A 117,335-nucleotide genomic window follows, 5' to 3' on the forward strand; every position below is an offset into this window, starting at 1 on the left:
CCCACTCCTCCAGGAGCTGAGCCGACGCCTGCTAAGGACAGTTTAAATGGGGCATAAGTCACTGGTTCCCTGCCCAGTCCCTAGTGGCCTCCTGTATCACCTCCGAGCCAGCAGCCCAAGCAGCCAAGCCTCCTCCCACGCAGTTCTGTGCCACGGAGGCAGCTGAACACGGGGCTGTCCCAGTGAATGTATGCAGAACCTGCACTTGGAATCTGGAGGGGGGCTGGGGGCTGCGGTTTAGCTGATCCAAGGCCCAGCCGCACCTGGAAGGGGAGGACTTCTCCAGGAGCCACATTCACTCTTAGCAACAGCTGTGTGCAGGGCTCCCGGTGAAGGTAGCCAGTGCTTTCCCCCCTTCCTAGGCTCCAGGGGTGCTGGCACATGGGTCCCAGCTGGCAGAAATGGGACTAGAAGCAGCGTCTGCACATCCATGCCTGTGCCCCACACATCCTTGTGCTCCAGTACAAAGGGCCAGAGGGAGGGGTGCACCCACCACCACAAGTCAGTTCCTTCCCACCTGTCTGCGGCTCGAGGTGGAGCGTTAGGGCGCTGCTGGTTCGCCGCACAACTCACTTTTATTCTTTTATTTCTGGACGTGTTTCTCCTTTTGTTTGTTGTTTAGCACAGACTTGGGTGTTTGGGGGCTCCCCGCCCCTTTCTTTGTAATCAGGGCCTGCTTTGACCTCAGCCCGTTTCTTGGTGGCCTTCCCCAGGTGGGTTAGGCCAAAACCCCTGGGTTCAAACCCTGCCAGACCTGTCACAGACCATTCCGGCTGCCTCCGCTACCTCGGAGAGCCCCACATCCCCTCTAAGTATAGGGGCTGCTCCAGCTTTGAGAGCAGATCCAGGGAGCTGAGGGAAGACTTATGGAGCGTTCCCTGAGAGCTGTGGGGTCTGATTTCCTCTCCCCCCCCACCCCTGTACATCGGTGTAGCTGCTCGAGGGGCACGCCGGTGGCTGAAGAGCTTAGGTGCAGCTTAGGATACTTTGAAGCTTCAGAGGAGGAAAAGGCCCATTCATCAGAGAGAGACTCAAAGGAGGGAAAAGTCTCCTCTAAGGCCAAGGAGCACGGAAACCTCACGTCCTGCTGTCGAGACTGCTGAGGCTTCTCCCTGCCCTAGGACCAACAGGAGTCCTCTGGCCAGAGCCCTCCAAACAGAGGGTCAGCTTAAAGAAATCCTCTTAGACACGTGCTCCGGTATCATCTTCCCCGGGTCACAGCCACAGAGAGCGCATGAAGCGTTCATCTGTGCCATCCCCAGCACTGCTCAGCGGGCCTCACCCTCAGGAACAGGGTCACCATTACCAACCAGGTGGCTCTCCTGTGAGGGTCTCTGAGTCATGGAAGACCCCGAATCCCCTCTGCTGAGAGGTATCGACCATGCTTGCTGATGTCATAGGAAGAGGGCCTGAAGCAAGCCCATGTATCAGAGGCCTGGTCTGAGGCCTGAGGCCTGGGCTAAAGTAGTCAAAACTTTGCTGCTATAAAGCAAAGTTAAGTTGTGAGCAAGAGGCAGGCCCTGCTCCCAGAATCTGGCAAGAACAGGGCTGATATTGCAGAAACACACATTCCTAAGTGCTGCTAGGCATAAGAATATAAACACAAGCACATTCCAGGTAGGTGGTACCAGAACACCTCGATGCCAAACACATTCCCCAAAGAGAACAGGAACACACTGACCCATCCTACAGATAAGGTCAGGATAACAGTGTGATGGATAGAGACATACAAGGTGATGGGAGGTAACTGGCTATGTCAGAGGGTGTCAACTAACTACAGCAGAGGGGCAGTGTGTAACTCGTTTGTACTGATGTATTAAAAGATATCTCAGAGGGAGTGTCCTTGGCTGCCTGGGGATAATGGAAAGTCCCACTATTAACTGAGCTAGTCCATTGCAATGGTCATCCATGTGTTAGTGTGCCTGTAACCATTGAGCCAAGCCATTAGAAGTGCTTCGTTGACAATAAACCTGACCAAGTTCCCTATGAACCAAGTCTGTGGATTTATTGGGCCGTTTGATCACAGCCTGCTGTACGGGCTTTCTGGCTGGAGTCAGTACAGCACGCAGAAAGAACACACATGCAGCCAAACATCTGATGACAGCTGGTACCAACACACCCCCTCAAACCAGAGTCCCTGGTGATGCTACAAAGACTCAACCACCAATACCAACACCAGTAGCTCCCCTCTGGATATGGGAGATGACACCTCTTGGACTTGGATATTTCTGTCCCGGAATCCACCACTTTCCCATTCCAACCTCCCTCCCTAGAAGTCTACTCCTAGGAGGAGACCTCAGGAACCAGCCAATGTCTTACCCATCAACCTTGGTAGGAACACCCTTGGGGTACCACTCCTTTCCTCTGTGCTCCACCACAGGGTTTTTGGAACCCTTGGGCCCCTTATGGTGACCAATTTTATAGGTGCCCTCACACATGAGGACCCACCTGGATCAGCAGCTACTGGTACCTCAGGACCCTCCTCCCCAGGAGGACACCCCCAAGAGGAGCAGGAGGTAAGAGATGAGACCCCACCCTATGCAGAGGATTTCAAGGCCTTTCAAGAGCTGATAAAAGAATATCAGAAGCCTGGCCAAGCCCTTTGGAGGAAATACAAGAAATACAATGCTCCCTGGTTGAGTATTTTACATGCCTCCTCCCAAGGCAAGATTGCCTTGCTCGTTTATGACGCGTTACTCTCACCAGCCCATTTGGTATAGGATACACCAGCTACCATACCACCCACATGCAACAAGGCAGACAAAAAGTACTATGTACCCATCCAACCCCAAAGTCAACGCTCTCAATGAAACAAATGGACAGTGTCAATCCAGATCGACTCCCTCCAATAAAGAATTCAAGCGTCTGGGGCTTCTTGGCTGCAACAGCCATTCCTCAGCTGCTCTCCAGTTCAGAGCTGCCAACTATCCTGCCTTGATGGGAAAATGGGACTTTCCAAATGACAGCGAGTTTTCACTTTGGATTGCTCATTTGCCTCAGGCCCAAAGGGATCCGTTTCAGGCTGTGGTCACAGAAGGCCCGATAATCACTAAAGCTTCCTTACAGGCTTCTCTCCATGTGACAGGCACAGCCTCACACCTTGGTCACGCCTCAAGCCTTCTGGCTGCAGGCTCCAGGCCTTTCCAGCGAGATGCAAAATACCACGGAGGAACCTTCCTTTTGAAGGGCCCAAGCTCTTCAGTGATGACCCCAATGAATCCTGCCACTCACTTGGGGGCTCTAGAGTGACTCTGCGAGCCCTCCGTGCATACACCCCTGCAAAAAAAAAAGAAAAGAAAAGAAAAGAAAACACAGCAAGTTGCAGATGGCACAACAATCTCACCCAGATCAGTACCAAGCCTCCCCGAGACCACCAGAACCACCTAAAAAGAGGTCCACATTTCACACTGTCCTCCCCACCGGCGACCTTCTCCAAGTGGCCATTTTGACCCACGGGTAGGGGGTCATGAATCACCCCCTACTTTGGATCTTATGGTGCTCCAAGCTACCCACCATCCACCCTATGGAAACCATCTCTCCCATTTCCTACCTTCTTGGGATCTCATCATTTCAGACAGATGGATCCAAGAAATGGTTTCAACAGGATAATCCATCCAATTCAGCTCCACCCACCTGTCCAATCCTCATCCCTGTCCCTCTTCAGGGACCCTTTGGGACCAACTGGGAATTTCCTGTAATATTTTTATGACTCCCACATGTGCCTCAGTTTCCCCCATATGCTATGTTGTTACCCATTGGGTGGCAATGGACTGTTTGCTCCCAGGGCAGGCTCAGAGACAATGGTATGAATGTCATCTGGCTGTCTGAGCTGGGATGAGTCACTGAAAAGGACTAGCTGAGGCCAGCCCCATATCAGTGCAGAATCTGAAAAGACAAAGGCAAATCCAGTCACCAGGACATCAACACCTAGCAACTAAGGCCCCAAAGGATGATGGATTTCCCCACCTCTCAGCTGGGAAGCTGAGCAGTGCCCCAGCTCGAGAACAAAGGACTGGGGAGATGTGAGGTGGGGGATAAGAGTAGGCTGCTGGAAGGAGTCTCTCTCACCTGGGAACTGACCAAGGAAGTTGGATGGAGACAGACAGAGCTTGACCAATAGGGTTCACTACAGCTTGGCTGGGCTCTGGGCTGACCAGAATGGTCTGTGCTTTAACCTTCAGTTCTCTCTGCCAAACTAAGAACTTCCCATGCTGTGTTCCAGCTGACTAATACAAACCCGACTGTTTTGACAGTGCTGTTTGGGTATCATTGCAAATGCTTGCTGAGGTGCATTAGTCCCCGCAGAGTGGACAAGTCTCTACCAGGAATCTATTTCAGTTGAACTCGCTGAACAGAGCTCATAGTATGAAGCAGGGGAGCTGACAGCCCAGAGGTCCATTCTAAGAAGGTGGTCAGGCCATGCGGCCTACCCTGGAGGAAGTATGAGACCTCCTGGGAGTCTGGCACACTGAAGGGGTATCTCCTAGAGACTGTCCCAATGCTGGCGGTGTAGCACTGATGCTGTGGATCTGCGACAGTTGGTGGTAGCAGTGGGATGCTGACTGCACCAGTAGTATTTTCCAATAAGTGACTTGCAACAGTAAAACAAGGTAAGTCAAAGGAAACAGCAAGAAAATGTCTTATGACCACCTCCATAAGAAGGACATCGCAAACCTGTGCAGGGAGAGAGGGTTAAGTGTTGGGAAATGCAACAAGACACAGCTGACGGCATGTCTGGAGAAAGGTGATCAGTCCAGGAAACAGGCTCCAGACAGGGTTTCAAGAGGTCCGAGAATGACAGAGGGAGAAGCAGGGCATCCTCAAGACTCAGTTCCCTGTCCAGCAGGACATTGCACGATCTGGTTCCCCAGCAATAGCTTTGAGGTGGTGGGAGTTGGAGCTGAGAACAAAGAACTGTGAGAAGCAGAGGAAGCATGAACTGGAGATGGAGATGCGGGGGAAGGGGAAAGAGGACCACAGGGGGGAAATGGGGAAAGACCTTGGGATGCCATTTCTGCAGGGAGTCTAGATACCAAATTGTTGCCAAGTTTAAGGAGGGGGAGATATAATGCTGACCTCGCTGACTTTGAAGAGGCTTGCGGATTGAACCTGGCTGACCCTGTGAACCGGCTTCACTGGCTTACCCCCTTGCTCGGTCCCAAAGCCCTAGAGGCGTATAGCCAGTTGGAGAGAGTTGATACTGGGGACTTTGAACAGTTCAAAAAGATTCTACTGCTTAAGTTTGAATTGACCCCTGAGGCTTATAGGAAAAGGTTTTGGGGTGTGAAAAAACCCCAGGGTGTGACTTGCATGGAAGCCACCCCCCGAGGGGAGACTATCTCCACAAATGGGCTAAGGGTGCAGCTGTCACTACATTGGAAGATTTGTATAACCTGGTTGGGGTTGAACAACTCTATGAGATCTACAAATTTATTTGAGCATAAGCTTTCGTGGGCTAAAACCCACTTCACTGGATGCATGCAGTGGAAAATACAGTAGGAAGATTATACACACACACACACACAGAGAGAGAGAGAGAGAGAGAGAACATGAAAAATGGTGTGACGGAGCAGGGAGCAGGGCAGATTTGACCTGGGAATGTTGCAGGGGGGTTGCAGTGGGGATGTGGGACTTCCCTTGAAGGAAGCTACCTGAGCTGTAACCTGAGCCAGGAACGGGGGTGGGGAGAATTAACACCTTCTGCCCGGGAGACTGAACAAAGGAGAGGAGCAGCAGGAGGAGTGGGGAGTTTAGTTTCGGTTGGGGCTGGGTGGTGCAACGCAGGGAACCCCAAGCTGGGGTCTAAGCTCCCTGAACCTCCCAGAGGGACCTAATTGAGGGGGTCTGGTCGTACCTACACGCTCTGCTTGAGACGGTGTTCCTGTCCTTAAATAAACCTTCTGCTTTACTGGCTGGTTGAGAGTCGCAGTGAATCTCGGGAAGAGGGGTGCAGGGCCCTAACTCCCCCACAATCCGCAACAACTGGTGGCAGCGGCGGGATCTACTGCACCCCGTGGACGGCGCTTCCTGCAGTAAGTGATTGGGGAGCAGTAAAATGAAGGGGGATTGACGGGGACCAGGCGTGCTGGAGAGTGAGAGAGAGACGGTTATTACCCCTGGGAGTGTGTGACCAGCGAGAAGGACTTTTGCAGTAACAGGGTCCCCCGGGGGGATCGCAGCGAGTGGTCCCAGGGGCGGAGGAGTCTGCAGCTCGACCCTGGCAGAGAGGTGGTGACCTCGAGAAGGGCTGGCACACTAGGGGGCCCCCTGGGAACTGTGGGGAGCTGTGAGCACACAGGCCGGTGAGTGGCCAGCAGGAAGATGTATGCCAAGCGGCTTAAGAGCGACCTGGTGGAGCTGTGCAAGCAGAGGCGGCTGCGCATTGGGAGGCTCACCAAAGAACAGCTCATTGCCCAGCTAGAGGCGGAAGATCGCGCGAATGAACTGATCCCTGTGTCTCAGGGAAGCAGCCTGGCAAATGCAGCGCAGGCACCAGTGTCTGTCCCAGCTGGGAGTGGTCAGCCGGCTGCTGAGGGCTTCCCGAGACCCCTCCTTCCTATGCCTAGGGGAAGGGTGGGGAGGAGCCCAGCAAATACCGAAGGCGCCGTGACCCCCCCGGCCAGCAGGGGATCCCCCCGGCGAAGCTCGCCGGCCAGCAGAGGATCCTCCCGGCGACGTTCGGCATCCGTGGAGCGGAATTGGCTGGAATGGGAGAAAGAGCTAAAACTGAGAGAGCTGGAGGATCATGAACAACAGAGACAGCATGAACGGGAGGAGAAAGAGAGACAGAGACAGGAGAATGAGAGACAGCGTCAGCATGAAGAGAGACAGAGACAGGAGAATGAGAGACAGCGTCAGCATGAAGAGAGACAGCGTCAGCATGACCTGGAACTGGCAAGATTGAAGGGCAGCGAACCCCCGGCTGCGGTGAGTGAGGGGGGACCCAGGACTGCACGGAGCTTTGATAAGTGCATCATGGCCCCATACAAGGAGGGGGAGGACATGGATGACTTCCTGGAGGCCTTTGAGACGGCCTGCGAGCTGCACCGGGTTGATCCCGCGGACAGACTCCGGGTCCTTACCCCCTTACTGGACCCCAAAGCCGTGGCATTGTACCGCCAACTGGGAGAGGCAGAGAAAGGGGACTACGAACTATTCAAAAAGGCCCTGCTACGTGAGTTTGGGCTGACTCCTGAGATGTTCCGGGAAAGGTTCCGGAGTCAAGATAAAACCCCTGAGATCTCATATCTGCAACTAGCCGTCCGCATGGAAAGATACGCCAGCAAGTGGGCTGATGGGGCCCAGACGAAGGAGGACCTGGTCAAACTGCTGGTACTGGAGCAACTGTATGAGCGGTGCCCATCCGACCTGAGGCTGTGGTTGGTGGACAGAAAGCCAGAGAACCCGCGACACGCCGGGCAGCTGGCTGATGAGTTTGTAAAGAGCCGGTCAGGGGGTGGCAGGGAGGAGCCCCAAAGGAACAGGCCCGCCGCGATGCAGAGAGAGAGTCACCCTGGGACCTCCCAAAGGGGGAATATGGGGAATCCCCTCCCACGGGGAATGCCCAGCATCAGGGACAACCGACCGGCTCGAGGGGACCCACGGGACATGAGCTGCTATTACTGCGGCCGAAGAGGCCACGTTCGGGCCCAGTGCCCCAAGCTCAAAGACAGACTGAGCAGACCGAACCCGCACCGGGTTAACTTGGTAGAGGCCCAGACGGACGAGGGGCAGGCTTCCCACGCAAGAGGGGCTGGCAGCTTATCAACTGGGGGGGCGACGGACCTGTCTGGTTTTAAGATTAAGTTAGATAAATTTATGGAGGGAATGGTTTAATGGTAAAACATAGTAGTCAAGGAAAACCAAACAATGGTAGGTAAATCGTATAATGGCTGACAGGGGTCAGGCTGGTGACTCTTGCCTATATGCTCGGGGTCTGACTGATCGCCATTTTTGGGGTCGGGAAGGAATTTTCCTCCAGGGCAGATTGGCCGAGCCTCTGGAGGTTTTTCGCCTTCCTCCGCAGCATGGGGCAGGGATCTCTAGCAGGAGGGTCTCTGCCGATTGAAGTCACCTAAAACAGGATTGGGGACTTCAACAGCAGAGTCCAGGGAAGGGGTAGGGACGGTTTTATGGCCTGCAGCATGCAGGGGGTCAGACTAGATGATCATAATGGTCCCTTCTGACCTTAAAGTCTATGAGTCTATGAGAACTGCTCAAGAGAGAGAAGGGCCCCCGGCCAGCTTCTCTGGGGGGCCAGATGCTCCGGATTCAAAGTTCTCCGTTTACAGGGTTGGCGCGGGGCTGTCCCTGCGGAGCGAGTGCCTTGTTCCCCTGGAGGTGGATGGGAAGAAAGTTTATGGATACTGGGACACGGGCGCAGAGGTGACACTGGCCCGGCCCGAGGTGGTGGCCCCAGATCGGGTGGTGCCCAACACCTTCCTGACCCTGACCGGGGTGGGCGGGACCCCATTCAAGGTTCCCGTAGCGAGGGTACACCTGAAATGGGGGGCCAAGGGGGGCCCCAAGGACGTGGGAGTGCACCACCATTTGCCCACTGAGGTGTTGATGGGGGGGGACCTAGAGGACTGGCCAAGCAGCCCCCAGACCGCCTTAGTCGTGACCCGTAGCCAGAGCCGGCGAGGGGCACTACGCCCTGACCTTGGGAAGGATGTCCCACCGGAGGCACCGAACCCTTCCCGGGTGGGGAGGGAACACCCAAGGACAGGCCGCGGGGTGGCTGGGGCTTCCGACCCAGCCGACAAGAGGGAGCAGGTCCCCATCCCTTCCCCAGCCGCCGAGTTCCAGGCCGAGTTGCAGAAGGACCCCTCCCTGCGGAAGCTAAGGGGCCTGGCTGACCTCAGTGTGGTACAGACCATGAGGAGAGGATGCAAGGAGAGGTTCCTGTGGGAGAAGGGGTTCCTGTACCGAGAGTGGGCTCCCCCGGGGGAAGTGGAGTCGTGGGGGATCAGGAGGCAGCTGGTGGTTCCCCAGAAGTTTCGCCACAAGCTACTGTACCTGGCCCATGACATCCCTCTCGCAGGGCACCAGGGGATCCGGCGCACCAGGCAGAGGCTGCTACAGAACTTCTACTGGCCCGGGGTCTTCACCAACGTCCGGCAGTACTGCCGATCCTGTGACCCCTGCCAGAGGGTGGGGAAGGCCCGGGACAAGGGGAAGGCAGCATTGAGACCTTTGCCCATCATAGAGGAGCCTTTCCAGAAGGTGGCCATGGACATAGTGGGACCTCTCAGCAAGACGACCCGGTCTGGGAAGAAATACATCCTGGTGGTGGTAGATTTCGCCACCCGCTACCCTGAGGCAGTGCCCTTATCGTCCATTGAAGCAGACACTGTGGCGGATGCGCTGCTGACCATTTTCAGCCGAGTGGGGTTCCCCAAGGAAGTCTTGACGGACCAAGGGTCCAACTTCATGTCGGCCCTACTCCGGTGCTTGTGGGAGAGATGTGGGGTCCGGCACAACTGGGCCTCAGCATATCACCCCCAATCCAACGGGCTGGTGGAGAGGTTCAATGGGACGCTAAAAATGATGCTGAAAACATTTATGAATCAGCACCCGCAGGACTGGGACAAGTACTTACCTCACCTGCTGTTTGCGTACAGGGAGGTACCCCAGGAGTCTACCGGGTTTTCGCCTTTCGAACTGCTATATGGAAGGCGGGTAAGGGGGCCCCTGGACCTGATGAGAGACGAATGGGAGGGGAAGGCCACTCCCGAGGGAGAGTCGGTGGTGGAGTATGTCCTGACCTTCCGGGAACGACTTGCCGAGCTCATGGGCCTGGCCAGGGAGAATCTGGCCAGAGCCCAGAGGAAGCAGAAGGTCTGGTATGACCGCACAGCACGGGCCCGCGCCTTCGCCACTGGGGATCAGGTGATGGTCCTCATCCCCGTGAGGAAAAACAAACTCCAGGCCGCCTGGGAAGGGCCCTTCAAGGTTGTCAAGCAACTAAACGAGGTAAACTATGTGGTGGAGCTGTCGAACCGGGCACACCACCACCGGGTGTACCATGTGAATATGATGAAGCCATATTATGACAGGAGGAATATGGTGTTGGCCGTGTGTGGACAGTGGGAGGGGCAGGGAGATGACCCTTTAGTAGATCTATTCCCTGGGACAAGAGTTGGCTTCCCCCTGGAAGCAATTCCCCTCTCTGATCGGCTAACCCCTGCCCAGTGAGCTGAGATCGGAGGGGTGCTGCATCTGTACCAACAGCTGTTTTCCAACCAGCCTGGACGCACTAATCTGACTGTCCACCGGGTGCAGACAGGATCGCACCCGCCTATAAAATGCTCCCCCTTCCGAGCCACAGGGAAAACTGCTCAGGACCTGGAAAGAGAGGTCAATGACATGCTGGCTTTGGGGGTGATCCAGCCGTCTTCCAGCCCTTGGGCCTCGCCGGTGGTGCTGGTCCCCAAAAAGGATGGGTCGATCCGGTTCTGTGTGGACTATCTGAAGCTCAATGCCATCACTGTAGTCGATGCCTACCCCATGCCCAGGCCGGACGAGCTCCTAGACAAGCTGGGAGGTGCTCGGTACCTTACCACCATGGATCTTACAAAGGGCTATTGGCAAGTGCCGCTGGATGCAGATGCCAGGCTGAAATCGGCCTTTGTCACCGCTCTGGGGCTCTATGAGTTCCTGACCCTGCCCTTCGGCCTCAAGGGAGCGCCGGCCACCTTCCAGCGCCTGGTGGATCAGCTACTGAGGGGGATGGAGAGTTTTGCCGTGGCGTATATCGATGACATCTGTGTCTTTAGCCAGACCTGGGAGGACCACATATCCCAGGTTAGACAAGTGCTGGACCGACTCCAGAAGGCTGGGCTGACCGTAAAACCGGAGAAGTGCAAGGTGGGGATGGCTGAGGTATCCTACCTAGGCCACCGGGTGGGAAGCGGCTGCCTAAAGCCGGAACCAGCCAAAGTGGAGGTGATCAGAGACTGGCCCGCTCCTCAAACCAAAAAGCAGGTCCAAGCCTTTATTGGGATGGCAGGGTACTATCGGAGGTTCGTGCCCCACTTTAGCGCCATAGCCGCCCCCATCACTGAGCTGTGCAAGAAGGGGAAGCCAGACAAAGTGGTCTGGACCGAGGAGTGCCAGGAGGCTCTCCGGGCGCTGAAGGAGGCTCTGGTCAGTGGCCCAGTTCTGGCAAACCCAGACTTTGACAAGCCCTTTATGGTGTTCACCGACGCCTCAGACACAGGACTGGGGGCGGTGTTAATGCAGGAGGACGAAAAGGGGGAGACACACCCCATCGTGTACCTGAGCAAGAAGTTGCTACCCCGGGAGCAGAACTACGCGGCCATCGAGAAGGAATGCCTGGCCATGGTGTGGGCCCTCAAGAAACTAGAGCCATATCTCTTTGGGCGTCACTTCACTGTGCACACCGACCACTCTCCCCTGACCTGGCTGCACCAGATGAAAGGAGCCAACGCCAAGCTCCTGAGATGGAGCCTGCTCCTGCAGGATTATGACATGGACGTGGTCCATGTGAAGGGACGTGACAACCTGATAGCGGACGCATTGTCCCGGAGAGGGAGCCCTGAACTTCCCCAGGTCACTGGTCAGAGTGACCCCGCTCAGTTCAGTCTCGAAGGGGGGAGAGATGTGACGGAGCAGGGAGCAGGGCAGATTTGACCTGGGAATGTTGCAGGGGGGTTGCAGTGGGGATGTGGGACTTCCCTTGAAGGAAGCTACCTGAGCTGTAACCTGAGCCAGGAACGGGGGTGGGGAGAATTAACACCTTCTGCCCGGGAGACTGAACAAAGGAGAGGAGCAGCAGGAGGAGTGGGGAGTTTAGTTTCGGTTGGGGCTGGGTGGTGCAACGCAGGGAACCCCAAGCTGGGGTCTAAGCTCCCTGAACCTCCCAGAGGGACCTAATTGAGGGGGTCTGGTCGTACCTACACGCTCTGCTTGAGACGGTGTTCCTGTCCTTAAATAAACCTTCTGCTTTACTGGCTGGTTGAGAGTCGCAGTGAATCTCGGGAAGAGGGGTGCAGGGCCCTAACTCCCCCACAATCCGCAACAACTGGGTATTGTCATACTAGGTATAACAAGAGTGATCAGTTAAGGTGAGCTATTATCAGCAGGAGGAAAAAAACCCTTTTGTAGTAATAATCAGGATGGCCCATTTCCAACAATTGACAAGAAGGTGTGAGTAACAGTAGGGGGAAAATAAGCATGGGGAAATAGTTTTACTTTGTGTAATGACCCATCCACTCCCAGTCTTTATTCAAGCCTAATTTAATGGTGTCCAGTTTGCAAATTAATTCCAATTCAGCAGTCTCTCGTTGGAGTCTGTTTTTTAATTTTTTTTTGTTCTAATATTGTAAGTCTTTAAGATGCCACCGGACTCGTTGTTTTTGTGGATACAGTCTAACACGGCTACCTCCGATACAGGACAAAAAGGGAGTTAGTGGGTTACAGATTGTTGTTATAATCCATAAATGCAGGGTCTCTGTTCAGTCAGGATTTTTAGTGTTAACAACACTTTCAAAAGATGAGTCTGGGAGCTTAAATTCATAACTTTGCTAGAAGCCAGTCTTCATCCTCTGCATGTGTAGAGCTCTTGCCTTCTCCCTCAGTAGGACTCTTCAGAGTTTCTCCCACACTCGCTCTTTCACAGAAAAAATGAAGGGAGAACTGAATTCCACTCGAAGACAGAATGGGTTTTGGGGTGCGTTTTGGCAGGTTACAAAGCTTCTGGAGCACATCTCCCCCATGGCAGCAGTTCTCAAACTGTGGGTCAGGACCCCATTGTAATGGGGTCATCAGGGTTGATGTTAGACTTGATGGGACTCAGGGCCGAAGCCCAAGCCACACCGCCCAGGGCCGGAGCCAAAGCCCGAGGGCTTCAGCCCTGGGTGGCAAGGCTTGGGCTTTGGCTTTGCCCCCCCATCTGGGCAGTGGGCTTGGGTTTTGGCTTCCCTGCCCGGGGCGTCAGGGCTCGGCCAAGCTCAGGCTTTGTCCCCCCCTCCTGGGGTCATGTAGTAATTTTTGTTGTCAGATGGGGGTCGCAGTGCAATGACGTTTGAGAACCCCTGCCCTAGGGTGACTGTGTATTCCACTAGGGCGCAATCCACCTCCATAGTCCTACTTGAGAACATACCCATCACAGACATTTGCAGGACCGTCACCTGGTCGTCCGCACACACATTTTCCAAGCACTATGGAGTCTTGACTGCTTTCAGGGCGGCTTGCGGCCTTTGGCGATGCTGATCTCCAATCTCTACCGAAACCACCTCCTCAGCATCCTCCTCCATATTGAGGCACTGCTAGGGAATCTCCTGATGTGGAACACCAATAGGGACTCGAAGAAGAAGGAGAGGGTACTTAGCTTAGCTGAAGTTCTTCAACATGTTTTGTCCCTATGGGAGCTCCACTACCCATCCTCCTCCCTCTCTGCTTCTGAGTTCTGCCTCTGGGTTTTGTGGTTGAGGAGGAGCAGAAGCGGTGGTAGGTTCACCCCTCTCTCTATACTCTTGTGCTGGAGCACGAGGATGTGTAGGTAGGACACAGGCATGGACCCACAAGCACTGCTGACAACAGTTCAAGAGGGCACGGGTGCACACACATCTTGTCATGGAGCGCCCAGTGAGGCAAAATATCTCGAAGAACTCCAGTCGCTGTACAGGTAAGTAATCTCTCCTTCTCGGATCCAAACAGCACCAATTACCATCAGTAACTAGAGGCTGCATTAGCAGAGGGCTGGAGAAGCAGGGGCCAGTGTTAGTGGGGAGGGGGTTACCAAGCATCCTGCAAGGTGGGTGCTGGCTTTCTCTGGCTGTGTGTGGCTGTGGCCGCTTTGCCATTGCCCCTCTGCCCCCCGTTGCCTGGGTCCATGTGTCTCCGGTGCCCGTGCCCTTTCCCCTCCCGCCTGGCTCTCTGAAATTCTTAGTCACCCTGTAAACAGTAATTAATACCTGGATGTGAGTCAGACCCCAGGCTGGGAGCCTGATGAGCCCTGGGCCGGCCTCTCTGCTGCCCTGGGCCAGGGTGTGCATGTTCTCAGGCAGGAAGGGGAAGTGAGTGAACATGTCATCCCCGTGTGAGCTCCCACCCCGGATCAGCAGGGCCTTCCGTGGCCAGAGGGGCAGCAGATACACGGGATAGTTACCTCTCCAAGTCTCAGAGTAACAGCCGTGTTAGTCTGTATCCGCAAAAAGAAAAACAGGAGTACTTGTGGCACCTTAGAGACTAACAAATTTATTAGAGCATAAGCTTTCGTGGACTACAGCCCACTATGCATCCGAAGAAGTGGGCTGTAGTCCACGAAAGCTTATGCTCTAATAAATTTGTTAGTCTCTAAGGTGCCACAAGTACTCCTGTTCTTCTTTCTCCAAGTCTGCATCAGTCTGTACTTGTACTGCTTTGTTTAGAGCAGGGGTTCTCAAACTTCATTTCACCGCGACCCCCTTCTGACAATAAAAATTACTACATGACCCCAGGAGGCAGGACCGAAGTCTGAGCCCACTCGAACCCCACTGCCCCAGGCCGGGGAGCCAAAGCCCAAGCTCCACTGCCCAGGTGGGGGGCAAAGCCAAAGCCTGAGCCTCGCCACCCAGGGCTGAAGCCCTCGGGCTTTGGCTTCAGCCCTAGGTGGTGGGGCTTGGGCTTTGGCCCCAGGCGATGGGGCTCAGGCTTTGGCTTTGGGTCCCATCAAGTCTAACACCAGCCCCACAATTTGAGAACCGCTGGTTTAGAGGTAGCGCCTGGAGGAAATGAGGTGTTGGTTAGGTCTCTTCCCCACCCCTTCAGTTAGCCAGTGGAAGTGGAGTGCTGAAAAGGGCTGGCTTGACGGGGTGACCTGGGCTGAAGAGGGGAGCCAGCCACTCAGGCCTTGGTGTGTCTGTTGTTGGCAGAGGGGTGATTGCAGTGACTGCTCTGTCTCATGGACACCTGGCCCCTTGCTCTGGTGTAATTGTTATCACTGTCCCCACGGCCCTGGCTGTGCTGGGTGGAGACTGGGCCGGGCTGTGAGCTCTCAGAGCGTTCATGGTGCCAGCACGGGTGTCCCATGCCAGGGGGCACCCAGAGCGCAGCCTGGCAGAGCTTGTCAGCCCAAGCAGCGAACTCTCTCGTGACTGAGGAGAGCTCACCCTGCTCCAGCGAGAGGGCAAAGACGGTGCCTTTGGACCAGCAGCCTCCTGAGGTGCTGGGGCAGAGCAGGGCGAGGTGGCCTGAGGCCTGGCACCCAGGGGAGAGGGGAAGGGAAGGGGGCAGGTCAAAGCCAGACCTAGTTCCGTGGACGATGTGGAAGGGGAGGCAGGGGCAGGCTGGCGAGGGGGCAGCCCAGCAGGGGCTGTCAGATCAGCCAGGACAGACACAAACCCAGAGGCTGGAGCCGTGGGCGGGTGGGAAGTCCCAGTCCCCCCGGGCAAGGGCAGGTGGCCCCGGGTCTGCTCCGGGGAGAGGGCTGGAGAGCAGCGGGCTGCAGGGCGAGCGGGTGGCCCCTGGGTCCCACGCGGGGCTGGGGCTGGCCGGGAAGGGCCGCGGGAGCAAAGCGGAGCAGAGGCGTGGCCCCTGGAGCCGCCAAACCAGCCGGGCGGCGAGGCTGGCGCCGGGCCAGGACGGGGGCGGGGCGGCGGCTCCCGGGTCGGGCTGCCCTTCCCGGCGCGTGACCGGCAGGGCGCGTGGGACGGGCCGGTCCCGGGCAGCGAGCGGCCACAGCTGCATCGGCACCGGGATGACAGCCGCTGTCCTGCGGGCAGAGCCGCCCCTCGGCCCGGCGCCCCTCGGCGGGCCCGGCCCCGCGCCCGGGGAGCGGGGCGAGCTGCCGCCTCCGGGGAGCCTGTCTGCGGCCGCCGCGCACCGGGAGCCGGCCCGGCAGGAGGGCGATGCGGAGAGCCCCGGGGAGAGCGAGCCGGAGGCCTGGGGAGGCGAAGCGGGGCCCGCGCCCTGGCCCTCGGGACAGGTGCCCAGCGGGGCCCCGGCTCTGGAGGGCGAGGAGGGAGCGTGGGAGCCGCTCCTGGACCAGCGCGAAGCGCCAGCCGCCTGCGGCCCCCCCGGGGCGCCTCTGGTCGGGGGGCACCTCTGCCCGGCTTCAGCCCCGCTCAGCCTGGTGCCAGCGGCTGGCAGCAGCCCAGGAGCTCCCCAGGGGCCGCCCAGTCTCGAAAGGACCCCCAGCCAGACCTCCAGCCGGAGCCTGAGCCCCTCCAGCGGGGGGGCAGCGGAGCAGGCCCCGGGCAGCGCGTCCGAGCCCTGCTGCGCCCCGGGGGAAGCTGGCAGCGCCGAGGAGGAGTGCCCCATCTGCACGGAGCCCTACGACAGCGGGCGGCACACGCAGGCCCTGCTCAACTGCGGCCACGTGCTGTGCAGCGACTGCCTGCACGCCATCATGGACCGGGCCGGCGCCGCCGAGATCGGCCGCGTGCGCTGCCCCATCTGCCGCCAGAAGACGCCCATGCTGGAGTGGGAGATCTGCAAGCTCCAGGAGGAGCTGCTGCTACTGCACGCCCAGCCCGCCCCGGCCTCCCCGCTGGCACTGCCCATGCCGCCCCCCCTGCCCCCCCGGAGGCCAGGGCTCTGCGGGGCACTGGAGCACCACTTCCAGGTGCGCTTCCACACCAGCCGCATGTTCGGCTGCCTGCCCTGCGTGCGCTACCCCCTGTGCCTGGTCAGCGGCCTGGGCAGCCTGCAACGCCGCTGCCGCTGCTGCTACCTGCTTTCGCTGGCCGCGCTGCTGGCGGCAGAGACGCTCAGCCTGCTGCTCATCTTCCTGCCCATCGTGCTGCTCGTGCTGCTCTTCCTCATCCTGGACAAATAGGCCCGGAGGCCTCTACAGCCAGGCCAGAGTGCGGGCAGTGATCAAAGCAGGGGAGGGGATTGGAGGGGGGGGCCCTGGGGAAGGCCAGGCTGGGTGTTCCTACCCCCCTCAGGACGGCTAAGCCGCAGGTGTTGGGCTGCGGTGTTCAGCCCGGGGAGAACCTGGCCAGCATCCCCACTCTCAGTGAGGCCGGCTCTGCAGGCCAGGAGAGAGACAGCTGGGCCGCAGTGAAGCCCTTTCCAACTGGGTTGGGCTTCTGTCACAGCAGCTGGTGAGAACATAAGAACGGCCCTACTGGGTCAAACCAAGGGTCCATCTAGCCCAGGATCCTGTCTTCTGACAGTGACCAGTGCAAGGTGCCCCAGAGGGAATGAACAGAACAGGGAATCATCAAGTGATCCATCCCCTGTTGCTCATTCCCAGCTTCTGGCAATCCGAGGCTAGGGACACCATCCCTGCCCTTCCTGGCTAATAGCCATTGATGGACCTATCTTCCATGAATCTATCTAGTTCTTTTTTGAACCCTGTTATGGTCTTGGCCTTCACAACATCCTGTGGCAAGGAGTTCCACAGGTTGACTGTGTGTTGTGTGAAGAAATACTTCCTTTTGTTTGTTTTAAATAAAAGGAAGTATTAAATAAAAGGAAGTAGAGCACCAGCAGGGCCCCCCTGGGCACTCCATGCCAGTGCCTATGCACAGGGAGAGGGGCAGGGGTTCTCTGGCCCAGACATGAGCTAAAGGCAGGAGGTGCCGAGCTCTGACAAATCTAGAGCAGAAATGGAGGCCACGGGGCCAGCCAGTCCCAAAGCAGAGTTTAAACAGTACCACACTCCTGCAGCCTGCCCACATCAGTCAGTGTCACTGGAGCAGAGGTGGGGCAGAAGCCCTGAGCACAAGACAAGGCAGGGCTGGGCTGGCCAGGGGTGGTTCGTGTCTGGTTCCCTCTCTTGTTCAGTCGAAAGATTCTGTTTCCTTCAGCTCAGACTGTGAAAATACAAACGATTGACTTGAGAAGCGTCTGTCTGAATGCAGAGCCCATGGGTGCGACAGGGGTGGGTGCTCTGCAAACTTTCCCGGCACTCCTCATCCGCAGCCCAGTTTGGGTCCCCCCCACCCTGCACCTGCTCTGCCCCTCCCCCCAACCCTACAGCCCCCTCTGTCCTTGCTCTGGTCTGCCCAGTACCAGCTCCTGCTCCCCAGTCATAGCCCTTCACTGAACAGCCACTGCCCGTCATACCGAATTCTGTGGGGATCTGGGCAAAGGGAAACTGAGATCCACCAAACTCCTTGCCCGTGTGACCAGGAAGGATTTAAGCCAAGCCTGGAAGGCCAGTGCGCTAGCCGTGAGCCGTGCCAACGTGCAGGGGGCTGAGTTGCCAGCTGGGAGGCAACTGACTTCACAGGGCCAGGGGCTCTGGCGTGTTCAGTGCAGCCTGGGGCACTGCCAGCCACAGACCCCGTCCCAGCAAACCCAGGCTGTTTGATGCAACCAGGCTACAAAGCAGAGCGGCTCTTGGCTCCGTGTCCACGGTCTTGCTCCCAGCCCGTTGGCTCCTGCTACACAGGACCGGCTGGTTATTCTGCCTGCCTGTACAGCTGGGCACTCCCCGTCCCCCCCCCCCACCATGCAGCAGGCAGAGAGGCTTGGTCCAGTTGCCCCACGGCAGGGACGGCAGCACTGGGAGACCTTGGGGCTGCCCAGGTGATGCTCTCTGGGAATGACACAATTCTCAGGCTGAATCGGGCTTCAGCTCCCTCCCCTAGTGCCAGCTCTGTGCCCCCCAGTGCTGACCCGCAGATCACGTGCGGGGGAGGGAAGCTCAGAGCCCGATCCACCTGGGGAAGGGAAGCTCTGCTGAGCCGGGGCCCTTTTACAGGCCCTTTCCGGGCGAGCTGCCGCTGGCACTCGACTGTGTGCACAGGAAGATCCTGGCTTCTGATGGGCTGCTGTTGATTTCCTTGGTTTAAACATTTGCAGCCAATGGATCACATCAGGCCCCCCACCCCCAGCCCTCTGCAGCGCTGGGGAGGGGGGCGGGTGTCACTCCAGGTGGCACTGCTGGCTCTTAGCAACAGAAAGGCCCGTTAGTGCAGAGCCAACACCTGGGGCAGCCCTGCCTGGCCCCCAGCAACTGCCAGCTCCATGCTGGCCTCAGGCTCTGCCTCCGCAGGCACCGGTCCCTGCCTGTGTCCTTCAGGCTCCTGCTTGCCCTTCCCTGCACAGAGATAAGGGAGCCGGCGCTGCCCGGCTCTCCCGCAAGGGCACAGTAATGTCAGAGCAGAGAGCTTGGTGCCCCTGCACCACTGCTAGCACCTCTGTGCAACCAGGGCTTTGTGAGGGTTCAGTCCTGTGCCCCTAGCCCAGGAACCTCCACCAGGGCCCCACCTGCCCAGAACCACCGTGCCTTGCTCCGGCCTGCCTAACCCCCAGCCTAGGGCGGCTCTCCCACTGGACCCAGGCTACACAGCACAAAGAGCTCCCACTGCCCACCACCAGAGAGCAGCCCCCAGGCAAGGCTGGCCTCACCGAGAGTGGCCTCCTGTCCGCCTGTTCACAGGCATCCCCTCTGCCTGAGCGCTGGCTCCCACCTACAGCTGGGCTCTCCCTGTAGCTGCACAGGATTCCTGCCCAGGGAGCCAGCTGGGCAGCGATGGGAGGCCAGCGCTGCTCAAGGTACCGGCCTGGAACCGGCCAGCTAGTGCAGCAAACAGACGCTCGGGTGCGGGGGGTGTCAGTCTGCGGGAGGTGAGTTCCTGGGAACTCACAGGTAGAGGACAGAGGGGACCTTTGGGCCCATCCCGTGTCGCATGCTAGCCATCCAGGACTGGCCATGGGGCAGTTAGATCAGTGCAGTCTCAGGGTTGGAAGGGACCTCAGGAGGTATCTAGTCCAACCCCCTGCTCAAAGCAGGGCCAATCCCCAACTAAATCATCCCAGCCATGGCTTTGTCAAGCCGGACCTTAAAAACCTCTAAGGAAGGAGATTGCACCACCTCCCTAGGTAACCCATTCCAGTGCTTCACCACCCGCCTAGTGAAATTTTTTTTCCTAACATCCAACCTAGACCTCCTCCACTGCAACTTGAGACCATTGCTCCTTGTTCTGTCCCCACCAGTGGACACAGCCTGGGACAAAGGTGCCTTGGTGCAGCGTGGTTTGTGTTAAGTGCCTTCGTCCCAGCCAAACCAGCTGCCTCACTCCAGGGGCTGCACTCACACCCAGGCCTCGGTCGAAGCCGGGCTGGTTCGAGCTCTCTCAATGCTGTGTCCAGCCCAGGTGCAGGGGAGGCTCCCAGTACATCCCAGCCTCTCAGCCAGTCCTTCCAGGGGTTAATCCTGTGACAAATAGAGCTGCCTTTCTGCTAAGGAAGAGCTTTTCCCACCTCCTCAGGGGCCCTGTTTGTGCCACCCCTCCCCGCCAGCGTGCCTGCTCCCCTAGAGCTGTAGTGGGCGCCTGGAGGAGCAAGGCGGTGCCAGCACCAGCAAGGTGGGGTCTGAGCCTTAGCAAGTCCCCAGAGCTCAGCCCCTGCAGCGTCTGCATGCTCCCACCCACTCAGCCCCACCCTGTGCTGCAGAGACCCTGCCTCCTGTCCCTGCTCCCCAGAGGACCACAGGCGCTGGCGGACTCCTGCCTGTCTCCGTGGCATCAAGTCTCCTGGCTGCCCTGCAATGTGCTGGCTCCCTGCGGGGCAGCTCCTCGCTGTTCTGGACCAGCTGGGAGCACTGTTAACATGCTGTTCCTGCCTGCAGAGGATTCACACAGAGAAGAAATAGACGTTCCTTCCAGCCAAGACCCGGGCTCTGGTCAGACGTTCCTTCCAGCCAAGACCCGGGCTCTGGTCAGACGTTCCTTCCAGCCCGAGACCCGGGCTCGGCCAGACGTTCCTTCCAGCCGAGACCCGGGCTCGGCCAGACGTTCCTTCCAGCCGAGACCCGGGCTCGGCCAGACGTTCCTTCCAGCCGAGACCCGGGCTCTGGCCAGACGTTCCTTCCAGCCGAGACCCGGGCTCTGGCCAGACGTTCCTTCCAGCCGAGACCCGGGCTCTGGCCAGGCAGGCTGGGAAGCCCAGGAACTTGTCTTTCGGAGGAAGAGCCCATCCAGTGCATGTCCTGCCTGAGGGTGCGGAGAGCCAGGGCTCTGGTCCCTCTCCTCCCCAGCAGTCTTGTGACTGCAAAGCACAAGAGGGAGCAGTGTTCTCATGGCTGAGCAGACGCTTCTCAGAGACGGGCTCATTTGGGTCCCTGTCCTGGAGGATCTGCCCCCTGGGTCAGGTTTATAAACACAGGGGCCCAGGTCCAGCCAGCCCAGCAGAGACACGTAGCTGGGGGTTCGTGACTGCTGCTGTCCACACATCCATGCACAGCTCATGCTCAGGAGAGAGAAGCCAGTTCCTGAATCCCCAGGGAAGAGCCACCCCCTGGGGAGAGGGGAAAGAAAAACTCTGAGCAAAGCCCCCAAGCACCCCAGCTCTGAGAAGTCCATTCTCTGTAGCCTCTCTGAGAGTTAGTCCAGTATGTCCCAGCGAGAGCTGGCCGCAATCCAAGCCCCTTTAATCCCTCAGTTCCTCTGGGGATGTGGTTCCGTGAGGTCAGATGCAGGCAAGCGGCGAGTGGATTTGGGAAGCGAGCCAAGCCAGCAGCGCCATTCAGGAGTGACGTGTGCCCCAGCTCCCAGCCGGCGTGGCTAGGTGGGCACAACCCACAGATCTGCAGAACAAGCCACGTCTGGGCGCACCGCCAGCGCGGGATTAAAGTTCCCAGTGCTTCCATCAGGAAGTTCCACATCCCCTGGGAGAACTGGCAGCTCCCTCCGTCCAGATGGGCAGTGCTGAGCTCCTGCTGAACTCTGCCAGCTGAAGGGATGGGCAGGCCAGGAGGGGGCAAGGAAGGGGTACTGAGCCCAGGGGGAGGTTACAGGGTTACAGTGACTGGTTTGTCGTGCAGCACGAGCTGGTACCAAACAGCTGCTTGTGCCCATCCCCTTGGCATCTCGGGGCCCCATAATCTGCCCACACCAGGTGAGCCGTCTCCCTTATGTAACGGAGAGTGCCTACCCGACACACCTACAATCCTGCCCAGCAACCTCTGCCCCCGAGGGCTTCTGGAGTGACCGCCAACTCCTCCCCACTTGGCCAGCGCCGAAGGGGACGTAGAGGGTGAGGCTGCCACATAGATATCATAGAATATCAGGATTGGAAGGGACCTCAGGAGATCATCTAGTCCAACCCCCTGCTCAAAGCAGGACCAATCCCCAGACAGATTTTTTACCCCAGTTCCCTAAATGGCCCCCTGCAGGATTGAAGTCACACCCTGGGTTTAGCAGGCCAATGCTCAAACCACTGAGCTCTCCCTCCCTGGTTCCCCGAAGCTCAGAGCGTCTGTGTCCGCGTCAGTGGGAAGCAGCCAAAGGCTCTGGCAGTCACTGCGTTCCCTGCAGAGGGGGACAGCAATCTGCATGGGTAGTGCAGGGCCAGTCGTCCTCTGGGCGTACCGTAGGGAAAGGCATCGGGGCAGCTCCACTGCTCAGTCCGATCAGCCCCTTCCCCCCACACCATCAGGGTCCAGCGCCCAGCTCCTCATCCACGTTCCCACCTGAGTGACCCAGAACAGATCCAAGGCATCTCCCGCCTCCTATGGGCTCCCTGGGAAACTCCTGGAGAAGCAGCTGCTCCATTAACAGCTCCTGCTGTTCTACTGCCTGGCCAGGGCGTCAGAACCCACCTCCATTGGATTCCTGCCTGGGGAAGAGAAGACCTAAGTGCCATGTCACCCTGGGCACTGGGGCCAGTCCCTGCTCCCCTCCATGCCGGGATCTAGCATGAATCACCTCCGTGGCACTGGCACACGGGAGAGGAAGCTACTCAGTTCTGCTGAGTCCTGTCTTGCTGTATGCACTGCCCGTGGGCACCAGCTTCTCAGGAGGCTCTCTCCACAGCTGCCCCTTGTGCTGGGGAGCCCATGTGCTGCCAGGGGAGTGCCCATCCTGCCCAGGTGCTGCGACCCCAGCCATCTCGCTGGATGAGCAGTTGGCAGGCTGGCGTTATAGGGTATTAACAATGCACGAAGGGGCCGGGTGAGCAGAGAGCACTTTCACTGCATGTGCAGCCTGCTCAGTCCAGAGCCGAGGGGTGGGGAGGGGGGGGGGGGGCATGGCCCAGGCTCCAGGGCTCACTCGTCCCTGCCATATATAGCTGTGTGCACAAAAACATTCCTGCTCCTTGTGACTCTGAGCCAGGCCCCTCCCCACCACACCCAGCCCAGAGCGCCAGGGTCCCCACTCGGGGCTGAGGAGGCCACCTGCACGTTCAGTGGCTCTAGCCCTGCTTCTGTTAGCTGACAGGAGCACCCTGCTCTTATCCTGCAATGGCCCAACCACTACAGGGGCGAGAGCCCCCCCCCCCATGGTATACACCCCTTTACTACCCCTCCCCCACTGTGTGTCCAGCCAAGGATTGGCGCCGTTTACCACTGCGTCTCCCATTCACGGCCCCAGCACCCAGGGAATTCCCCTCACCGGAAGGGCAGCTAGTTCCCAGGCACCAGGCTGCATGCTGGGAGCGCTGGAGCCCTGCACCACGAGCTCCTGACATGCTCTCTCCATGCCCTGGCAGGTCCCGCCACGAAGGTTATCCCTGGGGATGCAGGGCGGAACCGTGTCCCCATGTAGATATGTGCACATGCATACACACGTGCACACCAACATGTGGACATGCACACACACGTGCACGTGTACACACATTCACATGCAGGCCCATACACACGCACACACACAATACCAGCAAAGGCATCCCCACCCAAATTGGACCTCACTCCACACACCTGGAGGCAAGGGCGGGAATACAACCAGCACCGGCCTATCCTAACCCAGGGCCCAAGTGTACCCCACAAGGCTGCAAAAGTCACCCTGCAATCCCCTCATCTTTACTATGCAGGAGCAGCCTGTAGAGACTACTAGTCCCAGCATGCACTGCTGTCAGTGCCCTTTAAATGAAGTATTGCATGCTGGGACATGTAGTCTCCTGAGCCTCCTCCTGGAGGCAGTGCTACTCCAGCACACCAGTGAGACAAGGTGGGGGAGGTGATACCTTTGACTGGGCCAACACCTGTTGGGGAGAGAGAAGCTTTCAAGGCACACAGAGCTCTTCTTCTTCTGCAAAGCAGAAGCAGCTGCCGGGCTCCTGGCCCGCTGCCCAGTGCAGCCCCATCCCTGCTGGGAACATTCATGGGGCTCCCCAAACACCCGGCGCTGCCTGATGGGACGAGGGTTGTCAACTTTCCATTTGTTCAAAATCGATACTACAGGCCCCCATGTCGCTTACACCCCCTTCCCTGGGACTCACCTGCCGAGCCGGGGGGAGGAGCGGATGCGGAGCCTGCCTGCTCACCTGAGCGGGGCACAGTGAAGTCAGGGGGAGGGGGAGTCTGTCCGCGGGACGAGGGGCCAGAGAGACCTGAGGCCCTGGGAGGCTGAGAAGGTGGAATGGGCCATCGCAGGCGGCAAGCTCGGCTGCTGGACATCCTGGGTGCCGACCCCGCTCCTCAAGCGCCGTGCACTGTCAGCATCCCTGCTCTTCCTGCCCCACTGATCGCAGCACCGCTGCCTGGACACTGCACAGGTCCGTTCCAGGAGCGGGGTCCCGAACCACGCAGTGCTTGTGGCCCCGCCATACATACCCACAGGGGCCCCTGCTGCCCCGGCACTCGGGGCGAGCGCGGCTCGCAGTTCTGGGAGAGGGCCTCACAGCGGGTTGAAAGAGCACAAAAGCTGGCAGGCATATCGAGTTCAGCTCTGCCGAGAGACCCTGTCTCCCTGGCGATCCACCCCACCTTCTCTCTAATGTGCCCACTATCTTTGTGTCCGGGCTCCTGGCAGCTGAAGAAATCTTAAACCTCAGCCATTGTTTGCTGTTCCAGTGGCAAAGGCAAGAGGCACCCGGGCTCATGGCCTCCAGCACTGCACAGAACCGCACGCTCCCTGGGTGTGCTGTGCAGCCAGCGACTAGGGTTGCCAACTGTCTAATCGCCCAAGCCCACACCCCCTTGCCCCGCCCCTGCCCCACCCCTTCCCCAAGGCCCCGCCCTGCCCCTTCTCCAAGGCCCCGCCCCTGCTCACTCCAGCCTCCCTCCCTCCCTCCGTTGCTTGCTCTCCCCAATGCTCACTCACTTTCACTGGGCTGGGGCAGGGGGTTAGGGTGCAGGCCAGGGTCCGGGCTCTGGGCTGGGGCCAAGGGGTTCGGAGGGGGGGGGGGGCTCCAGGCTGAGCCTGGGGCAGAGGGTTGGGGGCAGGCTCTAGGAGGGAGTTTGGGTGTGGGAGGGGTCTCAGGGCAGGGGCAGGGAGTGAGGGCTACAGCCGGGCAGTGCTTACCTCGGGTGGCACCTGGAAGCAACGGCATGTCTGGCTCCTAGGCTCAGGGGCGGCCAAGCGGCTCTGCGCACTGCTCTTGCCTGCAGGCACCACCTCTGCAGTTTTCATTGGCCACGGTTCCCCGTTCCCGGCCAATGGGAGTTGCGGAGTCAGCGCTCAGGGAGGGGGCAGCGCGTGGAGACCCCATTGCCACGCCTTTGCCTAGGAGCCCCTGCCAGACATGCCAGGCACTTCCGGGAGCAGCGTGGAGCCAGGGCAGATAGGGACCCTGCCTTAGCCCGGCTGCGCCACCGGACTGTTGGCAGCCTAAAATCTCCCGGATTGGCGTCAGTAGCCTCCAGGAGATCAAGCCCAATTCCAGGAGACTCCCGGCGAAACCAGGAGGGTTGGCAACCCTACCAGGGACACTGGGGCTGGGAGCGAGGCGGCGCGCCATGCCAGGGCACGTGGGGGGAGGGCAGGACTGCTGGGTAGCAGGCCAAGTGGGTGAAGGGCAATGTAGACACCAGGGTGGGAAGTAAGCAAGAAAGCAGCTAGTGCTTGTGGGTGAAGCTGGCTGGGAGAGTGGCACTGGGAGGAAAACCAGTGGCAGGCAGGCACGGTGGCTTGATACCATCCCCTGCTGTCCTTGACCCATCCTGGGACTGAGGCCAGGAAAGAAAGCTCCATCTCTGGCCATCACTCCTATTCAGAGCAGTAGGTGCAGACAGGCAGGAGGGCTGGGTGGGGCCAGACCACCCAGCCAGGAAGCAGCTGTTAGCAGTGCAGCCACACCCTGGGACTCCCTGATCTGCCAGCGTAGACAGATCTCCGAGCAGCTAGTCACCGCCATCTGCGTGCCCGGCTCAGCAGCCGAGCAGGGGCAAGACTGGGCACTAAAAATCAGCCCCCTCAGAAGCAGAGAGCGTTGGCAAGAACCCAGCCCCACAGATCTGGATCCAGGCTTGCTGCACCCAGCTGGCGGGTCACAGGGCAGAGGTGGGAACAAGCAGTGACCCAGAATGCTAGTTCCAGAGGTGCCTGCCTGGCATTCACTGCTCTGGGCGGCAGTCACTCCACCCAGCTGCTCCTAGGGGCAGGCTTGGCTTGTGCCTATATATAGCCAAGGGCAGCTCGTTAGCAGCGCCGCTCTCTTAATTGGATTAGCCAGCTGCGATGGCTGATGTGCTTTCCCTGTGCACAACCTCCAGTTTCTGGAAGCAGCTGCTGCTGCCAGAGGGAGCTGGGCTGGGGAGGCCTCACCAGCGCATGAATATTTCAGCAGGGAGGATGGGTGCAGGATTTCGTCTCTCCGGAGCTGTTCCCTAGCAACGGGTCCGTTGGCCCGCAGGGGGAGCCAAGCAGGGTGGTGTCTGTGTGTGACATGGGCCGGAGGAGCCCGGGGCCTGTGGCAGGCGCAAGGCAGTGCCTAGATGGTGCAGTGAACTGGCCCCCACTCCCCGTTCTGCCCTCCAGCTCCCCCAGCCCACGCTGGGTCCCTGCTTCTAGCACTCAGAGCCAGCACCAGCCTGGGAGCCACTAGGGACAGGCCTTACCCTGGATCTCCCATTTGCACGCACAGCTCAGCTCGGCAGATGGCATTTCGGGCCCTACTCGGAGCAGCAGACGGTTGGCGAACTGGGCATGGCACGCGCCCCACCTGGAATGCCCATGGGGCAGGGCTGGGGAAGGGGCAAGCAGGCTCCTCGGTTGCCTCGTGCAGTTCCTGCCCCATGACCTTTACAACAGGAGCAGCCAGTGGGGTAGCTGACTCTCCGGAAGGGGTCAGGGAGCAGGAGCAGGCAGCCCAGGGGTCCCAGCGGGGCTGCAGTCTTTTCCTGCGCTGTGCAGGCACACCCAGCTGGCCTCTGGGGCGGGAGCCCAGACTGAAAGAAACCCTGGGTGCCTCCATCCTCTCTGAGACACGTGCCCCATGGCCAGCTGAAAGCTCTGGTCTAGATTAGCCCTGCATCACCGGGGCCTGGGCCCAAAACAGGAATCCCTGGGGTAGGCAGCAGGGCGACCTGGCTGATCCCAGTGGCCCTGTCTAGCCTCCCAAAGTGGGTGAGCTTCCATCACGGACAAGGGGGTTTCCCCCAGGGAGCCGCACCAAGGCAACCAGGCTGCTGAGCTCCGAGAGGCCCAGCTCCTGTGTAGCTCTTGTCTGCACTGCCCCTCTGCAGCAGGAAGGGGCGCTGGGCCAGCTGAGCTGCGGCTCCCAGCCTTGTGGAGGGAATCATAGACTCAGAGACTTTCAGGTCAGCAGGGACCATTATGATCATCTAGTCCCACCTCCTGCACAACGCAGGCCACAGAATCTCACCCGCCCACTCCTGTATCAACCCTGGGTCTGAGCCATTGAAGCCCTCAAATCGTGGTTTAAAGACTTCAAGGTGCAGAGAATCTTCCAGCACGTGCCCCACGCTGCGGAGGAAGGCGAAAACCCTGCAGGGCCTCTGCCAATCTGCCCTGGAGGAAAATTCCTTCCCGACCCCAAATATGGCGACCAGCTAAACCCTGAGCATGTGGGCAAGACTCACCAGCCAGACACCCAGGAAAGAATTCTCTGTAGTAACTCAGTTCCCACCCCATCTAACACCCCATCACAGGCCATTGGGCATATTTACCGCTAATAGTCAAAGACGAATTAATTGCCAAAATGAGGCTATCCCATCATACCACCCCCTCCATAAACTTATCAAGCTTAGTCTTGAAGCCAGATATGTCTTTTGCCCCCACTACTCCCCTTGGAAGGCTGTTCCAGAACTTCACTCCTCTGATGGTTAGAAACGTTTGTCTAATTTCAAGTCTAAACTTCCTGATGGCCAGTTCATATCCACTTGTTCTTGTGTCCACATTAGTACTGAGCTTAAATAATTCCTCTCCCTCCCTGGTATTTATTCCTCTGATATATTTACAGAGAGCAATCACATCTCCCCTCAGCCTTCTTTTGGTTAGGCGAAACAAGCCAAGCTCTTTGAGTCTCCTTTCATACGACAGGAAGGTGGCTGGCCCCATAGCTCTTGCCCCCCAGTACACCCTCTGAGCAGCTCACTCGCCCGGTCTCCACCGGGCTCCCAGCACTCCTCAAGGGGGGCAGCTCCCCAGTAGGACAAAGCTCTCTTGATCTAGCTCACCTGCTCCCCAGAGCACACAGCCCCTGGAGCAGGGACGGGCTCTCTGAGCCGGGGGGAAGCTGCCAGCCATTGTCCACTCCCGCTGGCCTTCCCCTGCAGGCTGTGGGGCTCTCTGAGAAAAAGTGGGGTCAGAGAGAAAGGCCCAGCCACAGTGCTCAGAGCTGGCCTTGGCAGGCAGCTCTGTCCGCATCCTGCCCCTCAGCAGGCAGACCCGTCCCCCCCTCTGCCCCTCAGCAGGCAGACCCTGCCCTCCCACCCTGCCCCTCAGCAGGCAGCCCCATTCTCAGAAATCACCTGCCCATGAATCACCCTTGTCTCCCCAGGAGGCTCTGCCCAGGGGCCAGCAGGGCCGGTTGCTCCCCACCCCCGAGGTCACGCTGCTCACACGTGGGTGTCAGCGGCAATTGCAGTGTCCCTCTCGTCCCCACCCGCACTCCGCAGTGGGACTCAGGTGCCCACGGCCCGTGCCCTGGGAGGGCGGGTCCTGCAGTGCCAGCGGGAGAACTCTCCCAGTAGAGTTAGTGACAGACGCAGTCCCATGGCTCGTCCACCCCCTCCCTCGGTGCATGGGCCCCCTCAGCAGTTAGCCCCACTGCTGCACCGTCCAGCTCAGTGTGCCAGAGCGAACAGCCAGTGCACAGGTTGGGCATGGGGCAGCCCAGGGTGCCCCCTGCTCATGCCAACCTGCACCGAGCTCTGCCTCCCGGACCCCACTGCAGAGAGGGAGCAGGGCAGAGCCTCCAGGGCTCCCCGGCCACATGCCTCCCTGGGGCTTTGGCTGCTCGGGCACTGGGGCTTTCACGGGTGGGCTCTGATTTTGGCTGCCCCAATTCATTGCTCCCCAGCGTGCAGTGGAGTCACTGCCAACCGGTGCAGGGTAAATCCCCTCCCATGTGCCACGCGGCCCCCACAATATACATTCCCTCCCTCCACCCCACGCAAACCACACTCCCTTCCCCCCCACCGCTCCTGGATCCCCAGCCCCTATGGCTCAGCCCCCTCCCCCAGGGTTCCCCCAAGTCCCTGCCTCAGTCCCCGCAATCCCCAGCTCTGCCCTCCAATGTACCTTCCACTTCCCTCACCCTGAGGTCTCCCCAATACTGTCCCCACGCTCCCCTCTCCGGGGGCCTCTCCCCCCGTCTCCCTCTGCCCTAAGGTCTCCCTGAGCCGAACCCTGCACCTGAGTTTCCACAGCCCCTTGCCCCCCAGAACTACCCCCCAATAAGGATTCTTCCTCTCCCCACCCAGGTGCAGCACCCAGGGTTCCTGCCCCCCCCCCATACTACCTGAGGAGGGGCAGGTGAGCAGCTGTTGGTACTGGGGGGAAGCTGGTGGTTGTGACCCCTCCCCAGCCCCCCTGCTTTCAAACCTGCTAAGCCAGGAGCCACTCTGTAGCCTCCAGCCTGCCCTGAGACCACCCCTAGGACAGCTGGTTGAGGGCGAAGTATGGCTGGGCCCTCTGCTGGAGACCCTCCTCGGTGGGGTAGGTACAGATCCAGCCGGCCACCACGCACAGAGCACGGGGTGCACAGCTGGATGGGGGAATTATCCTGGAAGCTGAGTTGTGTGGCACTCGCTTGCAATCGGGTCTGCCTGCAGGATCGAGGCCTCTGGTCTTCTGCTCAGTGTCAGAAACCAGTGGTGGGGTGAGATGGGACCTGGGGAAAGTTGGGCTGGGAGATCTCTGGGCCATTTGCAAGCTTCTCGGGGAAAATCTGAGCGTGTTTGTTAAGGACATTTCCAGGCTAAGGCTACAACGAGGGCAGAGTTCAGGCTGTAGATGGTGCTCCGGTGGCGTGAGGGCTCTGAGCGTAGGGTTGCCTCTCTCCAACAGCTGGCCAGGTGCACCTCCCATGAGCAATAGGCGGTACCCAGGCTGGCAAACAGGACAGTGCAGCTCTGCACCAGCACCAGCCCAGGTGTGTATACAGTGGGGGGCAGATTCCAGAGGTTTCCGTGAGGCCGCATTCCCCTGCTACCAACAGCTGTGGGATGAGGCCAGTGTCTGGGTCGGGTCAGGACAGAAGCCCAGCCCCTCCCGCTGGCGCTGATCTCCCCTGGCTCCTCCCACAGCTATCCTTGCCAGCAGCGCCCTCCACGCTTCACAGCAGTTCCCTGCCTCTGCCTGGCTCCAGGGCTTCAGGGATGGAGCGAGCGAGGCCCCCGCCAACCCCGCTGCACTGCCCATAACAGAAGGGGAATGGCGAGCAGCCCAGAGAGTCGTGGCCATGAGAGACGAGCCCCCCCAGGTTCCCCCACAAATGGCAAAGGGTGCTGGGCACGTAGCCAGGTGTCCTGCCCAGGAGCCCCAGGAGGGGTGGGGAGCAGGGAATGACCACAGTGCCGAGGAAGTGGCCTGGGCGCTGTTTCCTTGTGGCCTGGGCTCACACCAGGGCTTCTGCCTCCTTCTAGCTGTTGAGCTTCTGCTCCGGGAGCCGTGCTAGTGACACACCTCCCGCCCGGCTCCCTTGGGCTGATTGCAACCCACACCCTGCTGAGGCAGCCCAGGCATCCCGAGGCCGCTGCCAGCTCCGTCCTGGGCAACTCTCCCTCATTGCAGCTGCGGGGGAACAAACAGGGGAGTGGGGGCGGATACGGCAGATCCCTGCTAGCCTCCCCGGAGGGAGGTGATATCCTCAGTGTCGCTGGTCTTTGGAATCATTCCCAATGCTGGCAGTTCTCTGATCTCCCTGGCCCCGAGCACACGGGCTAGTGCACCCACAATGTCCCCCTCAGGGCACGGGGCCAGGCTAGAGCCCCCCGCAGGGCACGGGGAGGGCAGGCTAGAGCCCCCCGTAGGGCACGGGGCCAGGCTAGAGCCCCCCGCAGGGAATGGGGAGGGCAGGCTAGAGCCCCCCGCAGGGCACGGGGCCAGGCTAGAGCCCCCCGCAGGGCACAGGGAGGGCAGACTAGAGCCCCCCGCAGGGCACGGGGAGGCCAGGCTAGAGCTCCCTGCAGGGCATGGGGAGGGCAGACTAGAGCCCCCCGCAGGGCACGGGGAGGCCAGGCTAGAGCTCCCTGCAGGGCATGGGGAGGGCAGGGTAGAGCCCCCTGCAGGGCATGGGGAGGCCAGGCTAGAGCCCCCCGCAGGGCACAGGGAGGGCAGACTAGAGCCCCCCGCGGGGTACAGGGAGGCCAGGCTAGAGCCCCCCGCAGGGTACAGGGAGGGCAGGCCAGAGCCCCCCTCAGGGCATGGGGAGGCCAGGCTAGAGCCCCCTGCAGGGTGTGGCTGTTTCTGAGTCATGCTGCCCCATTCCCAGACCAGTCCATGCTCTCGCTGTTTAGTGCCCCAGGGCGGCTGCTCACCACTGGCAAAGCAAACCATGAGCGCTGCCCCAGGGGACTGTGACCCAGCGAGTCTCTTCTGGCCTGGCTATGATTGACCCCCATAGAGAGCACACATGGTAAGGCCTGAAGAGAACATTAGATCAGCTAGTGTCTGACAGGCCAGACGGCGCCGCCCATCATCCCTGTGTCTACCTCTTGAGATCTGTCAGTTGGCCTGTCCGTCCCCCGTTAACCTGGGCTTTGCTGACATTGTGCAATGATGCTAATTCTTCATTCCGAATGCCATGGAGTCAGAGGCGCTGGAGCTAGGGGGGCTGGGGGGCTGCCGCACCCCCTGGCTTGAAGTGGTTTCCATCACATACAGGGTTTCCAGTTTGGTTCAATGGCTCTCAGCTCCCCCACTCTACAAAGTGTTCCAGCCCCCCACATGGAGCACCAAGTGCCGTACAAGAGTCCAGGTCTATTGCATCTCTGCAGGACCCTTTAGCAGCCAAAGCTGTAATGGCATCACAAATGCAATCAGGTTTGATTGAGAAGGCCCATTTTCCATAAAACCTCGTTGACTGGTATTAATACTATCCCCAACCTTTACTTCTTTATTGCCTGACTCCCATTGCCGCTTTTCCATTATTTAGCCTGAGATTGATGTCGAACTAACTGGCCATCCCACTTCCCCTTGCCAGCGTGAGATTAGCACTCTGCCCTGGTAGTCTGAGATGTCAGCGGGCCAGAGAGCTCCTCAGACCTCAGCCAGCTCTTTAGGAGAGTGGGGTGCAAATTATCCAGCCCTGCTGATTCAAAACCATTAGCACCCTCCTTAGTTACTGCTGGGCTGGGACATGGTTCATGAGTACATCCCCCTGGCTCTTTCCACTGATGCAGCCACACAAGGGGTTAGGGATCACTGATAAACACAGCCACGGCCTTTGCGTCCCAGGCAGGGATAAATAGGCAGACATGGGCCAAATCTGGACTGCCAGATGCTTTTGAATGGACCCTGAAATCTTTTTATTTACGTGTTCTATAGTTTGTGTTATGATTTTGGTGTTATTGTCTCTGGAGTCTGGACCTTGACTATATCTTGAGCAAGACATTTGGACCTTGACAAAAAATAATTGACTCCCCCTGAGGAGTCCTGAGCCAGAGGAGAGGCCTGGGGTGCTGAGGGGGCAGAGAGTTCCCAAGATCTCCCCACCCATGCAGGAGGACAAGGAAGTCCTGCCCAACTTCTAAGACCTGCAAGAGGAGAGCTGTGGGGCTCGGAGCATGACTCTTCACAGCTTCACAGACTCCAAAGGCAGTGAACGAGGGTCTGTGACCTGCAAGGTGCAGGAGGTCAGACTAGATAATCCCGATAGTCCCTGGCCTCAGTCTATGAGTTCCTGAGCAGGTCTCCCTTGAACTGCATCATCCAAGCTAGCTGGTCACAATCTGGCCTAGACCCAGGCAGTCTAGCTGGGTCCATGGACATGTGGTAGGTCAGTGGAAGACTTGCCGCCAGGTTCACAGAGGTATTCAGGCACCTAAAGATGCAGAGGCATCTAGTGGGATGTACTGTAGCACCTAAGGGAGTTGGGTGCCCAACTTGCTCAGGTGTGTTTGAAATCCCACTAGGCTCCTAGCTGCATCTTTAGGCACCTCAGTACCTTTGGCCTGCGGTGCAGGGATGGATCAGAGACTGTAGGGGTGGGTGACCATGGAGCATGGGAGCGAGTGAGCGTGGCCAGAATGAGTGTGGGTATGCAGGGAATGAACAAGCATGGCCTGGAGCTGTCACCCTTCTGCGCTGCTAACCCCCAGTAGGAGGCATGAATATGTTACAGGGGGTAGTAAAGAAACTCTCTTGCTTTGGCAAGGATCTCCTGCCCCCGGCACTGCCCCAGCCCCTCCTGGGGAGAGGACAGGGCTCCACATTCATCTCTGGTTGCCAGGCAGAGGCTCCGAAGAGCATAACTGATGGTCAGTTCTGCCTCTCCGCCGGCAGGGGTGATCTGAACCACTGAATGGGTGTCCGTCAGAGACCTGCCCCTAAAATGCCAGCCAGGCCCCTTGATACAGGGCAGGGAAAAGAACCAACTCAAAGGATCCAGCACATCAGCTGTCCTGAATGCCACCAAGTGGCCACCCACTGGCTTCAGACACTGCACACCCAGCATGTTTGGGCATGGAACAGCCAGCCCGTGCCACTGAGCCTCTCAAATCAGTGTCCTTCACGGGTGCTACGACGAGCACAGCCTTCCTGAGCCACCTCTGGGTGCAAAACACTGTAGCTATTTAGCAAAGAAACCAGGCAACCCAGTAACACACCTCCAACACCCAGCGTACTCCTTGTGCTCTCAGGATGGCACAAATAGATGGGAGCCGGACAGAGACTTGCACTCAGACTGTTCGTCTCCAGCTACAGCGCTAATGACACAACATCGTACACCCATCTCCAGCTGTGACACCACATCCACACCAGTTCTGGCTGGAAAAATACATGCCAGTTGATGTCAGTAGTTGAAACTGAACTGAGAAGAACAGGAGTACTGGAACCTAAGGACCAATAGTCAGACCTGTCGTCTGTAAATGATAAAGCCCCAGTCGGTCACTGTGTATAACAGAGACATGGGAGTCCGACAGAAGCAGCCTCCTGGACAGACGTACTCTGAAGTGTTCTCAGCCTCCCTGGAAAATCACCACACCATTCTTCTAAGCGCCGTGATCACGAGCAGCATGGCGAGGGGGAGAACATGTGGGTCATCATGCACATTTTTGGGACTGGCTCAGATCCAAAAGTTCTGCTTTCACCTACATAATAGCTTTAAATAGACAGATCCCAATGCAACCAACTATATTCCTGGAAAATACCTCTCTTGCCTCTCAAACCAATGCCAAACGCTGTAGCCAGCTGCACAGCACCTGCTAGGAACTGCACCTCCCTGCTAGAGCGCAGCACAGAGCATCCTGTCTGTGCAGGATGGAGCTTTCTCGGGGGGGCTGGAAGAAACTCCCCCAGGAACTGAGCATCTCAAACCTCCCCCCCCCCCCCATTTTAAGGGACTTGGACCAGCAGCCACCAATGGAGCACACAGAGCAGCCTGGGCATATTTATAAAATCCAGCAACAACAAACCCTACCAGAACACTGCACTGCACGCACTGCCCCGGGAGAGAGGAGGAGGAAGGCACTCAGGCAGTACAATGACGACGATGGGCTAAGAACCTGGATTCCGTAGAATAGAACCGGAGCCCTCTAAATAAGATGTGGCCAGATAGAATACAGCAGACCCGACGCATACACCGGTCTGAGTGGGACGCTCCTAGGAATGCGCAGAGACCTAGTGCTCACAACGTCTCATAAAACGTGAAGCGAAAACCCAGCCACGCAACCTGCACCCAGACCAGATGCTTCTTACGCCAGCACCACACAGCAAGCGCAGCTGTCCAGGGAAATGTGACGTGGCTGCTGCTGCACGAGGAGGCCATGCCCTGTCTGGCGCTAGCCAGGTCCCACCTGCAAACTGATCGATGGCACCAAGAACCGGCTTGACTTCGGCTCCATGCTGGACCCAGGGGCAGCCTTTATCATGGGGCTCTGAAAGCCATGGCCCAAAGCTGTAAACCCAGGGCAGGATGGATGCCAGGCGGGCAAGTCCCATTATTACTTCATGCCGGGGGTGCTGCTGCACCCCTAGATCCACTGTCCCCGCCGGGGTTGTTCCTGGCTGCATGGAAGTCCCTGTTACATGCTCACCTGGAGCTGTGCCGGTATAGTCTGGGTGCCACTCTGCCCAAGTGCTGGCTCAGCTGTGGCCCTTCCTGCCCCTCTTCGTACCAAACGCAAAGATGCTGGAGCTAGAGCGTCACACACTTTGGGGCTTTGGTAGCCAAGCACATAGCGCCCCCAGGGGCTCCTTGCATCCCCCTTACTCCCCCTGCAAACTCCCTGGGTGCCAGCCACCCATCCCCCTCTATTTCAGAGACTCCCTGCAACCCCCTCCTTGCCCCCTCTGCCAGGTCCTTTGGGGGCACCCCCTATTTCCTCCTTCCCCAATGCCAGGGCCTCTGTGTGCCCCCACTCCCCCTTCCCCTGATGCCAGGGCCTCTGTGTGCTCCCACTCCCCCTTCCCCTGATGCCAGGGCCTCTGTGTGCCCCCACTCCCCCTTCCCCTGATGCCAGGGCCTCTGTGTGCCCCCACTCCCCCTTCCCCTGATTCCAGGGCCTCTGTGTGCCCCCACTCCCCCTTCCCCTGATTCCAGGGCCTCTGTGTGCCCCCACTCCCCCTTCCCCTGATTCCAGGGCCACTGTGTGCCCCCACTCCCCCTTCCCCTGATTCCAGGGCCTCTGTGTGCCCCCCATTTCAACTTCCTCTGATGCCAGGGCCTCTGTGTGCTCCCACTCCCCCTTCCCCTGATGCCAGGGCCTCTGTGTGCCCCCACTCCCCCTTCCCCTGATGCCAGGGCCTCTGTGTGCCCCCACTCCCCCTTCCCCTGATTCCAGGGCCACTGTGTGCCCCCCATTTCAACTTCCTCTGATGCCAGGGCCTCGGGTCTCCTTCCTGCTGGAACCTCCCTGTCCTGACGACAGCACCTCGGTAAAACCCGAGCGATGAGCGGATGCTGGCGTGCTCTGTTCTGGCTGTGTGGTGAGCGCAGCCCTCTAGGGCCAGCCAACATGCTCCTCGCTCCTCCATTGCACATTCTCTCCTGGGGCCAGGGGGCTTCACAGGAGGGCAAAGCTGGGGCTTCTCAACCTTCATTTGCCTCATAAGGCCGCCCGAGGCTTGCTAGGCCACCAGGAGCCTACACTGGTCCCCGGCCTGGGAGTCCTGAGACATGCAGCTCCCCGGCGGGAGCCTGGGAAGTGAACCGCTGGGACGTGCAGCTCTGCGTTCAGCGCAGGCGACCAGGGAGAAGGCTGCATGGCTCTCACTGGCTTCATGGCAGTGGCGCTGCCTCAGCCTCATGGCAAAGAGAAGCTGGGTGGGGTGTCTGTGACCCTAAGATAGGGAGACCAGAGTTCAGGTTCCCCCAAAAAGGACACCAGGATGAGGGGGGGGGGTCTGGAGGGGGTGCAGTTGGGGGATGCAGTTGGGGGAGTGGCAGGGATGCTCACTGGAGGTGGGGGTAGTGTCACTCCTTGTCATGGTGGCAGGGAGTGCAGAGACAGCCATGAGTCAGTGCCTCTCTGCAGGACCCCTCGCCAGGGCCTGGGTGGGCAGAATCCAGCAGCTGTGGCGGCAGGGGAGTGGACCAATCAGCTGCCAGTGAGGGGCGGGATCTATTGGGAAGCTGACCAATTGGGGCTCTTTCTGAGTTTCTGGGTCTGCTCTGCAAAATTCCCGGCCATTGCCTGGTATTTGAAAAATCCGCCCGGACAGAGGAGGGAGACTCAGAAAGGAGGCAATGTCCGGGGAAACCGGGACGTATGGTAACGCTACTGGCCGAGCCGCCTGGCAAAGGATTCCCTGGTCTGTAACAGCAACTCCTCTCAGGCCTGACAAAGTCACTACTCCTAACACACTGCTTCCCTAGTATTCTTCCACAAAGGGCCATGTGAGGTGTCTAATAAAAGCATGTATCGTACGGATCCCCCAATGGCTGTAAGACGTATGTGCTGGTGACTGAGTCTGTGTCCCCGGCAGGCTGGACAAACAGGTTTTGCCAGACAAAGGGACGTAGATTCCCTTGTCTACCTAGGTTCATATGTAAATTAAGCAATATAAGCCTACACAATGGCAGCTCATTTTGCATATAGTGTCAACAGGAGTATGTGGAGCCAGGAAAGGAGCCACAGGGCTCCTCCTGACTCTGGGGCCAAAGACAAGGGACAAGGACACCTTTAACCTGCACTTGAGAAAGTAAATGGGCAGTGTGACTGCATTCATAAAACAAAAAGAAGAACAGGAGTACTTGTGGCACCTTAGAGACTAACAAATTTATTAGAGCATAAGCTTTCGTGGACTACAGCCCACTTCTTCGGATGCATGATCCCAGCATGTCCTATGTAAGGACCTGCATAGGGAACAACTAGCAGAGAAATCCAGTCCAGTGGCTGGACGTAGAAGCTAGACAAATTCAGACTGGAAATAAGGCACACTTTTATACTGGTGAAAGTAATTACCCATTGGAACAATTTACCGAGGGTCCTGGTAGATTCTCTGACACTGACAATTTTTCCATCAAGACTGGATGGTTTTCTAAAAGCTCTGCTCTGGGAATTCTTTTGGGGCAGTTTTCTAGCCTGTGTTATACAGGTCAGACTGGGACGCGCTGTACCTCAAAGCAGCACCCCCATATTCCCCACTATGATAAGATTAGGATATGTTTTGTACGAAGGATGCCTTGTGAGGTATCATTGTAAAAGTCTTGATCAGCTGAATATTCGCATCCTGTTGAATTGTGTGTACTGTTATTGTGTGTGAAGTTATGAAGTATTGCTCTGTGTGTCACTGAAATACCAAGGGGCCTCACTGCAGCCCCAGAGCCCAAGCGAGTCCCTGCAGAGCGGTAAGTGTTCCGCGCAGCAAAGCAACAAGGCGCTTGCGTTTAGCATTGACATCATTTCGATGTAAACATGACATGAGTCTAATGCAACAACAGCAACCAAAGCACTTCCCAGCGGGCCAGAGCTCCGCCTTCTAACGGGAAGGAGGGTCCGTGATCTCCACAGCCAGCCGGCACCAGGGCCGGCTCCAGGCACCAGCCTGGCAAGCAGGTGCTTGGGGCGGCCATTCCGGAGAGGGGCGGCACGTCCAGCTATTCGGCGGCAATTCGGTGGACAGTCCCTCACTCTGCCTGGGAGCGAAGGACCTCCCGCCGAATTGCCGCTGCATTGCGATCGCGGCTTTTTTTTTTTTTTTTTTGGCTGCTTGGGGCGGCCAAAACCCTGGAGCCGGCCCTGGCCAGCACCACCTCCATACACAGTGCAATGGCAGGTGTCACCAGAGGGCGCTGTTACACATGCATGTGTCACGTTGGATTTTGTAGTGCATGAGCAAGTTTCTAATCTGGGAAGAAAGGTTTGTTTATCGTTTGGTTAGGCAAGGTGCAGTGTTGCGAGGAGCTGTTGCAAGCAGCAAGGAGGTTTCGTCTCTGCTAGACTCAGTTTTTGGTGCAGAGCAGTTTCTTGGGAACTGGGCAGCAGTGTGTGGGTTGAGATTTCTGGAAGAGAGGATTGCTTGACCAACTCTGCTCCAGACGGATGCCTGTGTGTAAGCAAGTTATACTTGGGCTGTGTCTACACTACCAGCTAGGGGTGTGAGTCCCCTGCTTGTGTTCACATACTCCACTACCAGTACTAATGTAGCTACATGGCTATGTATACGAGGAGAGCTAGCTAGCGCGGGTAAGTGTACACTAGCAGGGAAACCACCCTCTGGCTCGTAGTGTAGACATACCCTCAGGGTATACCCAGACTCCACTTCACTGACTGCTCCTTCACGGGGCAGTCAGCCTGCCAGGGCCCAGAACTCTCCAAATACTCGGCAGAGGGGAAGAAAGGGCAGCACGTACAGTCAAAGCTGTGCAGAAAAGGAGCCGACCTTGGGTTTAAGAGCCGGTACTGGCTCCCCAGAGTTGCTATTTGCTGCCTGTCCCTAACAAAGGAGATCCTGAGGAAACAATAGGCCCCAGAGCAGGGAACTGCCTGTCAACAGAGGTGCTACAGCCTTTGTGGTACAATAACTTCGGAACTGCTGGGGATCTAAACGGGTTCTTGATGCTGTGAAGTAGCTGACCTCAGGCTCAGCCCAGGGACATATGGTTTTTAGGAGGATTAGAGCCATCGCTTTTTTCCTAGCTCTGCACACACACAAAGTTATACAAATCTGAACTCCGTAGCTCATTTTTGGGAATGTGTCTCTCAGCTAGTCCTTGACCAAATGATCCCAAATTTGCATCACAAAGTATTCCCCAGTCCCTGTTGTGGCCAGCTATTTTCCAAGACAACATCCCTATGCATGTGGCTTTAAGAGCACTTTAACATTCAAAACCAAGACATTTGGGAGAGCTGTACCTTATGATGCCGAATTTGAATCATAAAGTCTACCCCGGCTCCCTATGTGAGATATTAATTTTCAAGCCAATCTGACCCTTCATGTAAATGCCAGAACACTCTGCAATTTTGCGTTTACATAAATGTTGATGCAACCTCTCCTCTCCTCTAATGGAGCTCCTGCATGCATGCTCGTGTTTGTTGCTCAGAACAGTATGTGGGCTACTTTCTAGGGCTTAAGTGAAGAGCTAATACTTTGTGCACGATCAGGTACGGAAGCTGCCTCTTGGTGCTGCACGCTGGATGAGCTCAGGGCTGCCTAGTGCCGGGAGTGTTATGTGGATGCTGCCCATCGTTTTTCTCCTAGTTGTATACCAAAAAATGTCATAAGAATCAGCACATTTTAACATGACATCATTTGGGGAGGGTTGTGTCTCAGGAACCCCTTGGCCAAATGACCACATGGAATCCTTGACCAAGTTTGCACCACACCCTCTATGGCATCTCCTCCGGTGGGATACAAATTGCCAAGCCAATCAAAGCAGTTGTGGATTTTCATAGGTTCCAAGGCCAGAAGGGACCATTGTGATCATCTCGTCTGACCTCCTGTATCACACAGGCCAGAGACCTGCCCCACAATCATCCCTAGAACAGATCTGTTAGAAAAGTATCCAATAGTGGTTTAAAAATTCCCAGTGGTGGAGAATCCACCATGACCCTCAGTAAATTGTTCCAATGGTTAATCACTCACACTGTTAAAAAATGTCCACCTTATTCCCAGTGTGAATTGGTCTAGCTTCACCGTCCATCCATTAGCTCGTGTTACACGTTTCTCTGCTAGATCAAAGAGCCCATTATTAAATATTTGTTCCCCAGTTAGGTACTTACAGACTCTACTCAAGTCACCTCAGCCACTTTTTGAAAATTCATTGAACAGAAAGTTCTGTGCACTTTAACTGTGGAAGTCACTACAGCTCCTCCATAACAATTGGGGGATTTTAGTGTTTGTGGTCCCAGATGAAATGATACCGATTGCTAAAGACATAGTAGATTGTTTGATTTGTTTTCTTAGGGTGTCACCTCAGAGTGGACGTAAGGCTCTTCGGATACCTTCATTGTGCACTTCCAAGTGGCTCCCAGTGGAAGTGAATCCAAGCTGCCCTCTGGGACGATGCGGCACCTTCTGCTGACAGGAGGCAGAGGGGAGGACTGTGAGGATCAGGTGATTGGAGGTGATGACCCTCTTTGAAGGACACAGCCTCCTGCCTTCTTGCACCACAGAAACCTGCTCCGATCCCACTGGTCGGGTAGCCACACCGTGTAACAAAGGGTGAATCCCGGCTTCAAGTCCACACACTCTCAGCTATGGAGCCAGGACTGCTGCCTCCATCACAGCTTTGGGGGTGGTGTCCTCATCCCAGTTGGAGACATGAACACATCTCATTTTCCCAACGCTGGCACACCCAGCTCAGGGTAAGACGCTGGAGCCCCCCCAGCTCCAGACAAGGCCCGCACACTCCTGGGAGAGTCACAAAGCTGCACCCCTGAGTTCCTGCTTTGTTCCCAGAAGGTGACGCCAGGTGGGCCCTGCATGAACCCTGCCCAAGCTTGCACCCCAGGGTCAGCTGTCCCAAGCTCCCTTCCGCCAGGCTCTGACTCTTTCAGCTGCCTCAAGTCCCATGACAATCATCGGGCTCTCGCTTGCTGCTCCCCCAGGGTTCTGACCCCTGCTAGCCACATGGGTACAACAGAGCCCTGCCCCTGTTACAGGGAAGGAGGCCCGGGGGCAAGATGCCTTCAGCCCCAAGTCCCATGACGCTACAGTGGCTGGCGGACACACTGCAGAAAAATGCAATTTTCTGCCCTCTCCCAGGCGGGAAAGGAATCCTGCTGAGCTGATCGAAGGCCTTTCCAACAGCCCCCCCAGCCCCTCCTCCCAGAACTGGCCTCCCTCCTGGAAACAGATCAGCCGCTTCACGTGCGCCGTGCAGGTTCTTCGGCCTCCTGTAGCTTCTGTGCTAGCGGAGTCTGCAGCGGAGACCCCTGAGGCCACGACAAGGCAGTTGGATGGGGTCATGCAGTGGGCACTGCCCGTGGTTGCCAGCTTTGCAGCAGGCAATTTCATACAAATGCTCCCTTTCCTAAGAGGCCCTATCTGAAAAATCAGCTTTTCAGGGCAGTTTCCCCAGGAAAAGGTGCTGGGCCAAATCCGCTCCTCGCTCATGCCAGTGGAAACAGAGCTGCACTGGAGTTTCACTGGAGTAGCCGGGCTCAGGCCTGGCCCCCTAGAATGTGCCTAGGGCCATTAATGCAGCTGAGAGACACACAACTGTCCCCATGTGACTTGACCGGCTTGGGGTTGACTGGGCCATTGCTGCCCCAGGGTCATGCAACACTCAGAGCGAAGGGAGAGCACAGCTCCTGGCTACAGCTACAGGAAGTGCCATTCCCCTACAGTGCAACTGCCTCTTGATTGGCACCTCATTTGCATGTGGCCTGGTGCATTGTGGGACTTATCATCTCTTTGTTGGACTCAAAGGGTCTGTTTCTGCAGCTCTGCCCTAGCATTGCTCATGGGATTGCAGACCCTGCCTGTTCCCCGTGGGGGTGGGAAGGGCGGGTTCTGTTTTTTATTGGGAGCTTTTATTTCTCTTGTGGTGAGAGTCCGAGGGCCGAATGCTTCATTGCCCTACAGCTCTCTTGCATCAGCTGCACCAGTGCAGAGCCACTAATGGGCTGGAAGGGCTCCAGGGAATACTCTCCCACCCAGCCAGCTCGCCAGCCCCTACACAGGAGCCATGCCCCCCTCCCCATGCGGGGCCATGACTGGGGCAGATCAGTGGGGCTGGCCAGAGGCAGGAGGATGGGTGGGGTTACTGGGGTATTCTTATGCTGCAACTGCTGCAGTCCCAGGACCGGGCTCTGCTCCCCTTTGGTGCAGAGCCTGGCGCAGGGACGCCAGGAATGTATGCGATGTTAAATACCCTTTGAGGCTTGAGTGGGAATCGCTAAGCAGCATGCAGGTCCCGGTCCCCAGGATCCACCCCGTGTGCTCAGCAAGGCACTGTAAGCCAGGCTACCACCGCACAGCAACGTGCCACCTCCCCAGGGCAGTGAGCCAGCCTGGCTCAGCCTCCGCTCGCACCTCCCTGGGCTGGTTTGTTCTTTGCCTCCCCGCCCCTGCATGGGCAATAGCCGGGCGAAGCTCAAAGCTGCGTCTGTGAGATGGATGCTGGTCCTAGCAGGAGCCCAGCAGGGAGGAGCATTTACTCCTCGGAAGCAGCCCAGAGCTTTCCCGGCTGCCCTCACGGCTGGCTCAGGAACCAGAGTGCCTAGCTCAGTAGCGGAGTGACCCAGCTGAGCTGACCCGTTGGGGGTGGAGCAGGGAATCAGTCTGAGCAACACAACCTCTGGCAGGGCGGCCGGGGGGGGGGAGGGGGGGGAATGCAACCCCCATCTGTTGTGCAGTAGCCCAAGGTCCAGGGCTGAGGCCTGAAGAAGCCAGTGTCCCCTCCCCCACCGGGGAGAGCAGCTCTTTCTGTCCCAGGCTCTGGCCCTGCAATGCCGCCCCAATGGGTTAGTTTCACGGGCGAGAAAAGCCCCAGAAGCATGCGTGTGAGCTGTGCCCTGGCAGGGCTGAGTGGGGGCCAGACACCGAGTGCTCTTGTCCATTGAAGAGATTTGCATGGGGCTGGATCCTCCACCCAGAGGTGGCAGCTCCCTTGTTCAGTCACCAGTTTGGCCACTGGCAGTGCTAACGGGTAAAGTGGAACGGGGTTCGATGGAGCAGAAAAGCCGCTCGCTCGTAGCCAGCTGATAAACACCTGTAATTACTGGGCTGCTCGGGGCCAGCACACACCGAATCAGCCTAATGTGCCAGCCGCAGGCCAGGGGGACCCCAACTCAGAGGCAAGCACGGTAGGTGTTTCAGTGAGGCCTTATGGGTGCTGCCCTGGTGGGTCTCGCCGCAAAGGGGTATCCTGCTAGGGCTGGCAGGGAAAGGGAGGGGTCTTGTTTGGGCGCCCGGGGCAATCTCTTGTGAGTCAGGGCTCCTCAAGCCCAGTGCCTAGGGGTGCCCCCTCCATTTCCAGGCCAGGCTCAGTTCGTGTCTCTCATTGGGACCCCTCTGCACTGGCTCCCTGCTCAGCTGGTGCTGCTGCCCCATGGGTCCCGCACAGACCTGCCCCCAGCTGTAATATCCGGCACTCCCGACCTGTTCCACACACTCCTGCGTAGGGTTCCGGGGGGTTCCTCTCTGCATTCAGCTAGTCTGCAGCTCCTGGCTTCCAAAGGGAGCCCAGCCACTTCCTGCTCAGGGTCCTCCGTCCTGCCTGGCCAAGGGAAGGGGCAGTGCAGTGGGGAGGGGGCTGAGGGGAACTGTCGTTCCCTGCTTAGCAGATCCACACTCCAGTGGGGCAGGGAGGGGTAATTCCGCAGTCACTGTCGGAGAGCTTCTTTGTCATGGGCCAAAGACTCCCAGCCAGGTCCCTCTGGGGTCCCTCGGGTGGGGAGTGCTGCTCGCCAGCGTCTGTGTTTTGGGAGAGTGGGAGTCCAACCACTCATGGCACATGGGCTGAGGGGCTGTCCGCAGGCACCGTCTCCTCCTCAGCAGCGGTGGGAGAGCAAAAACCGTGGATAATGCAGTGTTAATGCTGCCCCGCTGCAATCACAGAACGTCACGGGAACAGAAAGGTTCCAACATCAGTGTTACCTGAGCTGCATTGGACACACCTGGACGCGTTCACACATGTGCACTCTGACACTTGCACACTCAGAGATGTGCACACGTACACAGGCACACACATGGAGGTATATGCACACGCACGTAAATACACACAGAGATACATGCACACACAGAGAGAGAGGTAACGTTGATGCTGGAAGCTTATATGTATATTGGATTCTTGCTTTTCCCGGTAAAACGTGCTGCTTAATGTTATCGTTAATGTAAAAATACACCAGCATCTGGTGAAACGTGCAGGCTGCGCGCCAGGCGCCCCAGGGAGCCTGCACTTCGCTTCGCCACATCCTGCCTTCTTTAATGCAGAGCGGTAACACTGCAGTAGCTTAGATTGTTTTCCCTTATTTATAAAATAATGCAAAGGAAGCAAATGTTCTTCCCTGACCATGACTGCACTTGGCACTAATGGGAGGACATGCTACTACTGGGCGTGGGGCCTAATGGGACTGTCTAGCTCGTCTCCCCATAGCAGTGAAGAACTGGGGCGAACGACTCAGGAGTGGGTCCAAGGGCACCTGGACTGCGCACACATGGCATTTGTCTGGCTGCACATGCTAGCAGGCAGTGTAGGAGCCTAGGGGGCAGGGCCGGCTCCAGCATGTGCTTGGGGTGGCACCTGGAGGGGGGCGGAGCTCACCCGGGGAGAGCGCTCCGGCCGGCCGAGGAGAGCGGGGCCGCGGCCCTCCTCCCGGCGCTCCGGCCGGTCGGGGAGAGCGGGGCCCCGGCTGGGCTCGCCGCCCTCCCCTGCCGCGTTCCCCGCTGGGGGGCCGGGGGCGGCAGGAGGCTTTTTTGCCTGGAGTGGCAAAAAAAGCCAGAGCCGGCCCTGCTAGGGGCTAACCAGAGCCTCTGGGTCGGGTCCAGCCTTTATACAGAACTTTCACCACGTTCTCGGCCGCAGCGCGGTGGCCATGCAGTTCTCAATACTGTCCGATTCTCCGTCTCTCAATGTATTTTTAATGCACCAATTGTCTTGGTATTGATAGTTTATAAAACATCCCTAAGATCTGAACCCTCAGAGCCTTCTGGACAGTCATTTCCTGCCTTAGGGTTCGCAGGCGAGGACTGGAGGGTTGTTAACTCAGCTTCCATCTCCAGTCATCACCCAAGGTCTAGGCACAGCCCTAAAGCTCATACTAGGTGCTCAAATGCTGCTTGGGAAAGTGCCCTGTGCCCTGCTGGGGCTGCCAACCTATCGGGGAGGAACTGCTGCTGCGCTGGAGCAGGCCGTGTGGTCTGTAGGGTCAGGGGCTCTGCAGCGGCTGCCCCATAGGGCCAGCTCCATTCCCGGCCTGCAGCCCTGCCTTACGGCTTCCTGGAGGTTTCATCACATGAAAGGTATCTTTTAATTCCTGGAGACCCCAGGACAATCCTGGAGGGTTGGTAACCGCCCACGCAGGACAGGTGCTGGATGTGCGGGGAAGGAGGGAGTCGGCAGTTGCTGCCTGGAGCCCAGGCCAGAGCGACTCCAGAACAATACCCTGTTCCTGGCATGCAGCTCAGACACCCGCATTAGGCACGGGGGCCCAGTGCTGGGCAGAGAGCTGGGGGCGAGTAGGAGGGGGCTGGCACAGGTCCCTGTCCCTGGAGAAAGCCTTTCCTCACGGGCTCACTGCCATGAGCTGCCAGGTCCCACCTCTGCCAGGCTCGGGGCCTCCCCGGCACCAGCGGTGAGCCAGCCAGGGGCGGGCAGCAGGCTGTTGGCGAGGTTTGTAAATGCCTCCACAGGAATCCCGGCCTTGTCTAGTCCCAGCTAAACGGCCTCCTGCTCCCGCACCCCAGCTCCTTGCCCCATGCAACATACTCTATAGATGCTCGGTGTGGTTCGTTCCAGTATAATCTTTATTTGGGAGATGGAGCAGGGGTTAACAAGGCCAGGTAGAAAACAGGAGCATCATCACAACCAGCGACAGGAGGAATCGGCAGAGCGAAAACAAAACGCTGTCAGGCCCTGTTCTCGGTGCTCTCCCCAGCCCTGTCCTACCACTGCCCAGTGAGCATGGCTTCTCGGGACTCTTCTCCAGCCTCGGCGGGGCTGCTGGGAGTGCTCGTGCTCTGGCTGTGTCCACGGGGCTGGGAGCCAGGGGGTTGTCTGCACTGCAGTGTCTTCCCCAGGGACCCTGCAGGACTACTTCCAGCTCTCACCTTCCCTCTCCCTAACGGCGCCGAGGCCAGCTCTGGGCTCCCTGGAGAGGAGGGTGGGTTTGGCTCTTGGGGCTCTGGCAGTGTAATAAGTAGGTACGAACTCACACCGACATTTGTGAGGTGAGCTGAGCTGGGTGTCTAGAGCTCACCTGGCAGAGCCAGCCATGGCCAGAGGGCCCAGAAGATACGGGATCCAGGTGTGTACAGACAATACTGCCCCGGATGGCTGATCTGGGCCCAAGCCTGGGCAGCGTTCCCCAGGGAGTGTGCGTTCAGCGCCCTCGCACTGCTGTACCTCGCAGCTTATGGCTTGTTTGATTCTTTTTTTATTTCCTTTTTTTGCTTTTTTGCAGCAAGCTCTCCTGAAGAGATAAAGTCTCCAAGCAGGGCAGCTGTTTCCCCCTGTGTGAGAGATAACAGAGGGCCGGGTGCTGTGTAGCCGCTCTCACCACAGCCCCTTCGGGGACAGGGACGCTGTCATAGGCAGATCAGTCACCCCATCCTCTGCAGTTAGTAGGACAAGAGGCTGTGGTGGCCTTGGCTTGCTAGCCAGATACCCTCTGGGGCCCCCGCTCCTGGGCTGCCCTACTGCGGAGCAGAGGGGAGGAACATGGCATGGCACACTTTGACAAAGGCTTCAGCCTCTGCTGCCCGCCTGGCAGCATGGAGCAGAAAGGCTGAGCGAGGAGATCCGCGGGCCCCTCCCCTCCCAGAGGCATACAGAACCCATGGAAGAAGGATCACAACTCAATGCCTTTATTAACACGAACCACCCAAAGGACGGGGTGTCCCCAGACAGGGATGGGCAAACAAAGATCCTCCAAAACGAGGACAAATGGGAGCTTTCCTGGAGGGCCTGTGGAGGAAATGGGCTACGTCTGTTAATAATGGGAGGCCAATGGCAACGGGTTTAATTGGCTGCAGTTACTTGGACGCGTGTCAGCTTGGCCACTGAGATGAAAGCTTTGGCAAATAATGCAGAGAGGATCTGGCTGACGTGTGGCAATCTCCCCATCCCATCCCTGTGGGAGGCAGGTTCAGGTCTCACGTACAGCCCAGCTCCCCACCCGTGTCACCTCTGTAGGTGGAGTGTGCTGTGCCGCATGGGGTCATCGGTGCCACGGGTCAGCCAGGCCAGTGGTGGGGCCGTGCCTGGGCAGAGCTGCTCCCCCCTGACCAGACCACAGAGCCAGGGGAAGGCAACGGGAAGCAAGCTGCCCAGGGAGTGAGCACAGGGGGTTGAGTGGCACCTGTCCAGACACAGGGGGAGCGTGAGTCGCAGGATAGGAATGTCCCTCTGCTCAGCCAGTGGCTTCGTATTACCGAGGGGGCTGTGTTCCCAGTAGCCCCCACCTAAACTTGAGCGCTGAGCAGGTGGGGATGCCCTGTGCTGGCATGGGGAGCTGGGCCAGGGGATGATGTGTATAGCACCTGCAGCACCAGGGGAGCTAGTCAGACCTGCCACCCTCACTCGGTCCTGTCGTCCCCTGGGAGGTCCCTGGTCGTCTCTCACACTGTCCGGCCCCGGGGCAGGGAGGCGGTGCGGGGCTAGGCAGGGCAGGGTGCACAGGTTACATGATGGTGCAGGAAGACAGTGGATTTCGGATGTGGCAGGTGCAGGCTGCGCCACAGTATTGGCGGAAGGTCTGATAGCAGCTGCGGTCGGCGTCGCTGCTCCACTGCACAGGGTTGGCGGCCAGGGCCTCAGCGGGCAGTCTGTTCAGGATACTGGTGTTCACCGCCAGCGCGGCCAGCCCGTAGTCGGTGAAGAGCACGGTTTCCCGCTTGCAGGTGGGGCAGGAGATGAACTTGTATTTGGGGCAGGACTCATAGAGGATCTGCAGGCACTCCTCGCACACCGAGTGCAGGCAGGAGAGGATGCGGGGCCGCTTGTTGGTGAAATTGTACATGTGGCCGCAGGTGGGGCACTCGAGGGGCTCGCACGGCGTGGAGGGGTGCAGTACGTACTGGTTAACGATCACCTCGTCTGAGGGCGGCTGGCGGTGGTAACAGACCTCCGAGCTGCCCTTGCGCTGCGCTTGGTATATTCGCTCTCGCCGCGGCAGGGGCGGAGTCCGGGGCAGCCCCAGAGAGCCAGGGTTACTGTCCAGGGCAGGGATGTCCCCGCACGCCTGATTGACAATGATCTCGGACTCTGATGGCCAGGCGCGCTTGGCCACGAGAGGGGGCTCCCGGCGGGGCGCTGAGGTGTAGCGTGGCTGGGAGGCCTGTAGCTCCGAGAACTTCTCCGGGTGGATGATCTTCATCGCCTCCATTTTGATGATGACCTGTTGCCCTTTGAGACACGACATGAGGATTGTTTTCACATTGCTGTCCACGGCTCGGGGTTCTGCAAGGGGTGCCTGCATGAGGCTAAAACGCGCTGGCAGCATGCAGAGCTTTCAATCGTGTTCGGGCAGTGAAGCGATAGGGCTGGAGAAAGCCACTGGAGCAGGGGCACATCCTGGGAGAAAGGTGCAGCTCTAGGCAACCAAGTTCCCTCTGGAGTCCAGTCACCCTAGCTCCCCCCGCATTCCTAGAGGGCGGAGGCGTGCACAGGAAGTGGCTGCAGTCACAGCAGCATCCTGCCGAGCGGAGCCTTTCTGCTCCTAGGTTCCAGTCTGATGATCAAAGCGCTTCCTCCCCGCAGTGCCTTTCTCAGATGCTTAATCCTGTGGCAGCCTTGGCGCTGAGAGATCTCCCACCCTCTGTGTGCTGTCGCTTTCCAAGCCAGATCATCATCAGCTGGAAATAGCAAACTCAGGCAAGAGGCTTAGGGACAGCCAGGCTTTCTCCTGGCCCTGGAGCAGATGAGTCAGGGCTCCAGTTCATCCCAGGACAGCTCCCAGCAATGCAGCCTGCACCTTCCCACAGGTGCCCTGCCCCCACCCAGCCTGTTTTCCTCTTTCTGGGTAAGATCCCGGCAGGGCTGAAGAATGTGTGCGTGAATTCCTTTGCTCTGACTTTGTCTCTCCCCCTCGCAGTCACTGAGGTTCGTGGAGCCAGCAGCTCCCCCAGGGTAGTAGGTGGGCACCAGCCCCAGAGCCAGGAAGCGTCCTGCTGGGGAGCGGACCGGCTCCGTTGGTGGGGATGCAGGAGTGTAGCCACGGATCAGCCCTGCAGCGCTGCCCCAGCCTCAGCTCCGCGTCCCCTGCAGCCACTCGCAGGAAAAGGCTGGAAACACAAAGCAACAGGAAGTTGGAGACACGGCTCACGGGAGATTTGAAATCTGCAAGTGTTCAATGGGGGTCACTGGGTGGCTGGAGCCAGCGCCTCACTCTCTGCTCCTTGGGCAGACCCAAGGGGGGCACCCCAGAGGCCTGGCTGGCCCAGCACAGCTGCAAGACCTGGGAGTCGCCAGGCATTTCCCACAGGCCTCTGCTCTCCAGTACCTCCCTGTCAGTTCCCCGGGGCTGGGCGTGGGGAGAGGGGATTCTGGGGGAGGGGCTCAGCCTCCCTGACCAAAGCCCAGGACAGATTCTGATGTCTCCCCTAGAAATCCCAGATGCATAAGTAGCCTGTTACTCCCCCTCCTCCCCCTGGGTCTCAGGGGCCCTTTCTCAGGTGTTCGGGGCTCCCCCCACCCCCCGGATCTGTGCGTTAGCCCCCCCCCCCGCCCCCATCGATTGGGTCACTCTCCCCACATTATCTCCCCCCACACACATTCGCTCTGCCCTGGCTTCTCTCTCTCTTCTGTGTCCCCCACCCCAGGGCTCTTGGGACAGGGCTGAGAGGGCACCCGCGTTTCGGGGTGAAGGGGTGACTGTCACTAGGTATTGCCTTGCTAGTGGCAAGGAGACAGCCCTGCCCCCCTGGAGAGGATGATGGAGGCTCCTTCATTGCAGGCCTGGCAAATTCCTACCCTGGCCGGGAGCTGCCCTCAGCACACTCCGCAAGAGCTGATCATGGGGCCATGCAGCCACGGGGCCACCTAAAGGGGGCTGCTTGGCCACAGGACCGTTGGCCAGGGCTGTCTGGCTATGGGGCTGCCCAAGGGGCCAGCGGAGGGAACCCCATCAAACCGCTCATTCCTCCCAAACGTCTTGTTCTAAGGCAGTGGGGCTCAGCAGGAAGCGGGTGGAAGAGCTGGTGAGTTCGCTGGGCCTGCCCTGACCCTCCATCACAGCCAGCAGGCCTTGGGGGCAGCAACTCCTCCTCCCCAGGCTGCCCGCTGTGCCTGGCTGCAGTGTGCTCCGTTCCACCTACACAACCACAGGGACAACACAGCACACACCCTGCTACACAACACAACACACACCCTGCTACACAACACAGGAGTGACACACCTGGCACACAACACAACACACACCCTGCTACACAACACAACACGCACCCTGCTACACAACACACACCCTGCTACACAACACAGGAGTGACACACCCGGCACACAACACAGCACACACCCTGCTACACAACATACACCCCGCTACACAGCACACACCCTGCTACACAACACAGGAATGACATACCCGGCACACAACACACACCCTGCTACACAACACAGGAGTGACACACCCAGCACACAGCACACATCCTGCTACACAACACAGGAATGACATACCCGGCACACAACACACACCCTGCTACACAACACAGGAGTGACACACCCGGCACACAGCATACACCCTGCTACACAACACAGGAGTGATACACCCGACACACAGCACACACCCTGCTACACAACACAGCAGTGACACACCCGGCACACACTCTGACACACAGCACACAGCCTGCTACACAACACAGGAATAACACACCTGGCACACACACTGACACACAACTACACAACACAGGAGTGACACACCGGGCACACACACCAACACACAGCACCCCCCACTGCTACACAACACATATGTGACACACTCGGCACACACACTGACACACAGTACACACCCTGCTACACAACACATATGTGACACACCCACACTGCTACACAACACAGGAGTGACACACCTGGCACACACAGTGATAGGCAATGCTCAAGAGGCACACACCACACACACACTGACATACAACGCTCACACTCACGCATCTCACAAGTGAACACACAGCATTCACACTCCCCGCACATTCCATGCTGACACAGGCACACGGTGTTCACAGTGATCACGCTGTAGGCAATGACACGCAGCACACACACAGCACTCACACTAACACACAGCATGCACACAGCCGTGCACAGTTACACAGCACTCACACACATGCCCAGGCGCACACACAGTCCTGCAGGCGGATGCCCACCACGGACACACACTAAATCCCCTTACCTGGGCTGGGCTGTGGGGCTTCAAAGCCCTGTTCTTTAAGGAGGCTCCTGCCTTGCGGGACGGGCTGCTGGCGGACTGGAGGCCCTGTCACTAGAGGTTATCTGAAAGGCAGAGGAGATGCAGGCTACAATGCTGCTTGCCCAGCGCCCTGGCTCTCTGCTATCCACACCCTCTCCAGATCCAGCCTGGCTCTTCCTCAGGTCCGGTCCAGCCTCCTGATGCCCCCTGGCAAGGACCTGCTCAATGCAGCCTCGTCTGCTGTTGGCGATCCCGCCCAGCAAAGGGGTGATTCCCCCCTAAGGGCAGGACAAAAGGCCGCAGTCCCCCAGCCGTGCTTGTTCCGGATGCTGGGCTCAGGAGGGAGCCCAGCTCCCTGCCAGGCCTGCTGCAGATGTGCGCCAGGAGGCCCGGTTCCCTGGCACTGCCCCGTCTGCCCCTTCGATCCCAGGGATGCGACTCCTCCAGGCTGCAATGATGAAGGACAACCGCCTCTTCCCAGGGCTTTGGTTCCCAGCCAGCCTCCTCGACTCCTCGCACCAGCAAGCCAGCTCTCTGGGCAGGATGGGATTTTTGCTTCTGCAGGTACGATGCTGATGCAACACTGTCAGCGACGGCAAGTGCACACGGCATCGGCAGGCTACTGGACTGGCAGAGCCGTACAAGAGGCGGCAGCTTCTGCTGGGATCATCTCTGCAAAGGCGAGATCCTTGGCAGCACAGCAGGTGCAGGGCTGGCTGGAAGCAAGGGCCTTGCCAAATCCTTGCTGTTGCTGGCGGAGCCTGTCCCCTGGGGGGGCTCAGTGCTGGGGGGGGGGTCTCTGGGCTGCTGCTCTAGAAGGCTCTCCCCGGAGCTGTTTCCTTGCTGTGAGGGAGCCTGTCCCCAGGATGCTCAGAGCTGGGAGCTGGTTCCTCGCTGCGCGCTCTTCCCCTCTCTGTGTGTCTGCAGTGGGTACTGCAGTGATGCAGCCAGCTCACATTTCTCGCTATCAGCAGCACGGAGCCCAGTGGGCCGCAGAGCCCTAGTGCCCAATGCCGGCTCCCTCCCCCTCGTCATTCATGAGTCTTTCCCCCTCCCGCAGCAGCATTGAGCTCAGCTCCTCGCTCGTGCAGCAGCCGGTTCTAGGCAGGCTGCGTGCTATTCGAGCTCACTGGGGGAGGGGGGAAGGGGATTTCCCCCCTCCATGGCAGGCCGGCTGCAGCTCTCAGCGAGCTCTCCGCTCGCTCGGGGGTGAGGAGCACAGACTGTGGTCTGGGCTTCCTTCCTCCCCCTCACGCTTTTTCCGCCATTTGAGCTGCCGGCTGCTCCTGCTGCAGCAACGAATCTCTGCCACCCTCGCAGCCCAAGGTCAGCCTCGGAGCACCCCGCAAATGCACATGCTGCCTTCTCGGGGAGGCCAGCAGCGGCCATTTCAAAGAGCGGAGACCTGCTTTGACCCCGGTGGAGTCTCCTAGTGGGCACAGCCAGACAGACGCAAGTGCAGGGCCGGGGACCCAGCACTTCAGAGGGGCCTGCAGTGACTCAGCAACTCCAGGACAAACCCGCGCATGCTGGTGTAAAGAGCCAGGAGTATTGTCGCGATAGCCTGGGGCTCTGCGCTGGCTGGGCCCAGCCGCCCCGGGGCAGTGTCCCGTAGCCTGGGGCTCTGCGCTGCCTGGGCCCAGCCGCCCCGGGGCAGTGTCCCATAGCCTGGGGCTCTGCGCTGCCTGGGCCTATCCGCCCCGGGGCAGTGTCCCATAGCCTGGGGCTCTGCGCTGGCTGGGCCCAGCCGCCCCGGGGCAGTGTCCCGTAGCCTGGGGCTCTGCGCTGGCTGGGCCTATCCGCCCCGGAGCAGTGTCCCGTAGCCTGGGGCTCTGCGCTGCCTGGGCCCAGCCGCCCCGGGGCAGTGTCCCGTAGCCTGGGGCTCTGCGCTGCCTGGGCCCAGCCGCCCCGGGGCAGTGTCCCGTAGCCTGGGGCTCTGCGCTGGCTGGGCCCAGCCGCCCCGGGGCAGTGTCCCGTAGCCTGGGGCTCTGCGCTGGCTGGGCCCAGCCGCCCCGGGGCAGTGTCCCATAGCCTGGGGCTCTGCGCTGCTTGGGCCCAGCCGCCCCGGGGCAGTGTCCCATAGCCTGGGGCTCTGCGCTGCCTGGGCCCAGCCGCTCCGGCGCAGTGTCCCATAGCCTGGGGCTCTGCGCTGGCTGGGCCTATCCGCCCCGGGGCAGTGTCCCATAGCCTGGGGCTCTGCGCTGCCTGGGCCTATCCGCCCCGGAGCAGTGTCCCATAGCCTGGGGCTCTGCGCTGGCTGGGCCCAGACGCCCCGGGGCAGTGTCCCATAGCCTGGGGCTCTGCGCTGCCTGGGCCTATCCGCCCCGGAGCAGTGTCCCATAGCCTGGGGCTCTGCGCTGGCTGGGCCCAGCCGCCCCGGGGCAGTGTCCCGTAGCCTGGGGCTCTGCGCTGCCTGGGCCTATCCGCCCCGGGGCAGTGTCCCGTAGCCTGGGGCTCTGCGCTGGCTGGGCCCAGCCGCCCCGGGGCAGTGTCCCGTAGCCTGGGCTCTGCGCTGGCTGGGCCTATCCGCCCCGGGGCAGTGTCCCGTAGCCTGGGGCTCTGCGCTGGCTGGGCCCAGCCGCCCCGGGGCAGTGTCCCGTAGCCTGGGGCTCTGCGCTGGCTGGGCCCAGCAGCCCCGGGGCAGTGTCCCGTAGCCTGGGGCTCTGCGCTGGCTGGGCCCAGCCGCCCCGGGGCAGTGTCCCGTAGCCTGGGGCTCTGCGCTGCCTGGGCCCAGCCGCCCCGGGGCAGTGTCCCGTAGCCTGGGGCTCTGCGCTGCCTGGGCCCAGCCGCCCCGGGGCAGTGTCCCGTAGCCTGGGCTCTGCGCTGGCTGGGCCTATCCGCCCCGGGGCAGTGTCCCGTAGCCTGGGGCTCTGCGCTGGCTGGGCCCAGCCGCCCCGGGGCAGTGTCCCGTAGCCTGGGGCTCTGCGCTGGCTGGGCCCAGCAGCCCCGGGGCAGTGTCCCGTAGCCTGGGGCTCTGCGCTGGCTGGGCCCAGCCGCCCCGGGGCAGTGTCCCGTAGCCTGGGGCTCTGCGCTGCCTGGGCCCAGCCGCCCCGGGGCAGTGTCCCGTAGCCTGGGGCTCTGCGCTGCCTGGGCCCAGCCGCCCCGGGGCAGTGTCCCGTAGCCTGGGGCTCTGCGCTGGCTGGGCCCAGCCGCCCCGGGGCAGTGTCCCGTAGCCTGGGGCTCTGCGCTGGCTGGGCCCAACCGCCCCGGGGCAGTGTCCCGTAGCCTGGGGCTCTGCGCTGCCTGGGCCTATCCGCCCCGGGGCAGTGTCCCGTAGCCTGGGGCTCTGCGCTGCCTGGGCCCAGCCGCCCCGGGGCAGTGTCCCGTAGCCTGGGGCTCTGCGCTGGCTGGGCCCAGCCGCCCCGGGGCAGTGTCCCATAGCCTGGGGCTCTGCGCTGGCTGGGCCCAGCCGCCCCGGGGCAGTGTCCCATAGCCTGGGGCTCTGCGCTGCTTGGGCCCAGCCGCCCCGGGGCAGTGTCCCATAGCCTGGGGCTCTGCGCTGCCTGGGCCCAGCCGCTCCGGCGCAGTGTCCCATAGCCTGGGGCTCTGCGCTGGCTGGGCCTATCCGCCCCGGGGCAGTGTCCCATAGCCTGAGGCTCTGCGCTGCCTGGGCCTATCCGCCCCGGAGCAGTGTCCCATAGCCTGGGGCTCTGCGCTGGCTGGGCCCAGACGCCCCGGGGCAGTGTCCCATAGCCTGGGGCTCTGCGCTGCCTGGGCCTATCCGCCCCGGAGCAGTGTCCCATAGCCTGGGGCTCTGCGCTGGCTGGGCCCAGCCGCCCCGGGGCAGTGTCCCGTAGCCTGGGGCTCTGCGCTGCCTGGGCCTATCCGCCCCGGGGCAGTGTCCCATAGCCTGGGCTCTGCGCTGGCTGGGCCTATCCGCCCCGGGGCAGTGTCCCGTAGCCTGGGGCTCTGCGCTGGCTGGGCCCAGCCGCCCCGGGGCAGTGTCCCGTAGCCTGGGGCTCTGCGCTGGCTGGGCCCAGCAGCCCCGGGGCAGTGTCCCGTAGCCTGGGGCTCTGCGCTGGCTGGGCCCAGCCGCCCCGGGGCAGTGTCCCGTAGCCTGGGGCTCTGCGCTGCCTGGGCCCAGCCGCCCCGGGGCAGTGTCCCGTAGCCTGGGGCTCTGCGCTGCCTGGGCCCAGCCGCCCCGGGGCAGTGTCCCGTAGCCTGGGGCTCTGCGCTGGCTGGGCCCAGCCGCCCCGGGGCAGTGTCCCGTAGCCTGGGGCTCTGCGCTGGCTGGGCCCAACCGCCCCGGGGCAGTGTCCCGTAGCCTGGGGCTCTGCGCTGCCTGGGCCTATCCGCCCCGGGGGCAGTGTCCCATAGCCTGGGGCTCTGCGCTGGCTGGGCCTATCCGCCCCGGAGCAGTGTCCCATAGCCTGGGGCTCTGCGCTGCCTGGGCCCAGCCGCCCCGGGGCAGTGTCCCATAGCCTGGGGCTCTGCGCTGGCTGGGCCTATCCGCCCCGGGGGCAGTGTCCCATAGCCTGGGGCTCTGCGCTGGCTGGGCCTATCCGCCCCGGGGCAGTGTCCCATAGCCTGGGGCTCTGCGCTGGCTGGGCCCAGCCGCGCCAGGGCAGTGTCCCATAGCCTGGGGCTCTGCGCTGGCTGGGCCTATCCGCCCCGGGGCAGTGTCCCGTAGCCTGGGGCTCTGCGCTGCCTGGGCCTATCCGCCCCGGGGCAGTGTCCCATAGCCTGGGCTCTGCGCTGGCTGGGCCTATCCGCCCCGGGGCAGTGTCCCGTAGCCTGGGGCTCTGCGCTGGCTGGGCCCAGCCGCCCCGGGGCAGTGTCCCGTAGCCTGGGGCTCTGCGCTGGCTGGGCCCAGCAGCCCCGGGGCAGTGTCCCGTAGCCTGGGGCTCTGCGCTGGCTGGGCCCAGCCGCCCCGGGGCAGTGTCCCGTAGCCTGGGGCTCTGCGCTGCCTGGGCCCAGCCGCCCCGGGGCAGTGTCCCGTAGCCTGGGGCTCTGCGCTGCCTGGGCCCAGCCGCCCCGGGGCAGTGTCCCGTAGCCTGGGGCTCTGCGCTGGCTGGGCCCAGCCGCCCCGGGGCAGTGTCCCGTAGCCTGGGGCTCTGCGCTGGCTGGGCCCAACCGCCCCGGGGCAGTGTCCCGTAGCCTGGGGCTCTGCGCTGCCTGGGCCCAGCCGCCCCGGGGCAGTGTCCCGTAGCCTGGGGCTCTGCGCTGCCTGGGCCCAGCCGCCCCGGGGCAGTGTCCCGTAGCCTGGGGCTCTGCGCTGGCTGGGCCCAGCCGCCCCGGGGCAGTGTCCCGTAGCCTGGGGCTCTGCGCTGGCTGGGCCCAACCGCCCCGGGGCAGTGTCCCATAGCCTGGGGCTCTGCGCTGCCTGGGCCTATCCGCCCCGGGGGCAGTGTCCCATAGCCTGGGGCTCTGCGCTGGCTGGGCCTATCCGCCCCGGAGCAGTGTCCCATAGCCTGGGGCTCTGCGCTGCCTGGGCCCAGCCGCCCCGGGGCAGTGTCCCATAGCCTGGGGCTCTGCGCTGGCTGGGCCTATCCGCCCCGGGGGCAGTGTCCCATAGCCTGGGGCTCTGCGCTGGCTGGGCCTATCCGCCCCGGGGCAGTGTCCCATAGCCTGGGGCTCTGCGCTGGCTGGGCCCAGCCGCGCCAGGGCAGTGTCCCATAGCCTGGGGCTCTGCGCTGGCTGGGCCTATCCGCCCCGGGGCAGTGTCCCATAGCCTGGGGCTCTGCGCTGGCTGGGCCTATCCGCCCCGGGGCAGTGTCCCATAGCCTGGGGCTCTGCGCTGGCTGGGCCTATCCGCCCCGGGGCAGTGTCCCGTAGCCTGGGGCTCTGCGCTGCCTGGGCCCAGCCGCCCCGGGGCAGTGTCCCATAGCCTGGGGCTCTGCGCTGGCTGGGCCCAGCCGCGCCGGGGCAGTGTCCCATAGCCTGGGGCTCTGCGATGCTTGGGCCCAGCCGCCCCGGGGCAGTGTCCCATAGCCTGGGGCTCTGCGCTGGCTGGGCCCAGCCGCCCCGGGGCAGTGTCCCATAGCCTGGGGCTCTGCGCTGCCTGGGCCCAGCCGCCCCGGGGCAGTGTCCCATAGCCTGGGGCTCTGCGCTCCCTGGGCCTATCCGCCCCGGGGCAGTGTCCCATAGCCTGGGGCTCTGCGCTGCCTGGGCCTATCCGCCCCGGGGCAGTGTCCCATAGCCTGGGGCTCTGCGCTGCCTGGGCCTATCCGCCCCGGGGCAGTGTCCCATAGCCTGGGGCTCTGCGCTGGCTGGGCCCAGCCGCCCTGGGGCAGTGTCCCGTAGCCTGGGGCTCTGCGCTGGCTGGGCCCAGCCGCCCCGTGGCAGTGTCTCATAGCCTGGGGCTCTGCGCTTGCTGGGCCCAGCCGCCCCGGGGCAGTGTCCCGTAGCCTGGGGCTCTGCGCTTGCTGGGCCCAGCCGCCCCGGGGCAGTGTCCCGTAGCCTGGGGCTCTGCGCTGGCTGGGCCTATCCGCCCCGGGGCAGTGTCCCGTAGCCTGGGGCTCTGCGCTGCCTGGGCCCAGCCGCCCCGTGGCAGTGTCCCATAGCCTGGGGCTCTGCGCTGCCTGGGCCCAGCCGCCCCGTGGCAGTGTCCCATAGCCTGGGGCTCTGCGCTGGCTGTGCCCAGCCGCCCCGGGGCAGTGTCCCATAGCCTGGGGCTCTGCGCTGGCTGGGCCCAGCCGCCCCGGGGCAGTGTCCCGTAGCCTGGGGCTCTGCGCTGGCTGGGCCTATCCGCCCCGGGGCAGTGTCCCGTAGCCTGGGGCTCTGCGCTGGCTGGGCCCAGCCGCCCCGTGGCAGTGTCCCGTAGCCTGGGGCTCTGCGCTGGCTGTGCCCAGCCGCCCCGGGGCAGTGTCCCATAGCCTGGGGCTCTGCGCTGGCTGGGCCCAGCCGCCCCGGGGCAGTGTCCCGTAGCCTGGGGCTCTGCGCTGCCTGGGCCTATCCGCCCCGGGGCAGTGTCCCGTAGCCTGGGGCTCTGCGCTGGCTGGGCCCAGCCGCCCCGGGGCAGTGTCCCGTAGCCTGGGGCTCTGCGCTGGCTGGGCCTATCCGCCCCGGGGCAGTGTCCCGTAGCCTGGGGCTCTGCGCTGCCTGGGCCCAGCCGCCCCGGGGCAGTGTCCCATAGCCTGGAGCTCTGCGCTGCTTGGGCCCAGCCGCCCCGGGGCAGTGTCCCATAGCCTGGGGCTCTGCGCTGCCTGGGCCCAGCCGCTCCGGCGCAGTGTCCCATAGCCTGGGGCTCTGCGCTGGCTGGGCCTATCCGCCCCGGGGCAGTGTCCCATAGCCTGGGGCTCTGCGCTGCCTGGGCCTATCCGCCCCGGAGCAGTGTCCCATAGCCTGGGGCTCTGCGCTGGCTGGGCCCAGACGCCCCGGGGCAGTGTCCCATAGCCTGGGGCTCTGCGCTGCCTGGGCCTATCCGCCCCGGAGCAGTGTCCCATAGCCTGGGGCTCTGCGCTGGCTGGGCCCAGCCGCCCCGGGGCAGTGTCCCGTAGCCTGGGGCTCTGCGCTGGCTGGGCCCAGCCGCCCCGGGGCAGTGTCCCGTAGCCTGGGGCTCTGCGCTGGCTGGGCCCAGCAGCCCCGGGGCAGTGTCCCGTAGCCTGGGGCTCTGCGCTGGCTCGGCCCAGCCGCCCCGGGGCAGTGTCCCGTAGCCTGGGGCTCTGCGCTGCCTGGGCCCAGCCGCCCCGGGGCAGTGTCCCGTAGCCTGGGGCTCTGCGCTGCCTGGGCCCAGCCGCCCCGGGGCAGTGTCCCGTAGCCTGGGGCTCTGCGCTGGCTGGGCCCAGCCGCCCCGGGGCAGTGTCCCGTAGCCTGGGGCTCTGCGCTGGCTGGGCCCAACCGCCCCGGGGCAGTGTCCCGTAGCCTGGGGCTCTGCGCTGCCTGGGCCTATCCGCCCCGGGGGCAGTGTCCCATAGCCTGGGGCTCTGCGCTGGCTGGGCCTATCCGCCCCGGGGCAGTGTCCCATAGCCTGGGGCTCTGCGCTGCCTGGGCCCAGCCGCCCCGGGGCAGTGTCCCATAGCCTGGGGCTCTGCGCTGGCTGGGCCTATCCGCCCCGGGGGCAGTGTCCCATAGCCTGGGGCTCTGCGCTGGCTGGGCCTATCCGCCCCGGGGCAGTGTCCCATAGCCTGGGGCTCTGCGCTGGCTGGGCCCAGCCGCGCCAGGGCAGTGTCCCATAGCCTGGGGCTCTGCGCTGGCTGGGCCTATCCGCCCCGGGGCAGTGTCCCATAGCCTGGGGCTCTGCGCTGGCTGGGCCTATCCGCCCCGGGGCAGTGTCCCATAGCCTGGGGCTCTGCGCTGGCTGGGCCTATCCGCCCCGGGGCAGTGTCCCGTAGCCTGGGGCTCTGCGCTGCCTGGGCCCAGCCGCCCCGGGGCAGTGTCCCATAGCCTGGGGCTCTGCGCTGGCTGGGCCCAGCCGCGCCAGGGCAGTGTCCCATAGCCTGGGGCTCTGCGCTGCTTGGGCCCAGCCGCCTCGGGGCAGTGTCCCATAGCCTGGGGCTCTGCGCTGGCTGGGCCCAGCCGCCCCGGGGCAGTGTCCCATAGCCTGGGGCTCTGCGCTGCCTGGGCCCAGCCGCCCCGGGGCAGTGTCCCATAGCCTGGGGCTCTGCGCTCCCTGGGCCTATCCGCCCCGGGGCAGTGTCCCATAGCCTGGGGCTCTGCGCTGCCTGGGCCTATCCGCCCCGGGGCAGTGTCCCATAGCCTGGGGCTCTGCGCTGCCTGGGCCTATCCGCCCCGGGGCAGTGTCCCATAGCCTGGGGCTCTGCGCTGGCTGGGCCCAGCCGCCCCGGGGCAGTGTCCCGTAGCCTGGGGCTCTGCGCTGGCTGGGCCCAGCCGCCCCGGGGCAGTGTCCCGTAGCCTGGGGCTCTGCGCTGGCTGGGCCCAGCCGCCCCGGGGCAGTGTCCCGTAGCCTGGGGCTCTGCGCTGCCTGGGCCTATCCGCCCCGGGGCAGTGTCCCGTAGCCTGGGGCTCTGCGCTGCCTGGGCCCAGCCTCCCCGGGGCAGTGTCCCGTAGCCTGGGGCTCTGCGCTGGCTGGGCCCAGCCGCCCCGGGGCAGTGTCCCGTAGCCTGGGGCTCTGCGCTGGCTGGGCCTAGCCGCCCCGGGGCAGTGTCCCGTAGCCTGGGGCTCTGCGCTGGCTGGGCCTATCCGCCCCGGGGCAGTGTCCCATAGCCTGGGGCTCTGCGCTGCCTGGGCCCAGCCGCCCCGTGGCAGTGTCCCATAGCCTGGGGCTCTGCGCTGGCTGGGCCTATCCGCCCCGGGGCAGTGTCCCATAGCCTGGGGCTCTGCGCTGCCTGGGCCCAGCCGCCCCGTGGCAGTGTCCCATAGCCTGGGGCTCTGCGCTGGCTGTGCCCAGCCGCCCCGGGGCAGTGTCCCATAGCCTGGGGCTCTGCGCTGGCTGGGCCCAGCCGCCCCGGGGCAGTGTCCCGTAGCCTGGGGCTCTGCGCTGGCTGGGCCTATCCGCCCCGGGGCAGTGTCCCGTAGCCTGGGGCTCTGCGCTGGCTGGGCCCAGCCGCCCCGTGGCAGTGTCCCGTAGCCTGGGGCTCTGCGCTGGCTGTGCCCAGCCGCCCCGGGGCAGTGTCCCATAGCCTGGGGCTCTGCGCTGGCTGGGCCCAGCCGCCCCGGGGCAGTGTCCCGTAGCCTGGGGCTCTGCGCTGGCTGGGCCCAGCCGCCCCGGGGCAGTGTCCCGTAGCCTGGGGCTCTGCGCTGGCTGGGCCCAGCCGCCCCTGGGCAGTGTCCCGTAGCCTGGGGCTCTGCGCTGGCTGGGCCCAGCCGCCCCGGGGCAGTGTCCCGTAGCCTGGGGCTCTGCGCTGGCTGGGCCCAGCCGCCCCGGGGCAGTGTCCCGTAGCCTGGGGCTCTGCGCTGCCTGGGCCCAGCCGCCCCGGGGCAGTGTCCCGTAGCCTGGGGCTCTGCGCTGGCTGGGCCCAGCCGCCCCGGGGCAGTGTCCCGTAGCCTGGGGCTCTGCGCTGGCTGGGCCCAACCGCCCCGGGGCAGTGTCCCGTAGCCTGGGGCTCTGCGCTGCCTGGGCCCAGCCGCCCCGGGGCAGTGTCCCGTAGCCTGGGGCTCTGCGCTGCCTGGGCCCAGCCGCCCCGGGGCAGTGTCCCGTAGCCTGGGGCTCTGCGCTGGCTGGGCCCAGCCGCCCCAGGGCAGTGTCCCGTAGCCTGGGGCTCTGCGCTGGCTGGGCCCAACCGCCCCGGGGCAGTGTCCCATAGCCTGGGGCTCTGCGCTGCCTGGGCCTATCCGCCCCGGGGGCAGTGTCCCATAGCCTGGGGCTCTGCGCTGGCTGGGCCTATCCGCCCCGGGGCAGTGTCCCATAGCCTGGGGCTCTGCGCTGCCTGGGCCCAGCCGCCCCGGGGCAGTGTCCCATAGCCTGGGGCTCTGCGCTGGCTGGGCCTATCCGCCCCGGGGGCAGTGTCCCATAGCCTGGGGCTCTGCGCTGGCTGGGCCTATCCGCCCCGGGGCAGTGTCCCATAGCCTGGGGCTCTGCGCTGGCTGGGCCCAGCCGCGCCAGGGCAGTGTCCCATAGCCTGGGGCTCTGCGCTAGCTGGGCCTATCCGCCCCGGGGCAGTGTCCCATAGCCTGGGGCTCTGCGCTGGCTGGGCCTATCCGCCCCGGGGCAGTGTCCCATAGCCTGGGGCTCTGCGCTGGCTGGGCCTATCCGCCCCGGGGCAGTGTCCCGTAGCCTGGGGCTCTGCGCTGCCTGGGCCCAGCCGCCCCGGGGCAGTGTCCCATAGCCTGGGGCTCTGCGCTGGCTGGGCCCAGCCGCGCCAGGGCAGTGTCCCATAGCCTGGGGCTCTGCGCTGCTTGGGCCCAGCCGCCCCGGGGCAGTGTCCCATAGCCTGGGGCTCTGCGCTGGCTGGGCCCAGCCGCCCCGGGGCAGTGTCCCATAGCCTGGGGCTCTGCGCTGCCTGGGCCCAGCCGCCCCGGGGCAGTGTCCCATAGCCTGGGGCTCTGCGCTCCCTGGGCCTATCCGCCCCGGGGCAGTGTCCCATAGCCTGGGGCTCTGCGCTGCCTGGGCCTATCCGCCCCGGGGCAGTGTCCCATAGCCTGGGGCTCGGCGCTGCCTGGGCCTATCCGCCCCGGGGCCGTGTCCCATAGCCTGGGGCTCTGCGCTGGCTGGGCCCAGCCGCCCCGGGGCAGTGTCCCGTAGCCTGGGGCTCTGCGCTGGCTGGGCCCAGCCGCCCCGGGGCAGTGTCCCGTAGCCTGGGGCTCTGCGCTGGCTGGGCCCAGCCGCCCCGGGGCAGTGTCCCGTAGCCTGGGGCTCTGCGCTGCCTGGGCCTATCCGCCCCGGGGCAGTGTCCCGTAGCCTGGGGCTCTGCGCTGGCTGGGCCCAGCCGCCCCGGGGCAGTGTCCCGTAGCCTGGGGCTCTGCGCTGGCTGGGCCTAGCCGCCCCGGGGCAGTGTCCCGTAGCCTGGGGCTCTGCGCTGGCTGGGCCTATCCGCCCCGGGGCAGTGTCCCATAGCCTGGGGCTCTGCGCTGCCTGGGCCCAGCCGCCCCGTGGCAGTGTCTCATAGCCTGGGGCTCTGCGCTGGCTGGGCCCAGCCGCCCCGGGGCAGTGTCCCGTAGCCTGGGGCTCTGCGCTGGCTGGGCCCAGCCGCCCCGGGGCAGTGTCCCGTAGCCTGGGGCTCTGCGCTGGCTGGGCCTATCCGCCCCGGGGCAGTGTCCCGTAGCCTGGGGCTCTGCGCTGCCTGGGCCCAGCCGCCCCGTGGCAGTGTCCCATAGCCTGGGGCTCTGCGCTGGCTGGGCCTATCCGCCCCGGGGCAGTGTCCCATAGCCTGGGGCTCTGCGCTGCCTGGGCCCAGCCGCCCCGTGGCAGTGTCCCATAGCCTGGGGCTCTGCGCTGGCTGTGCCCAGCCGCCCCGGGGCAGTGTCCCATAGCCTGGGGCTCTGCGCTGGCTGGGCCCAGCCGCCCCGGGGCAGTGTCCCGTAGCCTGGGGCTCTGCGCTGGCTGGGCCTATCCGCCCCGGGGCAGTGTCCCGTAGCCTGGGGCTCTGCGCTGGCTGGGCCCAGCCGCCCCGTGGCAGTGTCCCGTAGCCTGGGGCTCTGCGCTGGCTGTGCCCAGCCGCCCCGGGGCAGTGTCCCATAGCCTGGGGCTCTGCGCTGGCTGGGCCCAGCCGCCCCGGGGCAGTGTCCCGTAGCCTGGGGCTCTGCGCTGGCTGGGCCCAGCCGCCCCGGGGCAGTGTCCCGTAGCCTGGGGCTCTGCGCTGGCTGGGCCCAGCCGCCCCTGGGCAGTGTCCCGTAGCCTGGGGCTCTGCGCTGGCTGGGCCCAGCCGCCCCGGGGCAGTGTCCCGTAGCCTGGGGCTCTGCGCTGGCTGGGCCCAGCCGCCCCGGGGCAGTGTCCCGTAGCCTGGGGCTCTGCGCTGCCTGGGCCCAGCCGCCCCGGGGCAGTGTCCCGTAGCCTGGGGCTCTGCGCTGGTTGGGCCCAGCCGCCCCGGGGCAGTGTCCCGTAGCCTGGGGCTCTGCGCTGGCTGGGCCCAACCGCCCCGGGGCAGTGTCCCATAGCCTGGGGCTCTGCGCTGCCTGGGCCTATCCGCCCCGGGGGCAGTGTCCCATAGCCTGGGGCTCTGCGCTGGCTGGGCCTATCCGCCCCGGAGCAGTGTCCCATAGCCTGGGGCTCTGCGCTGCCTGGGCCCAGCCGCCCCGGGGCAGTGTCCCATAGCCTGGGGCTCTGCGCTGGCTGGGCCTATCCGCCCCGGGGGCAGTGTCCCATAGCCTGGGGCTCTGCGCTGGCTGGGCCTATCCGCCCCGGGGCAGTGTCCCATAGCCTGGGGCTCTGCGCTGGCTGGGCCCAGCCGCGCCAGGGCAGTGTCCCATAGCCTGGGGCTCTGCGCTGGCTGGGCCTATCCGCCCCGGGGCAGTGTCCCATAGCCTGGGGCTCTGCGCTGGCTGGGCCTATCCGCCCCGGGGCAGTGTCCCATAGCCTGGGGCTCTGCGCTGGCTGGGCCTATCCGCCCCGGGGCAGTGTCCCGTAGCCTGGGGCTCTGCGCTGCCTGGGCCCAGCCGCCCCGGGGCAGTGTCCCATAGCCTGGGGCTCTGCGCTGGCTGGGCCCAGCCGCGCCAGGGCAGTGTCCCATAGCCTGGGGCTCTGCGCTGCTTGGGCCCAGCCGCCCCGGGGCAGTGTCCCATAGCCTGGGGCTCTGCGCTGGCTGGGCCCAGCCGCCCCGGGGCAGTGTCCCATAGCCTGGGGCTCTGCGCTGCCTGGGCCCAGCCGCCCCGGGGCAGTGTCCCATAGCCTGGGGCTCTGCGCTCCCTGGGCCTATCCGCCCCGGGGCAGTGTCCCATAGCCTGGGGCTCTGCGCTGCCTGGGCCTATCCGCCCCGGGGCAGTGTCCCATAGCCTGGGGCTCTGCGCTGCCTGGGCCTATCCGCCCCGGGGCAGTGTCCCATAGCCTGGGGCTCTGCGCTGGCTGGGCCCAGCCGCCCCGGGGCAGTGTCCCGTAGCCTGGGGCTCTGCGCTGGCTGGGCCCAGCCGCCCCGGGGCAGTGTCCCGTAGCCTGGGGCTCTGCGCTGGCTGGGCCCAGCCGCCCCGGGGCAGTGTCCCGTAGCCTGGGGCTCTGCGCTGCCTGGGCCTATCCGCCCCGGGGCAGTGTCCCGTAGCCTGGGGCTCTGCGCTGCCTGGGCCCAGCCGCCCCGGGGCAGTGTCCCGTAGCCTGGGGCTCTGCGCTGGCTGGGCCCAGCCGCCCCGGGGCAGTGTCCCGTAGCCTGGGGCTCTGCGCTGGCTGGGCCTAGCCGCCCCGGGGCAGTGTCCCGTAGCCTGGGGCTCTGCGCTGGCTGGGCCTATCCGCCCCGGGGCAGTGTCCCATAGCCTGGGGCTCTGCGCTGCCTGGGCCCAGCCGCCCCGTGGCAGTGTCTCATAGCCTGGGGCTCTGCGCTGGCTGGGCCCAGCCGCCCCGGGGCAGTGTCCCGTAGCCTGGGGCTCTGCGCTGGCTGGGCCCAGCCGCCCCGGGGCAGTGTCCCGTAGCCTGGGGCTCTGCGCTGGCTGGGCCTATCCGCCCCGGGGCAGTGTCCCGTAGCCTGGGGCTCTGCGCTGCCTGGGCCCAGCCGCCCCGTGGCAGTGTCCCATAGCCTGGGGCTCTGCGCTGGCTGGGCCTATCCGCCCCGGGGCAGTGTCCCATAGCCTGGGGCTCTGCGCTGCCTGGGCCCAGCCGCCCCGTGGCAGTGTCCCATAGCCTGGGGCTCTGCGCTGGCTGTGCCCAGCCGCCCCGGGGCAGTGTCCCATAGCCTGGGGCTCTGCGCTGGCTGGGCCCAGCCGCCCCGGGGCAGTGTCCCGTAGCCTGGGGCTCTGCGCTGGCTGGGCCTATCCGCCCCGGGGCAGTGTCCCGTAGCCTGGGGCTCTGCGCTGGCTGGGCCCAGCCGCCCCGTGGCAGTGTCCCGTAGCCTGGGGCTCTGCGCTGGCTGTGCCCAGCCGCCCCGGGGCAGTGTCCCATAGCCTGGGGCTCTGCGCTGGCTGGGCCCAGCCGCCCCGGGGCAGTGTCCCGTAGCCTGGGGCTCTGCGCTGCCTGGGCCTATCCGCCCCGGGGCAGTGTCCCGTAGCCTGGGGCTCTGCGCTGGCTGGGCCCAGCCGCCCCGGGGCAGTGTCCCGTAGCCTGGGGCTCTGCGCTGGCTGGGCCTATCCGCCCCGGGGCAGTGTCCCGTAGCCTGGGGCTCTGCGCTGCCTGGGCCCAGCCGCCCCGGGGCAGTGTCCCATAGCCTGGGGCTCTGCGCTGCTTGGGCCCAGCCGCCCCGGGGCAGTGTCCCATAGCCTGGGGCTCTGCGCTGCCTGGGCCCAGCCGCTCCGGCGCAGTGTCCCATAGCCTGGGGCTCTGCGCTGGCTGGGCCTATCCGCCCCGGGGCAGTGTCCCATAGCCTGGGGCTCTGCGCTGGCTGGGCCCAGACGCCCCGGGGCAGTGTCCCATAGCCTGGGGCTCTGCGCTGCCTGGGCCTATCCGCCCCGGGGCAGTGTCCCATAGCCTGGGGCTCTGCGCTGGCTGGGCCCAGCCGCCCCGGGGCAGTGTCCCGTAGCCTGGGGCTCTGCGCTGGCTGGGCCCAGCCGCCCCGGGGCAGTGTCCCGTAGCCTGGGGCTCTGCGCTGGCTGGGCCCAGCCGCCCCGGGGCAGTGTCCCGTAGCCTGGGGCTCTGCGCTGCCTGGGCCTATCCGCCCCGGGGCAGTGTCCCGTAGCCTGGGGCTCTGCGCTGCCTGGGCCCAGCCGCCCCGGGGCAGTGTCCCGTAGCCTGGGGCTCTGCGCTGGCTGGGCCCAGCCGCCCCGGGGCAGTGTCCCGTAGCCTGGGGCTCTGCGCTGGCTGGGCCTAGCCGCCCCGGGGCAGTGTCCCGTAGCCTGGGGCTCTGCGCTGGCTGGGCCTATCCGCCCCGGGGCAGTGTCCCATAGCCTGGGGCTCTGCGCTGCCTGGGCCCAGCCGCCCCGTGGCAGTGTCTCATAGCCTGGGGCTGTGCGCTGGCTGGGCCCAGCCGCCCCGGGGCAGTGTCCCGTAGCCTGGGGCTCTGCGCTGGCTGGGCCCAGCCGCCCCGGGGCAGTGTCCCGTAGCCTGGGGCTCTGCGCTGGCTGGGCCTATCCGCCCCGGGGCAGTGTCCCGTAGCCTGGGGCTCTGCGCTGCCTGGGCCCAGCCGCCCCGTGGCAGTGTCCCATAGCCTGGGGCTCTGCGCTGGCTGGGCCTATCCGCCCCGGGGCAGTGTCCCATAGCCTGGGGCTCTGCGCTGCCTGGGCCCAGCCGCCCCGTGGCAGTGTCCCATAGCCTGGGGCTCTGCGCTGGCTGTGCCCAGCCGCCCCGGGGCAGTGTCCCATAGCCTGGGGCTCTGCGCTGGCTGGGCCCAGCCGCCCCGGGGCAGTGTCCCGTAGCCTGGGGCTCTGCGCTGGCTGGGCCTATCCGCCCCGGGGCAGTGTCCCGTAGCCTGGGGCTCTGCGCTGGCTGGGCCCAGCCGCCCCGTGGCAGTGTCCCGTAGCCTGGGGCTCTGCGCTGGCTGTGCCCAGCCGCCCCGGGGCAGTGTCCCATAGCCTGGGGCTCTGCGCTGGCTGGGCCCAGCCGCCCCGGGGCAGTGTCCCGTAGCCTGGGGCTCTGCGCTGGCTGGGCCCAGCCGCCCCGGGGCAGTGTCCCGTAGCCTGGGGCTCTGCGCTGGCTGGGCCCAGCCGCCCCTGGGCAGTGTCCCGTAGCCTGGGGCTCTGCGCTGGCTGGGCCCAGCCGCCCCGGGGCAGTGTCCCGTAGCCTGGGGCTCTGCGCTGGCTGGGCCCAGCCGCCCCGGGGCAGTGTCCCGTAGCCTGGGGCTCTGCGCTGGCTGGGCCTATCCGCCTCGGGGCAGTGTCCCGTAGCCTGGGGCTCTGCGCTGGCTGGGCCCAGCCGCCCCGGGGCAGTGTCCCGTAGCCTGGGGCTCTGCACTGCCTGGGCCTATCCGCCCCGGGGCAGTGTCCCGTCGCCTGGGGCTCTGCGCTGGCTGGGCCCAGCCGCCCCGGGGCAGTGTCCCGTAGCCTGGTGCTCTGCGCTGGCTGGGCCTATCCGCCTCGGGGCAGTGTCCCGTAGCCTGGGGCTCTGCGCTGCCTGGGCCTATCCGCCCCGTGGCAGTGTCCCGTAGCCTGGGGCTCTGCGCTGGCTGGGCCTATCCGCCCCAGGGCAGTGTCCCATAGCCTGGGGCTCTGCGCTGGCTGGGCCCAGCCGCCCCGGGGCAGTGTCCCGTAGCCTGGGGCTCTGCGCTGGCTGGGCCCAGCCGCCCCGGGGCAGTGTCCCGTAGCCTGGGGCTCTGCGCTGGCTGGGCCCAGCCGCCCCGGGGCAGTGTCCCGTAGCCTGGGGCTCTGCGCTGGCTGGGCCCAGCCGCCCCGGGGCAGTGTCCCGTAGCCTGGGGCTCTGCGCTGGCTGGGCCCAGCCGCCCCGGGGCAGTGTCCCGTAGCCTGGGGCTCTGCGCTGGCTGGGCCTATCCGCCTCGGGGCAGTGTCCCGTAGCCTGGGGCTCTGCGCTGGCTGGGCCCAGCCGCCCCGGGGCAGTGTCCCGTAGCCTGGGGCTCTGCACTGCCTGGGCCTATCCGCCCCGGGGCAGTGTCCCGTCGCCTGGGGCTCTGCGCTGGCTGGGCCCAGCCGCCCCGGGGCAGTGTCCCGTAGCCTGGGGCTCTGCGCTGGCTGGGCCTATCCGCCTCGGGGCAGTGTCCCGTAGCCTGGGGCTCTGCGCTGGCTGGGCCCAGCCGCCCCGGGGCAGTGTCCCGTAGCCTGGGGCTCTGCGCTGGCTGGGCCCAGCCGCCCCGGGGCAGTGTCCCGTAGCCTGGGGCTCTGCGCTGCCTGGGCCTATCCGCCCCGGGGCAGTGTCCCGTAGCCTGGGGCTCTGCGCTGGCTGGGCCCAGCCGCCCCGGGGCAGTGTCCCGTAGCCTGGGGCTCTGCGCTGGCTGGGCCTATCCGTCCCGGGGCAGTGTCCCATAGCCTGGGGCTCTGCGCTGCCTGGGCCTATCCGCCCCGGGGCAGTGTCCCATAGCCTGGGGCTCTGCGCTGGCTGGGCCCAGCCACCCCGGGGCAGTGTCCCATAGCCTGGGGCTCTGCGCTGGCTGGGCCTATCCGCTCCGGGGTAGTGTCCCATAGCCTGGGGCTCTGCACTGCCTGGGCCCAGCCGCCCCGGGGCAGTGTCCCATAGCCTGGGGCTCTGCGCTGGCTGGGCCCAGCCGCCCCGGGGCAGTGTCCCATAGCCTGGGGCTCTGCGCTGGCTGGGCCCAGCCGCCCCGGGGCAGTGTCCCATAGCCTGGGGCTCTGCGCTGCCTGGGCCTATCCGCCCCGGGGCAGTGTCCCGTAGCCTGGGGCTCTGCGCTGGCTGGGCCCAGCCGCCCCGGGGCAGTGTCCCATAGCCTGGGGCTCTGCGCTGGCTGGGCCTATCCGCCCCAGGGCAGTGTCCCATAGCCTGGGGCTCTGCGCTGGCTGGGCCCAGCAGCCCCGGGGCAGTGTCCCGTAGCCTGGGGCTCTGCGCTGGCTGGGCCCAGCCGCCCCGGGGCAGTGTCCCGTAGCCTGGGGCTCTGCGCTGGCTGGGCCCAGCCGCCCCGGGGCAGTGTCCCGTAGCCTGGGGCTCTGCGCTGCCTGGGCCTATCCGCCCCGGGGCAGTGTCCCATAGCCTGGGGCTCTGCGCTGCCTGGGCCTATCCGCCCCGGGGCAGTGTCCCATAGCCTGGGGCTCTGCGCTGGCTGGGCCCAGCCGCCCCGGCGCAGTGTCCCATAGCCTGGGGCTCTGCGCTGCCTGGGCCTATCCGCCCCGGGGCAGTGTCCCAATAGCGGGGGGCTCGGGGATGGGTAGTTCCAGCTGCTCTAGGCAGTTAATTCAATACACAGGGCTCTGGAGATGGGTAGGCAGTACAGGCTCGCTATCGGTAGGGAGAAAAACACTCTTTAAAAAATTGTTTAGCCTGCTTGGCAGGCTCTGGCCAGGGTAAAAGGGATGTGGTGCCGAGGAGAGCTGATAAGGAATGACTCTTCGTTTCCAGGGCCCAGTCATCTCACACGGAACAGTGTTGCAAATGCTCACAGCACTGTCATGTGTCACATGGCAGGGCTCAGTTTCAAACCACACCAGCAGTGTGGTGACTCAGTGACCAGGTTATTGGGACACTGCCCCGGGGTGGCTGGGCCTAGCCAACACAGAGAAGAATGGGGAAGGGGGGGATTTGATAGCTGCTTTCAACTACCTGAAGGGGAGTTCCAAAGAGGATGGATCTAGACTGTTCTCAGTGGTGGCAGATGACAGAACAAGGAGTAATGGTCTCAAGTTGCAGTGGGGGAGGTCTAAGTTGGATATTGGGAAAAACTTTTTCACTAGGAGGGTGGTGAAGCACTGGAATGGGTTACCTAGGGAGATGGTGGAATCTCCTTCCTTAGAGATTTTTAAGGTCAGGCTTGACAAAGCCCTGGCTGGGATGATTTAGTTGGGAATTGGTCCTGCTCTGAGCAGGGGGTTGGACTAGATGACCTCCTGTGGTCCCTTCGCACCCTGATATTCTATGATTCTTCTTTTTTTTTTTTTTTTTAAAGAAAAAAAATCAAATTAAAAAAAACAACAACCCCAAAAGATAACCAAACGGTCACACCCAGATCCAATAGTCACACCCAGACCCAATAGCCACAATGGAACCCAAAGTTCAAATCCTAACTCAACAGCTGCATCCACACCCAAAAGCTACACCCTTACCCAACAGCCACAACTGAACTCAATAGCCAAACCCTAACCCCACCACTACACCTGAACCCCACAGCTACACAAGAGCTATATTCTAACCCCAAAGTCACATCTGATCCCAAGAGTCACACCCTCAACCAACAGCAATACTCACACCCAATAGCGACACCCAAACATAAAAGCTAACGTAACAGCCATAACTAGGGTTACCATACGTCCGGTTTTTCCCGGACATGTCCGGCTTTTCGGCACTCAAACCCCCGTCCGGGGGGAATTGCCAAAAAGCCGAACATGTCCGGGAAAATGCCGGCCAGGCACTTCCCCTCCTGCGGCGGCTCTGCTCCTCCCCTGACTCTTCAGCTCTGTTTAAGAGCCGGGCTGCCCGAGCGCTATGGGCTTCAGGCAGCCCCCTTGCCTCCGGACTCCAGCCGCCGGCCGGGCACTTCCCCTCCCGGGCTCCGGCGGCGCAGGGTCTGGAGGCATGGGGGCTGCCCGAAGCCGGTAGCGCTGGGGCAGCTCGGCTCTTAAACAGAGCCGAAGAGTCAGGGGAGGAGCAGAGCCTCCGGCTGCAGTGGCTCTGCTCCTCCCCGACTCTTCGGCTCTGTTTAAGAGCCGAGCGCTACAGGCTTTGGGCAGCCCCCATGCCTCCGGACCCTGCGCCGCCGGAGCCCGGGAGGGGAAGTGCCCGGCTGGTGGTGCAGGGTCCGGAGGCATAGGGGCTGCCCAAAGCCCAAGCGCTACCGGCTTCACGGTTTGCCGGGCAGCCTCCAGACCCTGCGCCCCCGGCTGGGCGCTTCCCCTCCCGGGCTCCAGCTGCTCTGGGGAAGCGCCGGCCGGGGGCGCAGGGTCTGGGGGCTGCCCGGCAAACCGTGAAGCCGGTAGCGCTCGGGCAGCCCTTTCCGCGTGGCTGGGAGTGGGAGGGAGGAGGGGGCGGAGTTGGGGCGGGGAAGGGGTGGAGTTGGGGCGGGGCTGGGGTGGGAAATGGGCGGGGCCAGGACCCCGTGGAGGGTCCTCTTTTTTTATTTGTTAAGTATGGTAACCCTACCATAACCAAACCCAAACAATACTATATTAAAGCATGCTAGGCAGTGACTCTCAACCTTTTCAGACTACTGTACCCGTTTCAGGAGTGTGATTTGTCTTGTGTACCCCCAGGTTTCACCTCACTTAAAAACTTCTTGCTTACAAAATCAGACATAAAAATACACGTTATAGCACACTGCTACTGAAGAATTGCTGACTTCCTCATTTTTACCATATAATTGGAATACAAATATTGTACTTACATTTCAGTGTATATAGAGCAGTATAAACAAGTCACTATCTGTACGAAATTTTAGTTTGCACTGACTTCACTAGTGCTTTTTTTGTAGCCTGTTGTAAAACTAGGCAAATATCTAGATGTCAATGTACCCCTTGGAAGACCTCTGCGTACCCCCAGGGATATGCATACCCCGGTTGAGAACTACTATGCTAGGGAACTTTTAGTTCACATCAGCAGGGTCTACACAGACCAATTGATGTGCAACACATTAGTACACTTTAGAAATCACACCCCAATAAAGCACATTGCCCCACCATGTAGACAAGCCCTGAGCATATGTCCTACAAAACTAATCTTATTCAGCCCAATCTGGCATTTGTTCCTCTTCCATTTAAGGTTGGGTTTTCTCCTTTGGTGAACTACAGAACATTATATGGTCTCGCATTGAAGTCTAACTTATTTTTGCCCCAGATCTGCAGATCATCAGTTACTGCTTCCAATTAGGGCTGCCAATTAATCACAGTTAACTCACGCGATTAACTCAAAAAATTAATCATGATTAAAAAAATTAATGGTGATTCATCGCAGTTTTAATCGCATTGTTAAACAATAGAATACCAATTGAAATGTATTAAATATTTTGGCTGTTTTTCTACATTTTCATATATATTGTATTCTGTGCTGTAATTAAAATCAAAGTATATATTTTAGATTACAAATATTTGCACTGTAAAAATGATAAACAAAAGAAATAATATTTTTCAATTCACCTCATACAAGTACTGTAGTGCAATCTCTTTGTCCTGAAAGTGCAACGTACAAATGTAGGTTTTTTTGTTACATAGCTTCACTCAAAAACAAAACAATGTAAAACTCCAGAGCCTACAAATCCACTCAGTCCTACTTCTTGTTCAGCCAATCCCCAAAACAAACAAGTTTGTTTACATTTACAGGAGATAATGCTGCCTGCTTCTTATTTACAATGTCACCTGAAAGTGAGAACAGGTGTTCCATTGGCACTTTTGTAGCTGGCATTGCAAGATATTTACATGCCAGATATGCTAAACATTCGTATGCCCCTTCATGCTTCGTCCACCATTCCAGAGGACATGCTTCCCTGCTGATGACGCTCATTAAAAAAATAATGCATTAATTACATTTGTGACTGAACTACTTGGGAGAGAATTGCATGTCCCCTGCTCTGTTTTACCCACATTTTGCCATATATTTCCTGGTAGAGCAGTCTCCGGACCCGGAGAACAGAAGGGTGTGCTGTCTACCGGGTGCAAAGATACACGATGTGGACCTGCGGTTGAAAAGGATCCTAAAAGGAGCAGGTAAGAACCCCTTGATAATCCTTCATGTAGGAACGAATGACACGGCTAGGTTCTCGTTAGAGAGAATCAAGGGAGATTATGCCAGGCTGGGGAAGACGCTCAAGGAGATAGAGGCTCAGATTATCTTTAGTGGGATTCTGCCTGTTCCGAGGGAAGGGCAGCAAAGGGCTGATAGGATTGTGAGGATAAAGAGTTGGCTAAGGGAGTGGTGCTATAAGGAGGGCTTTGGGATGTATGGCCACTGGGAGGCTTTCGGGGACAGACACCGGTTCTCGTGGGATGGGCTTCACCTGAGTAGGGAAGGAAATAGACTTCTGGGAGGGAGGCTGGCTCATCTTATCAAAAGAGCTTTAAACTAGGAAGTTTGGGGAGAAGGTTGGGAGATGCACAGTTAATCTCCACGCCAGATTCCAGTATTGAAAAGCCGAGTGAAAGAAGAGGAGACATAGCCGGGGAGATGAGATTGGACATAGGAAGGACAGGGGAGACGGACACAAAGAGGCCTGCAACATACAGTGCTACTAATGGGAGACAGGCTAAACGACATACATTAGGGTGTTTGTACACCAATGCGAGAAGCCTAGGTAATAAAATGGAGGAATTGGAGCTCTTGGTCCGAGAATTGAAACCGGATATCGTAGGAATAACTGAAACGTGGTGGAATGGCAGTCACAACTGGAAGGCAGGTATGGAGGGGTATGCGCTGTTTAGGAAAGACCAGGATAAAGGTAAAGGTGGGGGGGTGGCATTGTATGTCAATAGTGAAATAAGCTGTAAAGAAATAATAGTGGATGGAATAGATAACACGGAGTCCGTCTGGGCAATACTCACACTGGGTAAAAGGACTACTAGAGCCTCTCCGGGGATAGTGCTTGGGGTGTGCTATAGACCGCCAGGATCGACCCAGGATATGGATAAGGAACTATTTAATGTATTAAGGGAAGTAAATACTAATAGAAACTGTGTAATTATGGGGGACTTTAACTTCCCGGATATAGATTGGGGAACAAACGCTAGTAGCAATAACAGGGCTCAGATGTTCCTAGATGTGCTTGCTGATCAATTCCTTCATCAAGTGGTACCTGAACCGACGAGGGGGGAGGCCATTTTAGATTTGATTCTGGTGAGTAGTGAGGACCTCGTTGAGGAGGTGGTAGTGGGGGACAACTTGGGCTCCAGTGATCATGAGCTAATTCGCTTTAAACTAAATGTAAGGAGTAACAGAATTAAGTCAAAGACTAGGGTTTATAATTTTAAAAAGGCCAATTTTAACAAATTAAGGGGACTGGTAAGGGAAGTGGATTGGGCAAACGTATTAAGGGATCTAAAGGCAGAAGAAGCCTGGGATTACTTTAAGTTAAAGATGCATGAGCTGTCAGAGGCCTGTATCCCAAAAAATGGAAAAAGATTACTAAGCAAAAGATTTAGACCGAGCTGGATGAGCGACCGACTCAAAGGGGCGATTAGGAAAAAACAGAAAGCGTACAAAGAGTGGAAGAGGGGGGGGATCAGTAAGGAAACTTACCTTAGTGAAGTCAGAGAATGTAGAGATAGAGTGAGAAAGGCCAAAGGCCGGGTAGAGTTGGACCTAGCGAGGGGAATTAAAAGCAATAGTAAAAGGTTTTACAGCCATATAAACAGGAAGAAAGCAAAGAAAGAAGAAGTGGGACCGCTGAAGACTGTAGCCGGAGAGGAGATTAAAGATAATCTAGGCATGGCGCAATATCTCAATGAATATTTTGCATCGGTGTTTAATGAGGCCAATGAAGGTATTAGAGATACTAGCACCGTTACAGAGGGGCATACAGGATGGGGGATTACCGCATCCGAGGTAGAAACAAAACTTGAACGCCTTAATGGGGCTAAGTCGGGAGGACCGGACGATCTTCACCCGAGAATATTGAAGGAATTGGCACGGGAAATAGCAGGCCCATTAGCGACTATATTTAATGAATCTGTAAACTCGGGGGTGGTCCCGTTAGACTGGAGAATAGCCAACGTGGTTCCTATTTTCAAGAAAGGGAAAAAAAGTGATCCGGGTAACTACAGGCCTGTAAGTTTAACATCTGTAGTGTGCAAGGTGCTGGAGAAGATTCTGAAAGAGAAACTAGTTGAGGACCTAGAGGTTAATGGCAAATGCGATAAATTACAACATGGTTTTACGAAGGGCAGATCGTGCCAAACGAATCTGATCTCCTTCTTTGAGAAAGTAACGGACTTATTAGATAAGGGAAATGCGGTGGACCTAATATACCTGGATTTCAGTAAAGCGTTTGATACTGTACCCCATGAGGAACTATTGGTTAAACTGGAAAACATGGGGATCGATATGAAAATCCAGAGGTGGATAAAGAATTAGTTAATGGGGAGAATGCAGCGGGTCGTATTAAAGGGTGAATTGTCGGGTTGGAGGGAGGTTACTAGTGGAGTGCCTCAAGGTTCGGTTTTGGGACCCATTTTATTTAATCTATTTATAACTGACCTCGGAACCGATTGCAAGAGTGGGCTGATAAAGTTTGCGGATGATACGAAGGTGGGAGGAGTTGCAAATTCGGAGGAGGATAGGGATACTCTGCAGGGAGACTTGAATGAGCTTGTGAATTGGAGTATCAGAAATAAGATGAAATTTAATACTGAAAAGTGTAAGGTAATGCACTTGGGGATGACTAATAACAATTTTAGTTACAAGATGGGGACGCATTGGTTAGAAGTAACGGAAGAGGAGAAGGACCTAGGGGTCCTTGTAGACCGCAGGATGACTATGAGTCGACAATGTGACGTGGCGGTGAAAAAAGCCAATGCGGTCTTGGGATGTATTAGGCGAGGTATATCTAGTAGGGATAAGGAGGTCCTGCTTCCGTTGTATAAGGCGCTGATGAGACCTCATTTGGAGTACTGTGTGCAGTTCTGGTCTCCCATGTTTAAAAAAGATGAACTCAAATTGGAACGGGTGCAGAGAAGGGCGACTTGGATGATCAGAGGAATGGAAAACCTGTCGTATGAAAAGAGATTAGAGGAGCTGGGGTTGTTTAGTCTGACAAAACGAAGGCTGAGGGGGGATATGATTGCTATCTTTAAATATATCAGAGGGATAAATACAAGGGAGGGAGAGGAATTATTTCAGCTTAGTACTAATGTGGACACGAGAACAAATGGATATAAACTGGCCGTGGGGAAGTTCAGGCTTGAAATTAGACGAAGGTTTCTGACCGTCAGAGGGGTGAATTATTGGAACGGCCTTCCGAGGGAAACGGTGGGGGCGACGGACCTGTCTGGTTTTAAGATTAAGTTAGATAAGTTTATGGAGGGAATGGTTTAATGGTAAAACATAGTAGCCAAGGAAAACCAAGCAATGGTACGTAAATAGCATAATGGCAAACAAGGGTCAGGCTAGAGACTCTTGCCTACATGCTCGGGGTATTACTGATCGCCATATTTGGGGTCGGGAAGGAATTTTCCTCCAGGGTAGATTGGCTGAGCCTCTGGAGGTTTTTCGCCTTCCTCCGCAGCATGGGGCAGGGATCACTAGCAGGAGGATCTCTGCCGATTGAAGTCACTAAAACACAGGATTAGGGACTTCAATGGCACAGTCCAGGGAAGGGTCTCGTGGCCTGCAGCATGCAGGGGGTCAGACCAGATGATCATAATGGTCCCTTCTGACCTTAAAGTCTATGAGTCTATGAGTCTATGAGTCTCGGATGATGACCCAGCACATGTTTGTTTTAAGAACACTTTCACTGCAGATTTGACAAAATGCAAAGAAGGTACCGATGTGAGATTTCTAAAGATAGCTACAACACTCAACCCAAGGTTTAAGAATCTGAAGTGCCTTCCAAAATCTGAGAGGGACGAGGTGTGGAGCATGCTTTCAGAAGTCTTAAAAGAGCAACACACTGATGCGGAAACTACAGAACCCGAACCACCAAAGAAGAAAATCAGCCTTCTGCTGGTGACATCTGACTCAGATGATGAAAATAAACATGCGTCGGTCTGCTCTGCTTTGGATTGTTACTGAGCAGAATCCGTTATCAGCATGGACGCATGTCCTCTGGAATGGTAGTTGAAGCATGAAGGGACATATGAATCTTTAGTGCTTCTGGCATGTAAATATCTTGCGATGCCGGCTACAACAGTGCCATGCCAATGCCTGTTCTCACTTTCAGGTGACATTGTAAACAAGAAACGGGCAGCATTATTTCCTGCAAATGTCAACAAACTTTTTTGTCTGAGTGGTTGGCTGAACAAGAAGTAGGACTGAGTGGACTTTCTAGGCTCCAAAGTTTTACATTGTTTTGTTTTTGAATGCAGTTTTTTGTACATTATTTTACATTTGTAAGTTCAACTTTCATGTTAAGAGATTGCACTACAGTACTTGTATTAGGTGAATTGGAAAATACTTTTTCTTTTGTTTTTTACAGTGCAAATATTTGTAATGAAAAATAAATATAAAGTGAGCATTGTACACTTTGTATTCTGTGTTGTAAGAGAAATCGATATATTTGAAAATGTAGAAAACATCCAAAAATATTTAAATAAATGGCATTCTATTATTGTTTAACAGTGAGATTAATTTTTTTAATCATTCGATTAATTACGATTATTTTTTTTAATTGTTTGACAGCCCTACTTCCAACCCATAAAAGATCTGGGATATGGTGCATTGGCATTGAAGCAATCCCCAAAAGAAGTCACAAACATATATCTATCAAAAGGGGAGCTGAAGGTCCAGAGTTTTCCATTTTCTCTATTGAATTGGACCTGCCACAGATGAAGATAGTCTTGCCTTTTGAAGTCTAATCATGACCTTTTCAACTGTTCTCATGAGGCAGCTCTCTCATTTGATGGCTGGATGCAAAATCTTTTGAACCTATGCCAGTCTTTCACTTGTTTGGTTTCATGGATGCCTATATTGTTAATCCATGCAGCTGGTGTCTGAATTCGCACAATAACATCTAATTTTACCATCCAGACAAGTCCCGCTTTTGCATTATCTTTTGGTGCTAATGGGATTTTACATTGTGTATGTATTTTTGGTTGTATATTGGGAACTATATCAATATGATATTGTGCTGCCAGCTCTTGCTAAGTCTGTAGGCATCAGCTGAGCACTGACAAATACGTGAATATTGTTCAAGATAGGTGTTAGACTTGTAAGGATGTGTTTAGAGTCAATAAAATGATTGAAAAATGTATTTGAGCATAAGCTTTTGTGGGCTACAGCCCACTTCATCGGATGCATAGAATGGAACATACAGTAAGAAGCAAAGGGGAGAGGAATAGCAATAGCTCAGTGGTTTGAGCACTGTCCTCCTAAACCCAGGGTTGTGAGTTCAGTCCTTGAGGAGGCCACTTGGGGATCTGGGGCAAAATCAGTACTTGGTTCTGCTAGTGAAGGCACAGGGCTGGACTCAATGATCTTTCAAGGTCTAGAAGATAGGATATCTCTATTTATTTAATTTATACATACAGGGAACATGAAAAGGTGTATAAATATCTTCTTACTGTGTGTTCCATTCTATGCATCCGATGAAGTGGGCTGTAGCTTATGCTCTAATAAATTTGTTAGTCTCTAAGGTGCCACAAGTTCTCCTGTTCTTTTTGCGGATACAGACTAACACGGCTGCTACTCTGACATAAAATGATTGTCAGCTGTTGCATACATGAATCTTACTTTTAATGTCGGCATTCCGTACTACAAGGCAAAATACGTTTGTTATATAATGGTAAAAATGCCTGCGCTGAACTTGTGAACTCAGACGGGAAGAGCAGCTCCCCCCACCTGTCCAAGAGTGGCCATTGTGGGACAAAAGTATTGTTGATTGCCCCATCAACTCATGGAGAAGTATGCCCAGAAGGCCTTGTCCCATTGGTTTGAATGCTGGAAGGGGGAAATAAAGATAGTAGACATAAAGACATTTTATCTCTTTGTTGTTTGGACTCTTACAAGGGCTGGAGCTAAGAAACAAACAGCAGAGATCCCCAGGGTCAGCCTGGGTTAGCTCTGAAAAGACATTCAGTGCTGACAGATTACTACATCTCTGTCACCCTTTGGAACCATAGACTATAACTCAGTTGTGCATATATGTTGCCTGCTTTAACCTGTAAATAACTCTCATTTCTTTTTCCTAGTTAATAAATCCTTAATTAGTTTACTATAGGACTGGCTACCAGTTTTGTCTTCGGTCTGAGATCTAAGGTACAAATTGGCCCAGGGTAAGTGTCTGGCTTCTAGGGACTGGAAGCAACCTGCATATTTTGTGATTTTTGGTGTAAGTGATCATTTATCACTAAGTCAGTGGTCGATCCTGGAAACTCTCCAAGTCGATCACGATCTCCGCTGCTAAAAGTCTGGTGGTGCAGCGGGGCTGATGCTAAGGCAGGCTCCCTGCCTGCCCCAGCCACAGGTCCCTCCTAGAAGTGGCCAGCATGCCCCCGGGGAGGGGGGGGCAGGGGTCTCCTTCCATGCGCTGCTCCTGCCTGCAAGCATCGTCCCCGCAGCTTCCATTGGCCGGGGAACTGTGGCCAATGGGAGCTGTGGGGGCAGTGCCTTCAGAGAGGGGCAGCATGCGGAGCCATATGCCCCACCCCAGGAGCCGCGGGGGCACGTTGGGCAGCTTCTGGGAGCGGTGTGGGGCCAGGGCAGGCAGGGAGCCTGCCTTAGCACCGCTGCGCCGCTGTCCGGGAGGCTCCCAAGCTAAGTGCCACCCGGCGGGAGCCTGCACCCCAATCCCCAGCCCTGACCTCCCCTCCCAGAGCCAGCACCCTGTACCCCCTCCTGCAACCCAACATTCTGCCCCAGCTCAGAGCCTCCTGCTGCAGCTTCTCAAGGTCCCTGCCAGAGCCCGCACCCCTCACCCCCTCCTGCACCCCAACACTGTGCCCCATTCCAGAGCCCCCTCCTACACCCAAACTCCCTCCCAGAGCCTGCACCCCTCACCGCAACCCCCTGCCTTCAGCCCCAGCCCAGTGAAAGTGAATGAGGGTGGGGGAGAGCGAGCAATGGAGGGGGGAGGAATGGAGTGAGCGGGGAGGGGTTTCGGGGAAGGGGTGGGGCTTCAGAGAAGGGGCAGGGCCTCGGGGAAGGGGCGGGATAGAATTATAGAATTATAGAACTGGAAGGGACCCTGAGAGGTCGTCTAGTCCAGTCCCCTGCACACAAGGCAGGACTAAGTATTATGTAGACTATCCCTGACAGGTGTTTGTCCAATCTGCTCTTAAAAAAGCTCAATGATGGAGATTCCACAACCTCCCTAGGCAATTTATTTCAGTGCTTAACCACACTGACAGTTAGGAAGTTTTTCCTAACGTCCAACGTAAACCGCCCTTGCTGCAATTTAAGCCCATTGCTTCTTGTCCTCTCCTCAGAGGTTAAGAAGAACAATTTTTCTCCCTCCTCCTTGTAACAACCTTTTATGTACTTGAAAACTGTTATCATGTCCCCTCTCAGTCTTCTCTTCTCCAGACTAAACAAACCCATTTTTTTCTATCTTCCCTCATAAGTCATGTTTTTTAGACCTTTAATCATTTTTGTTGCTCTTCTCTGGACTTTCTCCAATTTGTCCACATCTTTTCTGAAATGTGGCACCTGGAACTGGACACAATACTCCAGTTGAAGCCTAATCAGCTCATAGTAGAGCAGAAGAATTACTTCTCGTGTCCTGCTTACAACACTCCTGCTAATACATCCCAGAATGACATTTGCTTTTTTTGCTACAGCGATACACTGTTGACTCATATTTAGCTTGTGAGTCACTATGACCCCCAGATCCCTTTCTGCAATACTTCTTCCTAGGCAGTCATTTCCCATTTTGTATTTGTGCAACTGATTGTTCCTTCCTAAGTGGAGTACTTTGATTTGTCCTTATTGAATTTCATTTACTTCAGACCATTTCTCCAGATCATTTTGAATTTTAATCCGATCCTCCAAAGCACTTGCAACCCCTCCCAGCTTGGTATCGTCCTCAAACTTTACTCTCTATGCCATTATCTAAATCATTGATGAAGATATTGAACAGAACCGGACCCAGAACCGACCCCTGCTTGTTATGCCCTTCCAGCATGACTGTGAACCACTGATAACTACTCTCTGGGAACGATTTTTCAACCAGTTATGCACCCGCCTTATAGTAGCTCCATCTACGTTGTATTTCCCTAGTTTGTTTATGAGAAGATCATGCGAGACAGTATCAAAAGCCTTACTAAAGTCAAGATATACCCTATCTACTGCTTCCCTCCTATCCACAAGGTCTGTTACCCTGTCAAAGAAAGCTATCAGGTTGGTTTGACATGATTTGTTCTTGACAAATCCATGCTGACTGTTACTTATCACCTCATTATCTTCTAGGTGTTTGCAAATTGATTGCTTAATTATTTGCTCCATTATCTTTCTGGGTACAGAAGTTAAGCTGACTGGTCTGTAATTCCCCAGGTTGTCCTTATTTCCCTTTTTATAGATGGGCACTATATTTGGCCTTTTCCAGTCTTCTGGAATCTCTCCCGTCTTCCATGACTTCTCAAAGATAATTGCTAATGGCTCAGATATCTCTTCAGTCAGCTCCTTGAGTATTCCATGATGCATTTCATCGGGCCCTGGTGATTTGAAGACATCTAACTTGTCTAAGTAATTTTTGACTTGTTATTTCCCTATTTTTTAGACTCTGATCCTACTTCATTTTCACTGGCATTCACTATGTTAGATGTCCAGTCGCCACCAACCTTCTTGGTGAAAACCGAAACAAAGAAGTAATTCTGCCATTTCCACATTTCCTGTTATTGTCTTTTCCCCCTCATTGAGTAATGGGCCTACTCTGTCCTTGGTCTTCCTCGTGCTTCTAATGTATTTGTAGAATGTTTTCTTGTTACCTTTTATGTCCCTAGCTAGTTTCATCTTGTTTTGTGCCTTGGCCTTTCTAATTTTGTCTGTACATAGTTGTGTTATTTGTTTGTATTCATCCTTGGTAATTTTGACCAAGTTTCCACTCTTTGTAGGACTCTTTTTTGAGTTTCAGATCATTGAAGATCTCCTGGTTAAGCCAGGGTGGTCTCTTGCCATATTTCCTATCTTTCCTACGCAGTGGGATAGTTTGCTCTTGTGCCCTTAATAATCTCTCTTTGAATCCTGGTAGATCCTGGGTTGCACTTAAATTCAAAAAGTGATTTTGTGTGTAAAAAGGTTGGAGACCACTGCACTAAGTCCAGCTTGCCCGGGTAGCAAGAAAGACCAGAGAGCCCAAGGGGACTGTCTGTAACTCCGTGGTAAGACAGTTACAGTGATCCAGGAGTTCACATTTGTTACTGGGTTGGTGAAATCTAATTATAGAACACACCACCATTTTGGGGTGTCTGCCCAGCTTTTTACAGTCTGCACAGTAGGCACTCCCGGTCGTGAACCACTCCAGACAGCGTGACAGAAGTATTGTATTGTTAATGCATTTCAGTCCATTAACAAACCTCATTGAATTCTTTAAGAGTATCATTTGCATCCTTTTCCACAGACAAACTGTGCACCCATTTGATCATCTGCATTTGCAGACGGCTCTTCAGGTCAAGTACACTTGGTGCTTTCTGTTCAACTGTTCAACCTCTCCTGAGTGCTACCCATCCTTGTACAGGCATGTGCTCATTTTATGCCAGATGTACAAAACAGTTTTTATTTTAAGATCTGGTGCTCATGGATTTCTCTGTCGGTGATTGCTGTGATTCCTTGCACTCCACTCCAACATCAAGTTGGAAAATCATGTTTCTAATGTTAAAGACCTTTGCAGACCCTTGCTTTGTAAATTTATTAAGAGACAAAGGACTCCACGCCAAGTTCTCTGCTGGCATAACTCCATTGAGAGCAATAGTTACACCAGGAGAGAATTCGGCTCTAAATTCCTGTATCATCATCAACATCAATCATCATCATCAGAGCTTTGTCCTTTAGCCGCATTTTCAGGAATGTATTCTGCTTTTGCACTTTGCGGTTTTTGCTGAGAGTGAGGCACGTACAAAATGGCTGCTTTAGCGCCATCACTCTGGGCCGGACCCCTCTCGGAATGTCTAGGCTGGAGTTTTAGCCAACACCATTGTACATATTAATCTGGACACTCCCCAGATGTTTGTCCATTGGATACAAATGTTTGTCATTTCCCCGAGGGTGAGCTCTTGGTGTCGTGTTGTGATTGCCTCCACATTTATTGTGAACAGGTCTGGTCTTTACTGTTTGTTTGTCCCAGGTGTTCTGTCTTTGTGCCTTTATCATTCGCTGCATTTCTGTTTTTCCATTGCTTGTTAACACATTCATTTGGGAAGTAAAATTTTCACTAGTCCTGTAAATATCCACTGTTCTTTCCTAAATCCAGTCTATTTCTTGTAATAATCTTGCATTGTTCTGGTTACCAGTTACACCTCTACCCCGATATAACATGACCTGATATAACACGAATTCAGGTATAACGCGGTAAAGCAGCCCTCCAGGGGGCGGGGCTGCGCACTCCGCTGGATCAAAGCAAATTCGCTATAACGCGGTTTCACCTATAATGCGGTAAGATTTTTTGGCTCCCCAGGACAGCGTTCTATCGGGGTAGAGGTGTATTTCACAAATAATCAGGCCATCCGTTAACTGTTCAGATTTGCATAGCAAAGCTATAGTATGTAGTTCTGTAACGTAATAGGCAATAGTCTCACCTGGCAGCTCGTTTCCTGTAAAGAAAATTCAGCTTTGCCTAGTGACGTTCTTGCTTGATTCCTAGAATGCTTGCATCCAGAGAGAGGAGACGGTCCCACAGGCCCTAGAGAGAGGGCTGTGGCCCAGGGAGATGAACGTCTGTGTTTGTTGAAGGAGTTTCTTTCATTTGGACTTTCCTTTACCCTGGACGGTATGCAGATTTAGCCAAGGGTTAAATTAACAACCTGACTAGGTGACTTGTCAACTGGCTCTCACTTGTATAATCTTATAGGGCTGATCCCAAACATTATGCAGCTGGGGGCAAGACCACAAACAATGAAGGTACCTGCCTTCCTCTACATAGCCACTCCAGCATGCTACCAAGTATCTCCTCTTTTGCACAGGACACAAGGATGATCGTTTGCACCTTCAATAGACAGAACCTTATGAGCATCCCACCAGATTCGGAGCCAGTTTTCACCCCTGGATGACCACGGAGCCCTACATTATATTTTTCAATTGATTTTTGTTGTGGTGATTCCCTTACTGTATCGCTAAGTCCCCGTGATGCCTGGATACACTGCAAAAAAAGATGTAGGCCCATGGCTTGCAGACGCTCTATCCCAGGTTCTGTAAGAGGACCCGGCTCTCACATTCATGGTGTTGGGTATGGAATAAGCACTAGAAGAGAACAGAACTCGTGGAACTCAGATGACATGCTGTGGAGCATGTGCGATCAATGGGAGGGCACACACTTGGCCTCATGGAGGGAAAAAGAGAGGTCAGTGGATCCTTGGGGCAAACTTCTTTGAACTTCACGCAGGCCACGGTAGGCTCCTTTCAAATCCTTCTGGCTGGAAAGCTGAGCCTGGCTGCTCAAGATTCAGGTATTTTACGGATTCTTTTACAATGAACGATTATCACAGATTCTGAGATGTGCACAACAATGCACCTGAACACAGCTGCTGTGTAATCCAGTGGCCTGGCAAGAGTGGAGAGGGACTTCTGCCATGCTGCCTGGTAATGCAAGGCTGGCTCTTGTCCGGTCTGCCTGCTCCATGCCGACTCCCAAATACCAAGACTAGATCCCTTCAGTCGCGCTCCTACTTGGAGGCCCCCACATTGGCTATCTGAAATCAAATAGCCTGCAGAATAAAGGCAGCATGTGCTTTCCATGGGACTAAGACAGTGGCTGGCAGGCTCTCTACAGGGAGCACCTGCTGATGATCATCACGCTCAGAGTGCCTCTTTGTTCTCCTCCTCCATGTCTTGGGCTGCCCTGCCGTGACCCTCATGCACCTCTCTTCTGCTACTGCTTCCTCAGGAGTAACTGGCACCATTAACACTTGTCTTGCTGATGAGGAGGTTTGAGCATTGGCCTGCTAAAGCTAGGGTTGTGAGTTCAATCCTTGAGGGGGCCATTTAGGGATCTGGGGCAAAAATCTGTCTGGGGATTGGTCCTGCTTTGAGCAGGGGGTTGGACTAGATGACCTCCTGAGGTCCCTTCCAACCCTGATACTCTATGATTCTATGTTGTCATGGCTCATTCACTTCAGATACACTGACTGCATCTGTATTGGCCTGTGGGTGGACAACAAGCCCAGGCTTCTTGGTTTGCCCGGTCAGAGCGTGCGGACCAGACCGATATTCTGACACAGCAGGTTGCTGTGGCTGCATGGGTGGCGGGTGACCCCCTCCTCCACTTCGAGGAGGTTAGTCCCTTCCGCCTGAGGCCCTACCTCCACCAGAGGCCCGAGCCTGCCCTTGCCCCGTGGTCGGAGCTCTGAGCCCTCCACCCCCCTCGTAGATGGAAGAGCCCTGGTTTGAGCACTGGCCTGAACACCAGGCCGCCAGCCAGCCTGAGCCGCCTCTGGCCGTCCCAGCCCCTGGCCCAAGCCCCGAGCTCCAGGCTGCCAGCTGCAGCTGAGCTCCCGGCTTCAGGAAAGGGGGGAGTGAGGGCGGGCCCTCAGGGCAGAGCGTGAGTGGGGCCACAGCCTGGGTTAGGGGAGGCTTAACCTCCCCTGGCTTTTGATACCCGCCGCCCATGTGTGGCTGCGGCTAGCAGCAGGAGCAGGCTGGGAGCTATACTGGAGGTGCTCATCTTAGCACTGTCTATATGTGTCCCTACAGGGCTGCCATTCCAGTTCACAGCGTGCTGATGACCAGGAAAGGCGTTAACGAACCAAGCAATGTTCCCCAGTCTCTTTGCAGGCCACTCAGAGGAACAGAACAGGGTCGTGCACAAACGCCAATTGCACAGTTACTAATCGCTTCGTGGCCATCACTGGTGACGGAGAATTGGAGGGTCCAATCCAATGCCTATGGAAGTCAATGGTGTCTCGCCCACTGTGCCAGCTTTGGAGGAGACGCTGAATCTACTTTTATTATAAATGAAATATTTTTATATGGTAAAGGACACAGAACAACATCCCAGCACTATGGGCCCTAGGACTGTGAGCCTGTGATGGGGCACTCACCTCTTGAGTGCCTCCTAGTGGCTGGGAGTAGTACTGCAATCGTTATCCCACTCCAGTATGCCCCCAGTAGGTTGCCGACCTCACTAGGCAAGTCTTCAGTGGCTCAGCCCTCCGGCCAAGTCATGCAGTCAATTGGATGAACCCTTCCCGGGTAGCAAGAAGTCCAACACGCTGTCGGCCCTCACCAGGGTCTTCAGCCCTGTCTCTGGGCCCTTTAACCCTTGGGTTGCTCAACAAGCTTTGTCCCCTTTTTGGGGGTTAGGTCACTTCCCCAGTGGCTGGTGTGGGAAACTGGGCCACTACTCCAGGTCCCAACCCAGGGACCCTGTACACAGCAGCCCCATACCGCTGCCTCCAGTTCGCTGCTGCTATTTCCTTATCCCTTTCCTTCCACCCCTCACTGTAGGGTTACAGTTCTCAGGGCCTCTCATTCTCAGGGCCAGTAAATCAGCCCGTCAAGTTCCTCTGGCCAGAGTGGAGCCCCCCAACCTCACACCTCTGCCCCCAGCCAGGAACTGTCCTGCTCAGCACCTGGAGCTCCTTTTATCTGAGCCTGCTGCACTCTGATTGGCTGCTCCTGTGCAGCTTTTCTAGGTAGGTCTGGAGGACCCACCTCCGCTGCTCCTTCCTGGGGCGGGGTGTAGTAGGATTGCAGGACCTCCAGCAGGGAGCCTTGAAGGGCCAGGTACGCCCTGTCACATGGCCCAATCCAGCTCCCACTGAAGTCTGTGTGTCTGCAGCTTTGCATTGACATCAATGGGACATGGATCAGCCCTTAACACAGGTACGCAATGTGAACAAGGGCCTGTGATTCCAGTCTGTGGCTAGAATTGTGGCGAGCTCTTGGCCAGAACCACATGACAGAATCAATTAAATGAGACACAGAAAGATTCTCCACATTCTTTGCGGCTGGGACCAGAATACGCGTCCCGCATGCAGGAATATTTTAGGAATGTGATGAGAGAAATTAACTTTAAATCTGTCTCTGCATATAATATTACAATAGCTTGATTCTCCTTGCAGGGATGTCTCAGGCAAGGGAAAGATGGAAAATGTCTTTACAATTCTCTAATCCTTCCAGACTAGCTGCTCCTAACTGCACACTATTCCCACCCTCTCCCTGAGGGAATCAAATGCCCAGCCGGCTGATCATGCCCTCAGACTCTCTGACAATCACATGTACCCGGTCAGGAAACAGAAACAATGCCATGTGACTAAGGTGACCAGTCCCATAGTGGCAATAACAAATAGTGGATACCCACGGTAACAAATTCTTGAAGAACCCAGAGTTTGTGTTCAGCTTGTGTAAAGTGTGTGCCAAGCAATTTTGAAGAACAAACCCCTTTATCGAGAACAAAGTGTGTTCAGAAAGGATCCCCGAAGAGAAAAGTGGTTGCCGTACATTGTGTTATCCCTTCTGACCCGGGCAGTTAGCCAATATTTGGGGCCTCGCGGGTTGTTTCCGTTAGAAGAAGTTGATGACAGACGAAGGAATTTCTTTGATGAAATCCTGTTTATTTACCAAAATGTCCACAAAGTGCTGTTACCCTGCACACAGCAGGGACTCAAACAACAGGGAGTGGGTTCTTTGCTCATAGCTCCAAGCCCCTTTCCAGCCAGCACTCTGGTCAAAAAAGCTCTCTCTTGGCTTTCTCTCAGAGCCACGTTATCAGTGCTCCTCTTGCCGTCTACTTCTGCTCCCAGATACTCACCTCCATGACAACAATATCCAGCCCCCATGTTTCCATTCAGCCCACAAAGAAACCACTCTGCCCACTCAGCTTCTGACCAGCCTTGCATGTGTCCTGTGTTTTGGGCAGTGGCTCCTATTGCTTCAGCTATCTCACTCCAAAAAGGAGTTTACTTGCTTCTTATGTTTCTCTTGAATTAAGGGCAGCTGGCATGTCACCAGCTTCAATGAGGTTTTGCCCAACCCCCAGTTGAATAAATTGGCTGTAGTTCATAATGCAGTCATCTCTAGCAAGGGGAGTAAACATATTTCAAGGCTGGAAGCTATTAAAAAGTCTGACAAGAAGCCAGCAGAATGTATGATTGCAAGGCAGCTATTTCTGCTCTGGCAGCTCCTATAAAACAGTATCGAGACCCACACGTTTAGAATGGTCAAGATCCAGCCACTTACGTGCTCACAGAACAATCTCACCACGTGTGTAATGGTTCTGAACTGGTTACTTCTAGGATTACCGCTATTACAGCTGTTTCTAGGCTCATGGCACATTCGGCAAAGACGCTGTCAGATCCAGAAGGATTGGGAACTTGCTGTTTCTGGAATTCTGACCATTATAAACTCCACCAGGCAGGTGGCAGACTTTATAATGGCCACGAAGTGGGTACGTTTAGGAATATGGTATTACAAACTCCACTGAGCAGCCAAAGAGTTGATACATTCGTGATGACGACAATGATGATGATTGTGACGCTGGCAAACCAGGTCAGATCAGGGCCTTGTGTGTTAGTATAGCTCAAAGTGAGTAATGTATAAGTGTGTATTCAGATGGTGAAACTTCATGAAAACTAGCAGGATGTTACTTGTATTGTTTTCACTTATCTGATCCTGTTATAATGTAATAGCAGACATTTACACTGTGTATATCCAGGTAACTAAATAACCCCTCAAAAATCTTGTGACATGCTGATGAAGGACTTTAACAGAAAATGCTAATTTCGAAGCAAGTTGCCTTTAAGTATCATGGTTGGAGGTCAAAAGCCTAAGTGCATTCCTCACTCATCATCATCAAAGGAAAAGCCCACATGGGTAGAGACATTGTCAGCTTGTGTTCTGTCAGAAGATCTAAGGATGGATTCACAGAAAGATCCTTCATCTCTGGGCTGCCTGGATTCTAATCAGGAGGACTAACTGAACAAGAAGACGGAGATCCCCAAAGTTATTCTAAATAGACTTGAGAGACTTTTGGGAAACTGGCAGATTTACAACAGCTCGGGGGAGGGATAGCTCAGTGGTTTGAGCATTGGCCTACTCAACCCAGGGTTATGAGTTCAATCCCTTGAAGGGGCCACCTAAGGATCTGGGGCAAAAATCAGTCCTTGGTCCTGCTAGTGGGGGCAGGACTCAATGACCTTTTGAGGTCCCTTCCAGCTCTATGAGATAGGTTATATCTCCATATATTATCTCGGCTGCCATTTGGAATTACAAACTGTGGCTCACCTGTTATTAGATTTTACCTACTTTAGCCTCTCAAGTATCAGAGGGGTAGCCGTGTTAGTCTGAATCTCTGAAAAGCAACAGAGGGTCCTCTGGCACCTTTGAGACTAACAGAAGTATTGGGAGCATAAGCTTTCGTGGGTAAGAACCTCACTTCTTCAGATGCAAGACTTGCTTTTTAGCCTCTCAGTAACTCTTATTTCTTTTTCTTAGTTAATAAACCTTTAGTTAGTTTACTATGGAATTGGCTGCCAGCATTATCTTTGGTGTGAGATCTGGAGCACCAGTTGATCTGGGGTAAGTGACTTGTCTCTTGGGACTGGGAGCAGCCTGCTGTGTGTGATTTTTGGTTTAAGTGACTGTTATCACAAAGTTCAGTTTGTGTGGGTGGCAGGAGAGACTGGAGGGTCTAAGGGGAGTGTGTGTGACTCCATGGTAAGACTGGTACAGTGACCCAGGAGTTCACATTTGATCCTGGCTTGGTGAAATCTAATTATAGAACCTACCACCAGCTTGGGGTGTCTGCCCTTGTTTTCCGACAGTCTGCCCTGAGATAGTCACTCACTGTTGAGAGCCACTCCAGACAGTGTGACAATGATAATGATTGACAGCACTTCGGCGCCCCAGTAATGGATCAGGGTGCTGTATAAACACAATAGCCAGTCCCTGCTCCAAAGAGCGTACAATCGAAGTATCAGATGTGAGATAACAGGTGGATACAAGAGGGAGTTGGGAGAGCCCCAGGAAACAATGTGACAATAGCGATCAGCAGGAAGAACAGCGGTCACTGGCTCTTTCTCAAATACATAGACTCTCAGTTCCTCACACTGCCACGCCCCAGCACTAAATCTCATAGGAGCAGAATTTGGCCCCCGTGTTGATCATGGCTGTCATGCATTAAAATCTCCACTCAACCGTGCATGCACAGGCCTGCTTTACACCCCCAAGATGCACGGCTTTGACTAGAGGTGTAATGTTAAACCGGTGCAAATGCATGTGCAGCCACTCTTCCATGAGTCTAAACCTGGCTTAAATCGGCTTAGCTTGCCCCACTGCGTTTGGCAGGGGGAATGCATGTGTCATGAGGAAGTGTGGCCAGAACGTCCCAAGGAATTCAGACACGGGACAGACTGGCTCAGCAGTAGGGTGGCTATTCAAAAGCCAGGCACACTCTGCATATGTATTGACCTCTTACACCTAACTGAAGCTTTGAATGCTCCCATTACCTTTTACCATCCCTTGAAGAGACTCTGCCCGGACTCCCAAAAGCGCAGGCTTTTCGGTGTTAGGCCTGGCCTAGACTAGAAAGTTTTACCAGTTAAACTAGGGTTACCATTCGTCCGGATTTACCCGGACATGTCCTCCTTTTGTGTGCTAAAAATAGCGTCCGGGGGGAATTTGTAAAGCACTCACAATGTCCGGGATTAGCAGAGCGAGTGGCTGGGAGGGCTGCAGGGAAGTCCCGGGCTGGACTCAGGAGCAGCTGTAGAGGAGCCGGATCCGCCCTGCATTCTGAGCCGGCAGCTCCCTTGCAGCCCAGTCCGGCAGCACTGTGCAGGGCCAGGGACCGGGTTTTGTTGTGCAGGGCCAGGGACGGGTTTTGTTGTGCTGGGGAGCTCAGCCACGTGTCCTGCTCGGCTGCACAGAGCCCAACACCCTGTTCTGAGCAGCAGGGTAAGGGGGGGCAGGAGAAGGGGCAGGGAGGTTCTGGAGGGGGCAGTCAAGAAACGGGGGGGGCTTTTTGGGGGGAGTGGAGAAAGTTTTGGGCAGTCAGGGTACAGGTAGGGGGTAGGGTCCTGGGGGGCAGTTGGGGGGGGTCTTAGGAGGGGGCAGTTAGGGGACAAGGAACAGGGAGTCTTAGGTAGGGGGTGGGGTTCTGGAGGGCAGTTAGGAGCAGGGGTCCCAGGAGGGGGCAGTCAGGGGACAAGGAGCGGGGGGGTAGGGGGCTGGGAGTTCTGGGGGGGAGCTGTCAGGGGGCAGGAGTGGGGAGAGGGATCGGAGCAGTCAGGGGACAGGGAGCAGAGGGGTTTAGATGGGTTGGGAGTTCTGGGGGGGGGCTGTCAGGGGGTGGGGAGTGGTTGGATGGGGCGTGGGAGTCCCAGGGGTCTGTCTGGGGGTGGGGGTGTGGATAAGGGTTGGGGCAGTCAGGGGACAAGAGGCAGGGAGGCTTAGATAGGGAGTGGAGTCCTGGGGGGCAGTTAGGGGCAGGGGTCCCAGGAGGGGGCAGTCAGGGGACAAGGAACGGGGGGAGGGTTGGGGGTTCTGGGGGGGCGGGAAGTGGGAGGGGCAGGGGCGGGGCTAGGGCGGGGCTCCTCCCGTCCTCTTTTTTTCTTGCTGAAATATGGTAACCCTAGTTAAACACATCTCTGTGTGTGTCCTCAACCAGTGTTAGGTCCTGCTAATAAAACCCTGACTTTCTGTTGGCGGCTGAATCCAGCCTCCCTGAAAGACATCCGCCATCCGCTGGCACTGTTTTACCCGGAGAATGCCAATGTGCATGCTGCATTACCTGTACTGCTAGCAGCAGTCCCGTAGTGCCCCAGCCCCACAAGAGTGACTGCTGTGGGTCCAGTTTTGAACTCTGCTGCCCAGGTGTCACTGTGACCACAAGTCCCCCCCGGCCCCCTTTAAAATGTCTCTCTTCCTGCTAACCCACCTTGGCAAGCACTCAGGTATGGCTCACGGTCAGCTACGGCTAGACCGCCTGCCGCTGCGAGTTCCAGCAGAGAAGTCCTAGACCTCCTGAGTCTGTGGGGCGAAGGGGCAACGTGGAATAGCTGATGAAATAAAAATGGCTATTCAGACCTTGCAGAGGGCATGGAGCGAGCTGGAGTACAACAGGGACGAGCAGCAATGCTGGGTGAAGGAGGAGCCGCAGCGATCCTATCAAAAAACAAGGGGGGCCAACCGAAAATCAGCCAGCCAGCCCCTGCACCTGCCGCTGCTACTGGATGTTAGGATATAGATATTCAGGCCTGGCTGTAGGCCTGTACTTTAAGAATGTAGGTCTATGTTTATCACTTAGCTAGTTCTAGAGGTATAAAAGAAAGAATCAGAATCACTTTGTCTGTGTAAGGGCCTTTTCTCACTGTGACAGTCTGAGGCCCTGTTCTTAAGCTAAGGCCTTTGGCTAAGCCTTTGGGAGCAGCCATAAACTGGGACGTGACCGGTCACATCCTCACACATTTCAAACCAGTCATATCAAAATAAGGCCATCTGGGGCTGTTAGAAAGGTGATCCGATCTATCACCTTGTGACGAGGTTTGGACTCACCACCTGGCGCCTCCTACTGGTTGTCTCGGGAATTAGCTCTGTCCAGTGGAGCGCCCCCTCCTGGTGGTGTCCCGTCCGTCGTCCCGCCCTCAGTTGGCATGTCTGGTCCCGCGTTGCTCCCAAGCTCGCGGCGTCCGCTTCGAGCCACTGCCCTCTGGCAGTGCCCCTTAGTCCATCCTTGCCCCCTTCCGGAGGGGGATCAATCAGCTGCCTCTCTGCATCCTGGCCGATGTGGCCAACTGCACCCTCAAAGTCACTCCCCTCTTGGCAGGGGATTGGTGCAGCTCTAGATGGCCGCTCCGTCAGCCAGGTGCAAGGCAAGGGGGAAAGGGGGGGGGACCCAGGCCCCCCCACTACTCTGGGTCCCAACCCAGGGACCCTCTAGTGGCAGCCATCCTGCCCTCCTTCTCTCCCTCCGTCTGTCCACGTCCCTGGGCTGCTTCCCCTTCGGCCCCTAGCACCGGCTAGGCCCTTCCCTTCAGGGCCTGCAGCCTGACAGACTCCGGGCTGGAGTTACCCTCTGCTCCCCAAGGTGCTAGTCTCCCAGCCTGGAGACAGACCTTCCCCGGTCGAAGGCCTGGGACAGAATCCCTGCTCCTGTCCTGAGCAGCCTTCTTATAGGGCTGAGCCTGGTCCTGATTGGCTCCCTCCAATCTGGGCCCTGATTGGCTCCCTATAAGGCCTTCCTTGATTGGCTCCCTATCTGTGCAGGCCCACTGGCCTGCTGCAGCCCAAATTTAGGGAGTGGGGCACCTGCCCCACTACACACCTCCAGAGAAAGGGAAGAGCCTAGAAGATGGTTAAAGAAAACTTAGTTTGATAGCATCCTGTCTGGCAAGAAATCACTTCTCAATAGTTGTGGTTGTGAAACCCTCATTTCTGTGTTTTATCTTCATGGCCCCTACTTTTCTATTGTTAATCTGTCTGGTTCTCTAATTGTTTCTGTCTGCTGTATAATTAATTTCGCTAGGTGTAAGTTAATTGAGTAGTTGGATATAATTGGTTAGACAATTATGTTACAATAGGTTAGGATTGGTTAGATAGATTTCAGTAAAATGATTGGTTAAGGTATAGCTGAGAATATTACTATATAAATGAGGGGCAAACAGGAAGTAAGTTGGGATTCGAAAATAAGGAAAAAGGAACTTGGATTTAAGCTTCCTGGAAGTTCACCCCAATAAACATCGAATTGTTTGCCCCTTTGGACTTTGGGTATTGTCGCTCTCTGTTCACGCGAGAAGGACCAGGGAAGTGGGAGGGTGAAGGAATAAGCCCTCTACCACTGGATGCCATATTTGGCAGGGACCTACTCCCACTTTGCCAGACCTGTAGGAAGGAGGCCTGGCAGTGGCCAGTGATGAAGAGGAGGGGGATCCAGAGGGGGGTGCAGAGCACCTTGAGACCCAGCTGTACCATGCCCAGACACAGAGCCCGGCGAGGAAAGGGAAGGGAGTTCAATACATGTTTTAATGCACCCTTCCATTTTTTTTATTCCCCCTTTTGCCCTTCTCCACCCCTCCGTTGCCCTTCCAAAATGGCAGCTGAGCACCCACCGGCCAGGGACAAAGGAATTGCCTTTTCAAGTAGCCAGTTTATTTTAAATTGTGCCCCGGCAGTTAAGTGAGAACAGACTGTCTGTGTTTAAAGACTATCAGCATATAGTCATGTCAAGATTCAGGCCTTTCGCAGGGCAGCCAGCCAGAATCTCCACCATCCACCAAATCCAGGCATTACCAAGGTACTGAAATTGATACCTGAGTATTCTAAAGCCGGAGATGGTTTCTGGCAGGTAATCTTGATGAAGAAAGCAGCTGTTTGACCTTCTGGAGCTGTTTTGGCAGGTACAGATGGCTGCAAATGGCATTTGGCATTGTCTCTGGTGCCGGAAGAGTACTAGAGATGTAGGCATGGAGGGCTGGAGGGAGACATGGTGTTGGTGCGATTGCAGAGGGCATCGTAGTGACAGCTATGGAGACTTCCTCAAAGAGGCTACGGCTGATCATGTTTGTAACCTCTGAGCACCACTCAACAGGACAAGCCAGCCGAGTCTCCCTGCTTTGGGGAGTTGTTCATGATCTGCCCAAGTTCCTGCCACTCCTCTGCCTGGTCCGTGAATGCCTTGGGAGACAGGCTGGGAGAGATGCTAGACAGGGCTGGGCTCTGAGCAGCTCGGTACATGGGCCTCCTATCAACACCTGGGAACAGAGATTCATGTTTGTAGTATCTCAACACGGCTGCAACTCTGAAACCTGTAGTATCTCAAACATCCACCCAGAGACTCAGCTGGTAAGCTCTGCTCTGGAAGCTCCACTCAGGGAGCTGCCTGGAACCACACCGATCCCCTGGCAGAGCAGTGCCTGAACCAGCCCTGCTGTGATTTGTAATTTGAGAGCTGTCGGAGAATTCAGTCTGAGCCCAATCCCCAGTGCGTGTTTGTGATTCGTCTGCTGCCTGGCTATAGCTTGGTTATTTAAAAGGATTCATTGAGGAGTTTGGAGGAAGGATTTTCAATCCCTGCTGTTTGCTGACTGTTCAGTTCCACTGATGATGATTTGTGGGTTGGGATTGATCAGCTGAATCACATGGTTTCTGCTTCTGCTTGGATGACTGGAAGTTCTAAATACGGCAATAATGAATGAATAGCAAACAGTGAGCAGCACACAGGGACAAGTGAATAATACCTCGCTTGTGACATTGAGGTTAAGGGCTGAGTGCCATATTTCCAACCGAGCTCAGTGCATTGGGGCATGGTGGGCTGAGAACTTGGACTTACGGCTATTAGCGTTGGGTGTGTGTCAGTTGCATTAGTAGAGACAGGTCTACAGGAGAAAGTTGCACTGGTTTAGCTACAGTTGTGCATATTCACTGATTTAATTAAACTGGTGCCAAACCCCATATGCCACTTTCGTCTTAAACCAAATTAAGAGTGTCCACACAGGGGACTGCACTAGAGTAGGCTTTTGGCTTGTTCCACTGCCACCCCTTCAGCTCCATTTCTGCCTGGATTCCCGCCACCGCTCCTCCTGGCATTCGTTGAATACTCTTTCCTTAGAGTCAGTGTTATTTGGGCATTGCCCACCTGATGTCCCCCAAGGGGTTGGAGCCTGGGGGGAGTGGTTCTTTCTGGTGATTTCCTGCCTTTGGATGTAAGTGAGAGGTGGGCTACATTTTTTGATTAACAATTTATTCACCAAAAATGCAGTTTCGGGCTGACTAGACCTATTTGCAAATTTGGGTTGAATTTGTCAAATAGTTTTGGCTGGAAAAAATATTGTTGTTAGCTGGGTGAACCCTTGCTGTGAAATTGAGATGGGTAGGGGTGAAGTCACCCTTCAGTTAGCAGAACTGTAAGTCCCCACCTAAGACAAAAGGATGCATGAATCCACCCAGAAGCTTTGGCTGAGTGTTGCTTTGGGTTGGCGGGAGGCATGGGGCTGGGAAGGCAGCACACAAAGAAAATGAGAACAGGTAAGAAAGAAGGAGACATTCTCAGGAGCATCTCAAAGCAAGTGGCTGACTCTGGAAGAAACTTGGGGAGAGGTTTTTGGGTTGGGGTGCTGCGGAAGAGAGTACTCGGGGTGCTGTGAGCAAAAGAGGCTGTTTCTTGCAGTTTGATTTCTTCTGTGTTTGGAGACACTGGACTTTGTACATTGTAAATAAACACAATTGCAGCAGAGAAATACGGGCCAACCACCAATTTCTGCTCCACACTACAACACCCAAACTTGGACTAGCCATTCTGGTCAAAAGGGGCAACAATACTGAAAACGTTGGAAGGTTTCGTTTTGAAGTTTTCTAAATGGAATGTTTTGATTTTTCATTTTGAAACCACATGGAATTTTGAAATGTAACACGATTTATCTAAAAAAACACCCGAAAACTAAACAAAGCAAAACAAACAAACAAACAAACAAAAAAGAGAAGAGATCTTTTTATTTGGGTTGAACAAAACATTTTGTTTGACCCTAAGCATTTTGCTCAACACAAAACTATTTTCCCCTGGATTTTTCAGTTCAGCCAATAAACTGACAAATCAATTATTTGCTCATCTCTGTTGCAAGTGGATGGAGGCGTGAAACGGACAAGGGGGCAAATGCATCTTAGCTGGCCTTTCCCTTATTTTTATGGCTTTGGTGCAAGTGAAAAATCTGAACTGCCAGCAAGTGAAGGTGTTTGTCTGGCTTCATCATTGCGAGCTCATGTCTTGTGGCACCATGGGAGAGGAAGGATCGGAATGAGGAAAGACTGGGGACTCGACAAACTGGATTAGAGAGAGGTCATTCCACTGAGTGAGGAGGAGCATGTGCAAAAAGCACAGAGATGGGAGAGGAAACAAAGGGGCGTCAAGAACCTCAGGGACTGGCTAATTCCCAGGGGACTGTTAGGGGCTGTGTAGCCATTTGCAGTGCACAATGGCAACTTCATTGGTCCTACAACCTTGGACCACGTCTACACTAGGCAATTAGGTTGGTAGAACTGTGTCGCTCAGGGGTGTGAAAACTCCACCTTCCCGAGCGATGCAGTTAAGCCAATCTAACCCGCTGTGTAGACAGCGCGAGGTTGACAGATGGTGGATTACCTACACTGATACGCGAGGTTCTCCCATCAGCGTACGTAGTGTCTTCACTGACGCGCTGCAATGGTGCAGCTGTAGCGGTTTATGTCTAGACAAGCCCTTATGAACGATGTTACATTTTCCTGTGCACCAGCGGATGGTGCTTTTATATCGACGGCATACCTATGCACATGTGTCCCTAGCCACATCCCTTATACAGAACTCCTGTGACAGTGGGGAGGTGGCTAAGGAGGGACTGGGATATGGGTTGGTGAGCAGGGAGCATGGGTGGCGGGTGAAACCCCCCTTCAAGGAGGCTAGCCCCTTGGCCCTGCCCCTTCTACCCCCTGTTGCCCCCCTGAGCCCCAAGTCCCCCTCCCTGAATGTGGCCGGAGGAGCCCTGTCCGAACTGCCCTGACCCTTGGCCGGCCCAAGCACCTGCTTGAAACCCAGGCTGGCCTGAGCACATGCCTGACCCCCGGGCCAGCTGGTCCCACAGCTCCTTCTCTTTTCATTCCCTTCTCATTTCTCTGACTCTTTGAGAGACGAATGGCTAGAGACTGGCCAGTGCTGGTCAGAACCTCCCAGCCATTAGCTCTCCCAACTGTAGGCGCCGACTCCGTGGGTGCTCCGGGGGAAAAAAATAGTGGGTGCTCAGCACCCACCAGCCACAGCTGTTTGGTGGCACCTCTGATCAGCTAATCGGGGCACCGCCGATCAGCTGACAGGGATGCCACCAAATAGCTGTTTGGTGGCTTGGGCAGGGGTTTGGGGGAGGGCCGAGAGCAGCGAGTGGTGGGTGGGTGGGGGCCTTGGGGAGGGGGCGGAGTGGGGCAGGAAGAGGCAGAGCAAAGACAGGGCCTTGGGGGGAGCAGCGGAGAGGGGGCAGGGCCTAAGGGCAGAGATGGGGTGGAGCGCCCCGGGGAAAAAGTAAAAGTCAGCACCTATGCTCCCAGCCTCTGGGCCCGGTGGGCCAATACAATGGGCCGGCTGTTGAAGAAAGATTGGAGGGAACCCCTTCTAAAAGGAAAGCTTGAGTCTTCTTGTTACATGGAATAACAGCGCGGGGCAGGGAGGGGGCTCCCTGCCAGCGGTGTGTTGAGAGGAGCTAGAGCCCAAGGAGGAGAGCGGGAACATGAAATAAAATAGATCCGGAGCTGTAATCTAACTCCATTGTGCCACTCGGGCCTATGAAAAAAGCAAGAAAGCCCATAGATCTTCTGAGCTGAGGATTCCCTCACTGTCATTACGATAGGGGTCCTTTACCCCACTCTGGCACTGGAAAGGAACCTTAAAACTTTTACATCTGTTTTATGCTCCTGTGGGAATTGAACAGATGTGCCCGGGCGGCCGGGGAAGGGACACGTGTCCTCCACAGATTTCTTTGCTTCCCCTTTTTTTTGCGGGGATGCAAAGAAATCTGCGGGGAACATGAATTTTGCATGTGAGCAGTGGCACAGAATTCTCCCACGAGTAATGTTTGCAAAATGCTTGGAAGATGCAAAGGCCAAGTAGGGCTGTTGTGGCAGGCCTGCTGCTTCCCACATAGCACCGGGGGCCATAGTTTGATGGTGGATGGCTGCAGCTCAGACGACGTATTCGCCCGGCAGCACTGGGTGTAGCACTCAGAAGGGAACGTCAGGGTTGGCTATACCTGTGCCCTGCCCCTTCAAGGATGCAAGGCCTTTGGAGGGGGCAAAGGGGACAGCTCTGTTGCAGCAGCAGCTTGTGTGTGCTCTGAGCAGCACTGGGGCTCGTGCAAGTTGTGCGGGGAAGGGGTTATACTGAGTTGAATAAAACTCCAGGTTTAAAACTGTTCCTGGTGTGGGAGTGTAACATGGGGCTGGGGTGACTCTACCATTAGAGTGGGGAGCTGCAAGAGCCAGAGATGGCCTGATTCTCTGCCCAGCCTCTCGGGGGCTCATTTCCACATGGGCAAAGTGGGCGTAGAGTGCTGCCAAACCAGGGTCTCTCCCTCTCTCCCTCAGGGGCAGCATTTGCCACACACGGTGCCAGAGGGAACTGACCCCCCAAGGTGCAGGGGATGGGAGGACCTGGCCCCGTAATGTTAGGGCTGAACCAGAGCAATGACAGCAGCTCTGCTCTCAGGACTTTGTGGGGGCACGAGCTGCTCTCCATGTCATGCCCGGGGGGAAGCAATCCCCTGCACCTGGCTCGCTCCTAGGGTCATTGTTGGGGGCAAGTTTTCTTGCTCAAGACTTAACCCTTTGCTTGCCGCATCCCACACTGCCAAAGGGGTGGCACTCAGCCAACCCACAGACAAATGTTCCATCTCCTGCTCCCGCCTCTCTGCTCTACCCCACCCTCCCGATGGTACGCGAGTGCCTTTCCCGGTCAGGTAGGGATGACAGCATAGGCTCACTGTGTCAGGGCCACACAGCGCCACCACAGCCAATTCCCCCTGATGGTAAATTAGGGGATTACCACGATTACCACGAGTTGGAAAACTAGAGCAGCCGCAGCATCAACCCGGCTTTGTAAGTGGAAACTTCAGCCACAAGTCTGCGTCTGAGGCGTTAGCTGACTTCAGTGTGAGAGGCGCGGCAGTCAGAACAGAACTGACAGCCCACAGGAAGCAGCCTCCTTTCCACCGCCAAGGGAGCTGGAGGTGTATTTCCCAGCCTGGGTAGATGTACACATGCTAAAACAAGCCGCAGCAGCGTGGGCGGTGGGACAGGCTAACCACCTGACTACGTACCTAGGGTCTTAGATGGGATTGTCCTTGGCCTGGCTAGACCATCCTGCTGCCGGTGCCGTTGTTTTTTGTACGTTGGCTCAGTCAAAGCTAGCACGCGTGTGTCGGCGCTGGCTCTGGTGCAGGCACAGCCAGAGATGTGCCAAGCGCTGGGGTGGAAGGAGTGCCCAGCAACACCCCATGACACTCGGACGAGGAGTGACGCTAAATGCTGCGTTGGGTTGATGCTCCGGGGGGTTAGAGACACAGGATGTAATTGCACAGACTGGAGTTTGGCCAGGATGCCCTCCTTGCCCTTACATAAGGTGTCATAACTATAAAGGGAAGGGTAATAGCTGTCCTGTGTACAGTACTATAAATCCCTCCTGGCCAGAGACTCCAAAATCCTTTTCCCTGTAAAGGGTTAAGAAGCTCAGGTAACCTGGCTGGCATCTGACCTAAAGGACCAATAAGGGGACAAGATACTTTCAAATCTTGGGGGGGGAAGGCTTTTGTTTGTGTTCTTTGTTTGGGAGTGTGTTCGTTCTCCGGGAATGAGAGGGACCAGACATCAATCCAGGTTCTCCACATCTTTCTAAACAAGCCTCTCCTATTTCAAACTTGTAAGTAAATAGCCAGGCAAGGCGTGTTAGTTTTCCTTTGTTTTCTCAACTTGTAAATGTACCTTTTACTAGAGTGTTTCTCTTTGTTTGCTGTACTTTGAACCTGAGACTAGAGGGGAGTCCTCTGAGCTCTTTAAGTTTGATTACCCTGTAAGGTTGATTTCCATACTGATTTTACAGAGATGATTTTTACCTTTTTCTTTAATTAAAAACCTTCTTTTTAAGAACCTGATTGATTTTTTCCTTGTTTTAGATCCAAAGGGGTTTTGGATCTTGATTCACCAGGAGTTGGTGGGAGGAAGGAGGGGAATGGTTAATTTCCCCTTGTTTTAAATCCAAGGGGTTGGATTTGTTTTCACCAGGGATTTGGTGAAGGTTTTTCAAGGTTTCCCAGGGAGGGAATCCATTGAAAATGGTGGCAGCCGAACCAGAGCTAAGCTGGTAATTAAGCTTAGAAGTTTTTATGCAGGCCCCTACATTTGTACCCTAAAGTTCAAAGTAGGGATCTCAGTCCTGACATGGTGAATAGCGGTGGGATCATTTTATACCCAAAAAGCCAGTGAGATTTTTTTTCCTTCTAGCTGCTTGGAAAGCCGAGCTAGAAGTAGATAGATGCGTATCTTATCTCTCCTTGCCTGAAGGCAGAGGTGTTAAGTTTTTTTTACAGGTCCTTTGTTAAGAGAAGGGTTCAATTAGCAAATGACTGGTAAAAGGTATTTACAAGCTGAATTTTTTTTTTTTTCTTTTTACATCCTCGGGAGTAGCTAGTTAGAAAGTTACTGTTAACTCTGCAGCAGCCAGAGCTGAGAGCTTCCCAGTTTGTCAACTGCAAAGGGGGTTACCCAGCACAAGAAAACAGGAAAATGACTACCAAAGAAGTAGCTAACAAAATAGAACTGGCCAAACTAGAAGCAGAAGAAAATGAAAGAAAACATCAGAGACTGCTTCAATTAAAAAAACTCGAGACAGAGCAGAGAGAAAGAGAAGAAAAAGCCAAAGAGGAGGCCCACAAGAGAGAGATGGAGCTGAAAGAAAAAGAGATGGAGGAGAGAGAAAAAGAAAGGAAGCATGAACTGGAAGTAGCAAAGGCTAAGCAGGATGCACCAGCCAATGCTAACAACCCCCCTCCAGGTACCACTTCCCATCCCAGAAAATTCCCCATCTACAAGGCAGGCGATGATACTGAGGCCTTCTTAGAAAATTTTGAAAGGGCCTGCCTTGGATACAGCATCACTGCAGACCAGTACATGGTAGAGCTGAGGCCGCAGCTCAGTGGACCCTTAGCAGAGGTGGCGGCTGAAATGCCTAAGGAACACATGAACAGTTATGAACTTTTTAAAAACAAGGCCAGACTCAGAATGGGGCTAACACCCGAGCATGCCCGTCGGCGGTTCAGAGCCCTAAAGTGGAAACCGGATGTGTCATTTACCCGTCATGCCTACCACATTGACAAAAATTGTGATGCCTGGGTATCAGGAGCAAATGTTAAATCTCTGGAAGATCTGCTTTCCCTAGTAAAAATGGAGCAGTTTTTAGAGGGTGTTCCTGAGGAAATAGAAAGGTACATCCTAGATAGGAAGCCCAAAACTGTAACTGAGGCGGGGGAGATTGGAGCCCAATGGGTGGAGGTGGCAGAAAAGAAAAAAACTAGTAGCAGTTGGAGCGAATATCAGAAGGGGCAAGCCGAAACAAAACCTTACCACCGGGGACAACCCAAGGCCCCACCCACATCCCAAGGGAAACCCCAGACGCCTTCTCACCCCACCACACCAGTCTCCACCAACCAACCTCGTCCCGGTGATACCTTAGCAGGGCGATGTTTTAAATGTAATGGACTGGGACATATAAAGGCTCACTGCCCCAAGAACCCCAACCGATTACAGTTCATTACACCCCAATCACACCAAAGATCCCCAAACCCAGATGCCTCTCTCATACCCTCGGAGCGAAGGGAAACCTTGAGAGTGGGCGGAAGGAAGGTTACCGCTTGGAGGGACACTGGGGCTCAAGTGTCAACTATCCACCAATCCCTAGTGGACCCCAAACTCATCAACCCAGAGGCTACAGTGACAATTCAACCCTTCGTGTCACAATCTGTAACCTTGCCTACAGCCACGTTGCATGTCCAGTACAAGGGCTGGTCAGGAATGTGGACTTTTGCAGTCTATGACAATTATCCCATTCCCATGCTGCTGGGGGAAGATTTGGCCAACCATGTGAAGGTAGCCAAGAGGGTGGGAATAGTCACCCGCAGCCAGGCTAAGCAAGCTGTCACCCCCATCCCTGTTCCTGAGCCGTCCACCAGGGCCCCGTCTGTGTTACCGGAGACCCAGACAAAGGTGGTGGAACTGGATCCTCTGCCAACGACTGCAACAGCCGTAGTGGATCCAATCCCAGAGACCCAGCCAAAGCCAGTCCCAGAACCGGAACTGGCAACGCAACCAGCACCAGAACCATTGCCAGCCCTGAGTCCAGCGCTTGCAAACCCGTCTACAACTCCAACGCCAGAGGGCACCAGCGAGCCTGAACTGGCAGAAGCAGCAGATAACCCTACCCAAGAGGCTCAGCCAGAGCCTGAGATACCACATAGTGCACCAGCGGACAGCGGTTCACAGTCAATGGAAACAGCCCCAGCACCTGCATCGCTTCCAGAGGGACCAAGCCCCAGTCCACAGTCCAAGGAGGAACTGATGTCTCCAGCATCAAGGGAACAGTTCCAGGTCGAGCAGGAAGCAGATGACAGCCTTCAGAAAGCTTGGGCGGCGGCGCGGAGCACCCCACCGCCTCTCAGCTCTTCTAACCGATCCCGGTTTGTTGTAGAACAAGGACTTTTATACAAGGAGACTCTTTCTGGTGGGCACCAGGAAGACTGGCATCCTCAAAGACAGTTGGTAGTTCCCACTAAGTATCGGGTAAAGCTCTTGAGCTTAGCCCATGATCATCCCAGTGGCCATTCTGGGGTGAACAGAACCAAGGACCGGTTGGGGAAGTCCTTCCACTGGGAGGGAATGGGCAAGGACGTTGCTAATTATGTCCGGTCTTGTGAGGTGTGCCAACGAGTGGGAAAGCCCCAAGACCAGGTTAAAGCCCCTCTCCAGCCACTACCCATAATTGAGGTCCCATTTCAGCGCATAGCTGTGGATATTCTGGGTCCTTTCCCAAAGAAGACACCCAGAGGAAAGCAGTACGTACTGACTTTCATGGATTTTGCTACCCGATGGCCGGAAGCAGTACCCTTAAGCAACACCAGGGCTAAAAGTGTGTGCCAGGCATTAACAGACATTTTTGCCAGGGTAGGTTGGCCCTCCGACATCCTTACAGATTCGGGAACTAACTTCCTGGCAGGAACCATGGAAAACCTGTGGGAAGCTCATGGGGTGAATCACTTGGTTGCCACCCCTTACCACCATGAAACCAATGGCCTGGTGGAGAGGTTTAATGGAACTTTGGGGGCCATGATACGTAAATTTGTAAATGAACACTCCAATGATTGGGACCTCGTGTTGCAGCAGTTGCTTTTTGCCTACAGGGCTGTACCACATCCCAGTTTAGGGTTTTCACCATTTGAACTTGTGTATGGCCGTGAGGTTAAGGGGCCATTACAGTTGGTGAAGCAGCAATGGGAGGGGTTTACGCCTTCTCCAGGAACAAACATTCTAGACTTTGTAAGCAACCTACAAAACACCCTCCGACATTCTTTGGCCCTTGCTAAAGAAAACCTAAAGGATGCTCAGGAAGAGCAAAAGGCCTGGTATGATAAACATTCCAGAGAACGGTCCTTCAAGGTAGGAGACCAAGTCATGGTCTTAAAGGCGCTCCAGGCCCATAAAATGGAAGCGTCGTGGGAAGGACCATTCACGGTCCAGGAGCGCCTAGGAGCTGTTAACTATCTCATAGCCTCCCCCACCTCCAACATAAAGCCTAAGGTATACCATGTTAATTCTCTTAAGCCCTTTTATTCCAGAGAATTAAACGTTTGCCAGTTTACAGCCCAGGAAACAGATGACGCGGAGTGGCCTGAAGGTGTCTACTATGAAGGAAAAAAGGATGGTGGCGTGGAAGAGGTGAACCTCTCCACGACCCTGGGACGTCTGCAGCGACAGCAGATCAAGGAGCTGTGCACAAGCTTTGCACCAATTTTCTCAGCCACTCCAGGATGGACCGAACGGGCATACCACTCCATTGACACAGGTAATGCTCACCCTATTAGAACCCCACCCTACCGGGAGTCACCTCATGCCCAAACTGCTATACAAAGGGAGATCCAGGACATGCTACAGATGGGTATAATCCGCCCCTCTAAGAGTGCATGGGCATCTCCAGTGGTTCTAGTTCCCAAACCAGATGGGGAAATACGCTTTTGCGTGGACTACCGTAAGCTAAATGCTGTAACTCGTCCTGACAACTATCCAATGCCACGCACAGATGAGCTATTGGAGAAATTGGGACATGCCCAATTCATCTCTACTTTAGACTTAACCAAGGGGTACTGGCAAGTACCACTAGATGAACCCGCTAAGGAAAGGTCAGCCTTCGTCACCCAGGCAGGGGTGTATGAATTCAATGTACTCCCTTTCGGGTTGCGAAATGCACCCGCCACCTTCCAAAGACTTGTAGATGGTCTCCTAGCAGGATTGGGAGAATCTGCAGTTGCCTACCTCGACGATGTGGCCATTTTTTCTGATTCATGGGCAGAGCACATGGAGCACCTGGAAAAAGTTTTCGAGCGCATCCAGCAGGCAGGGCTAACTGTTAAGGCTAAAAAGTGTCAAATAGGCCAAAACAGAGTGACTTACCTGGGGCACCAGGTGGGTCAAGGAACTATAAATCCCATACAGGCCAAAGTGGATGCTATCCAAAAGTGGCCGGTTCCAAAGTCTAAGAAACAGGTCCAATCCTTCTTAGGCTTGGCTGGATATTATAGGCGATTTGTACCCCACTACAGCCAAATCGCCGCCCCGCTGACAGACCTAACCAGAAAGAAACAGCCAAATGCAGTTCAGTGGACTGATGAGTGTCAAAAGGCCTTTAACCAGCTTAAGGCAACACTCATGTCTGACCCTGTGCTAAGGGCCCCAGACTTTGACAAACCGTTCCAAGTAACCACAGATGCGTCCGAGCGAGGCGTGGGAGCAGTTTTAATGCAGGAAGGACCGGATCAAGAATTCCATCCTGTCGTATTTCTCAGTAAGAAACTGTCTGAGAGGGAAAGCCATTGGTCAATCAGCGAAAAGGAATGCTATGCCATTGTGTACGCGCTGGAAAAGCTACGCCCATATGTTTGGGGACGGCGTTTCCAACTACAAACAGACCATGCTGCGCTACAGTGGCTTCATACCGCCAAGGGAAATAACAAAAAACTTCTTCGGTGGAGTTTAGCTCTCCAAGATTTTGATTTTGAAATACAACACATTTCGGGAGCTTCTAACAAAGTGGCTGATGCACTCTCCCGGGAAAGTTTCCCAGAGTTAACTGGTTAACAATTGTTTTTGGAATGAAACATATTGTTAGTTTTTATATAATCAGTAGTATGTCTAAAGGTACATGTGTCTTATTAACTCTGTTTTCTCCTAGAACTCCAGGAAGAAATCACAGCCAGTGTGGAACCGAACATCCAACACTATCTGTGATTTGGGGGGCGTGTCATAACTATAAAGGGAAGGGTAATAGCTGTCCTGTGTACAGTACTATAAATCCCTCCTGGCCAGAGACTCCAAAATCCTTTTCCCTGTAAAGGGTTAAGAAGCTCAGGTAACCTGGCTGGCATCTGACCTAAAGGACCAATAAGGGGACAAGATACTTTCAAATCTTGGGGGGGGAAGGCTTTTGTTTGTGTTCTTTGTTTGGGAGTGTGTTCGTTCTCCGGGAATGAGAGGGACCAGACATCAATCCAGGTTCTCCACATCTTTCTAAACAAGCCTCTCCTATTTCAAACTTGTAAGTAAATAGCCAGGCAAGGCGTGTTAGTTTTCCTTTGTTTTCTCAACTTGTAAATGTACCTTTTACTAGAGTGTTTCTCTTTGTTTGCTGTACTTTGAACCTGAGACTAGAGGGGAGTCCTCTGAGCTCTTTAAGTTTGATTACCCTGTAAGGTTGATTTCCATACTGATTTTACAGAGATGATTTTTACCTTTTTCTTTAATTAAAAACCTTCTTTTTAAGAACCTGATTGATTTTTTCCTTGTTTTAGATCCAAAGGGGTTTTGGATCTTGATTCACCAGGAGTTGGTGGGAGGAAGGAGGGGAATGGTTAATTTCCCCTTGTTTTAAATCCAAGGGGTTGGATTTGTTTTCACCAGGGATTTGGTGAAGGTTTTTCAAGGTTTCCCAGGGAGGGAATCCATTGAAAATGGTGGCAGCCGAACCAGAGCTAAGCTGGTAATTAAGCTTAGAAGTTTTTATGCAGGCCCCTACATTTGTACCCTAAAGTTCAAAGTAGGGATCTCAGTCCTGACATAAGGTGTCATGGGAGCTTTCCTGACTGACGGGTCAGGACCTTGGGGCTAGGTCTCATCTGGGCTTGCCCCTTGCAGCAGCACCCCCCACGGTTCTGGGCATGGGGCTGGCTCAGCTAGAAGAGGAGGACAAGAATAAACGTGACGTGAATCTGGAGCATCAGTAGCAGCTCAGAGAGCTGCCCAGGGAAGGTTTAGGGATCCATTTCCTGCCCTGTGAAGGACCGGGGGGTACAGCCACGTGTCCCAGCTGTGTCAGTGCTGAGTCATGCCAGCGAGATCTCTCAGCATCATATGCAACCTGCCCAGTGTCTTTCACCTTCCTCCTTGTGGGGGCTGCTGTAAAGGATGGAGGCCAGACCACGGGCCTCCCACCCTGCCATCACACACCATCTGCAGCCCCAGCCAGTAGTGGCTTGGAAGGCTAGTTTGGGAAAAGCCCAAGAAGGAGCTGCTCCTGCAGCCTGGAGGGAGCAGAGATGGGAGAACCTGGAAGGGAAAGTTACCATACTTCTTCAGCCCTTGCAGCAAGTTTTACAGGTCTTTGGGTCCAGCACAGGGCCCCAGGCCGGGCACCTTCACACCTTTGTGCTGCCAGAATCTCAGCAACAACATCTCTGCGAGTGCCCCGTTGGGCCCCGGCTGCATCAGGCTGGGCATGGCCTGGCACATTGTGAGGTCGGTGTGCCCAATGTGCTCCCGGGCCCCAGGATGGCTGTGTGCTGCCAGGGAGGACGAGGTACCACGGTGTGTGGTGTGTCCTGGAGTGGCTCTCGCGGCAGAGCCCAGGAGGGGGCTGTGTTAATTGGGATAATTGCCGAAGCAGACAAGGGACAGGCAAGTGAGGGAGCAAGCAGAGGGGAAACAATGAGCCATTGTCAGGGGATGGCCCAGACAAAAGGCTCCAGTTCTAGCAGGCATCCAGGCCAAAGAAAGGGGGGCTGTTTGAAGAGAGGAAGAACAAACGGACAGTGGGTCAGCAAACGGCCAACTGCTAGCAGAGAGCGGGAGCCAAGCTGTGCCCTGAGCCCAGGGCTCCCACGTGGCTGGAACCCTGGGTTCTTCTCCAAGGATCTGCCACCCCCCTGCTCAGGGAGAGCTGACCCCACGCTGACTCTGCCTCGCTGCTCACTTCCACCGGGAACAAGGTGCGGCAGTGATCAGGGACGCTAACTCGCCTGCTTTTGTCCTGAGTCTCATGATCATTATTGTTTCCTTAAAGCCCCAGCTCCTGGAGTCAAGTGGGCTATGAGATGATTTCAGCCTTCAGTCTTAAAGAAAAAGTCAGTTTCTAGCCCTTGTGGCCGTGGAGAAAGCTTCAAAATATGACCCCAGGGCACCCGACAAGCTCAAAAAGAAGGCGGCGATAAAAGAACAAACACCACAGCTATTATTTGTACACAATCGCATGATTTTAAAGCCAATCTCATGATTTTTGGTGAGCCTGACTCAGGAGTTTTGAACATTTGGGGTTGGCAGTACTGGAGCCAGGGCACCCGCCTGCAGCCTGGCCCGCCGAACCCAAGAGGAGCTGGCAGCCATTTTGAATGAGGGCTGTTCTTCACGCCGTTCTCGAGAGGACATTATCCTCCAGCCGCTGCTGACAGGCAAACCACTGCTCCTACAGCCCGGCTCCCAGTGGGCCCTAGGCATGAGATCTCAGTGAGGCTTACATGTATGACAAGGCTGAAGTGTCTGCACTGTTCTGTTATTACGATCACTCGGGACAAAAAATGGTCCAAGCCAGGGACTGTATTTCTTTCAGGAACCTATTTTAAATTAATTGAACTGATAAACTAATTAAAAAAAATGGGGGGAGGGATAGCTCAGTGGTTTGAGCATTGGCCTGCTAAACCCAGGGTTGTGAGTTCAATCCTTGAGGGGGCCATTTAGGGAACTGGGGTAAAAATCTGCCTGGGGTTTGGTCCTGCTTTGAGCAGGGGGGCAGACAAGATATCTCCTGAGGTCCCTTCCAACCCCGATAGTCTATGATTCTATGGATTTCCTTGTTAATGCTCAGAAAAATCATTTGATGTTCTGCAGGATCTCCCGTGCTCTGAATATAATTTGTGATTGTTAAGGCAGGAATCCCCAGGTGGTGCTATTACACATAGTCTTTTTCTTCGTGTGCAAGGAAATGTTCAGTCTCATTGTAGGGAGCCAGGGTGGCTTCCCTCCGAACCTGAGAGTAAAGGGCCGCTCTCTCAGCCTGAGGGGGCGGGGCCAGGCCAAGCTTGCTCCACCCCCCGGAAGGGGAGGGGTGGGACAGGCAGTACAAAGGGCGGGGCCCTTAGCTCCATCAGGGCAGCACCAGGGAGGGAGGCAGATGCAGACCCTGCTGCCACGCCAGGGGAGGCCCTGGACCAGGGGAAACCAGACCGGCAGGAAGGACTGGAGCTACCAGGACTGCCAACAGCCAAGTACCTCGAGGAACCGGAGGAGCCCGAGCCAGAGGGAGAGCTGGAGCTGCCAGCAGCTGATGACCCAGCCGACCCGCCTCGGGACCAAAACCCAAACAGCGCCACAGCCTTTTGCCGGCGGCACCCCCCCCGCTTGAGGGGCATGCCACAGCCTTTTGCTGGCACTCCCCTGCTGGAGGGGCACGCTACAGACGTTTGCTGGCACTCCCCTGCCTGAAGGACGCGCTCTAGACTCTGGCCAGCGCTTTTCCGGCCACTAATTCCCCGGTGACAGAGGCGTGACTCAGGTCAGCCAGTGACGCCGGTGGGCCAGCTGACAAGGATCACACTCGGGAAGACATGTTGTGTGGTTGTGATGAAGGGGGACTGTTCTTCATGTTTCCTCCGAATACTGTAGGGGTGCCTCAGTTTCCCATATGCATTTCTTAAGTCGCTAAGTGGTGGGATAAGGGGGTGTAATTGTTGCAGCGCAAAGGGCCAGTGCACCTAAATGGCCGACACTCTGTCTCCTGGCAACTAATGGCCTGGGCCCTTCCCCCCTGTAAGGTGATAGCTAAAGGTGTTGGAGAACAAAGGAATCAGGTGACCTCCTGGCCCAGGAAAGGAAAAAGTCCAGAGGAGGGGCTGGAGGCTGAGTCAGTTTGGGCTGGCTGGGGATGTGGGGTGAGTGCAGATGGGGGGTGTCTGGCTCACTGCCCCCCAAAATGGACCCAGCTGAGGGGTCCTGTTCTCTGTACCTACAAGCTCTGTTTTAGACCATGTTCCTGTCATCTAATAACCCTCTGTTTTACTGGCTCGCTAAGAGTCACGTCTGCCTGCGAAGTGGGGGTGCGGGACGCTCTGGCTTCCCCAGGACCCTGCCTGGGTGGACTCGCTGTGGGAAGCGCACGGTCGGGCAGAGGATGCTGAATGCTCCAAGGGCAGACCCAGGAAGGTGGAAGCCGTGTGAGCTTCTTGCCCTAAAGACAATCTGCTCCCAGAGAGGAGACGTCACCAGAGTCCTGACTGGCTTCGTAGGGAGCAGTTCCAGAGCATCGCCCGGGGACTCCGGGACAGTGGTCAGTTTTAGGCTAATTCTGGGTAGAAAGTGCTGTGCGAGAAGCAGGCTCCCTGGGAACTGGGCATTGGTGCTGGGCTGCGATTGCTGCATGCTGTTTGACTCTCGGTGTTCCAGGACCGGTGTAAGTGTGAATAAAGCAAGTTACACTGTGAATAAACCCAGACGCTACATCACTGATTGCTCCTCCATTGGCAAACTGGCTGGCCAGGCCCCAGGAATCTGCTACTGCCTAGCAGAGGAGATGCTGGTGTTAGAGCAGGACACTGGGCTAGAAAGAGGGTGACCCTATGATGCTTTCATAGAATCATAGAATATCAGAGTTGGAAGGGACCTCAAGAGGTCATCTTGTCCAACCCCCTGCTCAAAGCAGGACCAATTCCCAGCTAAATCATCCCAGCCAGGGCTTTGTCAAGCCGGGCCTTAAAAACCTCCAAGGAAGGAGACTCCACCACCTCCCTAGGTAACGCATTCCAGTGCTTCACCACCCTCCTAGTGAAATAGTTTTTCCTGATATCCAACCTGGACCTCCCCCACTGCAACTTGAGACCATTGCTCCTTGTTCTGTCGTCTGCCACCACTGAGAACAGCCGAGCTCCATCCTCTTTGGAACCCCCCTTCAGGTAGTTGAAGGCTGCTATCAAATCCCCCCTCATTCTTCTCTTCTGGAGACTAAACAATCCCAGTTCCCTCAGCCTCTCCTCATAAGTCGTGCTCCAGACCCCTCATCATTTGCCTTGTGTTGCTGCCTTGAAGAAGGTGCTGGGGGAGCTGCTGGTTTTGCTCACAGGGTGTAGGACAGCTGGGCATTTGACCCCGGAGAACATGTAGGAGGTGGCTTGGGAACCGGGGGCAGGATGGCTGGCATCTCTCCTCTGACTCCCTCTTTTGGGCAAGAGCAGAAGCAACTTGCGGTTTGGGGAGATGACTCTCTTGTTCCTCATCTCAGCTGCCCTTGACACAACTGCCCCCGCACTCCCGCCGCACCCCCCAGCATCAGTCAACTGACACAATAGCGTGTTTCTGCTGCCTGATCAGCACGGAAATAATTGCCCATACTGTCATTGACATTACCATCATTAGGCTCCAGTGTTACTGAGCTCGGCGAGGCTGTTTCAGGCTCTCGCCCGGCAGCCTCTGGCAGAGCCCGGCAGCAGGTCATGGCATGTCTGAACCACATCTGGAAGGTTCTGAGCTGGCAATTGTGGATTGGGAGCTCGGCCCATGGCAAGCAGGGAGAAAGCAACCGTTTCCCTGGCAGGCCAATCGTGATACATAGGGCCTGTCTATACGTAAGTGGGGGAACGTCCCACTGGTGTGGGGAACTTTCCTGGCTTATACACGACCCCGGTGGAATTGGCTGGTGAAAGGATCTGAGTCCTCGTTCCCACTCCCTTTACCCAGAGCCCTGCCTGACCTCGAGGGCTCCCCTTCTACTCTCCTGTGTGGCAGAGTCCTCGTAACCCCGACAAGGCTGGGCCCAGGATTCCTGGGGCGCTCGACCCCCAACCCTGCTGTGGTCACCCAGGACAGGGGCTAGGGCGTCCCCACTCCGGGGTGCTCTCTCTGCACTGGACACTTCCCTGACCCACTGATCATTCCACACAGTTCACACAAATACAATTTATTAAACAGCAACTAAGGAAAAAAATAAGGAAAAAATGGGGAACATGAAAGGAAAACCTGTCACCCTGCTCTGCGGCCCGGGGACGGCACAACCAGCGTCTCTGGAACGTCCGGGCAGCTCACAGTCTGCCCCTCACACGGCCCAGGCCCCAGCTGTGCTGCAGGGACGCTGCGGTTGGACACTTGCTCTGGCGGTGGCCACACGCCCTCAGGCTCCAGGTGGCAGGACCTTTCTTCCCCCCAAGTCTGGCCTGCAGAGCCTCTCGGCTGGGGCATCTCCCTGTGCTGGCCCCCTGTCCAGGGTCCCCCTCGCTCTCCCCAGCTGCTCCCCACCCCCAGCCCCACTCTGCCTCAGCACTGCTCCCTGGGCTGCTCCCCTGGCCCCTCTGTCTCTGGCTGTGCCGCTCTGCTCCCAGCTCAGCTCGGGCCCCTGCTCTCCCCTTAGCTCAGCCCCAGGCAGCCCCAGCTCACATGGAGGACAGGACCCCCCCTGGGCTCCTCACGCCCTCGTTAGCCTGCCCCGTCAATCAGGCTGACCTGCAGCGTTGGCCCTTCCCATTGCCCCTGGGGACTGTCAGTCACAGGGTCCTGCTTTCTCATTGACCCTTCCCCTTTCTTTTGGTACTGGGAGATGGGCAACCAAAACCCCCATGGAGTTTTAGGAAGGGGCCAACAGTCCCCTTACATGTAGCCCAGGCCCCACCATTGTAGCCCCGGCATGACCCAAAGGGAGCTCTGTACAGGGACAAGGGGCAGCTCCTGGCTCCCAGCTGGGTTGCCAGCAGTCCCGTATTACATATTTAAATAGAAGATTGCCTGGCCCGTTCTCAACCAGGCCCGTCAGTCAAAGGCAGGAGGCCAGTGCTCACGGGTGCATCTTTGCACTCCCCTCGTGGCCCTGGCCCGTCACTGCTGCCCAGGGAAAGCAGACAGGCCAGAGTGGAGTGGAAAGATGCACCCATGACTCCAGCCCTTGAGCTTTCCCCGGGCAGGCTGTGTCTGGCAGGGGTCAGTGCTCCCGGGGTGCAGCCTCCCCGCTCGCAGAGTCTCTGCCAATGGCCCCAGCACCATGTCCAGCGCCGCAGCAGGGAAAAAACAGCCACGCAGCCTCCAGCTCCGCTCCGGGTTCCCGGGCAGACCCTGACCAGGAGTCGCAGCGGCTGCTGGCCCAGCACTGTGGGCAGGGGGAAATTCTGCTCCGGCCAAGGCTTGCAGGGCTGGGCCCGCCTTGGGGTCACCGCTGGCCCGTGGGGCTGGGCGCCTGCCCGGGTGTTTGGTCAGGTCTCACACAGGGACCTGGCGGGGCTTTAACCAGGGTCATGGGGTGACTAATGCGCAGGAGCCCCCAGCCGGGGGGCCTGACCGGGGGGGCTGTGACATGAGCTGTTCAGGAGAGCGGCTGAGCCCCCCGCCCCCACTATCACCAGTTACTCGCCACCTCTGCTCCCAGCATCCAGCGCTGCAACGAGAGATACCCTAGGAAGCATGTGGGGCGGGGGAGAGAGGGACTTGCCTCCGGAGGTTCACGTCAAGACTGGGGACATCTGAGGTCTGTCCTGTGTTTTTCAAATACGATGTTGGCAAACTCCTGCCAGCACACAGCCCGGCGGGAAGGGCCTGCCCCGGAGCCCTCGGGGAGGAGACGGGAAGCACTTGCTCCAAGACAGGAAATCCTTGCTTTCTGCTCCAGCCAGGCACGCAGTCGGCAGCCACAATGCACGCTTCCCCCGCTTGTGCCGTGGCCCTGCCTGACACGGGGGCTAGACGGACCCAGCCTTCATCTGCAGGGGCTCAGGAGGGACTGGGGTGGGGCGACAAGGGGCTTGTCTCCAGTGCCTGCAGGCCAGCACAAAGCGAGGGGGCCAGCGGGCCCAGGCCAAGCCCAGAGGGACTCGCGCTCAGAGTTATTTATCTGACAGTGTGTACGTACAGGGAACGCAGCCGTGCCCCCGCCTGGGCCAGAGACAGGCTCCCGGGCTGGGACGCAGGAGCACACAGCACATATTCCCCGCCACCCGCACACACACACACACCCATGACAGAAATACACACAAAACCACACCATCCCCCCATACACAGCTCACACATTCCCCCACACACAGACCACACAAAGCATGGCCCACAGAGAACATGGCAGATTTAGCACTTTTTCCTCGCATGAGCGTTGCTGCCTCTTGCTCCCAGTCTATTCCAGCAGTGCCCATCCTGCAACCTTTGCGGCTTAATCCGAGGAGCCCAGTCAGGCCTCTGGGGCCCGGAGAGGGGGGCAGACTTTGCATTCACGGCGCAGGAGGCTGATTCCAGATGAGCAGAAGACCCTACCCAAAGCCACCCAAGGCTCAGGCCCCTTTCCTGTCCTTTAGAAGGGAGATCTGCTTGATTCTGCCCCTGCTCTTGGGGCTGGGCTCAGGCTGGGGTCACCCAATTCATTCCCTGTGGGATTCAGACAGGCCCCAGGCTTGCAGGAGAGGAGATCCACCCCCCACTGGGAGGGCAGACTGAAAAAATACCAGAGCTACCACGCGACAGGCCAACTCCCCAGGGCCCACGGCAGCCTGCCCTCCCTGGAGCTAGCACATCAGCTCTGCCAACAGTCAGCACCAGGAGCCAACGGCTGTGCCCGGGCCCAGACCCACCTCCCTGACGGCAGGGGCAAACCCCAGCATTAGCCAGCAGGAACCAAGCAATGGGGCCCTGGGCGGGGTACGCCTGGCACTTGCACTAGCACCAGCTGCCACTGCCCCCATCGCTGCCCCCAGGCCCTGCGTGCCACATTTGCGGCAATGCGCCCCCCACGCTGGGGGGTTCAGTCTGCGAGTGCAGCCCCGTCCAAGCTGGCAGAAAACAGCGCCACGCTGGCCCGGAGCAGCCGGGCGCAGACGTACAGGTGCAGAAGAACAGAATGATCTGAAGCCCGTTAAGGCCACTTGGCACAATTTCCACAGTGCCTGGCACAAAGGGTCCTGCTCCATGCCTGGGTGCTAGGCTGCCACACAACGCAAAGCCTGCCACACGGTGCTGGCCCAGTGCACCCAGCACCACCCTGCACTCAGCCCGCTGGCAGCAGGAGCGGGGCCGCGCGCCGGCCCGTGGGAAACGCAGGCCTGGGCAAGCTTGGAGCGCTGCTCTGCCGCTTTTGCTCCCTGTCACGCCCTCTCGTGGCAGAAAGGCGAACCGACATGTCAGACTGAGCTCTGATTCGAGCCCAGTGCCAACCTGTTTACTGCCAACTGAAGTGTGAGCATCATCTCCGGCTCTCCGGGCACTAGGGTGCTGGCACGGCCGGGGCGTCACCTGTGTGAGGTGCGGTTCCAGGCAGGACCCTGTCTTAGAGACTGACAGAGCGGGCGTCCTTCCCATCACCTGAGGTGGACAAGCTGGGGGGGACAGCACGGAGGATGCTGATAAGGCCATGAGCAAACCAGTGTACATGGCAACACAGGGCAGGCGAGAGACCATGATGTTCCAGGGTCCTGGGACTGCCCCCAAATTCTAAGCAAGTGACCTGGCCATGTTCCTGGGCTATGACACATCAGTCTCATCCCCCCACTCTGTCCTGGCGTTTAGCTTGTGTGCGCTGTGGGGCAGGGACCGTCACTTGCTAGTTGATTGAACAAGGACATTTTGGCCTGTAGGAGCCGCTGCAGTATTCATCTGATAACAACAGTAATAACGATTCCCTGCCTCCTGCTTTTCTCCCACCTGTTAAATACCTTGTCGGGCTCGCTCCGTAGCCTCTATGATGATGTTTTGAGTCTCCTTGCAGCTTGCAGGCATTTCACCCTTGTGACTGTGCCTTTTAATTTCTGTTTCACTAGTCTCCTCATGTTTGTGTCGTTCCCACTTTCAAAGTTAAATGTTACTGTGGTGGTTTCTTTGGTATTTCCCCCCCTCACACACACGGATGTTAAATTTCATTACATTATGGTCACTATTACTGAGCAGTTCAGCCACGTTCAGCTCTTGGACCAGAGCCTGTGCTCCACTTAGGACTAAATCAAGAATTGCCTCTCCCCCCTGTAGGTTCCAGGACTAGCTGCTCCAAGAAGCCGTCATTGCTGGTGTCTAGAACTTGTATCTGTGCATCCCATCCTGAGGTGACATGTTCCCAGTCAATATGGGGATAGATGAAATCCCCTATTATTATTGGGTTTTCTGTTTTAGCAACCTCTCTAATCCCCCTGAGCATTTCACACTCACTGTCACCATCCATGAGGTGTTGGTAGTATATTCCTATTGCTATACGCTTACTATTCAAGCATGGAATTTCTGTCCATAGCGATTCTATGGTACAGTTTGATTCATTTAAGATTTTTACTATATTTGACTCTCTGCTTTCTTTCACATATAGTGCCCCTCCCCCACCAGCACAACCTACTCTGGCATTCCTATATATTTTGTACCGTGGTATTACCACATCCCATTGATTATCATCATTCCACCAACTTTCTGTGATGCCTATTATACCAATATCCTCATTTAATATCAGGCACTTCAGTTCACCCATCTTAGTATTTGGACTTCTAGCATTTGTATACAAGCACTTATACATTTGTCAGTATTTAGTTGTTCGCCTTCATGCAATATAATTCAATGGGACTTTTTTTTATTTGACTGTTTCTCTTCAGTTCTACCTGTTCTTTATCAGTGTCTATCCTCGCCTCTTTACTAGGATATAGCTTATCCCCTTTAGTAAATCCTCCCCTAAAGGATGTGTCTGTCTGCACTGTGTGCTCCTCTGCCCCTGTACACACCCAAGCCCTTAGTTTAAAAACTCCTCTATGATCTTTTAAATTTTACTTGCCACCAATCTGGTTCCACTTTGGTTTAGGTGGAGCCCATCCTTCCTGAACAGGCTCCTCCTTTCCCAAAAGGTTCCCCAGTTCCTAATAAACCTAAATCCTTCCTCCCAACGCCATCATCTCATCCACACACTGAGACCCTGCAGGTCGGTCTGTCTAACTGGCCCTG

The 117,335-nt window shown here is 57.6% G+C and overlaps 3 protein-coding genes across 3 annotated transcripts; 2 read left to right on the forward strand and 1 right to left on the reverse strand.

The window, feature by feature from the left end:
- Positions 1 to 14,967: 14,967 nt before the first annotated feature.
- Positions 14,968 to 16,928, forward strand: LOC128825219 (spidroin-2). The gene has a single exon (XM_054007451.1). It carries the CDS (start codon positions 15,035 to 15,037, stop codon positions 16,781 to 16,783), a length of 1,749 nt encoding a protein of 582 aa, XP_053863426.1. The 5' UTR covers positions 14,968 to 15,034; the 3' UTR covers positions 16,784 to 16,928.
- Positions 16,929 to 47,152: 30,224 nt separating this feature from the next.
- RNF208 (ring finger protein 208) lies at positions 47,153 to 52,742 on the reverse strand. The gene is made up of 2 exons (XM_054007966.1): positions 51,680 to 52,742; positions 47,153 to 49,586 (listed from the first exon to the last, which is right to left on the reverse strand). The coding sequence occupies exon 2, from the start codon at positions 48,803 to 48,805 to the stop codon at positions 47,984 to 47,986; it is 822 nt and encodes a 273-aa protein (XP_053863941.1). The 5' UTR covers positions 48,806 to 49,586; positions 51,680 to 52,742; the 3' UTR covers positions 47,153 to 47,983.
- LOC128825399 (uncharacterized) lies at positions 51,898 to 107,428 on the forward strand. The gene is made up of 5 exons (XM_054007887.1): positions 51,898 to 52,261; positions 73,256 to 73,648; positions 100,764 to 100,806; positions 104,771 to 105,225; positions 107,340 to 107,428. The coding sequence occupies exons 1-5, from the start codon at positions 51,898 to 51,900 to the stop codon at positions 107,426 to 107,428; spliced, it is 1,344 nt and encodes a 447-aa protein (XP_053863862.1).
- Positions 107,429 to 117,335: the final 9,907 nt, after the last annotated feature.

Source organism: Malaclemys terrapin, chromosome 17 (assembly GCF_027887155.1).
Source record: "Malaclemys terrapin pileata isolate rMalTer1 chromosome 17, rMalTer1.hap1, whole genome shotgun sequence".
NCBI lineage: Eukaryota > Metazoa > Chordata > Testudines > Emydidae > Malaclemys > Malaclemys terrapin.

Coding starts and splice junctions, on each gene's coding strand:
- RNF208 (XM_054007966.1), bottom strand. CDS start 48,805: ATGCTGCCAGCGCGTTTTAGCCTCATGCAGGCACCCCTTGCAGAACCC.
- LOC128825399 (XM_054007887.1), top strand. CDS start 51,898: ATGCCCCCTGGCAAGGACCTGCTCAATGCAGCCTCGTCTGCTGTTGGC. Junction 73,649..100,763: donor GTGGGATGGGCTTCACCTGA/GTAGGGAAGGAA, acceptor ACATCAATCCAG/GTTCTCCACATCTTTCTAAA. Junction 105,226..107,339: donor TGACAACTATCCAATGCCAC/GCACAGATGAGC, acceptor TGCCCCTTGCAG/CAGCACCCCCCACGGTTCTG.
- LOC128825219 (XM_054007451.1), top strand. CDS start 15,035: ATGCCAGGGGGCACCCAGAGCGCAGCCTGGCAGAGCTTGTCAGCCCAA.